Raw genomic sequence first — 113,080 nt, forward strand, 5'->3', positions numbered from 1 at the left:
TCCCCGCTGCCATCCCCTGTCATGAAGCCCCTAGATGTGAAAGGGAGGGGGGAATTCAAAAGCAATTTGCTTTATGTGAAGGCAGTGGTGGCGGGTATGTGGCCGAGGAACGCAGGAGCTGTTTCAAAGCATTTCCATAAGTGAATGCTGGCAGTTCCTGGGCAGAATTTCTCCAAGCACCTGTCCTTTTGCTGGGTTGGTGGTCAAAAACATTCATACATCAATCCAGTAAGTGATCTGTTGCCTGGCCTGAATGGTTGGAAAGGGCCATGCAGGCCATGTAGTCCAACCCCTTGCTCAATGCGGGTTCAGCCTATCTTGCATTCCTTCCATCAAGACTTAAAGGCAGAGCACAATGCTTAAAATTTTTTTTTTAATTTTTTCAATACAAGAAGAGTTAGTTCTTATATGCTGCTTTTCTCTACCTGAAGGAATCGCAAAGCGGCTTCCAATCCACTTCCCTTTCCTCTTCCCACTGTACTGAATCAGCAGCTGTAGCACCAACAAGGAAAGGATGGGAAATAGTCATCTGATGGGTATGACCCAGCCGTCTGACTGTATGTTGTGCCTTGATAGTTACTCAGAAGTTGGTTCTATTGCCCCAGAATGGGGCAAGGTGCCCTGTGAGGTAGATGAGGCTGAGAGAGCCCTGATATTACTGCTCGGTTGGAACAGCTTTCTGAGTGTTGTGGCGAGCCCAAGGTCACCCAGCTGGTTGCATGTGGGGGAGCGCAGAATCAAACCCGGCTCGCCAGATTAGAAGTCCGCACTCCTAACAAAACACCAAGATGGCTCTACACCAGCTGTAGTCAACCTGTGATCCTCCAGATGTTCATGGACTACAATTCCCACGAGCCCCTGCCAGCAAATGCTGGCAGGGGCTCATGGGAATTGTAGTCCATGAACATCTGGAGGACCACAGGTTGACTACCCCTGCTCTACACTACAGTGCTTGCAATGTCCCTCAGATTCCATCTTCACCTGCTGTATTCCTTTATGTCCTGCACAGATTTGAAAGAGGGCATTGCTTTTTTGTTAGACATATACTGGGACAGAGGTGGCCATGTATTTCAAACTTAAGGGCACCACCTGGGTTTCTGTCTGTTTTGATGACTGATCTCACCCTTCCCCCTTCAAAGATGTAGCTTATAAATGCATGGCAGGGAGGGTTGAAACCTGAAGTATGGCATATCTAGCAGCTTACACTATTAACCATTTGAAAAGGCATTCCCCAAAATTATTCTCAAGCAACACAGGGGATGGCAGAGGTTTCTGTTGGAAAAATTGGGTCCAGAGGAATTAAATTGTAGCACAGTTTTAATAATACAGCTGACATGTGTGTTTAGCCTTTCTAAAAGAAATTTACTACAATAATGCAGGGAAGGGTTGCAGGAAGAAAAACAATAACAGCCTCACTCTCGCTGTCTCTAATCCATGCTTGCTCAACCAGGTTTGCATGAAACTCTGGGGTTTCTGGGGTAAGGGTTATCCAAATGGGTGCGAGTTAATTAATTTTTAATTTATTTTAAAAAATTGTTAAATATTTATTGGGTGATACGACCATATATGGTCATGTCGATTCTCCTTACTCCAATGGCCAATGATGGGCCTGGAGAGGGTGGGAAGAGGAGGTGAGGTAGGCGTGTCCACAGCTCTGCTTCCCAACCTTATTCTGTACCATTGCGCCACTTCTGGGGTTTCTCGAAGACTGAAGAATGTTTCAGGGATTTCTCAGTGGTAAAAACATTGAGAAAGGCTGCTCTAAGCTATTGCATCTGGGATGCTTGTGTAGGCAGCAAGTGGTCTATTCATATGAGAAGCCGGAGGAATAAGGGAAGATCGTAGCCACTGCTTCATAACTGTTATTTATTTTGGAAATATACGTGCTGCATCTCCAGAGTTCTGAACTCAAGGTGGCTCAGAAATGAGAAGGGCAAAAAGTGCAAAAATATAATGAAAGCAACAAAAGAACTATCAATATCAAACCAAGAAAGGACATTGAAGGAATCAGAATGTAAGGGCCCAATAATTCTATTCTATATCTAAACATTATACACAAGTAGCCACATTTTGAATCATAATTCAAAACACATACTATTGGCTCTAGATTGCATCTAAAACGTTTTTTGGGGACCAGGAGAGGAGGATATACAACTGAATTGCCATTCAAGACATGTATCTGACCAGGGTAACAGGTTGTTTAAAATTTCAAGTCACAGATATATATATATTGATTATAAAATAATTTCAACTTGGTCTAAGTTTAAGAAATAACTTGCATTTTTGTTGTATTCAGTAATATTTATATCTTGCTATAGAATAGTTATAGAACTACTGGGCGTTCACATGCTGTCTTTTGGTTCTTTATTCAATTATTTTTGGGTTAAGGGGGGCCCCCATGGCTCTTGTTATATAAAAACAGCACAAAACAACATTTAGGGCCTAGTAGTCAAATGAGGAGCTATTCGCTCAGAAACCCCCCAAACATCTATACCATGGCATGTGCAGAGGAATAATTGATTGACCTTTCAGAAAAGTCAAAGCCAACCAAAATGACATATAGACATTTTTCTTCTCCCTGAACTGGAACAGAAACTGAACCCATTCTCGGAAAGTCTGTCTTGAACCCGAAAGGAACTGTCAAGAACAAAAAATTCCGGTTCCCACTTCAAAATGAAGATTCCACTATAGAGAAACGACCGACGTGGCATTACATTCCTGGCTGCAGCCAAAATGAATCATGAGTATGCAAACCTACTGTCTGGGAAGATTGGGGTGGGTCTTGGCTTCTGTCCACAGTTCCCTTAAAAGACTGGAAAGGAAAGGGAAAAAAAAGAAAAAGGCCTGAGGCTTCATGTGTTAAAGCAAACATCATGGTTATTAAACAGTGTTTTCTTTAAAAAAAAGTTACAAATGTTCTAGCAAAAGCCCCAGTTCTTTTGATTTCATAGTGCTTATGGATTGTGACGGATGCTTTATACTGGATCAAGTTTACACCCGTTACCTACGAATCAGCACATATTTCTAAACAGGAACTGAACCGGTTCCACAAATGCTCTCATCAGCTTTGTCAATGACAAGAACTTTTTAAAAAATCTGGCGAGAGCACCACTATGCGCCTTAGGTGGAAGAGTGAGAAATTGCCATGACCTCGTGCCAAGCCACCAAAAGACGTCTCACTGCTTTCTGCCCATCTCTAACGTTAACACCACTTCAAAGAGAACACCAACACCCCCTCTGTCTGGAACGTCTCTCATCACCTTTCAAATACCCTGGAGACAGTGGTTGCTTCCACACGGGGATTTTCCCTGCATGGAGAGCAGTAGCTCTTGCGTTATTTTATTCACAACATTTATATCTCAATTTTCTGCCCTTGCAAGGGCCTCTGAGGAGGCTCAGAAATTAAAATACATGATAAGAATCACATTGAGGCAGGGCTGAATCCCAGATGATAAGAGTGAGTCCATCCCCGTCCTTGTATAATCTGGACCCCTGGTAGGGAGCCTACCATCGTCCCCAGATTTACACTTGACTGAAATAACCAGGAATAGATGAATTGAGGAATTTGGGACTAATGAGGGATTGTATGATCGCCATCTTTGCTGTTTTTGTTGTTCTTATCTGGTTTGGATTGCATTTTGTGGCTTTTTAATGCTTTTACTAGGTTGTGAGCCGCCAGAAGCCAGCTTGTCTGGGAGTGGCGGGGTAAAAATCTAATCATAAATAATAATTTAAAAATTTAAATCATCCTGCCCCCAAAGTTTACATCATTAAAGCAGTTAAAACAGAGCTAAAATATGCACAAAGACATTAAAAGAGAAGTTAAAACCTTGGTCAGGGAGGAGCGATCCCTGAGGAAACACAAAATGAAAAATGAAGTTTGAGCCCAATGGCAACTTGAATTAAATTCTGTTGACCTTGAAGGTGCCACGGGACTCAAACTTTGTCCTGCTGCTTCAGATCAACATGGCTACCCATCTGAATCTAAACAAATGGGGAGGGGGGAGTCTCCACCTGCAGAAAATGGCAACAGAAAAGGACAGACAAACCTCCCTGAGGAGAGAGTGCCAGAGCTTTGGGCCTATGACTGAGAAAGCCCTCTCTCGAGTTGCTACCCGCCTTATCTTTGAAGCAGGGCTTCTGAAGATGACTGCAGTGGTCACACAGGCTCATAATGGAGGAGGCAGCCCTACAATATGTTGGTTTCAAACCGTGTAAGGCTTTAAAGGTCAAAACCAGCACCTTGAATGGTACCAGAAATATATCGGGGCCAGGACTAGAGTGACATGGTCTCTACAACCTCTCCAGTCAACATCCTGGCTGCAGTGTTCTGTTCCAGCAATTTGCACACAATAAATGGCAGCGTTCATGCAACATTTTGAGCCTCGCTTGCAGGCTTCCTGGAAGTTTCCCCTATTAAACGGGATCGGAGGCTAACCTCTCTTTGCTGGGTACAAAGGGAGAAAATGCAGGGTAGCAGATGGTGGGTAGGAAATGTGTGTTGCAGTTTCACCACAGTCTCATTGGGGAGGGTGTGGAGCTGGATTTCACATTTCTTCCCTTTTTTGGGCCCTTTGAAGGGATTCCCTCTTCCCCAGTGGCACTGTGATGTAGTTATATAGTGTGACCCAGTTGGGAAAGGAGGGTTCTGGGCAAAACCAGAGAGTCCCATCCCCCCGCCCCCAATGTGCCTACATCACTTTTGGGCGATGTTGCATTTTTTCATAGAATCATAGAGTTGGATGGGGCCACACAGGCCATCTAGTCCAACCTCCTGCTCAACGCAGGATCAGCCTTTTTCAGGTATTTTTCCATTCCTACTCCTTGGAAGTCCCCCCCCCCACCAGCAGCTGGTCCAACAGATCAGGCACTGTAGAAGGAGCAACCATCATGGGAGCTGGTCAGGTTGCCCAAAATCTGTTCTGAGTTAACTGGTAGGAATTGTTATTAATATAGAATTATTAAACATATAAAAGGAAGGAACATACAGTAAGTTCCGCTAGAATGTGAGCTTTAATAATACGATGGGAGAAACAGGAAGGCTTCAAGAGGATTTTGTGGCTGGCGTGACCTTTTGCGGTGCCATCTCATTCCTTCTTATGGGACAATCTCTGTTACATAGCTGTCCTGAGGAATGCAGCTGCCATGTTCTTAGCAGAATTGGTTGTACTGAGAAAAAAATCAATGGGGAAGGGAAGTCCTGTTTCACCAATCTCTGGCAGTGCTTTGAAACCACACCCGTGTGTCTGTGGATGGCTATTGTGAACCTGCAGGAGTTGTGAATGTTTTTGTTGGATTACAGGAAGTGGCAGTTTAATTGTGCAAATTGTTACACTTAAGCCAATTGCATGTCTGATGCACAACAGTGATTATTCTGTCTAGGAAGAGTGCTGTTGGACGGGAAACAACATGCAATTAAGGCAACAGCATACACAATGCATAGCAATGGTACACCCAGCTTTGCAGAGGGGCTCGTGGCTGCTGATGGAGCGTTTATCAGCTGGATCAAGCTCAAGTTTCATCTAGCCAGCCAGAAGCTTCTCAGGTTTGCAAAGATGGCTCCTGAATACATGGCACTAGCAATCAGGAAAGACATAGATATCCGCAAAAATTGTGCGTGCCAAGTGCCATCAAGTCACTGTTGACTTAAGATGACTTCATGCGATTTTCAAAGCAAGAGAAAGACGGAGGTCAAGGTTTCCTGGTGCCAGCAGCTGTATAGTAACCGTGGCCCTTTCCAGACAGCCTCCGTAGTTTGTTTTGATAGCCGGTTGCTAATGGTGTTTTTTGTGTTGGTTCAGACACAGCCATTTTAGCGATGGGCTGATAATGGATTTTATCTACCTTTTTCATGCACAGCCACTTATGTCTGGTTAGCAAAGCGTGATTGAACTATTCTGTTTTCACCTCTTCTTGGCACTTCTGAATCACTGCCGTGTGCTTCCAATAGCACTGCCCTTTTTCGCTGCACAATATTCCTTTAATTTTTCCTGAACTTTCTAAGTTGAACACTATAGCGCTAGACCTATATTGCACTTTTGTGCTACAGCGACATCATTAAGATGCCTTGGCACCACTGAGATGCATTGAAAAGTGCTATATTGGTCTAGCACTATACCTAAGAATGCCATCCTCCAGGTGGGACCCGGAGATCTCCTGAAATTACACCTCATTGCCAGACTACAGAGATCTATTCCTCTAGAGAAAATGGATGCTCTGGAGGGTAGACTGTCTGGTATTATAACCCACTGAGTTCCCTGTCCTCCCAGGGCTCCAACTTCTCAAAACTCCAGGAGTTACCTAGAATAATAGAATAATAGAGTTGGAAAGGACCTCATGGGTCATCTAGTCCAACCCCCTGCACTATGCAGGACACTCACAACCCTATCGCTCATCCACTGTAACTTGCCACCCCCTTGAGCCTTCACAGAATCAGCCTCTGCATCAGATGGCTATCCAGCCTCTCAAAATTTCCAAAGATGGAGAACCCACCACCTCCTGAGGAAGCCTGTTCCACTGAGAAATCGCTCTGTCAGGAACTTCTTCTGGATGTTGAGACGGAATTTCTTTTGAATTAATTTCAAATTAATTAAAGCTGACCTGGATCTGGCAACCTGAACTATAGCGCTTAACTTAGAATGTATCCCCCCCCCCAAAAAAGTTTGAGGATCACATGGTGAAAAAGGGTGAGGAAAAAAACCCTGGTGCTGTTTGGAAGGGCCAGATCACTTCAAAGATGGCTCACTGATGGAATGAAATTTGCTGTATGAATCCTCCGTCCCTGTATTGCTTTATTCAGAACTGGATAACAATGGATAACTTCCAGTTTATGTGAAACAGCAATGTGAAGGGGGTGTTTGTTAGTGATCTCCCATCTGAGTCTGAAGCATGGCTGGACAGATCCTTACCCTGGGCAGAGTCTGCACTTACTTTGTTTATTCCATTGTCAATCCTGTTGAATTCAGATCGATTTGAACTTGGGTCTTCCTCTCCCCCCCCCCATTGAAACAGAAAAGTGTTCTGCACATGGTTTGGGTAGTTCAGAAGTGTGGGGAGCCAATCACAGCCTCTTTCTTTCTTTTCTTGGAGGGTGGGGGAGAGGATTGGAAAACAGCAGAGGAGGGAGAAAAAAAATCCAAGACTGACAGAAGTTGAGAGAAATTAGGGGCTTCTCCTTTAAGGCAAGCTTGTCACATGGGCACCTTTGGCCAATCAGGGCGTCTCTACCACAAAGGAGAGCCCAGATTCAAAACAGCCTGCTTTCTCAATCCGAATCTTAAAATATTGAGGTTTAAAAGCACTCTAAGATATCGCACAATAAAGGTAGGGTCACTCCAGATCAACCCTGCTTGTTGCCGAAGGAAAATTTAAATTGCCCCAAATCAAAAAGGAAATTATATTCTGTGTAGACAGCAGGGACTGAATCGACCTGGGATTGGAATAAAAGCTCCGTGCAGATTATACCTTGGATGCTTTAGGCTGAAGGTTGGACAAGATGGCCTGTATGGCCCCTTCCAACTCTATGATTCTGTGGCTGACCCTGCTTCATTTCCAAGATTTAATGAGATTGAGCTTGCCAGGGCCATCCAGGTCTGTGCGATTAAATTCTGATTCTCCTTCCTCTGGGAGAATCTCTACAGGAAGGGTTTCTTCTATGAGGATACCACGCTGAGAGGGACAAGTTCATTTATGGAGACTAGTATGGCTGCTACCTGCAGCCCAAAACAGAGGAAGTTTCTTGAGGAGGACAGAAACATAGAATTCCTGAAGGGAGCTGCTGGTGTTTGTGGTTATTCTAAAAAAGCATCCGCTTTGCATAGAAAGCTATGGGCATGTGACAGACCAGCACTAACTAGAAGTCACTCCTGGTTGACTCCCAAGTTTGAATGGCCAAAAGTGCATTGAATTTCCCAGACAAGGGTGAAATGGAGCAGAGATCCACAAGGGCTGCTTTTGTGTTGGGGGATGTTCGGAGAATGAGGGCAAGGTGAAAGTTGACCCGGAGAGTGGGGGCAGTGTCTGGAGGATGCCGAGGACAAGCCACTGCTTGGCGAAAAGCGCTGCTAACGTTCAGTGTGTTGGCTGCTTTCCCCCCTTTGGGATGAGCAGCCCACATAGAATCCAGGGAGGCAGCTATTCTCAGCCACACCACATGGCTGCCAGAGCCATGAAAAGCACCCTTGGGAAAGCAGAAACTCGCTTTTATGCTCTTCAGACCAGCTTTTCAAAGGGGAAAATTTACTGTATAATACCTTGCTAGAGAGCCAGTTTGGTGTAGTAGTTAGGAGTGTGGACTTGAAATCTGGCATGCTGGGTTCGATTCTGCACTCCCCACATGCAGACAGCTGGGTGACCTTGGGTACTGAGAGAGCTGTTCTGACTGAACAGTAATATCAGGGCTCTCTAAGCCCCACCCACCTCACAGGGTGTCTGTTGTGGGGAGAGGAAAGGGAAGGCAAATGTAAGCAGCTTTGAGACTCCTTCTGGTAGAGAAAAGCAGCATATAAGTACCAACCCTCCTCCTCCTCCTCCTCCTCCTCCTCCTTCTAGATGCCCTGTGCTCGCCACGCAGAAGTGGGCAATGGCAAACCATCATCTCTGTTCATCTCTTGCCTTGAAAGCCCCATGGAGGGTTGTCATACATTGATTGCGATTTTATATTCTCCTCATTGTGCCATGGAAGTTTGCTAGAGTGCCTTTGGGAGAGCCAGTTTGGTGTTGTGCTTAAGAGTGGCTGTCTCTAATCTGGTGAGCCAGGTTTGATTCCCTGCTCATCCACATGCAGCCAGCTGGGTGACCTCTGGGTAGTCACAGTCCTGCTGTGACAGAGTTGCTCTCACAGAGCAGTTCTGTCAGAACTCTCTCAACCCCAACTCCTTTACAGGATGTCTGTTGTGTGGAGAAGAAGGGAAGGAAATAGTAAGGCACTATGAGACTCCAGCTTAGTGTTGTGGCCTATAATCTGGAGAGCAAGGTTTGATTCCCCACCCCTCCACAGGCAGACAACTGGTTTACTGACCTTGGGCTGAATGGGCAGCTTTAAATATGCTGATCTTTTTGGACTGGCTGCAGCACACTGTCTAGAAGAAATGGTTTGATTTTCTTGCCCAGCTCATATTGGCATTATTTCTGCACTGTCAGCTCCTCGTGGTGCCATTTTCCTGACATTTTTCTCTTCCTTGCTGCTCCACCGTAGACCTTTTTTGAGAGCTTTGGAAAAGATGGTAATTGCATGGTGCTGGTGGGGACTCATGGGAATTGTAGTACATGGACATCTGGACAGCCGCAGTTTGGCCACCCCTGGATTCCGACTGGCAGTGGATCTCCAAAGCATCAGGAAGAGGTCTTTCAAATCACCTGCTACTTGGGCCTTTCCACCGAGGATGCTGGGGGACTGAACCTGGGACCTCCTGCATGCCAAGCAGAGGCTCTTCCACTGAGCCACGGCCCCTACAAACTCAACTGTTTGTCTCTGTCACCATTGCCGTTCATGGTAAAACAGCACATTTTCTGGGTCCATTAAAACCTCCCAAAAGGGAAGCTTGGACAGCATTTTCTTGTGGATGCCACGCCTGTACTTCCTCTTCACTGTGCCCCTTTCCTCCTCCTTGGCCGTGCTCCAAACTTGCTCAGTTGGAAACAGAAGTTCCTGCTCGGCCGTATAGTGTTTGCAGGTTCCTGGGGTTACTACAGAATATCTTGGACCTGGTGGATATTGGCCTGATCCAGAAAGGCTTTTTAGATCACAACACACAAATGAATTGCACTGCTTTCAGTGCTACTCTGTCTTCACAGACCCTATGAGTGGCTTCCATGCAACTGGAAAGACTTATTCACACCACATGGATCTTGGCCTGAAATAAGAAGCCTTCCACAGCACTGTCATGGACACCAGTGTAACCCACGAGAAAGGCTGCTGTTTCTGGAATGGGAAGTGACTGCAGATTTGATGTTGGAGCCTGTCAGGGGACCTCAGCAGGGATGCAAAGCCACAGGCTGCACCCTCCAAAGCAGCCATTTCCTCCAGGGGAACTGATCTCTGTACCCTGGAGAGGACTTGTAATTCTGGGAAAGCTCTAGGCCTCACTGAGAGCCAGTTTGGTGTAGTGGTTAGGAGTGTGGACTTCTAATCTGGCATGCCGGGTTCAATTCTGCACTCCCCCACGTGCAGCCAGCTGGGTGATCTTGGGCTCCCCACAGCACTGATAAAGCTATTCTGACCGAGCAGTAATATCAGGGGTCTCTCAGCCTCACCCACCTCACAGGGTGTCTGTTGTGGGGAGAGGAAAGGGAAGGCAAATGTAAGCTGCCTTGAGACTCCTTCGGGGAGAGAAAAGTGGCCTATAAGAACCAACTCTTCTTCTTCAGTAATATCAGGGCTCTCTTAGCCTCACCCCCTCACAGGGTGTCTGTTATGGGGAGAGGAAAGGGAAGGCGACTGTAAGCCGCTTTGAGCCTCCTTCAGAGAAAAGCAGCACATAAGCACCAACTCTTCTTCTTCCTACTTGGAGGCTGGAACCCCTGCCTACCACCAGACATATGGCTGGGATGTTTAACCATTAGCCAAGCTGCACAAGAGCCTCCCACGATACAGCATCTCCCGTGTGGCTCAGACAATGTCTAAGAACCCCTGGGGTCTTTCTCATTGTAAATTGAACACACTCCTGTGGACAGCAGGGATTCTCACAGAAAATAATACAGTCTGCTGCATCAAAGGACGGGCGTGACACTTACCTCCAACTCACGGCCCCATGGAGAAGATTCCTCCTCCTAAATCATGCCGCTAGTGCATGTACCTTGCAAAGCAGAGGGATGGGGTGGGAATGCCATTGTAAGCCAGCCCTTTTGCTAGTCCATCTATCAATTTGGAAGCCTGATAAGAGCAATTCCTCTGCTTTTCAAACATGTGCAAGTGCATCCAAAGCTTCCTTTCTAGCAGCAGGTGAGTGGTAAAGAAGAAGAAAAGTTGGCTTTTATACCCCCACTTTGCACTACCTGAAGGAGTTTCCAAGTGGTTTGCAAGTGCCTTCCCTTCCTCTCCCCACAACAGACACCCTGTGAGATAGGTGAGGCTAAGAGAGCTCTGAGAGAACTGTGACCAGACCAAGGTCAACCAGCAGGTTGCATGCGGAGGACAAGTGAGGAATCAAACCCGGTTCTCCAGATTCGAAGCTGCCACGCTTAGCTGTGACATGATGCTGGCTCTAAAAGGCACGTATTGGGCCCAAGAGGGCAAGCTCCTGAGTACCTCAGACAAACTTCAGTTCTTGCAGCCTCTTATATGCTATATGGAGAGAGTAAGACTGGCCAGAGAAGATGCAGAGGAACGTTTGGGCCATGTCAATGCGCAGCGGTTTTATCACAACTGTAATTTCCATGAGTGACTCTATGGGTGATTCCGCAGTTGTCCGCATTCTCCGCATCTCCATGTTGGCCTTTGGAGAGGCAATTTGGTTTTACACCTGACGATCCGCACTAGGGTCACCTCTAAAGGCAATTACCATGGATAAGCTTCGCTTCCTTCCTTTCGCATTAATCTCCAACCCGTGGTCTTTCCAGAGGCACGGGAAAGCCATCCCAGTTATTCCAGTCCATCTGAGGTCTCCTTGAGTGGGGTGAACTCTGAATCCCAGGTTCTAATCTCACAAGAGCCAGCCTCAACAGGACTCCTGCTTCTGCAGATTCCGCATGCTTTCTGTGGCTCACAAGGAACGTTTGCTTTCTGTTTCTTTGCAAGATTCAAGGGGGTAGCTGTGTTGGTCTAAAGCAGCAGAACACACTTAGAAGCCCAAGAGCACCTTTAAGATCAACCAAGCATCTTTCCCCATCCGGCTATTTAGAATGGCACCCTCCCCGCCTCCCGTGACACAGGAGGTCAACAGTAAATCTCGACAGAAGTCTTGCGAGACCTTACAGATGAACAAGGGTTCATTCTCACACAAGCTTTCATGAAACGGAGCCTCCTTCAACAGAACTTGGCGCCTAACCTGTAATCTCCTGAGCCAGGATCAGTAGCAGGGATTACGCTTCTGGGGGGGACGGGCTTGTTTGGAGTCCCAGAGAGTGAGAGAGGAATTAGTCACTTGGGGGGGGGGGATGGTAAGTTTCCCACGCTGTGAGTGTCAGGAGATTACCTGCTGCCTGCATTACACAGGCGCTGAAGAAAAGGTGTGAGGCGCTACGCAACCAAGGAGGAAGTTCTAGGGGGGAAATACAAATTCAGTGTCCCTCTGTCTTGGGATGCTGGTCCTTCTGGCCTCTCTAGTAAAACTGACTTCTTCTTTGCGCATTTTGCCTACTGATTGTGAAGTCCATATCTTATTAAGCCCCCTCACTCACTCCCCACCCCCTGCTAATCTTTTCTCTAAATTGGGCAATGCAAAAAAAAAAAAAAAAAAGGGAAATGAGTCACCCTTCTTGTCTCACATACCTGAAAGCCCTAAAGCTGAGTCAGCTTCCATTTAATCCAGGTGAAAGTTGAAGGAAGGAGATTTTTACCAAGGAAAGCCAGAAGGGCCACTTTGCCTGGAAGAGCCAAATTGTGTCTCACTCAGGGTTTTTTGGAAAGGAGACTCTACAAAGGGTGGACTGAGACATTTTGGCAGGAAACTGGTACTTGGGAAGCACAACCTGGCAAGGAAATTCTCCTGCCCAAGTAGGGGTCCCAACTCCTCCCACTGTTGCAATTGATCTCCAGACAACGGTTCGCTGGGAGAAAATGGCTGCTTTGAAGGGCAAGCTCTGTGGCCCTGCTGAGGTCAGTCCCCTCCCAAATTATCTTCAAGCTCCATCCCCGGAATGTCCAGGCGTTTCCGGATCCCCACTCAGAGCTGGCAGCCCTCTGCAGCTCAAGCCCCACTGACGACATGCAATGCCAAGGAGACTGGAACGGACGAACAGCTCTGCTGGGCCAGGGAGTCTGGCCTCCCATTTCCCACAGGGCCCCTCCTAGTTGAGGCTGGGGAATTCTTGGGTATTTGGTAGGGTGGGGCTTGGAGAGTAGAAGGACCTCATTGGTGGATAATGCCATTTGGAGTTCGGCTGCCAACTTCCAGGTGGGGACTGGAGATCCACCCAAGTTATAACTGTCCAGACTGTAGAGCTCACTCACTTTTAAAAACATTTCTTCCACTTCTGCTTGGCAAAATGGCTGCTCTGAAAAGTGAATTGCAGGCATTGTACCCTACTGAAGTCTCTTCTCTTTCTAAACCCCATTCTCCCAGGCTATACCCTCAAATCTCCAGGTCTTTCCTAAGCTGGATATGGCAACCCCATTTGGAGTCCCCCTTCTGAAGCAGCCATCTCCCCCCCCCCAAAAAAAAAACCCTGATCTCTGTAGTTTGTGGATCTCTTGCCATTCTGGAACATCTTCATGCCCCATCTGTAGGTTGTCAACTCTGGCCCCACCAGATTCATTGATGTATTTATTGTATTTAGACCCCACCCTTCCCCAAAGGCTTAAGACGGCTTAGGAAAGGATTATTAAAATACATAAACGAAACGTTAAATATTAGGTTTTACATTTAAGAAATAATAATAATATAACAAAACCCGTTTCCCTCTGTGCCTTTCCCCCAAGTGAAGAAAAATGGGGAGGAATAATAAATTCATACAGTTAACGTTTATTTGGTTGGATGGGTTGTAGACAGGGAGGCCAGGCAATGAATTGAAATTATTATAGGTTGACGGTTTCTAAAATCTTTTATGCCGACTGTTTGCATGCTGATTGCTTTTATAAGTTGATCTTAAATTTTGTTTTAATGGTATTTGATTCTGTTTTATATGTCTAAATGATCAAGCACACCACCCTGAGCTGGGCTGCTGGAAGGGCGGTATAAAAATGTAATAATAATAATAATGATGATGAGGAGGAGGAGGAGGAGGAGGAAGAGGATGCTTAATGCTAGAGGCCTGTAAGGACTTGCTGGAAGAGGGAATGCCCTCACAACCTTCCCCCTTCAGGATTCTGTAAATCTTCAGGGGTCGGAGAAAGCTATCCCCCCTCCCTTTCGCTGCCTTTGCTTTTTTGAACTCTCAGCTACCTCCCAACATTTTGTGTTCCTGAATCATATTCAGTCCTCCTCTGCCTCTTTCTGTCGATTTACAAAGTCGTGTCTCCTGGTACTACAGTTTCCAACTCTGGACTGGACACATCCTGGGGACTTGGGGGCGGAGCCTGGGGAGGGAAGGGTCTGGGGAGAGGAGGGATGTCAAGGTGTATAATAGCATAGAAGCCGCTGTCCAAAGCAGCCATTTTCCTAAGGGGAACAGATCTCTATAGCTGCAATTCCAGGAAGTCTCCTGGTCCCACCTGGAGGATGCAGCCCGCACCCAGGACTCTGTCGAGGCGCTCGCCCTGCCAGTGGGTGGCCCGATTCTGCTGCCCGGCACGGTGGGGGAGCCCCTCTGCTAGATCCTCATGTATGCTAGCGCTTTCCGTCTTGTTGGAGCGGTTCTCCGAGGCCGAGTCCCGGCTGCCTGGTCCGCCCTCTCTTTCGCTACCGTCGGCGGCATGTCTGTCTGGAGCGGAGGCTTCCCGAGAGATAATATTTCCTCAGGCTTTGCATCCGAGAGGCTTCATGTGCCTCACGCAGCTAATCCCCTTCTCCCCGCTTCCCGTTGCATTTAGACAAAAGAGAATTAACTGGGAGCGACAGAGACTGCTTGGATCAAGGGCTTTTCTGGGTCAGAGGACTGGAACAGCGAGGGGAGGCAAAAAAGAAACATTGGCTCTGGGTGTGTGTCTGTAGGCCTGTGAATGTGGGTCTGACGGGCAGGGAAGAGGATGTGAACAGTCTTGGGGGGGGGGCAGGGGGAGAGGTCCAAGCACCAAGGAGCGGGAAAGGGATCCGAGTCCAAGGCTTAGGGCTTGTTGGTTTAACTGAGATGCCGTTTGTTCAGAGGGGATAAGAAGAAAGCAGAATTCCCCCCTGCTGGGTTGTTCAGGCGGCAAACCAGTCAAGACCAGGGCAGGACTGTGGCCCGCTCTGAAGGGCTGGGCGGCAGGGATATGGCTAGATCAAGAAGGGTTGACGATTCGGGCTTGGGAATTTTGAGGGTGGAGCCTGTGGAGGGCAGGGATCTCAGGAGGGTGTAATTGCCATAGAGCTTGAATTGCCAACCTCCAGGCAGGGCCTGGAGTTACAGTTGCTCCAGTTCCCCTGGAGAAAATGTCAGCTTTAGACTGCAAACTCTAATTTGACCATGTCTTCCCCATCCAGCCTTGGCCTGGAGTCCTCCTGGAATTACTGTAATCTCCGGACAGGGTTGCCCAGTCCTGCCTGGCACCTGGTGTGGGGTGGGGTGGGGGTTAGGGTTACCAGATCCAGGTTGGGAAACTCCTGGATTTGGAGCCTGGAAAGTGCAAGGACCTCAGTGGGGCATAATGCCATAGAATCCTCCCTCCAAAACACCCATCTTCTCAAGAGGAACCGATCTCGAGACAGGCTGTAATTTGGGGCAGTGGTCCCCAACCTGCGGGCCGCGGCCCGGCGCCGGGCCGCAAAGGCCATGGCGCCGGGCCGCGGCTCCCTCTCCCCGCCCCCCCCGCAGTAAAAAACTTCCCAGGCCGCAAGCTTGCGGCCCGGGAAGCTACTTACTGCGGGAGGGCGGGGAGAGGGAATCAGGGCCGGGCCGCGCCCGTGCAGGCCGCGCCCGCTCGGCCCGATCCGCGGGCACGGCCCGCGGGTGCGGCCCGATCCGTGGGTGCGGCCCGCGGGCGCGGCCGGGCGTGGCTCGCGGGCGCGGCCCGAAGCATGGGCGTGGCCCGCGCGGGCGCTGTCCCTGCGGGCGCGACCCGATGCCCTGCCGGTCCCCAGCCTAATAAAGGTTGGGGACCACTAATTTGGGGGATTCCCAGATCCCACCTGCAGGCTGGCCTCCCTATCTCCAGACCTCGGAGATCCGTTTCCCTGGAAGAAATTGATTCCTTCAGAGGGCGGATTCTAAGGTATTATATCCCTCTGAGGTCCCTCTCCTCCACAAACCCCATCCTCTCCAGGTTCCATCCCCAAATTTCCTTATCCGGACTCTGCATCCCTAATCCACCCTCCAAAGCCAGCATTTCCTCGGGGATAACTGATCTCTACAGTCTGGAAGTCAGCTGTGATTCCGGGAGAGCTCCAGCCCCCACTGGGAGACTGGCAACCTGAAGGCAAAGTAAAGAGCACAGTCTAGTTCTGGCTGCAGGGCCAGTTCTGCCCCTCACAGATATCAAAGCCCTAACCTCGCACAGGAAATTAACGGGCCTCTGCTAAGCCCCAACACCCTCCCCAGGGCTTTCTGCATTTTCGAAAACTGCTGCCCTGAAGAGGCAAGAACGGTCAGGGCAACACTCTCATATTGAACAAAGGAAGGTGCTGGGACATAAACCATCTTCTCCTGGATGCACCAGAGAGGGGGCAGGATGTACCCAAGCAGCGTCCTGCAGTGCCATGCTGTCACATCCAGCAGTGTAATCGAAAATGACACCACCAGCATTGCGGAATGCTCTAGGATTCACTCAAAACACGATGGTGGAAACTCCTGGGAGCTTTAGAAAATCATAGGGCAGCGGTGTCAAACATATAGAGGCCAGAACCAGCCCATCCAGGGCTCTTATCCAGCCCATGAGCGAATGGTCATGACCTCTATTGCCAGATGACAGAGGCTGTGCATTACGTCACTGTAGGGCCAGCTTGGTGTAGTGGTTAGGAGTGCGGACTTCTAATCTGGAGAGCCCAGTTTGATTCCCCGCTCCTCTTCCACATGCAGCCAGCTGGGTGACCTTGGGCCAGTCACAGTTCTGTCAGAATTCTCCCAGCCCCAGCTCCCTCCCTGGTTGTCTGTGGTGAGGAGAGGAAGGGAAGGCAATTGTAAGCCGCCTTGAGACTCCTCTGAGCAGTGAAAAGTGGGATATAAAAAACAATTCTTCTTTTGCAGTACTGTCCCAGTACTATTGAGTAACGGGCCAGGGAGGTGGGAAGACAGGCATCAGGGAGAGACCTTAAAGGAAATACTCAGGTGGGTCGCCATGTTGGTCTGAAGCAGCAGGATGCCATTTGAGTCCAGTTGGTCTTGAAGGCTGGACACAAACTTTGTTAAGGAAACGCAAGCGTTAATGTTTTAAGGGTGTTTGTATTTGGAGTAAAAGAATCACACTGGTCATTGGGCTTGCCTGTTAGTGTCCTTTACAAAGTCTATATCTTCCACACCAAGCATTCCATTTTATCACACACATGGCCCAGCCTGAGAAAGTGACATTTATCTCACATCCAGCTCTCATAACAAATGAGGTGGACACGTCTGCTGCAGAGATTCCTGGAGCACCCTGTCACTTGTTATTTATTAAATTTCTAAACCACCCTCCTGAGAACGGCTCAGTGCAGTGTACATACACAAATCATCAGCAACGACAGTTAAAACTTGGTGCCTTCACTCCTGGTCAAGCAGTGAGAAGTGACAATGTGATGTTTAGGGACACCATTTTGCCCCTCCTTTCTCCCCCACTTCCCTATGAGCAGCAGTATCGGATGAAAAACCGTCTGTCCAGCAGTTTGTCCAGCTTAATTCTGAGCGGTGAGCAAAAGTCAGTACATATCTAGAAGCGTTATTTTTCTAATCCTTCTGGCCTGCATCAGGTCTGAGCTCTGACACACAGAGGAGTTATTTGCTCTATCTGCAGACCTTGCCTCGGGGCTAGCTCAGTCACACACGCAAATGCACACACTGAGGCCCATTCCACACAGGGGGTCTGCCCCAGATTCAGTGCTGATGGCAGGCGGGTTCTTTTCTGCCTTCACTGCAGCCTAGTGGTGCATCCCTGCTTTTGCAACTTTCCCTAGACCTTTCTCAAGCCGCCTTTACTCTCAAGTTTTGGGAAAGATCGTAGTGAAACTTACTTTGGACACATCATGCGATCAAACTCGCTAAAGAAAATAATTGATGCTTGGCATGGTCAGCGGCAAAAGAAAATGTGGCCACCAAAGGATCCGTTGGCTCGACACGATCAAAGCTGATACAGGGATGACCATGAACCAAACTAAAAGAAGCAGTCAGAGACCGGAGCGCACGGCGAAGACTTTCCTACAGTATCGCCGAGAGTCAGACACGACTGAACGGATGACAACAACAACAATAGTGAAACCTGGGTGGCTGGTGTGTGTGAAAATCCAGATTTTCCTGCCTCGATAGTAGCCATTTTCCATGTCTATCCTTGGTGGGAGCAATGTCCCTCACCGCTGGGGGACTTGCTTATTTTTAGACAAATTGCACAAGATTTTTGCCCTTTCCATTGTGACGATATAAGGGGAAAGATGGATCTCTGCAGTGGAAGGAGCTACAGGCTTACTTAAAAAAAATGAAAACCGGGAATTGAGCAACTCATATTGCTATAAATTATAGTAGTGCTGACTAAAAGAAGAAAAGAAACTGCAAATGCCCTGGGGGCATGGGACAGGCCAGGTCAACCCAATTTCACCCCTACAGCACAATTTCAGTGCACTATCCAAGGATGTGTACGCTCCATTTCAGAATTGCGCACCAGAAGGAATTTCAGGAGGTAAACCTTTTCTCACCCCCTGCTCTGCTTGGCCTCACAGCTATCTCTGCCTCATAATGAGATGCCTGGAGCTGGGCCCTTGCCCAGACTCCCTCAGGGCAAGGGGAAGGCCCTCTGTGCAGACTCAGAGGCACCCTGTTTGTGATTTCAGTCATGCGCTGTGAAGCCGTGTGATGAAAGATGCCCCTTAGCTGCTACATGAGGCACCCCTACTCCAGCCCTGAGATTTCAAGTGTTTCGACACCCCTCTCTTTGCCTCAAGAGGGATTCTCTTTCTCCCTTTATCTGTCAGCTCCCCCCTCCCCTTTTGAGAGATGAAGGGTGGGAGGTGGTGGCCATGGTAGGGGGTGTCTGACGACAGTTGTTTCCATGACGACAGCGGTAACCTTTTCCTTGGGTTTCCATGGCAACCATTCAGGGCTTAGAAAGCTTCCTTGTCCCAAGTCCCCCTCCTTTCCCCACCAAGCAGTATCAATCCATTGACGCAGAAATGGCGGCTGCCTTTGGGAGGAGGGGGCATTGTCTAGGGCCTGCCCTTGGATCCACTTGGAGGGGAAATCTTGACAGAGGGCGGTGGCTGGTTTATGGCGGCGGAAGGCCGAGCCCTGTTTGGCCTACACAGAGGCACTGGCAGTGCCATTCAAAAAAATGGCCCCCATGATGTCATTGCCGTATTTCACAGGGAAATGTGCAAGTTCCACTGCTCTGCCATCCCATTTTTACAGTGCTGTGCCATAATCACACGCAGCACATTTGAAAATGCTAAATAGGGTAATATTCTCTATTGCTATTGTTAAAACCCGCCATGATTTGGCCAAAGGTTTGGGGCATCATTGTTATCAATGACTTGGATTGAAGTGTGTGTTTAAAAGCTCCCCTGATGTAGGGCTGCCAATACAGAGTGAGGAAATCCCTGGAGTCTTGGGCTCAGTAGCTGGAAAGGATGCTCGGTGAGGGCGTCATGTTACTCTAGGATATCTGTTTCTCCTAGTCTCCATGGTAGTTCCACCCTCCAAATCTGCCATTTCCTCCAAGGAGAATAAATCTTGGTGGGACTGGAGATCAGTCGCCAATCCAGAAGAACTCCAGGCCCCACCTGGAGGTGGCAACCCTCTTCTCAACAGCCGCAGCACCTCTAAGGGGAGAAGTAGTCCTTTTCATAATCAATAGCATCCGCCACCCACCTTCTGTTGGGTATAAATACAACTGCCAACTGCATGGAACGGTTCCTGCATCTGATGAAGCGAGCTTTCGCTCACGACAGCTTGTGCCTCAAAAAATTTGTTAATGATAATGAAAAACTCTTCTGTTCTTTTGGCTGCAGCAGATGAATGCAGTGACCCTCTCTAGCATTCGTCATCATCATTCAGATAGCCTCTTAACAAATATTATATTAAAAGGTCTGCAGAGCTGTCCTCTGTCGTGCGGTGGGGAGGGGGATGCTTGTGTCGTGGTCAAGATGAGCCACGTTTTCTGATGCAAGCAGCAGCGTGCCCAGCTTGGTCTTGGCAGATGGGCTATTCGTTTTCCCTTCCCAAGACGAGAAGCCGCATCCGCATTCCTGGCTGGAGGAGGGTTTTCCTGTGTGCGCGAATGATGGCAGAAGAGGCAGGGCACACTGTTGGGGGACCTGGGACTGGGGGCCTTTGTTGCGTTTTGATCTGAACATCTAGCAGAACTCGCCTAAAGGAGCAAAGGAGACAACTGTCTAATTTGGGGGGGGGGTGGAAACCTGAAAGCCATACAGGTTTCAAGGCAAGAGACATGTGGAGGTGGTTTTCCATTCCCTGACTCTGCACAGCAACTGTTGGTGGCTTTCCCATCCAAACACCAACCAGGGCCCATTCTGCACACATAGGATAATGCACTTTCAATGTGCTTTCGCAGCTGGATTTTCCTGTGCAGAACAGGAAAATCTACCTCTAAAGTGCATTGAAAGTGCATTATCTATTGTATGCAGAATAGGCCAAGGTTTGACCCTGCTTAGCTTCTGAGATTTGATGAAACTGGGCTAGCCTGGGGCAATTTTTCTAATTTTAGAGGAGCAATATTCCTGGGGTCCCTCCTGAAGCTCTATCCATGTCCCAAAACAAGAACCATGGAAGCACACGGAGACAACTGAACCATTCATGGACTGGGATATGTTGCCTGTGTTATGTGGAATATTGTCTCAAGAGCCCTCTCATATTGAGGACACACAGCAATAAAAGGGAGGAAGGGGTTAGGGTTACCCATTCTGGTGCAGGGCAGTCTTGGAGATTTGGGGATGCATTCTGGGAAGGGAGGAATTGGGGGAGGGGCTCTTCAGGGGTGTGATTCCCTCCTCTCCACCTTCTGAAGCTGCCCTTTTCCTTCGGGGGGACCTCCAGACCCAAATGGAAGGATGGCGAGCCTAAAAGATACAGGCACGGCCAATGTGTTTAGTGTTCTCCCCCTCTAGAAACTCCAGGCTGCAAGCATAAGGTTCTTGGGAAGTCTCCTGGGCAGGCAACGACCTGCCCTCCAAGTGTTCCTGGGAACACGAAAATAAGTTTAGAATACGTCAAAGAAGGGATGCAGGGGGAGGGGATCGGGTTGTTTAGAGTGGCCCATCTATGAACGGGATGGCCCAGGCTGTCCTGATCACATCAGACCTTGAAAACGAAGCAGGGTTGTCCTGGTTAACGCTGGAAGCCCAGGGTTGTTACACAGAGGCAGGCAACAACAAACCATCTCGGCTTGTCTCTTGCCTTGAAACTCCTACAAGAACGCTGGAAGTTAACTTGATGGCGCTTGCCACCACTAGAAGGCTATTTGATCTTGGAGATGGGTGGGTGAAGCCTGCGAAGTACAGGGTTTGAGGAGGGACCTTAATACCATGTCGCCCCACCCTCAAAACCTGCCATTTTCCCCAGGGGAATTGAACTCTGCAGTCCAGGGACCCATTGCAATTTGGGGAGATCTCTCGGCTCCACTTGGGGGTTGGCAACCCAAGCGGGTAGCATGCAACCCTGCTCCCCTGACTCTCGTTGGAGTCTTCTCCAAAGGATGTACATTTCAGGATTGCACATCCTAGCCCCCCTGTGGACTGTCTGATACGCAAGCAGCAAATGCTGCCGTGGTCTGAACATTCAAATGCAGCAAACCCCACGGGTCCGCCAGCATCCCCAGATAGCGCCTGCTCCGTGTCTGCCACGCTGGGCCAGTCCTGACCTCTGCTGCTGGCTCTATGGGTCGGGGCTTGGTCTTCTTATCCCTTTGTGGGTGGGGGAGTGAAATTAACACTGCGCCTGAACCCCTCTGTTAATTATTCCGGCGGGCTATATTTAGCTCTCTGGCTGGGTGGAGGTCTCGAGGCCAGACGGGGATGGGAGGAGAGAAAGCGCCCACACTGTGAGGCTTGAAACAAAGCCCTGCATACACTTTAATTAATTTACAGCACTTAACCAGCCTTTCTCTTGGAAAAGACCGGCGGGGAGGGGGAGGAGGGAGGAGGGGAGGGTCACCCCCGTCCCCCTTGCTTTCCTCTCCTTCCTTGCTCTCCCAGAGAAGCTGACTCTGCCTGCAACCCTGTCCAACAAGGAGAACAAGGCTGGCGGGAGGGACGGCTTGCCAGCACTGCGGCTGTGCCCTTCGCAGCACATCGATCTGCAAACATTAGCGAGCGATAAAGCCAGCCGCCGTGCCGTGAGCGCGGTTTCGCCTGCCGATTTAGGCCCGTCAAGCTGTTGCTAGAGGCTGAGACGCCGGCCAGGTCAAGCTGGTGCTGTCGGCTTGCTGACAACTCAGTTTGGCAATTAGGCGTTGGACTTGGTGGGCAGGGGGGTTGTTTCACGAGGCACAACGGGGACTGTGCCGTGCAGGAGAGAGGCCTGCCGAGGGCCATGCAGGCGGGGGCTCCTGCCCGGGGCCCTCTTCTCGAAGGACACATCACGACATGTGGCTTGCCAGACAGGATATGGACACGTCGGCCTATAAAGGGAGGCTGGCAACTGCTTGCCACCTGTCCCCTTGGAGTCCGGCCGTAGCCGTTGGCTGGTCTTGCAGTGACGTCATAGAAAGCTCACAGATACGCTTATCAGCTCTGCAGGAAATAGGCAACAATATTATGTGGGCAAACACTGCAGCTTGTGTAAGGGCTGCGGAGCTGGGGGAGGAGGGGCAGAATCAGAGGGGTGTAACCAGGAGGAGTAGGAAGGCAAGTCGGGAACCAGGAAGTGGAGGCAAAAAACCCCTTTGGAATTGAAATGTTGTTTACATTGTGGAGGCCGGTTGGACAGGAGTGGTCCTAGACATAAGAAAGCCCTCCTCTCACCACAGCCTTACGGTTGCCAACCGCCAGGGTGGTAGCTGGAGATTTCTCGCTATTACAACTGATCTCCAGGCAACTTGGAGAAAATGGCCACTTGGGAAGGTAAGCTCTATAACATCACACCTCATTTAAGTCCCTCCTTTGACCAAACACCGCCCTCCTCAGGCTCCACCCCTCAAATCTCCAGGTATTCTTGCTCCAGGAGCTGGCAACCCTACCACAGATGTTTGGTTGGTGAGGGAGGACTTCCCAAGCAGCAAACACAGATTCCAGATCAAGCCCTCAACACCTTTCTTCTTAGACACAAAGCGCCATCAGTAGAGAGCTGGTGGAAACCAGAGTTATCATGGAAATGAATTCTGCACTGGAAAAAAACCTCATTCCTTTACCGAGGGTTTTTTTGAAAAGTGCTGCTGCACACAGCAGAGTAGATTCTATAAGTGTGAATGAATGAATCAGCATCTAGCACAAACGCTGCTAGTTCCAAGAGAGAATCAATGTAGACCTGTCACAACAGAGGAGTGCAGAAGGCATCAGTGCCAGATGCACGCAAACCTTCCTTTGCAGCATTTAATACCACGAGTTCCGAACCTGATTTCTTCCCTGGAGGAGTGGAGAAGTGTTCCAGTTCGTGGAAACAGTTATGTGGAGGAAAGTGCTGGCCCTTATCGCTTCAAAAGTATATTGGATGTAAGATCACCCCCTAAAGACCCTCGTAATGAGTGGGATAGCCCAGGCTAGTTGAATCTCATTAGATCTCGGAAACTGTCGGAATCAGAATCGCAGTGCTGGGAGAGACCACAAAGGGCCATCCAGTCCATCCCCCCACCTTCTCAGGGACCTAAAAATCACACACTCCTGATGGGAGCTCATTTGATCTCCTCCTAAGAACTTCCAACAAAGGAGACTCCACCATCCTCCAAGTGCGGACTTCTAATCTGGCGAGCCAGGTTTGTTCCTGTGCTCTCCCACATGCAACCAGCTGGGTGACCTTGGGCTTGCCATGGCACTGATAAAGTTGTTCTGACCAAGCAGTGATATCAGGGCTCTCTCAGCCTCACCCACCCCACAGGGTGTCTGTTGTGGGGAGAGGAAAGGCAAGGCAATTGGAAGCTGCTTTGAGCCTCCTTTGGGTACAGAAAGTGGCATATAAGAACCAACTCTTCTTCACGTCACTTCATGAATGTTTAGCACACACATATATACACCCTGGTTGAGAAAGCCTGCCTTATAGGCTCACCATAAGTCAGCAGTGACTTGGTGGGGCTTTTCACCATTACAGAGTGGAATAGTTGAAGGGGTGCTCTGAAGTTCTAAAAAACTTCAAGAAGGTTGGAATCACACTCCCCCCCCCTCCCAAATACATTCAAACTCCCCCCACCAGTGGAGTTTCCCACAGTCTGGCTACAAATCCAAGCACGAGGACCCAATGTCAGAGACGAGATTACAGATGTGACAAAGACTTGAAGAACGAGTCTGCTCACTCATGTTGTGAGGAGACGAGCTGCCCCCCCCCCGCCCCCTTCCTACAATGGCTTGGCCCAGCACCAGAGACTCCAATGAAAACTTTAATTACTAATTCAGGAGTTCTCGTCTGGGGAAAAGAGCCAGGAGCAAGAGGGGAAGTCCTTTGGAGAACCTGGCAGCACCTCGAAGCGCCTGTGGGGTTTACTGCCGCCACGGCTGCCGTGAGGAGGTTGACATGCCGATTCAAGTGCAGGAGGCTGGAGGGCCCAGACGGAAAGAGAAAGCAGCCCTCCAAGAGGACCAAGGGGCAATTGTGCATGTCACCGTGCAAGGGCCTTCTGTGCTGGGACGCCAAAGCCACCCTGCAGGGGGCGGGGAGGGAGGGTAAGTGGAAAAGGGGGTAGGCACTCCCTGGTTGGTTTCTGAAAAGGTGGCTTACCTTTGGACTGCAGAGCCTGGACCCTTCAAGCCATTCGACGGGAAGAAGGCTATGCTCAGTGTGGGGGCGGAAGAAGAGACTCTGTATACACTCAAAGGCACCCACTTGTTCATATACCTGTGCAGGTGAAAGCAAACGGTGGGAGTTCTGCCTCTGTGAGCTGAGCACAAAGAAAGAGCAATTGATCCCTTGGGGGAGTGGAGAAGGGAGGAATGGGCCTCCTAAGAGCGATGGGAATTCCTCCTCTAGCTATATTCATGTGCTGCACATGTGCTCTGCATTTGTTGGGGACAGGGTGGATGGGTTCATTTTGGATTGCATTGGACCCCCCCATTTTATTCAAAGCCAAACACGTACCTTTTCTGAGCCGAACTGGGTTTGACAGAACGATGCCCTGTCCCTGGCTGCGATTCGGAGACCGGTGATGCTCTGGCGCCCACTAGTGCTGGTGCTGGGGAGCAGCTTGTCTCTGGCGGGGAATCTCCGCCAGCTGCGAGCCAAATCTCTCACTTGAACTTTTGCTCCGTCTCACCTGTGCAACAGTTCAAAAGGATGACTGGCTCCGGGATTTGAAGCGCTGCCCCCATAGGCAGGGATTAACATCTTCTGCTGTAGTAAAAGCCATTTGCAAGGCACGTCTGCTTTCCAGGTAGCCTGAGCATTCAGGGTGGGGGAGAGAGCTAGGGGGTCATGCACTTGTAGGACTGAGGCTGCTCCAACCCATCTGGGGCATTTGCTGGCTTTCCAGTCTTCAACACACACACACACACACACCACCCCGCTCCCTGCCCCCTGCTATGCAAGTGTGTGAAAGATTCATTTTACAGAAGAAGAGCTCAGGTTAGCAGACATTTATTGACTGAAATGATGCCCACCTTTCCTCTTGGCTTAAGGAAGCTTGTTCAAAGGTGTGCATGCACAACACTCTGTGGTCAGTGGGATGCAACAGACACGATCCCTTCTAAAGCTCTGCAAGCTGCACAGATGACCCCTTCTAGAGCTTTAAGAGCAGACCTGTTCCTGGGAAGAAGGACTAGCCACAAGCACCACCTAGGATAGCAAACTGGATCCTCCACGGTCAAGAGAGTGCTGCTTCTTAGTACTCTGCTTTCTACCACCCAAGGAAGTGTCACAAGTGGCTTACGGTCGCCTTCCCTTCCTCTCCCCACTTACAGACACCCTGTGAGGTAGGTGGGCCCGAGAGCTCTGACAGAACTGGGACTGGCCCAAGGCCACCCAGTTGGCTGCATGTGGAGAGAAATCAAACCCAGTTCTCCAGATTCAAAGCCGCTGCTCTTAACCAAGACATCAAGCTGGTTCAGAAGTGGCAGAGAAATACCTGGGCTGGCTGCTGCATTTGTGCAGATTATGGGCTTCCAAAAGGGCACCTGTGTGATCCCTGCCAGAAACAGGGTGCTGGAATAGAAGGACTCAGCCAGGCTCTTAGGCGCTTCGTGAGTGCTGGGCGTGATCAAAGCTGAGAGTGCTGTGGAAGTGGCTGCCGTGTTGGACTGCATGTGTGGAGATCAACTTTCAGATCAACACTTGGCCCAGTCATTCCCCTCAGCACACTTTGCCAGCCTAACCTACCTGTCAGGGTTGTTGTGTGAACAAAATGAAAGGGGGAATGTTCTAAGCCACTTTGGGTCCTCACTAGGGAAAAGGGGGTCAAGCAACAAATGCTTGTCTTTTCACACAAGCTTTAACAAACACATCTGGGGATTAGAAGCAATGGCAGCCAGATGAATGTTTCGACCCTGGAACCCTTTGAAGTAAACAACTGAGAGGATTCCCTGTCCTCCAGAGCTCAGCAGAAGTCATTTTGGGGCTAATGGAAAAGCAGCCAAGCCACAAACGAGGCCATTCAGTTCTAAAGGGCTCAGGAGTTGCCAAAAAGAATGAGGCATTTTTTGGAAGCTTAAGGGATGAGGTCCAAACATGCCCCTGGTCCTTTGCAACACCTGTAAGCCGCTTTCGGTTTAGGTAGCTGAAGGCGCCAACTTATGTAGAAAGCCATTAGATGGTCGCAGGATTTGGGTATGGCTTTAAAGCCGCAGGGGGCACGGCCTCAAACAGCCAGGGTCATTTTTAATTATCCTGGAAACAGAGAGGCATTCAGCTATTGGTGAGGAAAGAGTTAACTTCTTGGCTCTGCCAGAACATGGGAAAGTAATGACAGGGTACTTGGAATCCCATCCCCTTCCCAGTGGGGCTGGATCCATACCTCACATCTGGGATTTAAGGGACAGGCTTTCCAGGCTGGCGAAAGCCTCACCCCCACAGGGCACCTCGGACGAGAGCAGAGCGAAGGAACGGGGTGCTAGCAGCACAGAGAAGCATCCCCTGGTGGGCTGCACATTCCAGGCCAGGGGTAGTCAAACTGTGGCCCTCCAGATGTCCATGGACTACAATTCCCAGGAGCCCCTGCCAGCGAATGCTGGCAGGGGCTCCTGGGAATTGTAGTCCATCGACATCTGGAGGGCCGCAGTTTGACTACCCCTGTTCTAGGCCCTTCGGGTGCAAGGCACATGTGCCCGCCCTTCTTCAGAAAGGCTCCGCTCTCCGCAGTGACAGATCAAGCTGGCTCGCCTGGGCTGTGGGGGCCAAGGAATGGCAGCCTCAGGACCATCAGGACCCACGCAAAGAAGCCAGGGGGCTCCCTTCTTGGAAGAACGCTCTTCCCTGCGGAAGGAACGTCTATTAAATATTTAATCCCTGGGTAAGACTTTTCTTCTTTCATTTGCAATAATCTTGCTGGAGACAGATGGTGTCCTGGTGGCCTAGATAGCTAGTGGGAGGCCTCCGTGCTATGGGGAGAGAACAGAGCAATGCCAGGAACAGGCGCCTGGGAAGGGGCTTTGCATACCTAGGAGGATAGGACACTCCCCCTGCCCTACCAGACAAGGTGAGGATTTGGCCAAGGCTGAGATGGGACCAATACGAAGAGGGGGGGGGGGGGAATGTCCTTTCCACATTAGGTTTCCTACAAGGCAAGTTCAGGCAGGGAAGGAAGGCCAGTGGCAGGGAGGGCTGCAGTTGTCTGAAGGGTCCTACCTACCACCTTTGGACAGGTGGTCTACAAAGGCCAACCGTGCAAATTTTGGAAACACAAAAAGAAACTTGAAGGAGAGGATTGTGACCAGTAGCACCTAACTTGGTGTTGTGATTGGAGCACCAACTTCTAATCTGGCGAACCGGGTTTGACTCCCCACTCCTCCTGTCGCATGCATCTGGTGCTCACAACAGTCCTGGCTGCTCCAGTCCTGGCTACATCATCTCACATGAAGCGGCCTCATACTGTATCAGACTGTTGATCTGTCAGCATCTGGACTGTCGACTCAGCCCGAGAGCAGCTCCACGTTCTGAGTCATCCACATCATCTATTGCCTGTCCTTTTAACTGGAGGTGCCAGGTACTCGACAAGGGACCTTTCGCATCGCCAGGAATGTCCTTGACCACCAGGGCCGGATTTACATGAAAAGAGGCCCTAGGCTATTCCACTTATGTGGCCCTTTCACCTCCCATTTTTAAGTTTGTAAATTACGTGAGAGATAATAAAATACACCATTACTGTGATATATATCAATATGTTAAATGAAACATGCTGTGATTGGTACTAACCTCTATAAAAAATGTGGAATATAGGCCCCTCTTGATCTTGAGGCCCTAGGCTGAAGCCTAGTTTTCCTATAGGAAAATCCGGCCCTGTTGACCACACTCTTCAGTTGCTTTTGTTCCATGTTCCCCATCAAACTGGACTGGCAATTGGGGGAGAGGGGCCTCTGACAACACTGCTCTGCAATGATTTGCCTTCTTCTGAGTGTCCCCTGGCTCTGCTGTGCAGTTTCTCAATCCAGCTTTGGTACACTCTTCCTTGGAAAACTGTACTGCAGTTGGCTCAGTTAACAGTGTGAAGGTGCATTTTCCCATGCTTTGAGACATCTGGCACTGCCCCTTCTCACCACCACCACCTCACTTTTTGCTTTCCCCCCCTTTAAACTGGTAATTGGTATATCGCCTTAGCATCAGAATACTATAGCAACATCCCTAGCACAACAACCTGACAAAAAGCTCGCTGCGTGGCAGGTGCTAGGAGAAAGCACAAATACCTTCCTGGGGAGGCACAATGGTGAATCACCCCCATGTGAAAGCGACCTTCGTGATGCTAGGTCCTGTATGCCCTTTAGAATCAGGAGCGGCTTGAAATTAAACACAAACCGAAGAACGCTTCCACCCACGACGGCAACCAGCAGCAGCTACCGTCACGCCGGCAGGTAAGATATAAAACCCGCTGATCTCTCTACTTGCTTTCCTCCTCACTGAATAAGCCAGACTGACAGCAGTCGGGAGTACAAAAATAAGGTATTTTTTTATAATTGTATCAGTTATCAAACCAACAAAAAAACCAAAAGCAGTGGTAAAAAAAGTTACAAAGCTCAGGACCGGCCCGACTGCACGCCATTTTGAGAATGCGCCCCAGCATCCCCCCCCACAAGGTAGCAAGGCTTTCTCAGGCCGAATGGAACAGACCCTGGCACAACAGGTGGCACAAATGTCACAGGCTGCCCCCGATACAGCTCCGGGGCCGCCTTCTCTCTCCCTTTGTGTTTAAACCCCAGGAAGTGCGATGCATTCAGTTTAGCTTCTGATCACTCTCTCTGCTGGCAGAATACGAGTAGGCTTTCCCCAACACTAGCCGGTCCCGCAGGAGCTTGAAGAAGGCATAGTAGTTGCTGAAGAGGATCAGGGCCAGGGAGATGGTCTGGTGCCACTTCTCCGACGCAATCAGTGAGTAGAGCTGGTAGAAGATGACCGCCCCTTCCAGGAGAATGAGGATGTTCAAGATCCTCAGGGGTTTGCTGAAAAAGAACTGGAAAGGGCAAGGGATGGCTGTCAGAGAACTGCAGCGCCCAAGGAGTTGCGTAAACGTCCAAGCCAATGAAAAACTCGTGCTTCTTAATCCAATAAAATAAATCAAAATGGGCTCTACAGAATGCACAGAGCTCTGCATATTGATAGCTAAACCCCCAGAATGACTTCCAACCTTCCGGCCATTGTCCTTAGTGTCTGAGTTGTTCAGAATGGGTCTCAGGCGGTCTTTAACAAGAAGGTCTATAATGGGGAGCAAACTCCCCCGAATGGCAGCTCACTCGCCACTACCCGTTTTTCCTGCAATGTGTCCTGCTCCTGAACTGCCAAGCCCTCACCGACTCCGGTCTGGCAAAGCTCACGCCAAGCTGGAAACAGAGTCACACATTACCAGAGGTTCCACTCCCTGCAGTGCTGTCCAGGAAGCAACCTTAGGCACACGTGTCTAATATACAGGAGTTCAGCTGATGAGCTTTGGATATCTTCTAGACTTATTCCTTGTTTACAACAGGGAAACGGTGAGACCCCAGACAAGATACAGCAGGGATGGGGCAGTGTGTGCAGAGATGACCCTTCCCTCTCTCCAGAATCCTCCCTTATGCAGGGTGTATGTGTGTGCCAGACACCAGCCATTTCTATGCACAGGTTTGATTCCCAAACTGCAATACTGTGCATCGTCACCATTTGTGAATGATACCACTATACGCTCATCTACCTTCTGGGGTTTCTGTCCCAGCCTGAAGAACCCCCTGCTTTGGTACATGAGCCTTTGGCCAGTGTGTGGATGGCAAGGTGAAGATATTTAGATCTCTATGCTGGTGCCATTTCCCTTGAATATCCCCTTATTGCTGCCATTCTGACTTCACCACCACCACCTGGGGAGGCGGGACTTCCTCTTGGCCTTTTAATAAAAATGCTAGATAGTGATTTAAAGAAAGCTGGCATAGGCCTTTCGGGAGCATAGAGTGGAATAAGGGTCCCTGTAGCATGCCTGCATCATCGATGCGAGGAGAATTGCAAAAGCTTACGTGAAACCGGAAGTGGGAGACGTCAGAAGGCACTGCCACGTTGTAATGGCCCACTGCTTTGTAGACGTTTTTGCTGTGTTTCACCAGCACCCCCTGCGGCCACATACACTCCTCTGTCCACCTGCAAAAACAAGTCAGTTGCTGGTTAAGACGGAGCTCTGCCCAACCGTGTTCCCCAGGATGCAAGACTAACACAGGGAAACCTGTTTTGCTCAGGCAAGGGTTTCACCGTCTTTAAAAGGGGACTGTTTTCCAAATATTTGCTCAGAGACATATGGGCAGTGTGAGTGAGCATGACACAGATTTGAAAACAAAACCAGAGAGCCTTGAGCCTGTCTCCATATGAAAGCTGTTCTAAATGAGACAACTGTTGCCGATGCAGATAAGGAACAGCAGGGAGTCAGCTACAATTAACAAAATGGTGTCTCAAGGGCACCTAGAGAGGAAATTTGTCCAGGACTGCTAGCTCTTTATGGCTTCTCCCAGGACTGTAGCACAAAACATGATGGTGGGGGGGCCTTGGGCTCAGGTGGTTTGAAAAAAGGAGCAGGACAGTTCGATCCACAAACACTAGCAATGCTCACTCGGAACACCCTCGGGTTCAGAGGCACTGTGCCTCTTGAAGCCAGCTTGATGGGAGTGAACAACGCAGGGCAGCCTCTGTACTCTGGCTTCCCAGAAGCACTTGGCTAACCAAAGGTTTGTACAAAAATCTGAAATGTCTAGAAAGGTACAGGAAAAAATTGGAGTGGGGGAAATATACGCTACACCTACTTATCATTGTTAAACATAAAATGCATCCTTTGGAACTTAGCCTATGAAACTGCGTTATTTGGTGTATTTCAGACATGTAAAGGCATGAAAAACTTTAGTTTTTCAAAACCAAACTGTGATTTGTATACAATTCTCGACAGAGAGAGCGCTGTCAAGCGCTGTGGGCAAAATTAATCACATTTAAAGAACGTATCTTAGAAAAGATACTGTTATTGTTTTTAAACTGCTAATATATAGTTAAAAGTCTGTTTTATGTGTCCACACCAAGAACAATTTTCTGGTTCTGCAGACTGTCTTACATAAACATCTGCGCATGTCACACATATTACGTACAACCTTCCCCTGAAAAAAGCCTTCAGCTTATTCCAAAAGCTAAATAATGCATATGACTTTTTTTTAACACTACCCAAAACGGGGGAGAAAAATCCAGAGGAAAAAAAAATCTCACAACCCCTCTATTCATTTACCATATGACAAATTGCTTTTTAAATAAGCAGTTCACAGTGGGGCCAATGCAAAGACTGTATTCTCCATCAGCTCTGATTTAACATGACCAGCTTCGCCAGAATGAAAAAGAGAGTGACAGCTTCATATTGCCACCCATCCCAAGTGAATTCCACTTTCAGTTCACACCTTGAAAAAGTACTCAAGTCACAGGGTGAAAGGAGCTAAGGAATGGCTATCCTGAGATAGCACCAACACAGGGAATTTCAAATAGTATGTTCTTTTGAAGGTTTATCAGGGGTTGCCATCACAAAGAGACCAGCAACATTAGGTAGACTTTCCTTGCTTGCTCTCCATCCCCTGTGTGTAGCTGTTGGAGAGGATTGCCTGTATTTTGAGGATATGCATCAGGATGCAGCACTCAATGAGTCTAGCCAGAACCCCACATGAACAGAGGGAGCAATGTAGAATGCAAGGCATGGGGGCTCCAAGACAGACAAGCGGATGTACAAAAAGTCCCGTCTAAGAACAACCTTTGAAAAATTACAAACCCCAACGATACTTGTCTGCCAAGGAATACAAGGAAGGGCACATCTGCCCCACAAGAGAGTCTGACACTTGAAGTAAGGTTTCAAAAGAGATGATGGCCAGTGTGCATGGGTGTGTGGGTGTAATCAGCAGGTGGCTTACTGGTGCTGCAGCACATTGGAGCAAAGTGCCGGGTCGACTTTCTGCCAGCAGCCAAGATGCGCTGCAGCCTTGTGGAGGAGGTCGCAGTAGCGGGCTGGCAGTAGATGCCGCATGAGGATAACAGAGGTACTGATGGACACCAAGAGGAACAGCTCGCAGGACCACCGCTTGTCGTAATACTGTGTGCTCTGCAAACGGAAGAGAAAGAAAGGGCAGGGAATCAGCTGCAGCTACAGAACTGGAACCCAAGACATTCAAGAAGAGGCTTCTGTAATCCCAAGAGAATTTAATTTGAAAACACAACACTGAAGGAAAGCTGTATAAAACAGCCTGGGAAAGAAATCAGTAGAATTCACTAGGCCAGTTTCTGTTAGGAAGTTCCCATCTTCAAATTCACTTTAGCCCAAGTTCCAGACATATAACCACAGATCTGTCAATCAAATCACAACCACCCATGCAAGAACACAAGCCTTTCTTGGCTGAGTGACACCACCACCTTCTTTAGCATTCTGCTTCCATCAGCAACTAGTAAGTTCCCATTGGAAGTTCAGGATCTACAAAGTGGCTGGCTGCGTTCTAGAGCACACGCTGGAATGTGAGACTTAACTACGTGGGCGATCAGCTCCCCACATTAATTGATTCCTTCACTGGCTGCTGGCTAAGATTCAAAGGGAGACTGGCTCTGAACATGGACCTGCACTGAGCTACCATGTCCAACACCCAAGCTGCCTGATATGAATCTTACTCACCGTGCTGCAGTCTGCACTGAGAAGCCTGTTACTCAACAGGCCTTTACACACATGGGGCTCACAGCAGGCTAAAAGCAGAGGTCATTCCGTGCCATGGATGTAACCCTTCGCTCACGTACCTTCACAAACCAAACGGGAACAAATGCCACGTAGTAGGCGCTCAGCATGGAGCTCACCAGCACCTCCTTCATGCGCCAGTTGAAGTCCATCTTCAGGTACTCCACCTCATTGCGGATCAAGTCCGGGGAGAGGCAGCAAGCATGGGTGGGCATAGCCTCTGTGCTGTACATCTGCCGGGTGTGCTGCTTCCAGGTCTCCTTGAGGACAGACAGGTAGTCCTTGCCCTTCGAGCTGGCATCCCCTGTGTCGCGAGGACCAATGTTGGCGACGTGGGAGAAGAGACCCGTCTTGCGGAAGTCACAGTTCAGCTGCAGGAAGGGGACGTACATGCCAAACCTGGGAGAAGAGGAAGCGGTAGCTGAAATTATTTCTTATCTATACCAACCACAGAGTCCGTGGCAGTACAAGGCATGCTAAACAGAAGCAATAACATTCAGGAACTAAATGTAGATGGCCTGAGAAAGGAGGAGAGATGACAGGAAGGGCCATCACGGGGGCAGAATGTGAGCCAAACACCTGCTGGGGTTAATTTCAGCTGGGGACCAGAGCCAAGGGCTCCAAGGAAGGGCACATCCTGAAACTCAGGCAGGCCCATCCACAACTCTGCTGCTTCAAGCAGAACCTCACCAGTCACCCTTTTTAAGACTTCTTATCTAAGCCACTGAGCTTAGTTGGTCTACAAGAGAATGCAGCTCCATGGCAGACCAATGCTCCACGTGCAGGTCTCCTTTTCCAAGCTTGGTACTTCTGATGTAAAGCCACCATGATAGGAAAGACACTTGGAAAGATAAGATACTTTGGACAGCTGCTGCCAATTCAATCCAACAGTACTCAGTTATACAGATCACAGGCCAGAAGACAGCTTCCTGTTTTTCAATACGCCATTATTTCACCTTTAGCTGCCCTGTAAACTTCACTGCATCTGAAGAAGCAAGCACTGACTCATGAAAACTCATGCTGGAATAAAAACTGTCTTCAGGGTGCCAGTGTTTTGCTTAAAAGTAAAGCCACCCAGCGCTCAGGGTGTGCCATGCATGCTGCAATTTGGGAGCCCAAAATATGGCACTGGATATAAACATCCAGAAAAATATTGGCCTTAAACAGCAAACGTCTCTCTCCTGTGGCTGTGAAGATATACCCTTATAGCTGCAGCTTGTATGGAGAAACGTAACACATCATTGTTAAGATTCCATTTTGCTGAATTCGGCTTTTCTGAGAACAGAATTTAGATTGATGTGGAAGAGAATTTTCAGTTTTCTAGCAGAAAATAGACACAGCCTTAGTGATTTCCCACCCCCCATTGCAACCTCACTGAAAATCTGTCATGCCTGTGGAAACCTACGTTTGCCACCCTGCCCCGTACACCCCCAAAGCAGAAAGCAACAGAAATAAGAGAAGAGTAGCCTGGACTTACGGGTAACACAAGAACAAGAGGTTGAGCAGCGAATGTGTCCGGAAGAGATGGATTATGGATCGGCACAAACTCCAACCGGTGCCAGTAAGGACAGCAAAGCGAGTGACCACGAGGAAGATGGAGCGTGGCAGGGAGACTTTGCCAGTATGAGATGCCTGGAGGAAAAAGAGCAAGATGCAAATGAGACTTTTTTGTCCCTTTGCAAAAAGATCAGTCACACTTCTGAGTCCCATACACACCGGTTCTGGCCTTTGGAATTCTTCCCAATTAAGAGCACTGAGGGAGACATTGCTGAGGGTGCCAGTTCCTCCTGACCCCAGCTGATAAAAGCAGTGAGGGGCAGTGGTTAGACAGCTGGACTGGGATCTGGCAGAATCATCCTACCCCGAATCCCCCACTCTGCCATGGAAGCTGGCTGAGTGATCTAGGGATGGCTGCATGCACACAGCCTAACCTACCTCTCACAGTTGTTATGAGGGATGATGAAAGCTGCTTTGGGCAGAAGGGCAGTGCGTTAAAGAAGAGATTGAACAAATACATATAGGGAAAGGCTTCAGTTAAATTGCTCTGCTCTTCAGAATCTCTACCCAAGATATACTCAGTGGGACATTTAAAGGTAAAGATATCCCCTGTGCAAGCACTGGGTCATGTCTGACCCTTGGGGTGACGCCCTCCAGCGTTTTCATGGCAGACTCAATACGGGGTGGTTTGCCAGTGCCTTCCCCAGTCATTACCGTTTACCCCCCCCAGCAAGCAAGCTGGGTACTCATTTTACCGACCTTGGAAGGATAGAAGGCTGAGTCCACCTTGAGCCGGCCGCTGGGATTGAACTCCCAGTCTCATGGGCAGAGCTTTCAGACTGCATTTCTGCTGCAGACATTTACGTATACAGAAAAAAATTGGATGCTGCCTCTCCAGAGACTCGCTTAAAGGTGCTTCCAAAGTACAACACCACAGTCATAAAACCAACGGCTAAACTTGCCAGGGGCATAAAAACAACATGAAATAAACTTGGAGCAGCTTCAAATGACATCCCTAAAACAGTCCTCAGGCTAGGAGCAGACCATAAAACAGGTTTTAAAAAAAGGGCTCCGTAGGTTAAAAGCCTGGGTAAAGAAAAAGTGTTTTGGCCAGGAGCCCAAAGGGAAGTGAGGTAAATATCTGGTCAGCCTCAAGGAGGAGGTTGTTCAAAGGAATTCCAGCACTGAGGAAGCCCTCTGCATGCAGGGGCAGGGTGAGCTGGAATGGGGAAGAGAATCTTCACTAGTGAGTTGCATATGGGAAGCAGACTATGGCCATAACCCTCCACCAGGAAATTCTCCTGCACCACCCCAATTTTTTTTGGGGGGGAGGGGGGACTGAATAAGGCCACAACTGTTATCCATCAAGCACAAAGGCTCCAGGCCTCTACCTCCTTCACCTCCTTCACAATGGCGCCAATCAACCTTCGGGCCAGAATGATAGTAGTCACCGCCAGGACATTGAAGTCAATGAGATGAAAATTCTGCAGAAAGAAAAATGAATCTGGTTGGTCTGTTCACAGCCGTATTGCAAGAATGAAGAAAATCTTTGTGGCAAAGGAGCTTGCTCAGCCAAGACATTACCTGGGTGAACACAGGCCACTGTTTTAATTCATTTGTGGTCGACCTCTCTTGCTAAGGCTCAAGGCAGATTATAGAAAATGATGATGATGCAGTAAAGATCAATATTATAAATACAATCAGGGCAATAAAACTGGATTGCAACACTTGAGGGCAACGAAATTAAAAACACATGATACAGCCAAAAAAAAAAACAATAGGAAGGAGAAAAACTCTACATTTTCCAGGTGTGACTGAACACTTCTTTACTCCCACCCTGTTAACATTGTTCCCCAGCCTGGATGGGCCACACCAACCTGATCTTATCAGTTCTCGGAAACTAAGTAGGGTTGGCCCTGGTTACTGCTTGGATGGGGACACCAGGGAAGTCCGGGGCTGCTACACAGAGGCAGGCAATGGCAAACCACCTCTGTTAGTCTCTTGCCTTGGGAACTCTGCTGTGATTTAAGGACCCTTTCCATCACATTCCCATTGCAAAACTGCTCTCCTGAAAACTTTGTTCCACATATTTGGCAGAACAATACAAGCACCGGTCCTTTCCTAAAGCTACAGTCCTAGCCCTCTTTCTCAGCCCAATCATTTCTAAAACTGTAAGAATACATGGAAGAAGGAAAAACCCCTACCTGAGCTGCTTAGACAAGAGGAAGGATTAGAAAGATAATCAATAGGTAGATGGCAAAGAAGAAGGGTGGTGCACCCAGAGGCATCAGAAAAAAAGTCTATGCCAGAAGGTGGAAGCACTGATTTCACCTCTGCACAACAGAAGCCAAATTCAGTGGGGTTTCAAAAGGAGGATGGAAACTCAAACCAACCAAGGCTTGTCCTGGTTTCCTTCCCTCCTGTGTTCCCCAAATAGTGTGTGTCTGTGTAATAAAAACTACATGGGGGAAAGTTTTCCAGTCACCACTGAGAATTGCCGCTTCAGTCCACAGACCCACTGGTTCCACGGAGACGAGTGCGGGTGACAGCAACTCCCAGTAGCCTGACATGCGGCTGGCTCCCATCCATCCTGTGCTGGGATACCTCAGAGTTGCAGTGGACCAAACTGGAAGGGCAGTCCTTAAACCATGGGCCCACTGGGATTTCCCCCAATGGCCAAATCTGTTTCTGTTATCCTTCATATCTGAGGGACCATTTAACCAAAGTCCCCCGCAGGGCTTTGCGTTTTGCTGGTACAAATAGGCTAGTGATCCCTGGCCTCCGTGAGGTTTGCTGGGCCTTGGCGGCTTCGACCCAAGCCCTTACCTGAAGGAACAAGCTCCTGGAAGAGCTGAGGCCCTGCTGGAGCTTCTTCAGTTCTACAGGGCCTTCAAAGAACTCTTCCACTATGCATTTCGTTGAGGAAGATCTGGCCCTTCCTCCAGTGTCCTGGGCACCTCTGGCACCCTGTCTCCTACATCTTCTGGGCACATAGGGCAGAAATTTGGCGGCTTGGTAAAGGGGGAAGGTTTTTTTTGGATGAGGGGTATTTTTATTGCTGTTGATTTTACAGTCTTAAATTATGTTGTAAGCCGTTGCAGGCTATCTGTCTAGGAGTGGTGGCATAAAAGCTTAATAAATAAATAAATATGCAAGAGGCAGAACACACAACCAAGATGTTTCTCATGTAGCCTCTGGCCTCTGTTGCAGGAGCAGGCCCGTGGTTCGATTTGTGGCACCTATCACATGCTGACAAATGCCCAACCTCGCCAGCTGTAAGCCATGAGATACTCACCAAAGAGGTATGGGATGGAGGGTGAGATGGTGGGTACCACCACACTGTTTTGTAGATGTTGATGTAATGGACAAAGAGAGCAATCAGGTGGCAGAAAAACAGCTGGAGTTCAAACAAGATGCTGCTTTCCATCGGCAGCTCAGGGATCTTGCAGTGCCGGAGGGGAATCACCGTTTGTGTTGCCAGTGGAGGACTGGAAAGGCCTGTTCCCGAACCGCTCCTAGTGAGGGAGAAAAATCAGCTGGAGACAACTAAAAAGGAGGAAGAACTACAAACACTTGAATGTTATTAACCCCAGAACATGAACTTGAGTTACCAAGCAGGACATGCCAGCCCCATTTCCAACAGCATCGATCAATCTCCCTTTCTTCTTACTCCACCCATCCTATTCTACTCCCCGTCCACCACATTTAGGGAATCTCTTTGCCCAAGACAAGAGAGCTCAGAATCTAACCCCTTCCCTGCATTACCCAGAGCTGATTGCCCTTAAAAGATTAATACATTGCCTTTTGAAAGCTCAAACACATTCAATTAGAACCAGTACAAACCTCCTTAGAACCACCATGGCAGGCATATCTTTATTTTAGCCAAACACTCTCTGAAACAGGCGGGCTTTGTGATCTTTATGCAATACAGTGAAGGAACCACTGTCTCAGGGAAGGTATGGCAGAGCACAGATCAGGTCAGAACACAGATCTTTAAAATAAATAAAGAGTGGGCCTAGGTCTCTCCAAGATCTTTTCGCAGCCTTGGGGCAAACATCACAAAAGCTTACTGCCACTATTTATATCCTATCAATAAAGGAGGGATGCTTTCATGGTGTTGATGGTGTTCTCTAAATCCTGTCACAATCTGGAGTCCTTCTATCGGACTGGTCACCTCTCCCTACGTGAAACCATGTGCAAGGCGCACCCTTTTTGTTGCAGTCTCCACTCACTAACTTCTTGCCAAGTGGTGCTTGCGCCTGTAGCTCACTCCTGAGCACTCTCCATTGTTGCCCCATCCCATGGAATGGTTTGCCTGAAGTAGTACACACAGATCTCCTCCCCCACCTTCTCAAGGAAGCCTGTAAGGGACTGCTCTTCCGTAGGGCCTTTTGCTGTCTTTTTACACACTACCTTGCTTGTATCTGATTATGTGCCCTATCTGGTTTTGGTTTGCAGGAAAATTTTAGGGTGAGGTCTTCCTGATAGTATGCTGACTCCCTCGTTAATGTTTGGGCAATTTTACTGCATTTTAGCTAGCCTGCTTAAAGTTGTTATTCGTCTTAAGCTTCATGAAAAGGCAGGATACCAAAATTTTGAGCTTTATATGGGAAAGCAGAATATTTTACGCATTATGTAGAATTAAAAGGAGTCAGTGAAGGACTCAACTTGTTGAATAAAGGGATTGGTATGAGAAAGGCCATCCCTGACACAGAATTTCCTGTGCTTTTTTGAGTGGCCAAAGCACATGGCAGAGACTGCTTTTGTAAGCTGAATAGCAACTCGTAGATTCAGTGTTATCCTCTCCATATTGAATATAGCAGCTGAGGCTACCACTGATGATGTGGGGGGCAGGGAGCATGAACTGGAAAGCTCAGCTCATACCTGTACTACAAGGGCCAAATGACAAAACAGATGTTTGGTAATAAAGCAGGCAAGCTGATAAAGTTTACAGGGCCAATTTAGACAAAACTCAGAGCAGGAAAAGTTTCCAGAGTGGATGGAATCCTTCCTGAAGCAGGATCACTGAACAGTCTCTGAGGCATACACCCACCTGGTACGGGAACGCACGCTGGTGACTGAGGAGCTGGTGGAATGGCCAGCGCTCCCTGCAGCTCCAGTTTCACAGAGAGGATTGCGGCAGTAGGATGTCCGGTTAGGCCCCCTCCTTCCCCCGGCCATAACCCCCAACGATCCAGAAGCTGGGCAAAGAAGGACAACGTCTCTCCTCAAATGATCCCCGTGGCTCTTCGGACTGCAAAAGAAAGCTTGGTTAGGCATTGAGGGACTGAACAGCCCTATAAAACAGAATAATCCATTACATACCACAATCACAGTAATGCAAGGGATCACACGGGATTTCATCACATTCTGAGGCTTCAAGATGTGACGTGGGGTTACAAGTCCCCTGTTGCAGACTGGAAGGGGAGAGTTGAGAAACAGTAGCTCAGGGCAATTCTAGTCTGCACAGGCCTGCAACCGTTAGTGAGCTTGAGAATCTTTCCAATCTGAATTGGAATGTTTCCGATGCAAAATTTAATCTCTTAACTAGAGAACAAGCTAGCATCCTTCACAACAAGCTACAGTGGTTAGTATCAAACTAAGTTTCTGGGAGATCCAGGTTTAAATCCCCACTCTGCCACTGAAGTTTGCTTGATGACTATGGACCGGGCCAGGCCAGTCACGCTGCTCAAGCCAAACCTACCTCACAGAGTTGTTGTGAAGATAAAATGGAGAAAAGGAGAACCATGGAAGCCACATTAGGAAGAACAGTGGGGTGGAAATGAAGTAAAATGAATAAAATTCAAGTCTAGTAGCACTTCAGAGACCGGCAAGTTTCCAGGAGATAACCTTTTGTGAGTTAAAGATCATTCTGACAGGTACAAGAAAGAATGAATATCCATCACATCTTACATCCACGTTGGAGGGGGGTGGTACCAAGAAGGGTCAAGGGGAGCTAGGATGAATAAAGATGTGAAGGGCAGACCTATAAAAGTTGCTGGTCTTGCAGTTGCTACTGAGTTGAAATTTTGCCCTGCTACTGCAGACCAACACCTGAAACTAAAATCAAATAACTATTCAATTCAAAGGTAAGTTTTTACATTTAAAAAGCCTTCATAATTCTTCACCTATGACACATTTTAACATTCCCCCCCCCCCCCCAGATAGGTGAAAACCACAAGAAGCCCTGATCCGCCTGCTAGGAATTCTCCACTAGTGTGCTGGACTTACAAATCAAACAAGACCTGTGGGCCAAAAGGACTACCTTTCTGCAGTCCACCACACAACGTAACTAGACAGGTTACACAGATACTTAACATCTGCTGCCTGCATGAGTCCCTCATGAAAAATTCAATTCTGGTCCCCAGGGGTCTAATTCCGGCTGCCTTGGGTATATGGATCTGGAAATGTAGTGATGTGCGAATAAGGTCACCAGCTGGCCTGGAGGGGGAACCCCCCTGCTTCTTTAATACAAACGGAATGTATGGAAACAGGCTGCTGAAGCTTTTCAGGGCAGGGAGGTAAATTACATCACCCGGGAAATAGCATCCCTTCAGCTGCTGTGAGTGGAGCAGAGCCTTTTCTTCCCCAGGCAAGTGGCAGCAGCCCCAAGGGCCGAGGTGAGTTAAAGGGAATGCCGCGCAACAGATAGGATACCGCACAAAGCGAGAGCCTCGGGTCCAAATTCCTACTCAATGGCTTTGGAGGGCGAGCCTACCTAACAGGGTTGCTGTGAGGCTGAAGCGGAGGCGGGGGGCGGGACTCTGCCTGGGAAAGCAGCGGAGGCCGGAAGGGGCCCTGAGCGGCCAGCCACGGCCCTTCTCCCGTCCCCCTGGTAGTCGCGTGGAGCCCTATCCCGATGCAGCCCCGGGGCTGGCTCCGCCGTCCCGCTCGGGGGCTCCTCCACGCGCGCTCAGCCCGCACAGCCGCGACTAGCGGGAGCGCGGCTGAGCGGCGGGAGAGGGGGCGCGCCCGCCGCCGCTATCGCCCCCGCCTCCCCTCACCCATCTCCGGCGGGCTGAAGCTCGGCTCCGGCGACCGCTCCGGGAGCCGCGGGGGGCAAGATGGCGGGCGTGGCCAGACTCCCTGCCCGGACTCGCCTTAGCGCCGAGCGGCTCCCGAGGACGGCGGCCGGCAGGGGACAAAGCGGATCCGAACGCGCCCGCGGGAAGGCAGCAACAAAGAGGCGGCTGCGAGAGGGGGGAGGAGCTTCGGCTCTTGGGCGGAGGCCACGTGCTCTCCTGGGCCCGAGCGGAAGGGCCTGCTTCGGTTCGCGCAGGGCAGGAACGCCGGGGGCCCCCCCAGTTACCCTGCCCCCAGAGGCAGACTCCCTCTGACTAGGGAAGATTCACTGGGTGAGCATGACTAACTGGAGTTGCGAGTCGTCTTTTGTAGATGGTGAACATATGGTCCCTTCCACTATCATGGCCTCATTGACAGTCCCCTTTAATCTTCTTCTCCACCACTTTTAGCACATCCTCCCCCCTCCTGTAAGACTTGCTGGCCAACCACGTCTAAAACAGGCGACCAGCTACAAAGAAATATGGCATAGAACTCTCAACTGCAAGGGAGAAGGTCAGGGAGTGGCCCCAGCAGACCGCCTGTGGACTAAGGGTGTACTGAAACAGGCAAGCTAGACATTTATAAACCCAAATTCATTGGTCTATAAACCAAAGCACATGCAGAGCACCACCTGTTTGGTCTTCAAATATGGGTGTGTCCACCAAGCCTTTATTTTTCAGCTTGCCATCTCATTGTGCAAAGAATATAAACTGGCTCAGCAATATGTTCTCTTAATTTGATTTTTATACCACCCTCCCACCTAGCATGCACAATTTCCATTGAACATAAGACCCAGAGATGTTGTGGAGCCAGCTGGATTGGAAGTCTTTGTACTCTGGATTTTTTTTCAGGAATTTCTATTTTCCTTTGGTCAAATTTCTCAAGTGTGAACAAAAATTGATTCAATGTTTAGGACATGGAAAAACAGGTTAAGCATAACTTGTGTTCCACATACACAAGCTTTTCTGCCTGGTATTTCAGCTCTATAGCTTTAAGGAAGAGAGATTCAAGTCCCATGTTGAAGTAGCAGAATGAAATGGAGTCCAATAGCTCCTTTATGACCAACTGAGTTGTAAGTTTTTCAAGGTGTAAGTTTTTTTGTGCACACCATAAATAAAATTTAATTGTTCTTAAAGACGCCTTTGGACTTTGTTTTGAAAAAAAGGAAATTGGTGTTGATTAGTGACATATGCAAAACAATAAATGAACTGGGTTCACAATTTCTGTGCTCCATGTGGGATATGTGATTCTAAAATTTTAGCTTCTTCTGTTACTGTACAGCAGCATGATTCTAGCCATTCAGGGTGGGAAGGAAATCCAAGATTTCCTTTTGTGCCTAGTTTAAGGCCTAGAATGCTGAGCAGCCAAGTCTTTAGCAAGGGACTCTGGCTCAGCTCTTCTTTTTCAGAATTTCTCAAATACTCAAAACATGTACTTCAGATGATAACCGGATATTCTCTAAAACGTTACTTGAATATCATTGCAAACCCACAGCTTTTAGTTTCCAGTGGTCTGAAGTGTTGGTCTGAAGCAGAACAAATTTAGAATCCAGTAGCACCTTCAAGACAATTTTTTTTAATTTGTTGTATAAATTGTATCTGAAGAAGTGTCCATGCACATGGAAGCTCCTACCTTGAGTAAAAATGTGTTGGTCTAAAAGGTGCCACTAGACTCTAAATTTGTTCCTGGGCTTTAGTGTAAAAGCTTAAGAACCTTATCTCAACTTGATTTTCAAATTATGAATTCCATTCACAGAGCCACCCCGGCGGTGAAGGATCTGAGTGTGCCGGTGAGAAAGTGATGCAGTCTTATCAAGTGATTAACCTACAACATTTTAAAAAAGGAATATCTTTATTAAAACCCTCAATAGCATTCAAGTACAAAGAAAACGTCTAAAAACTCAGTCCAGTCATGCTATTACTCCGTAAGAGAAGCACGCATAGCAAATGAATTACTGAGGAAACATCTCAGTCACTTGCAATACAGTGTTATGCCAGCATAAAAGGAAACTGTGTTCCAGTCAGTTAGCAGCTGGCACATCCATCTTGAAGAGACCAAACCGAATATGGAACTGACACTAGACTGAAATTCAGGTCTGATGAAAATCTTCAAAGCCTCCACTCAGCTATGATTTACAGGCACTTGTGAGACTCCAAAAGATCACATCTTGGTTAAAATATACCCTGTAACAGGCAGCTTCCAACTCATTTTTCTGGGAACTGAAGAGTCACCTAGTGGGAAAAAGGAAGAAAGTAACTGTAACACAGCAAGCACCTGTCTAGTATACTGCAAAAGTTGTGCGCCAGTGTTTTTTTAAAAGTGTGACCACAGATGGAACATGCAACCATGATGAAATTAAGAGGGTGATGCTGAGAAGTCAGGGGGATCTTCAGAGTTTTTCACCACATGCCGAAGAGGTAACCCAGGTTTACACTTAGTTTGTAAAACAGGAAGGCGGGTTGCCTCTGCAGGTGTGCAAAGATCCTCCTGGCTGGTCATGCACTTCCCATAACAGTGGTCCTCCAACATCACAAAATTTAAGAACCACTCACTGCCTTATTTAACATCTGCATGTCTCACAATAAGAGACAACCAACTCACTAAACCCTCCCAATCTCCTTAGCCTCCCCCCCCACGATTTCCTGTCATAAAATCCAGAAATCCCATCAGTCTACTGAAAGCAGAACAAAGTAAACAAAAATGCAAATACACAAAGCCTTGGTATACTTAAGCAGGTTTAAAATACATGGGATTTATTTGAAAAGTAAACTTCAGGGATTTTGGCATAGAATTAGCCTTTTCTTTCTGTGAACCAAATTTCATATAACTGGAATGTTTTCATACAACAGTTATACAAGCTTGGTCAGAAGACTTCAGGGTAGGCCCACTGTGCTCCTGCTTATTTAACCTAGTGTCTACCCTAACTTATTTGATCCAGAAGAATGCAAACAAGATCTAAACCATCATTCTGTTCGCCAGCAGAGGGAGCTCCTTCATTATTCAATGGTTAAAATGCTAAGGAAGACACCAGGTGTACCACCCAGACAATAACCGTTTGTGATTTATGTAACATTTTTAGTATCTGAAGTGGTTTACTATCTTCAGCTTTCAGATCATTACTGGTTTCATTTCAGAGAAGGAACATAACAACTGAGACAGACACAGATAAACTGATTAATCCTCATTAATTCCGCCAAAACCTTTAAGACAACCAACCAGTTGGGCTGAGACAGAATGGAAAGGGTGGACTGGACAGCCCAAAATGTTTCACAAGCAATTCAGGGATAGCAGAACACTTCCCTCTAAAGCAGAATCTATATTCATCAGAGGTCTCTCCTTGGCGGAAAACAAGAGAAAAGTAGCATGGAATATGGAATTCATTCAAACATTTAAAAAAATTCTAGTTCTTATGACTGCAAAAGAGCTTGACAAGTACATGAAGTAGCTTGTCTATGATTTCCAGGGGGCTGGGCTTCAGTGATGCTCATAGTTTTAACCCCTGTCCCCAGCCTAGCAAAACCATAATTGTGCAAATGTCCAAATAATTATGTAGAGGGCATAGAACTCAAATTTTCCAACACACAGAAACCAAGTGAACAGAATGTGTAGTTCAGCCAAGTTTCTTTTCTTGCTTCCCCCTCACAAATGCTTCTTGGCACGAATACCAAAATTATGCATCAGGGCTTTGTGGCCTAGCCATGCTAATTTAGCTCAAGAATATTACAGGAGTCTCTGGTTCCATAAACCACAAACTGTTGAATCGCATACCCAACTCATCCTCAGCAAAAGCCGCTTTCATCACAACCAACAGCAGACCACCTCCTGCAAATGGGAGAAGGAAAGCGTAAGCCTCCTCAGCATAGTACACAGGGTGAAACAAAATATTAAGAGTGCTCTTGCATGCAATTTACACACTCCAGGAAAGAAAACATGCAACTTAAACAACTAAGTAGTGGATGCTTTAATATCGTGAACAGCAATATTGGGTAAATTAGGGCCAGTGTTTTAGGTTTTACAACTGTACAGATTTGGTGGGCAAAAACAAAGGACTTGCTACATCCAGTTTTGATATTTAAGGCTTGATTCTTTTTGGCTTTTTTTTTTGCCCACAGTTACGGACTATTGCATTGATAAAGGGCACAATTATTAAACATTATCGCTAATTTATGCGAAGCAAGTGGATGTATTTTAAATATCTACTTTTAAGCCATCTTTTTGTTGCAAAATTTTACATTAAAATTAACATGTGAAGAATTTCTTCAGTAATAATGAAGTTTATGCAAGTTGCCGTCACAGTTTATGTAAAAGAAATGCGCTATTAAAATCAGACATTTAGGTTACCTTTTGAGTTTTTCGGTGCATGTTAGCTTTAAGACATCCTGAATTCTCCTGCGATAATTTTCCTTTAAAAGGGGGGTTTTGGGCGATCTTTTCATCAAGCAAGACATTATGCCCTGAAAGCTGACTCCAAACCGTTGCGGAAAATTCAGTTATTTACATTTTTTAAAATAACAATCTACAAATACAACTCTTTTTTTGGCTTTTAAAAGTAGTTTCCCTCAATCATGCACTGCTATGAGCAGCTTGACAATAACAGAGGATTCTTTTTCACCCCCAAGCAGTTCTTTCCCAGTGAACATGATTTTAAATTTTTGCCAAGCAAGGAAAACTACAACTGTTCTTTCTATACAGCAGTTAATTCTGCCATTATGCCAGGTGTGTCACTTAATACTCTTGCTTGGTCACCTGTGGTGAATAAGAATTTCCAGGCAAACAGGCAGAGAAATTTTAGAAAGGATGATTAATTCCCCCCCCTTTTGAGCAACAATCACTAACATAGATATGATGTGTGTGGGCAGGTGGGCTACTGGTAAAATGGGATTATGCAACTTTCCCTATAAGCTGTCAACAACGTACCTGCAGAACCACCATGTATATTTTGTAATTAATTTGCCACCCCCCAATGGAAAGCCACTCTGAAAACAGGCAGCCATCTGAGGAGAGGGATGTGGGGTACATGGCAAAACTTTTTTTTCTCCCCGCATTAAAGGCTTTGTGAGTTCCCCAAATATCACACTACATATTGCATTTCTGACTCTGGTCTTTTGGTCCCTGTAAAGAGAGCAGTCTCCTGGGAATGAGGGCAAAAACATTGCCGTCTCTTTGTTAATTCCTATTCATTTGGAAGAGGCTGGAGAAGAAGCAGCTTTTCACAGGCTCTGTGTGTAAGCCCAAGCAGGCAGAAGAACAGGTACCAGTACACTACCAGTGTTCAATTCAAGGAAACAGGGACACATCTCTTTGAGGCTCTGTTTCAGGACCTACAGCTTAACTTCCAGGGGGTGAAAAACAAGATTTTTTTTTGAGAAAAAAGAATAAAGCTTAATCAATTTTGGCAAAGATTTTAAAAGTTTCGGAACACATTTTAAAAACATCTTTGGATTTTAAATGTTTTGTTTTAAAACAGACCATGAAATTTAGCATTAATTTAAATTTATTGAAAAGAATTTTTTTTTACTGCTTGACCATACTTAAAAGAAAATGACAATTCATCACATTTACTTTGATTAAAAAAAGAACTAAACTTTATTGACAAACTGCTGCAGACATCTCAACAATTTTTAGCTACCTATTTAGGCAGGCTTACACACGTAGTAGGCATTTAATCTTCCAAGAACAAAATGGGAGGACAGTGTACAAATCCAGGTAGGACTTAGATCTATGTACAAAATGAAGCTCTCTCTCCATGGTGTGTTTTTTTTTCCAGCTGCAGTGTCCCTTTTTAAACATAATGCTTGTGCTGAGACACACTTGAACATGCCAGTGGAATGGCTACGTTGACAGTTTTGCCAATTTTAAGCATAAGCTTTATTATAGACAACAAACATGGTCAAGTGTTTAGCTCTTCATTTTAAAAAAGAAAAGAAAAAAGACACAATGCACAGCTACTGTTCATTTAATACTTCCTAATATCAAAACACTGGGCAGTTATAGAGCAATATAAAATTACAGAGCAGCTTGATGTCCACGTCTCTTAAAAGTTCCTCACACAGAACTAATCTAAGAACAAGGCTTTTTTTGTGGAAACCTTCTTCCCACTACCATCTCAGCTAGATTTCAAAACCCACAAGGGAAATGTCACCATTACGAACCTAATTTTTAAAGTTCTACTGAATGAAAGCAACAACAAAAAATTACTGTTTAATTTGTTAAGGATTTTTTTTCCTATTAACATTTAAACTTAAGATTAATCAAGCAATCTGCATTTAAGGGCAAAGTTTTGATGTGAGGTTGCTTTTAAACTGCGGCAGTCATTACTATTACATTATGATTTTAATTCATAAAAAACCCCTGAATTTTGAAATGTAGCCTACTTTGGGGGTTCTGTAACTATAGCTTTCTTGGGTTGCCTAGAAACCCAACAAAATACTTAAAGATTAACAGACTTTAGTTTCATAACTGTTAAGCAAGCATGTCACTTTGGAAACTAACATTTTAACTCAAACTTTTAAAAAGGTACAGTTGTGTTTATATATCTAAACAGAGAAAGAAAAGCAATCTACACACTTAAAAATTGAATTTGGTCTTCTATATCTACCTAACTCATTTTAAAATACTACATACAGAAGCTAGAATGCAGGGTCGGTGGTGGCAGGGATGGAGGTGGGAGAAAAAGGGAGTCAGAGAAAAATCAGGGAGACAATTACTTGTCTGTTGTGGGTAAAGCAACAGGAATCCTGGGAGATACAAGAATCAGAAACAACTGTTTGCTCATATGTGATTTTTATCCTTTCATGAACACTTTAATAGCGGCCGTATGGGTGCTCTCTGTATGCTCCCTTCACTGGCCTAGCCGGGGGGGCCTTGAGCGAGGGCCTGGTTCCATTCCAATCATCTTGACCTGCAGAAAGGAAAACAGTACTTTAATACACTGGATGTAGACAAAAAGGCTGTCATCGCAACTTTCACAATCTCAGTGTTAATAGATCTCCCTGAAAAACCTTGAGGTAGGAATTTCAGAATAGCACCAAACTCTGTATATTTGGGGGACTCAGATGCACCCTGACCAGGCTTATCAACAGATCTCGGGAACTAAGCAAGGTTTGCTCTGGTTTGCACTTTGATACCGTTACATGCACATTCACAGTACTTAATACTGTGTCCTTTTAAAGTGCTGCCTTTTCCTCTGAAAAGCCAGAAATTTCAACAGACATTGGAGGAAGAGAGTCATTAGGCACACAGGTCAGTCCATGTTAATTTTGCTGTCTCTTTCCATGCTCCCTAGCCTTTAATTGCCCCAAGAAACTGCAAATATTAATAAAGATGACTGAATCCTTGGAGGGGGAAGCATTCTTCCCAAGCGTAATACTTGACAAAACGAATGGGTTCAGAGTTTGGGGGAAACCGAGCATACAGGAAGCTCCTTTCAAGACAAAAGGAAATTGTTTCTGTTGATTTCTATCCTCTTTAGACTAGATCAAGCCTCAAAGAAACAGGCTTTCGATTCAGCTTGGCTGGTTCCCGATTGGTAACCAATTTCAGCAAAATAAATGTGCTAAATCCCCACAAGCACACTAGTTGTGCTATGAACCATGCGATGCTGTTCCCTGCAGTTGCCCATGCAATTTATTTTTCTCATTTCACATCTGCAGGAAAGCAGACACCAAAGAAAATAGCTGTGACTGAACTAATTAACAGCAGCAATGTCATGCCTAGCGTACCAGGGCTTTTGTTCTGTGCAACATAGTCAGACCAGAGGAGTCACAGTAATTCTGAAAAAAGCTGCACCCATTAATGCCCAAGAGGTGGGGAGGCAAGGGTCATTTGTGATGAATGACCAAGATGTTTAGCACAGCCTGCCATTTCTGCATCCTTTGGAGATGAAGAGGGGCCCCTGAAGTGGGGTGTACAGCTCCATCTATTCACATTTAGCAGAGAATCCTCATTCTATTCAGTACTCCATAACTGCAGTGAAACAATGTAGAATCCAGCAGCCTGAAGAACAGCTTTCAAATGCAAACATTTCTAACCCTTTAGATTTGGGTACAGGCTGCAGACTTCCTCAGAAGAGAAGAGCTTCCCCTGAGTCTTAGTTTCTCAAAATAGCCTTCTTTCCCTCACCATGATTAGTAGAATACAAATCTGCATAAATTATATGGCTATAAGAAGCTGCTTTTCTTGTCAGTCTAATGAGAATTTAGGACAAATGCCACTGGCACTTGGGATTTTCAGGACAGTATCCTAAAGCATGTGTCCAATGGCACTCTTCTACAATCAGAACATTCCTAATATCACCCCCTGAAAACATCGGATGAGAGCAACAGAAAGTGAAGCACCATCTGAGCAGGCTAATTCTCTGTCAGGGGAAATAGATCCTGCCCCTTTCCCCCAGTCATTAAAAAACCCCAAAAACCTCAGATCAGGGCAGGCTGTCTTTTGCACCTGTGCTAAGTGTAGAAAACAAGCAGAAGCCAGTACAGACATGGAGGTACACAGTTTACAAGTTAACAGTTATCTATCTTTTCCAGAGTCATAAACTATGAGGACATACCATATGCTTCATAAGACTCTTGTGCTTCACCATGCCCATAGTCATAATATTCAGTTTCCCTGCAAAAGAGAGACAGACAGAGCACCATTATGGCTTCAGGCATAGAGGTTTCTTTTGCAAACATCTCTACTGTTGCTATTCAGTGTGCCCCACCACCCAAGGAGCTATCACATACTCTAACCACTCAGCTAGCAACTCCCTAGCTATGGGAACCGTGCTTTCTTGTGATACTGTGTTATGTACTAGGTATATATCAGCTTAACTCAGGGCCAGCTTCCAGTGTCCACAATTAGGAAGAAGCTACAACAGAAGTCCACTGGGCGCCTTAGACTAACACCATTCATTTTAATGTGAGTTTTTTTGTGAGTCACAGCCCACTTCCTCAGACAGGTACATGAAAGGAAAAATTGCACTCTGACATTTTATGGAATAGGCTCTGGATGATTGGGGAAACTGAGGCTTGGGATGGATTACTCTGAAAGCCATGGGGAAAGGGAGATGTTGTAGAAAGGTTAGATGTGAGTCTCATCAGGAAGAGACACACAGGCTCAATGGATCAGATTGAGCCCAGTGGCTACCTAGTGAGAGTGAGAAGTCCCTCTGCTGAGGATTCCAAGTAGTTCTCCAAGCACAAGTAGATATTGCCTTCCCTGCCTAGGGAAAACCAGCCTTTCCCATCACGGCATAGACACGAGTCTGCAGTAGAGACCAAAATGCTCTGGGCATCTCAAATATTTCTTAGCATGAAGACATCAGGCCCTCCACTGCATCACTTACTGTTGACCCTGGCTGTAGTAGCCTTCGTACCCTTCGTAGCTCTGCTCCGCATAAGCGTCGTCATAGCCCTGAAATGGACAAAAGAGGTAAAGAGGAAACCACTACTCCTAAAGACATAACAGCCAAGAAGAATACAATCTAGGATAGGGTGCCTTTTCTACATAAGGTAAGCCAAGAAATTTGGGGAAAGAGGTAGACCCCCTTGCACTGTTCTGTTTTGCGTGTAGACAGCTGTCCCAGTAACAGGTTTAAATATCAAGTGTACATATTAAAAACCCATGTATGAATGTAATAAACTACAGATACACCTCCCAGAATCATGGGGGGGGAGGAGGAGGAGAGGGAATGACAGCATTGGTGCCAGAAAATTTAAACTCTCTCCACCCTCTAAAACCTTTCCCCTTCAGCAGATTGCTGCCCCTCAATGTTCTGGACATTTTGTCGTATCTGGAACAGATTCATCATTCTGGTCCTCCATATTTCTTATCTTTTTGGTTAATTTACAAATCAATTTTGCTACAAATCTGGAGAGTTCTGGGAGACACCCATAGCTTTCAGATGGCACCACTGTGTAGTTTTTTGTCATCTACAAACATCTTAATCTCATACACAGTGTGAGACACACTTCAGGTTAGGACCTACTCTGCCCAACTCCTGTCAATTCTTCTGCTGGACCCAGCCTGGTGATTCTTGTGCCAAATCCTTTTCTTGATTTTCCTAGAGCTCTAGAAAAGCTACACCATCTTGGTGTTGTGGTTAAGAGTGGCAGCTTCTAATCTGGCACGCTGGGTTTGATTCCCCGCTCCTATACATGCAGCCAGCTGGGTGACCTTGGGCTCATCACAGCACTGATAAAAGCTGTTCTGACCAAGCAGTAATATCAGGGCTCTCTCAGCCTCACCTCCCTTACAGGGTGTCTGCTACGGGGAAAGGAAAGATGACTGTAAGCCACTTTGAGACTCCCTCGGGTACAGAAAAGCAGCATATAAGAACCAACTCTTCTTCACTCATTTAATCTTACTGCAGCTATTTTTTAGGCATCCAGGTGGCAAGAAAATGTCAAACAAAGTCTGCTCTTCTCTCCATTCAGTTTAATACTGCTAAGCATTGCAGCAAGTAAGCCCAATCCATTCTCAAGGACAGTTATTTTTACAGCAGGCAGATTCAAAGATATCAACTACAAGAAGTAGTTGTAGGCAAGGATAAATACCACCATATGAGGTTTTAATGGAAGTTTTCAATCAAATACAGCCCTTATGATTTGTCTGATTTTTGTGTGCCTCTCAAAGTAGCCAAGTGAACTTTTCAGGCACCTGGGGTCCTACCGTGTTCTGAAACATGCATTACATAATTGCTTACATAATCTTCGTAAGCCTCTGGTGCAGGAGGGGGAGGAAGAGGTATTCTTTGAATGCCTGCTGCACGAGCTCTTGAGGTGGGGGCACCTCTCACCGCTGGAAGAGGAGGAACACCACGGGCAACAGCTGCTCCTCTTGCAATGGCACCCCTCACTGGGGCCCCTCGTACCAAGGCTCCGCGTGGAGGTGGTGGCGGAGGTCCCACACCACGTCCCCTACAAATTTGAGGTGGCGGGAGAGAGTCATCAGGCACACAGGTCAGTCCATGTTCATGCTCTGACACTGGCTAAATCTGGTCAGAAGGCTTTTACATAACAGAGAAGTTTAACCAACAAAGTTACCTGGCAAAATTCACTCTGAGCAACCTTGCTCTTGGAGAGACTAAAGCAGAACAAGAAATGGCCAAGCAGGTAATTCAGAATAAGCAGCAAAGATTATTCACCCACCAGCGTCACTCCATACAGAAATGGGACAGAAATGGGAATATCAGCTGACAGAGTCCCCAGAACAGATGTGGATAAAATAATGAACTTCACTGCTTTTAAATTTATCCCAAGTATTTATGGGAATACAGAGGCAATTTCTGCTGGTGTAGCATCGCTCTGCGCCAAACACAAGGCCCAAATTCCATAATCAGGGCAGTAACACTTTACCTAATGGAGTTTGCTTTCAAGACAGATGCTTAAAAAAACCCTAATCACTAAAAGAAGTAGAACAAGGCTAAAGGCATGAACACAGTCCCTGGGCATTAGAGACGTAGACGAGAGATTTTTTATGGTCCTAGTAGGGATTAGTGCATAGGTTTCCAATGGCTGAATAGAAGTTTGCTGCCTCTTCCTTCACAGCTACTGAATGTTGTTCCTACGGGATAGTGAATCTAGAGGAATTGCATGAGCAGGAGGGGGGCCTGCAGTTGGAAACGGGAATTGTTTCAAACTGCCAACTTGAATCCAACCCTATCTGATATCCTCTGGTTTCTGGGAAGCTTGAAAACATGAAGCTGATATTCCAGTCTCTCTATGGAAACAATGACAATTTTCTTAAGGCAAAATTCTGAACGTCAGATTTTGCACTTTCATGCTACAGAATACCCACACCGTATGATTACAGGCCAAGAACAACTGAAGCTGGCCTGCAATTAATGAGAAGCCATACATGTGTCTATAAAAATCTAGTCCTCCTTTCTTACATGGATTCAAGTTGGATTATATCTAGTGAGTCAGTACAATCAACAAAATGGGACATTCTAGCCAATGCATTTTTCTATTATCATTTCAGAAAGCCTGCCCGCTCTTCATGCTTTTTTAAAAAGCCCCTTTAGTCTGTACTGCTATCCCACTTCTTTGAAAATATGTGAATTGTTTCAAGACTGGCTGCCACACTCTTATTTCCAGCAAGATTTGCACCTGTTTACCTTGGAACAGGAGGAGGGGGAGGCACAGCCCCTCTTCCTCGCACAGGAAGCCCCCGGCCACGTGTTGGTTCTGGCACTCCGTTAAGATAGGACAACTCCAAAAACTGTTCCTGGCAGATGTCATCCATCATATCCTAAGGAACAAATAAGAACTTCACTTCTAAGCAATGGAAACCTCTCTGTCATTTGAAGCACTGTTCTGTTCTGCTACCTACTTTTTTTATCTTAAGCAGTGTATTGCACAAGGTCTACTTAGTCTACTAGATGTCCAGTTTGCTACCTGCCTCCTTTCTCCAAATCCCAGAATGCTGTTTCAAGCATCCTCGTAATTACTGACTACCGGTAACGTATTGTATCTGATACAACTCATTGGCTGGAAATTTTGGGGGCATTCTTGGCAATGCTACCTGCCAGCCACATGAAAATTATGCCTGAGCTCATCCGTCCTCTTCTTTCCTGTCTACCCAACCTCATAGCATTCACTAAACATTTTCCTTCTCTGAAAAATAAAAATTGGGGAAGAAACACATTACCACAGCTAGTTCATTCACTCAAGGGAGAAAAATGTGGAATGTTTTTGGAAGCAGGGTGCCTGTTATCAACTGTATCAACTTTAAATGCTTGCCCCATCATTGCAGGAAGCTTTACTTGCAGAGGTGGTGATGGGGAGGGATTTAAAGCGAGTGGACGGCCACTTAATAGCTCCCTTTAAATGCTCCTCCCCACCTTCGCAGGTGGGAGGTGGTGGGAGGAGGACATGCATGTGCAAACCCCCTGAAACCTTTTGGATTTGGCTAAATCTGAACAAGCGAAGGGGTATTTGTGTGTTTCGAATCTGGCCACATGGTTTCAGGCCAAATCCAAAATGGTACAATATATTTTGTATGTACATGCCTAGCTCAGACATTCCACTGCCACACTGGAAAGCAGATGAAAGAGGATAGGATCATATCAACTTATGGTTTTGTGTAGAAGGTAATTTCCACTGAAAATTTGCCACTGGTTGCTTTACCTTTGCATACATATGATAGAACTTGTCTGGGCCAAGCTTATTTTTTTCAGAATGATCAGAAAGAGGGTTAAACATACCGGAACAAGAAATTTCTTGACCTCTTCCATGGCATGGGCCATCAAAGCATAGGCCTCGCAAGGTGGTCCAAAGACTTCAATGAAGACATGCAGGTCCATATTTAAGTGAGCATACTTTGGATCACCTCCTTTGCGCAGTTCCTCTTCCTGAAACAAAGACATTAACATATAATGGCAAAAAATTAAAAAGACATGACCTTATTCCATATACGATTCTTAGAGATGGCCAAATGTACATTTCAGGTTTAAAGCTGCAATTATCAGTCTTTCAGAATTTCCAAACATCAGGAAGGCACAGAAATTCAAGATTTCATATTAGCTGAAAGAACTAAACATTAAAAATATAGCCTGGATTATTTCATGAATGTTGAAACTATTTTTATTTAGTTTTCCTTCTTTCTGCCTTGAATGATCTAGGAAAAACTTTGATGGCACAGAAATATGGGGGGGGGGGAGGAGAGGGGGGGAGGAGAGGGAGAGAGGTTTCAGAAAACAAAGGAAGCTTTTGAAAAAGCTGAAGTAATAAGAGAGCATTTTTCAACCAAGCCTATTATTTTACTAATTTACCAATATAAAATGCCATTATGTTAATAAGCAATAAATCAAGTTGCATTGTTTGGCATTTTAATGGAATTTTAATGTATAAATGTCTTCTATTTCTATAATTTAAAAAATTCCAAATATATTTTAATTTTTACCGTCTGAGTGATGAAAATTGAAAGCAACACAAATTATACAGGCAACAAAATAAGGCATATTATTTGACAGATTCACTCACAATCTGAGCTACACATCGAGTAAAATCATGCCTTAAAAATATTGCATTCTTTCCGTATAGGCAAGAGGGAATAATCACTCTGTTAACCTTGGCTATACCCCTCTGCAGGAGCATCTGGCTTGCCAGTATAACAGCCATGTGCCATAGCTATACGTACAGGAAGCTCCCTCAACAGAAGATTAACTTAAATCTAGGGCAGGATATTTTATGCTCTTCAAACAAGCTGCTAAAAGCACAGCTCTCACCTCTAAAGCAGATTTCAGAGGCGGCGGCAGCAGCAGTCCAGCATCCTTCATGTCATAAATGTTTTTACTAGGTTTTTACAACGGTTTGGACAAGGTAAGCTTTACTGCTATTTGTGGCACAACATGAAGTTGTGGCAGAACTTGCTCTGTAAGCCCCTTCTGGGTTGGTCATTCAATAGTGGAAAGGCAGGCTAAAAAGGACTTAAAAGAGCTGACACCCAGACACTGTAACTTGCATGAACACATGCACAGTTGGATTCTTCATATCCAATAGCTGCTATTCATATAGTTGCAGTGAAGGATGGCATTTATTTACTATACTGAAACATACTAGCCCAGATAGCTTAACAGAAGCTTCTGAACCTCAAGCACATCTTATGTTAATTACCACACAAGCATGTAATTTGAAAAACAGAAAATCTATAATTAGTTAGCCATTAGTTTGATTAAAATGGGTTATTAACCTGTTCCTTCTTCTACCAGTAAAAAGGGAAGTATTTTGGCAACTATGACAAAGCTATCTGAAGACGTCACCGGCCTCTTCTCAAGTACTGGATAGGCAAGCAAAAGAAAAGTAGTCCAGATTCCAGCATGAAGCTATAAACTTGCTTGTCAGACTAAAAATCTCCCAGTGACTTTCATAAACATTAAAATAAGCCTGTGTGCACATACATTTACTATGTTCTAACCTGCCTTGCTGGTGTTATACCAAACACAGGACATAGCAATTCTCCTTTAAAAACGAGAAGCAGTAAGAACTCAACAGAGAAAGAGCTCTCTGCAGTCTTCAGTTGACAGGTGTTTGAATACAATGTATGCACCTGAGTCCTTGATGTTATGGACTCAGCAATTCCATTCTAACAGCAGAGCCTTCCTGCAGTGCAATGTGGAACAGAGTAATGAGATACTTTGTTATAAGAAACAGAAGTTCTGCAACTTAAGCATATGAAGTACTCACTAGCTTTTCTGAGAGGCAAACAAACAAATTTTCAGTATGGTGTGGTATAATGTACTGCCATCCAGTGCAGCCTCATACTGAGAAAAAAATCCACACGCATTACCATTCATGCTGAGCTGCCTTACCTTTGCCTTGTCTCTCATTGACCCCTTCCCAAGAACAGAGATCTTTGCTCCAGTTTCTTCCTGCAGCCGCTTGATGGTGTTGCCCTGGGGTCCCAGTATCTTCCCAACAAAGTTGAACTAAAGGAGAACATACACAGATATTTGTCTTCTTCTAAGACCCGCAAATAAAGCTGCCACAATAACTATCATGTAATGTCAAGTGACAACAATTATAACCTTAAACCAAGCTCATATGAGCCTCCTGAAAATGGCTGTTTAGGACTTGGAAATGCCAGTGGCTTGAAAAACAAACGTCTGAGAACATGATGTCTTTGCATCCTTATATTACAGGAAAATCTTTTTCAATCCTGACAATGAAGAAAGAAATGAAGTCTTTGCCAGAAATGAAAGTTCTCATGAATGCAATGTGTACTTTGTAGCTATGATGAATAGCTAATAACAGCTACAAAACAGTAATTATTCAGTGTGAAATGGAAAAAGGTGAATATCAACCAGAAATACTGTATCTTAGACAAAATTCCAAGTTTTTTTAATGTAACAAAGGAGGGGTTGGGGAGAAATAATATGATTAAATCAGGTAACCCTTATATATCTTTTCTCAAAATTAAAAATGTATATCAAAAAAAGGTGAGGGGAAAGAAGAAAGAATGCAGTGTGTTTTACAAAACTGTTCCCTGATGTGCTCAAAATGGAGATAGAAATGCTCTGGAAAAAATTCACAACAGCAATTAAGGGATTAGGGGAAAATAAAGGAAGGCACTAAAAGATCTAGAGATAAACATCCATTTTAGAATCTCTTGCAGGCTTCACCTTTGGATACTGTTTGACAGGTATCAGAACACGTTCCTTTAGCTTCATGTTCTTGTGAGAAAACAAGTCCAAATAGGTCTCTTCCTCATCTTTCTTTGGATCATCTTTCTGAATTTTGTCAATTTCTAGAGAAAACAAAGCATATATTAGTTGAGATACCATTTTTAATTATTCTTTCAGAGTAACTTATACACAACATATTCACATATGCAAGAAGGCCTTGGATGGTGCTGCCTCCCTCCAAGACGCTAGTTTTTACAGCAATCATACAAAACAGGCCAACGAAAGCTAAAAGTAAAACAAACAACAACAAAACTCCCACTAGCAGTCATTGTGGCATAAAAGGAGAAAAGAAATGATCTTTTGTAAAAAAAAAAAAAAAAAAAAAAAAAAAAATCCGACCTTGTGGCAATTCTCATTCACCATAGCTAAGCAAATACATCACAGAAGAAATTTAGATCCTGAAGATTTGTAATGACCACTATTCATACCCTGCTTTAAAACAACCAATCTAAGCAAATGACAGCCATTTTGGAATCAGTTAAAACTTTAGGATAATTGTAATCTACCCAAGAATCATTTTGATTTCTAGAACTATTGTGACTTTGCAAATTAAGATAATCATGTAACTTATGTTATGACAAGAATCCCAAGAATTTCTGAAGCCAAGGCTACCAGGATCTCCATCTCTGCACCCCCTTCATGTGTTCATGGATTTCTAGAACCAAACATTTCCCTTGATTTTTTTTTCTTTAGAATGGAAATTGTGTTACAGGATGATCTCTTCTACCTCTGGCATTAAACAACCTTATCAAACTACTGACCATGGAGGAGCTCCTGAAATGTTTCAGTTTTTGAGGAGCCTCAGAAGTGCTGTTCTCCAGCCACACTTCCCTGCAATGCTCCCTTTGGCCTCCTTTTGCTCCCCCCCCCCCCAACACACACACCTTTACCACTACGGTGGCCCTGCCTTATATTGGCCAGAAAGGGCAGGAGCTGAGAAGACAGCCCAGGCTCTACAATAACATGCCAACTCACCTCTCTTTGCTTTTTACACCCATGGACTATCCATTGAATCCTCACAGAGAGAAGGTGGTTTAGGGTAGGATTAGGTGTGCAGGTTCTGCCTTCTCCTAAGTGCAGAAACCACTTATAACTCAATCACAGGAGGGGGGAAAAATGGAAGTGGCCAGTTCTCTAGCTTGTGGCTGAATCCATTAAGACAGGAGGGAAATCCTTGCATTAAACACTGTACCTGTATTCAAAGCCAACCTAATGAAGGAATCTGCAAGTGCAGTTTGTAAGTTTATTTTATGATTCTCTAAGGCAGGGGTAGTCAAACTGCGGCCCTCCAGATGTCCATGGACTACAATTCCCATGAGTCCCTGCCAGCAAATGCTGGCAGGAACTAATGGGAATTGTAGCCCATGGACATCTGGAGGGCCGCAGTTTGACTACCCCTGCTCTAAGGGATTTTAAGGCAGAAGCGCCAGCTTCCTCCTATCTCTTTTAAGAAAAGCATATAGTACAAATTAAAGAATGATTCTTTTGCTGCACTGAGTACAAGCTGTTAACAACTGCCAAGTGATTTAATCATGCACAGAAACCTATTTCTGGATTGCTATATATTTCAAAGGGATGGTGAGAGACCCACTGTCTTCTACAGGAGAAACAGGGTTTTATGAACTGACATACACAGAAATAAATTCTATTTTAGGGGACAGTTTCTTCACTACACTGACTTCTGAACAGATAGAATGACTTATGAATGGATTGAGGTGCCTAACAGAGGGGTTATATTTGATGTCGTTAACAGCCTGTATACAGGGTTCAGTAGAGCGAGGGGCATACATCTTGCTTAGAAATATCACACTTGCATACATTCCCCTTCATATAGGTACAATGCTGCCCCAAAATATGAGATTACACAGGTACTGGCTCCCAATTTCATTTATAAAGTGAACATGCAGCTCTTCATATGCACTTACTTGCAGGATGTATTTGCATTCAACATAACAGGGCTACTATCATTATTGTATTACACTTCTGGCCGTGAAATCTGACACATGCTAAGCATGTTCAGCTGCTCAGGGAAATGAAGCAGACTCCAGCCCCTATTTTAGTGGTGGCAGGAAAAGTTGGAGGAATAGAGGGAAAATGACACACTGAAGGAGAAGCTGAAAGAAAGGAAGCAAGGCAAGAAGGCACTAAACAGGGCGAATGAGTGTAGCTCTGGAGAAATGCCGCATAGGACGCCATTTAGCATGTTGTAGACCAGGGGTAGTCAAACTACAGCAGGGACTCATGGGAATTGTAGTCCATGGACATCTGGAGGGCTGCAGTTTGATTACTCCTGCTGTAGGCTATGGAGAAAGGAGTGCTCGGAGGGATGTTAAGGGAAAAGCTGGCAAAAAGTGTGGCTAAGACAACAGCTGTAAAGGAGGAACCAGAAGAAACAATGAATGCAGAGAAAAGAACAAGGAGACTACTAGAAGAAAGGTGGCCTGGATAAGAACTACAGCTGGAAGTAAGAACACACTATTGGTAGGAAGGAAGTAGTCCAGAGTTCTTTGATCTAGACCAGCCTTTCTCAACTTTTCTGCTGTTGAGAAACTCCCGAAGTAGCATGATTGTGTGCAATATGGTGAGGAAGCATAGCTGTGCACATGCCTATTCAGCGCCCCTCCCTTCTCACCTCCTCCAGGCCCATCACTGGCCATCTTGGGAAGGGGGGGGTGGGCAGGTCAACATTACCATAGCAGGTCAATATTATCTGCTAAATGTTTAACACATTTTTATATATTCCCAACCTTTGGGAAACCCTTTCAGGGCTGTCAAGAAACCTCAGTGTTTCACAACACGCTGGTTGAGAAAGCCTAATCTAGACTGAGACTTTCACAGGGGAGTTGTCAGCTGCAGTTTTCCAATTCCAAAAAGCAGCAAGTAACCACTGATACAACTGAAAGTCACATACTGATTTGAAATAAATTATTAAATTTAGAACTCATCTAGAACTTCACACTTTTTTGTGTATTGTAATATCGGCAGATCAAACAAATCCTGTAAGAAATGTAATTATCATTATCCAATAAACAGCACTGTATCAAGAAACAGTTCTTTTCCTACACCTATCAGTTATTATGTAGCCCTATTTCCTTTATAAAAATGTACTTCTGAACAACTGGCTTACATAATTCGCAACCTCCCTGACCACTTCAAGCAGGCTTTTCCAGAAAGGCAGATACTACAGCCAAGGCACGTGCATAGGCAGTTGTGGATCTTGCCCAATAGAATAGAAAGCCCTGCTGACATAAGGAAAGTTGTAGCGATGGGACATAGGTGGAGAGGCAGTCTTTGCAGATATGAAGGCCCAAGACCAAGTCTAAGTGATGGCCAATGTGTTGAATTAAGCCATGGAATGACTACAAAATAGGTGTAATATGCATGCACCACCTAGCTCCCAGTATAGCCCCAAGATATAGTTTAAGTCTTCAGGCATCCCAACCAATGTCATTTCCATCTTGTCTGGGTTGAGTTTCAAACTGTTCACTTTTAATCATTTAATCACAGCAGGTACTAGCATTCAGTGTATCTTCAGGGCTCTGGATGAATTATTGTAGACCCTGCAACTCTTCTCTAAGTCTGAGATTAATCTCTGCTGATAAAACAAAACAGAAGTTCAATGGCAACTTAAAGGTTAAGTTATTTCTGCACTTGTTGAAATTATAACCATTGCTGTAAAACTGAGGTAAAAGGGCTTATTTCTCCTATTGTATCTGGAGAAGTGAACTACCTCACAAAAGTTCATCCTCAAGCGTGGCTTGTCTTTAAGGTGCCACTATACTTCTGCTTTGTTTTGCTACAAACTCTGCAAAACCAAAAAAGGAAACTGAAACCCAACCTGAACAAGAAAGTCAGGGACCCAAAGGTTGAGCTGCAACAATATTAATTTTTTATAACAAGTATTTATTAAACAAAGTGCACTGATTCAATATAAAACAGTAAAAACAACACATATATAACTGCACATGACAGAATAGACCAAACGCGTTTTGACCCCAAGGAGTCTTCCTCAGTGGTCAAATTATGTGTGGAATGCTCTTTTGTACAAGATGAAAATCTAAAGGCTTGCTGGGTGGCAAATAACAATCTATTAGGTGCTGCTCCAACTAGTCTTTCAAAGTATTGGATCAAGAGTGCATTCCCATGTGCGCCAGAACATGACAAAACTTTTTCTGGCACACATGGGAATGCACACTTGATGTAGAGCTAGGCAAAAGTGACCTCAGAAGGTGGACTCCAAATCAAATACTTTGACCACTGAGGAAGATCCCTCGGGGTCAAAACGTGTTTGGTCTATTCCAGTGGTTCTCAACAAGGGGGTTGGGACCCCTTTGGTGGTCGAACAACCCTTTCATAGGGGTCACGGCAGGGCAAGCAGCTTGGCGGGGGGGGGGATCCACACAACAGCCTTGCGGGGTAGATCGAGATAGAGCGTTCATCTGTCTGGAGCAGTGGAAAAGAGCGAGATCGGCATGGTGGGACAAGTGGCTGAACTGAACTGAGAAACCCCGGGGGGGGGCACACATATACAATCACGAACACTGGATCTTCACGCCATTAGTCTGTTTCGGTTTATTTTCCGTGAAAGAACACTTGCATAATTTTATGGTTGGGGTTACCACAACATGTGTAACTGTATTAAAGGGTTGCGGCATTAGGAAGGTTGAGAACCACTGGTCTATTCTGTCATGTGCAGTTAGATATTTGTTGTTTTTACTATGTTTTAAATATACTGAATCAGTGCACTTTGTTTAATAAATATTTGTAAAGATTTTTTAATATTGTTGCAGCTCAACCTTTGGGTTTGTGACTTGCTAGAAACTCAGCCAGTGAAATTGTCTCTGGTGATAGACTTTTTTGGTGGACTTTTGAGGAGCACATTAAAACTTCCTGCAGACAGGGTTTGCATAATTTGTAAAATATAAAGTTATTCAATTATAGAAAACAACAACTTCCGCATGCCTCTTTACTTTCCCCCTTTGTTCTGAAATCTAGTTATTTCCAGGCATTTGGGATCACTTGATATGACAAGAGCTTGAAAACATACAAGCTGCACTGTGGCGATACCGCTAGGAGGCGATTAGACACTGTTAAGATGAGGAAAGAGGGGGCTAGAGAAACAAAGGCTGCCATTTCCACTCTGTTTTGTTCCAGTGGAACAAGGACTATTGCAGACAGATGCTCAGAGTTATAAGGAAAAGGATAACAAAGCCCTTCTCTGTCTTTGCGAGAGGAGAGTAGATATGGGGAAAGCTGTGGTTTGAAAATCAGGCCGCTAGAATTCCTTTCTCAGAATAAAAAAAATGAAACAGGAATTACCTTGAATTACCCTGTGCAGTTTCTTTAAATCCTTCTTTGACCATGGAAAAAGATGAATTGCTAATCAGCTAGAAAAGCATAATCCAGCTACAGTAAGACCACTGTGATTACAGGCCTGGCTAACGAGATGTGATAGCCCATCCCAAAAAACTGGGTGGGGGAAGAGAATCTCCCAACATTTTTTCAGTGGAAAAACCTGTACTTTTTTTTTGGGGGGGGGGGGGAGAAAGAGCTTTAAAAACTCCAAACAAGTTTTTTCTTAAGTGAGAAATGCTTTTAGGATAATATTTTGGTCAAAACATAATGTGATGTACATTATAAGGTAGCGATCCCCAACCTGTGGGCTGTGGACCACATGTGGTCCAACGACTAATTGGAGGTGGGCCACGAAGGACGCCTTCTCCCCCCTCCCCCGGCCCTTTACAACACACTTCGGGTGTCATTGTCTCCCATCACTCCCAGATGGAACTAGCTCGTTGCAGAGAAACAAGCTCAGGGTTCCCATTGATTTGTCATTGTCATGAGTTAAAATTTCCATGAAAATAAAATGTTCCTTACGTTTATTGTTGCGACATGTCTTTATCTTATTTTGAAGGGATGTTTAAACATTACCATAGCGATCAGAGAGCGTTAGGGCAGTGGTTGAGAGTAGAGGAGTAAACTACCCCCCCCCCGCCACCGGGCCTCAGTAAAATTGTCAAGCGTTGAGTGGTCCCTGGTGATAAAAAGGTTGGGGACCACTGTTATAAGGCATCTACAAAATCAGTAATATGAATACTGCAGACATATTTTTATGTCATCATAACTGACTTTAATATGGTATATATACAATTATAACTATATTATAATTATAATCATAAACATAATTATAACATACTATTCAATAATGATTTCAAAATTAAAATGTAAATGAAATCTAAACATGTGGCTAAATTGATGAGGCACATCACACTTTTCAACTTTCCCTTTTTCTCAGTACTCAGGGGACAGAAACTAAGATACATTCACTAAAGCAGAAGGACACAGTCGTTTCTCTGTAGTATTGCTTTAGTTTAGCTTTTTTCTTTTAGAAAATGCCAGCATTTATGTTTTCAAATTTTGTAAATATGTCAAATATTAATATTGGCATTTGGGATTAATGGATATTATTATTCAGATAAGTTTACATTTGTTTTTTAAACATACTAATCGATCTTTTTAATGACTTCAAATTTTCCAGAAAGCAACTATAAATGCTTCAACTCCCTCAGTTAATCTCACATAAGAAAATATTCTGCTCTGGAACCAACAGGGAAAAAAAAACGGGGAAAGACACCTGAACTTGCGAATAAATTAAGATTGTAACTTCCCATGAGAGCAGTCTAACATCAAGCTACTTAGAAGCATCCAATCGCTCTCAGACACCACTTTCAGATTCAAAGTAAGATTTAGAAGAATACCATTCCCACTATCTAATCTATACTATTAAAGGGGAAAAAATAACTGAAATATATACGATCCTTTATCAAAACTGAATTTATTTTACTGCTTTAACAGTACACTGCACTGAACTCTTCAACAGTATATTGTTTTGTCATTACAGATGATTGCATCCCACATTAGAACAATTAACAATATATCTTTGAAAATATGTTGTATATGACTACAAAGCGCACACAAGAATTCCTATTAGCCAGTGCTGTAGATTGCATTACATAAATTTTCATACTACATTTCAGTCATACACATTATTAACAACCGAAAGACATGAGAAGACATTTGAGGTCAACAAAGGTCAAATCTGGATACCAGCAGGAAATGTGAGACTAGATATATGTAGATGTACACTCCTTCAGTTACAGTAGAACAGATTTCCTTTAATGTTATATATAGGTAAGATATGCACATTGGTATAGAGATGAAAAAGAAATAACCAACAGATGTGATGTGAGAACTAAGTTTGAGTCCAGTGCCCCCCCCCCCAACTCAACAAGTTCAGCTCACATATGTAGCCTCCCAGTTCCTGCTGGTATCCAGAGTTGACCTCATGTCACAATAAAATCAGAGTCCAGTAGCACCTTTAAGACCAACCAAGATTTATGCAGGGCGTGAGCTTTCCAGTGCAAGCACTCTTCCTCAGACTAAGAACACCTTACATGACCCGTTGCACTCGAAAGCTCACGCCCTGAATAAATCTTTGTTGGTCTTAAAGGTGCCACTGGACTCTGATTTTATTGTGCTACTTCAGACCAACACGGCTACCCATTTGAATCTGTCTTAATCCAGTCTTGCTATTATCAACTGCTCTTACATATCTTCAGCCAGCCCTTTCAAGCAATTTCCTCTCTCTTTTCTACCTGTATTTAACTGTTGAAAATATTATGTTCACTATATCTGACAAAGTGTGTGAATGAATGCACCTTGAATAAAACATTGTTGGTCTTAAAGGTGCCACTAGACTCAAACCTTGTTTTACTGCTTTAGATGAAAAATGACTACACATCTGAGTATGTCTAATATAGTTTATTTTTGTATTTTAAAAGACGGCTGCAAATTGCAGTTTTCCAATCACTTTGGATATGGAGAACTGTTGAAAAATCTAACAACATTCAGATCCAGGAATCTCCCTTATTAAGTAGGTGCAAAGGGAGACTTTTATGTGAGTGCAAACAGAACATTTTGAGATAAGAAAATTTAATTTAGTCAATTTTGCACCTATTGATTACAAAAAAGAAAACCATTGTTAAACATGAACTACATACCTACTGTGAAAAGGAAGGAAAATCTGTGATATATGCAATTCTGTCTTCCTTAGTCTAAAGTCCCCCTATCTAAGATCCATATAATTAAAGAGTGCAGAAAACTTACAATTTTAGAACTCTGCTTCCCAGTAATACCTGGTTCTCTTTCATTGAACTCTGCTAAAGTGTTCCCAGAGCAATGCCAAATCTAATCCCCAGTTTCCTATATTTTCTTCTGTCAGCAACTCCACATCAAAGTATAAACTGTAATCTTGTTACCCTGGTAGACCTGTAACTTTGTTAACGTTCAGAGGCAGTTAAGTCAAGTGCAATTTAAACATTTACACTAAAATACTTTAATTTTTCAGAGATATGTGGGTGAAATTCTATCCTGAATATAAACAAATAGGGATTGTGAGAATAAATTCACAACCATGTGCAACCAGAAGTGTAAGTTTACAGAGAAATATGTTTTTAGAGGTGCAAAAATCAAGGCTTACAAACTAGTTTTGATTTTAGAGACCAATAACTGCCACGGGTTATCAGGCATTACAGAATTTACAAACTGGATGATAATAATTTCCTCCACTCCTCAATAATCCTGTCCACACAGGTGGATTAACTGTATCTAGTTTTATTACAAATATAAACTATATCTGGCTTGTATTTTATCACCATGCCTGAGAGTTCTAACTTGTATTCCAGTTATGTTCAGCCAAAACTGGCTAGTAACTGGCTTACAGGGGAAAATACCTTAAAATCAATGCAAGAATTTCTCAAGGAGATGGTTGGCTGCTTTCTACCTCCCCCCCCCCCAGTAAATCCGCTTTACTTGCCTGTTAAGCCCTCATTTTATCATTGGGGTCTATTCATTAAAGAGACACTAGCTAATCATACCAGGATGAAAAAAGATCCACGAGGGACTCCATTCCTACTTTTTCAAAATATATACCAATTTAATCTCGGAAACAAACTTGGACCCACAAGCGGCCAAGGCCAGGACTTCAGCAGAACAGCCGCAGCAGCCATGTGCAAGCAAGATCCGAAGGGCCGCAAAAAATACTTCCAACCTCCTCAGCCACCCAACGTATCCCAAACACCCCCACTCTCATCGGAGGTATGCGCTTGACGGAAAGCGAGAAAAGGCAGCAAGACGATTCACCCGCGATTAGGGGCATGCGTTGCGTCCCATTGACCTTTGGTGCAAAACTATAATAACTGTTTATTTTATTACATTTATATATACCGCCCTCCCTTACGGCTCGGGGCGGCTTACAAAAGAGCTCTCACAGTATCACACAATACAACATCTTGGCTTGAATGCACCTAATTTTAAAAACAGTTAAGCAACCTAGAAGAATGGGTCGTGTCCCCCACAGACACACGACCGGGTGGTGCAAACAGGCAGGTTAGCACGGAAAGGCCGCGCGTGGCCTCGCCCCCACGAAATGGCGACCCCAGCCTCGAACACATGTGGCCGTAAAGGCCGGGGGAGGAGGCGCCCGTGAGCGCGTGCGAGGGAAGCCGTGGCGCCCCCTCAGGGGCCATCTCGGCAACGCGGGCGGAGGCCTTGGCCGGGTCTGGGCGGCCTACTCCCTCCTCCCCACCGTGGGCCCAGAGGCGGCGGCGGCGCAATTACCGGCTTGCAGGAGCTGCATGGCGTGCGTGAAGGAGGGATCCAGGCTGTCCTTCTCGGCCATCAGCTCGGGCAGGTACTTGTTCTCGGGCTCGCTCTTGACCGTGGCGCCAGGCAGCAGCGGGGTGGGCGCGGCGCTGGGGGCCGGCGGGGCCGAGCCGGTGGCGGAGGGCGGCAGGAGAGGCGGCGGCTGGGCCCCCCGCGCCCCACCGCCCCGGCCCGGCCTGCGCGACGAGCCCGCCGCCTGGCCCGCCTGGAGGCGGCCCGAGGCGGCGGCGCCCGGGGACCTGCCCAGGCGGGCGGCGGCGAGGTCCTCGCGGCGCTGCATCCGCGGCCGAAGGAGCGGCAAAGGCGCGCGAGGGAACAGGGTTGCCACGCCGACCGAGCGCCGGGGCCGCTAATAGAAGAAGTGGGTTGAGCGTGGAGGCCCGGAGCGCAACGCCTCGCGCTTCTCCGACGGCTTTTCTCTCAGGCGCGAACCCCACGGCCGCCACCAACCGTCGATCAGCTCCGCTCTGGCTACTGCGCTTGCGTGAGCCTCCGGGAGCCGCCTACGGCGCACGCGCAAGACCCACCTCACGGCGAACAACAAAAAAGGGTGGGGAAGCGCCGACGCATTAGCTAGAACTGCGCAGGCGCAACATCGCCTGACTTGCGGGCACCGCCTTCCTTTCTTCTCGGCTTGCCGCGCGTCTCTTTTGCGCACGCGTAATGGGATAGCGTTTTCAAAAGACGCATGCGCTGTGAAGCTATCGGTGGTGAACAAAGCTGCTTGACGAAGTCTATCGCTGCGCATGCGGAAGGCTGCCCGCGAGGTAAGAACAAAGCGGAGCCACGGGCGCGCGCTGGCTACCAGAATCGCGCATGCGTACGAGAGAGGCTTTTGGGCAGGGCGGGGTGGCCGTACAGTTAGTTGCTAAAGTACGCATGCGCTTTGTTGCGCAGTTTAAGTCCATGGTGCAGTGGCTGAAAGTAGCTGGATTTAAAGCTCTGCAGGATTACGGTTCGTAGCTGTAGCATTACAACACGCTCCTATGGATGCTTACTCAGAAGTAGTTTACACTCTGCTTAAAGGGATTTATTCCCAGGTGGCAAGTATGAGGCTGTAGCCCCGAGCTACAGTAGTGTGCTACAATCTCGGCTTTTTGAAGCTTGAGAAGGCCTGGTATGGAAATGTAGGGCCGTGTGCTGTATTTGCTTTGTTGATAAAGGTCAAGGTGGGGCAAAGAGGCTACCACACATCAAATCCACTCAAAGAGCGATGCTGCTCCATTAACCCCCAGTAGAGAGTTCTGCTTCTCTGCTCCCTACTCAAATCTGCTCTTTCTTCACAGGCAAACCACATCTTTGTCCCTTCTTCAGCCAGGAGAGATCATATTTCTCAAGCTTTCAAGTGCACCACAAAGAGCCACTGGGCCCCCACATCCATAGTCATGAAGGGATATTCTCCCACTGGCTCCGCTTCTGTGAATGTTGATTGGATGGAACAATATCACTACAGGCTTGGCTTTTACTTTTGTTGTCAAGTTGCATTGACTTACAGGGACCCCACAGGGTTTCCAATTGCCTGCTTCTGGGTAGAAACCTGGAATTTCCTTGGTAGTTTTCCATACAAATAATAACCAGGCTGACCCTACTTAGCTTCCAGGATCTGCTAGAATTGGGCAAGCCCATCCAGGTCAAAGCTGGATTATCTTTACAACAGATCAGTCAGTTCACCAGAACTAAACAGAATGTTAACTTGTCTTAACAACTGTTTTGTTAGTTGTGAAGTTGTGTCCGACCCATCGTGACCCCATGGACAATGATCCTCCAGGGCTTCCTGTCCTCCACTATTTCCCAAAGTCCATTTAAGCTCACACCGACTGCTTCAGTGACTCCATCCAGCCACCTCATTCTCTGTCATCCCCTTCTTTTGTCCTCAATCGCTCCCAGCATTAGGCTCTTCTCCAGGGAGTCCTTCCTTCTCATGAGGTGGCCAAAGTATTTGAGTTTCATCTTCAGGATCTGGCCTTCTAAGGAGCAGGCAGGGCTGATCTCCTCTAGGACTGACCGGTTTGTTCGCCTTGCAGTCCAAGGGAGTCGCAAGAGTCTTCTCCAGCACCAGAGTTCAAAAGCCTCAATTCTTTGATGCTCAGCCTTCCTTATGGCCCAACTTTCACAGCCATACATTGCACCTGTGAATACCATAGCCTTGACTAGACGCACTTTTGTTGGCAGGGTGATGTCTCTGCTTTTTAGGTAGAGGGTTCTTCTTTTTATCCTTTAGCTAGCAATTGGTGGAGCAGGTTGTCCTCTCAGCTAATACGCTGCTGTAGGTGCAGCTGGATTTTTTTGCCTTGTTCATAATACGTTTCCACTCTTTGCAATTGGTGGCAGTAGTTTTAGCCACATGGATAGTCAATTGCTGGTTTCTAAGGACTTCCTCGATCTGTTTAAGTCATGATTTCTTTGGATCTTCCATTCAGTTGGTCGTTCTCAACAAAGGCGTTTATGAGGCAGTCTTCTGGTGTTCATTCTGCTGACATGGCCAAAGCACTGCAGTCTACGCTTTTGGATTTGTACTTTAATTTGCGGCTGATTGTCACATTTTGTCTGAATTGTCTCATTTTGATTATGATCACATTAAGAGACACCCAGAATCTGCTGCAGGCATCGCATTTGGGAAGGTCTTGAGTTTGTTTATATCAGGTTTTAGTAAAGTCCATGTTTCTGACCCATATAGGAGGATTGGCAGGATTAGTATCCGGAAGAGACAAACTTTGGTCTTGAGAGAGATGTTTGTCTTCTTCCAGAGGCACCATTTGACGTGGCAAATGCTGATGTTGCTTGGCCAATCCGTGGTAGATGACACTTTCTTTTCTAGCACCAATGAGCCTAAGTATTTAAATTCTTTGGGCTTCATTGAGTTATACATTTGTCAATGATCCATCTGTGCTTATGACTTTGGTTTTGTCCACATTTATTTTTAAGCCATAAGATTGGGCAATGCAGGCAACGTCATAGAGGATGTTAGTAGCCGCTGTATCGGCATATATGGCACTATCATCTGCAAACATTAGATCTGTTAGGAAGTTGTTTTGGCCATATTGAACTCCACGTCTATTCTTGAATACTTTTCTCATAATGGCATCAACCACAATGTTAAAAATTAGGGGAGAGGCCACATCTACTTGACACACTCCAGTTTGGATGGTGAACTCATTTCAAATTTGCACTTGGCTTGTTGAACCATCATATGCTGTTTTGAGAAGTGTGATTATTTGGGGGGGGGGACATTTTCAGTTTCTAGTACCTTCCACAGAGAAGGCCAGTGGACACAGTCAAAAGCAGATTTGAAGTCAATAAAGACGATGACAATTCTCTTTCTGCACCTAATCCTTTCCTCTGCTAGTTGACAGATGGTGAACATTTGATCAATACTAAATCCTGCTTGCTCTTCTCTACTATTCTGTTCACGATGTTCCCGTAGCCTTGATTGTATGATCATCATGAACACTTTGCTAATAACTGACAGGAGGCTGATGCCATGGTAATTCTTACATTCTTGGTTGTCATCTTTCTTCAGGATTGGCATTATGGTGGATTTCTTCCGTGTTGATGGAAGAGAGGGTTGCAGTGGGGGAGAAACAATCGTGGTGTTACCAACTCCCTTGTGGAGTCCCACAGGGTATGATACTCTCCACATTGTTTAAAATCTTCATGTGCCCTCTGGCCCACCTGGTCCAGAGTTATGGGCTGGGTTGCCATCAGTATGCAGATGATACCCAGCTTTATCTCCTGATGGACAGCTTACCTGAATCCCTCCCAGAAACATTTGCCAGATGCTTGGAAGTGGTGATGGTTTGGCTCAAGCAGAGTCACCTGAAACTCAAAACCTCCAAGGTGGAGGTCCTGTGGCTGGATAGGATGAGAATAGAGTCAGAAGCGCATTTGCCCTGCCTGGATGGTGTGCGGCTTCAGATTGTACAACCCATCAGGAATCTGGATGTGATCTTCGATACCTCCCTTTTAATTGAAATGCAGGTCACTAGAGTAGCCCAAACGGCTTTAACTCTTGATGGACCGCCACCCTGACTCCTCCCCTCCCTTCCCAGAAAGACTCCCCAGGTGTTTGGAAGCAATGACGGTTTAGCTCAAGCAAAGTCAGCTGAAGCTCAACTCCTCAAAGATGGAGGTCCCGAAATTTGGTAGGAAAGGGACAGATCAGGGAGCGCGTTTTCCATTCCTGGACACTGTACAAATGAAGACCTTGCACACAGCCAGGAATGTGGAAGTGATCCTAAATGATTCCTTACCCACGGAGGCTCAGGTCACTAGGGTAGCCCAGCTGGCATTTGTCCACATTTGCCAGACACTGCTAATAGCACCCTGTCACAAGAACACCTGGCCACAGTGATCCATGCGATGGTCACCTCCAGACTGGATTTCTGTAATTTACTCTATGCAGGCCTTCCTTTGTCCTTGACCTGGAGATTAAAGCTAGTGCAAAATGCAGCTGCTGAAATTATCACTGGTACACCTTGGAAAGCCCACACTCAGCTGGTGCTGAGGCAGCTGCATTGATTATCAGTTGAATACTGGATCAAGGTTTTGGTGCTGACCTTTAAGGCCATTCGGGCTGGGCCCACTGAATCTGCAGGACCGTTTAACCCCCTATGCCCCTTGCAGGGTCTTGCGCTCTGTGGGTACAAATATGTTGGTGACCTCTTGCTCTTGTGAGGTGCGTCTGGCCTCAGCCCTTTTTGGCTCTGGCCTCTGCCTGGTGGAATGATCTCCCAGAAGAGCTGAGGGCCCTGATGGAACTAGTCCAGTACTGCAGGGCCTGTAAAATGCAGCTCATCCACCAGGCATTGGGTTGAGGCCAGGCTGAGCTGGCGGGAGTTCTTGCCCCCCTTTTGGTACTCTGGTACATTGTCCCTGGATTAACTGCAGAAAGTGATGGCTTGATGGGGTTAAGATTTGGGAGATGGGAGTTGGGGGGTGGGTTACGAAGCATGTGAGGGATGTTGATGTCTTATTGTATTTTTAATGATGATTGTTGTTAGCTGCTGTGAGCTAGCTGGCTAGGAGTGGCAGTTTAGAAATCAAATAAATAAATTAAGAAGGCAATGTTTGGCATAGAAAAATCTTTAAACAGAAATTTCCAAGCTGGCGATGGCAAAAAGCTTTATTCAGAACCAGTTCCTAGGTATAAAACCTCGTATTTCGTATTTTACTTCCTCAGTAAACTTATTTCTTAATTGTTTTTTTCAGGGATACAAACAAAGTCTTCAACCCATTACCTAATTCTTATATTTTATATACCTTATACTTTATATTTTAAGCCATATAATTTGGGTCTATTAGTATCAAAGGTCCATAAAGGTAACTATCTTATAAATGACCCACTTATTTATAATATGGTTTATAAGATAGTAAAATAGAAAAAAAAATTGGCAGGAGATCCTTACAATCTGTGTTAAGCAGACTATTTTTTAAATTTCTTTATTATTTCTATACCGTTCCATATGGCTCAGGACGGTTTACATACAACATCATGGGGGAATACATGGAACGAATTAATATAACGTAAACAAATACAACAACAACAATAATCTAACAGTGGTTCTAAGTAACACAATATCAGTGATCTTAAACGACAATATAACAGGAACTTAGATAAGGCCCTTAGAGAGACCAACAGAGATTTATTCAAGGCGTGAGCCTTTGAGTGCAAGCACTCAAAAGCTCATGCCTTGAACAAATCTTTGTTGGTCTTAAAGGTGCCACTGGACTCTGATTTTCTTTTGTTGTGCTGCTTCAGACCAACACGGCTACCCACTTGAATCTGCCCTTGGAGAGGTCAAACTATAGATGAAAGGAGAAAAACATGAAAAAATTTCATCTACAACTTAATTAACCTTTAGAAAGGCCGTGTGCCCTACTCATGTAGCCAGCTTGGTTAACTATGGAGGCCTTTAATCTGGATAGCTGGGTATGATTCTCGACATGCAGCCAGCAGGGTAACATTGGGCTAGTCACAGTTCTGTTAGAGTTGTTCTCACAGAACAGTCCTGTCAGGGCTCTTTCAGCCCCACCTACCTCACAGGGTGTCTGATATGGGGAGAGGAAGGGAAGATGATTTGTAAGCTGCTTTGAGACTCTTTTGGGGTGTGAGAACTGGGTTATAAAAACTAACTCTTCTTCCTCTTCCTCTGTTCAGTCCATGAGTTGTATTTTCCTTCAGTGCCCAATGGTGTTTCTCTGCTGCTCTCTAGTGGTGAAACAGAAACATAGAGCAGATGAAGTGGAAAAGCGAGGATTTAACTTTTCCTCAGGTCTGAAAATGAAATGTAAGCAGTTCTTGCAAGATTGTTGTGAGATGGCTATATGTATGCCACCCTAAGCACCTTGCAGGAAGGCTGAGAATACAGATACAGTCAGTCTTTCTTCCTTCTGTTTTCACACCAAAGTCTCAGCCACTGGAGCCTCTCTTCTCCACAGCCGGTCAAGTCTGGGTCTCTTCTTACAGCACATATTCTAAATGGTTCAACTTGGCACTAAAGACATTCCACATACATTTGCATTTTCCCAAAGGAGTGAATAAAAGTTCAACAATTCTGGTAGCAGCGGGAGGAAGAAAGCTAAATTGCACGCATTGATTATTCCTGTAATATTTTCATTCTATTTATAATTGGAGATTTATATCCTGCCTCTCTAGAAACTTCCTGAAATGTTAAAAATAGGATAAAGTAATAAAACAGCACAAGAATTATCAGTATTAACGCATACCATAAAAATAAGCCAAGGCAGAAAAAACAACATTCAGCACCCTAAAATGATTTCCAAAAATGATCCTCTGGTTAGAAGAGGATTTGTACAGATGGGCAGGAGGAGACAGCAGGAGGAGTTGGTCCTTTCAGTATCCCAGAAGAAACCTTTAGGACCTTAGCAGATGCCAACACCAATTTACTGATAATCCCCAGCTCTAAAGACCTTTGTCTGGCCTTGACAAAGCGCCAAGGCCCTTTCAGCCCTGGTTCTAACCTGGTGGAATGAGTTGCCAAGGTTCCATGGAGACTGTAAAACAGCACTCTTCTGCCAGACCTATATGGGCCTCCCTCCTTCTCTTTAGCTTCCCCCTCCTCCCTATCTTATACCTTCTCCAGTCCAATTAGCCTGGTAGGTGTTATTGAAGAAGCTGAAGAGAGGGATATTTTGTTTTTAACTTTGAAAACCTCCCTGAGCCCACTTGTGGGGAGAGGTGCTATAGAAATGGAAGGAAGGAAGATGGTTTCCAGCCCATGACAATATTCTGGCTGCTGCTACTACTTCTTAAACCGATTGAGTATCCTGCATAGTACAGGGGGTTGGACTAGGTGATCCAGGAGGTCCCTTCCAACTCTATGATTCTGGATTGTATGTTACAGTAATCTAAGCTGGACATTATCAGAACTTGGACCACCATGGCCAGTTCATGCTTTTTAATTGATGGCTGTAGCTCGGTGGTCCCCAACCACCGGGCCGCGGCCCGGTGCCGGGCTGCAAAGGCCCTGGCACTGGGCCGCGGCTCCCTCTCCTCGCCCCACCTCCCCGCAGTAAGAAACTTACCAGGCTGCAAACTTGCAGCCTGGCAAGCTTCTTACTGTGGGGGGGGGAGGGGGAAGCAGGGCCGCGCACGTGCGGCATGCATGGCCGGGCAATCGCCCTCCTTGCTGACGCCGGTCCCCAGCTTGAAAAAGGTTGGGGACCACTGCTGTAGCTAACTTATTATCCCCAACTGATAAGTGGTGTTACGTGCCATAGAGAGGCATTTGGCCTACAACTATAGCACTAGTTTTTCAGATATGAGATAATATTTTCCATGTACTAATTTCAGATGAGCTTAAGTCAGCTGTAGAGCCCGGTGATAAATGTACTGTGAGAGTGCTGATGAAAACTGGCAATATGTTTTGTTTCCCGTCCTTTGCCGTCTATTCCCTACCAGTTGTATGCTGGGGGGTGGTGTTGGTGTTCTCTTTTTCTAACTGGGAAAATAACCCTGCATTTCTCTTATTTACATAGGCAGGCTAACAGTCACTTTCTACTGATCTCAGCTTTGAAGTTACCTGCCTCCAGATCATGAAGTCAGGATTTCTGGCCATAGGAAAGGGAGATAAGGACTCCATATACAATCTTTGTTTTAGGATGATCTTAAACTATTCACTCAAGTCGCATAGAAAAATGGGGATAATCCTTGGGCTGGCTTTCTGCCTGTAATTGTCCCATTTCCTTGGCACTCCAACACGGGTAAGCCAGCTTTCGGTATCCGGTCAAGAGCTATGGTGAAGCAGCTTTCATACAAAGGCATCCTAGAGCTAGCCTGAAAATAATGATTTGAAAAACCAAAGTAGGTCAAAGTTCTTAAACACAAATGTGCTAAGGTCCAGTATTCTGGTTTTCTTCTTCCTTGTGGCAAACCACATTATCTTTCTCCCCTTGGAAGGCTTTCAAGTTAAAATTCAGCAACTGAATTTCTCCTCTGTGGTTACAATCTGTCAAAACTATGCACACTGTACATGGGTAGGGAGGGCAACTATGTGCCCATCTGAGGACTTCTTTTCTACTTTCCCCGCAGCCGATTGCACTGTAAATGCAGCCAAGTTGCCTTTCTTAAGGTTTCCTTTCAACTGAATAGTGAGTTGCTCCTTTGGCATGTGGTAGAAACTTCAAAGAAACATCTGGCTGTTAAGTATTTTCCTTTCTTAATGCTACTGTGGTCTCTAAGGGACCACTTGAAACGCACCAAGGACCACTGATGGCCATCATTTAAAAATCACCTTGCCCAGTCTTAATTTGCGCAACTGTGTATACCTATGAAAACCAGATGCTAGTGGAGAAAAACAGGAGAGGGCTGCTGCTATTGTGTACCAGCAGTGTTGGAAACAAGGTTTGGATGGGTCCTTGGTTTGATCCAGGAAAGCAATTTTTTTTTAATGTAAGTTAAGATATGCAAAATAATGCTAGGAAAAGTTGAAGGCAGCAGGGAAGATCCAACATGAGCTGGATTGAGTTGGTAAAGGCCTTCAGTTTGCAAGAACCAGACAATGCTGTTAATGGCAAAGTTCTGGGGGAAAATCAATTCATAGTGTTGCAATACATCAGAAATTACTTAATAGCACTTCAACACACAGAAACAAAATAATCAAAGAAAGCTAAAACATACAAACCAACAATAAAATACAATTCATAGTGATATTGACTGAACAATAGCCCGACACCACTTGTGGTAGATGCCTATTTATTCTGACTCAGAGGGGCCATGGCTCTGTGATAGAGCCTCAACTCCTATGTGGGAGCACAAATCTAGGGCGGGCAAGGTGCACCTGGCCAAATACTCCTCTGGGTGGGAGCAGGAAGAGGCAGGGCAACCCACCCCAGCTCAAACTCCAGCCTGCAGCCCAGTGCAGAGCCTCCAGTGTTGAGATGGTCACTGTTATTGCCATTTAAAAGGCTCAGGTGAAAGGACTCTGCCTCAGAAAAAACTGACTTAGCTGGACTAAGGGTCTGAATCAATATATGGATTCTGATTAAGTATACTGTAGCATCATGTCTCATATGATCTCACCAGATCTTGGAAAGCTACTAAGATGTTCAAGAGGTTGGAGCACCTTTACTTTGAGGAAAAGCTGGAAGGCTTGGAATGGTTTAGTTTAGAAAAAAAGTGTTACGTGCAATGAGCAGAGATGTTTCAGTGCAAACTCCAGATATTGCATTACAGTCCAAGCAAACGAATCGACAACCCAATCCTTGACAAACTAGCGACAAAAGAGGAACCTAAATACAAAGCCATAGAGAGGAAAATTTGTAATTGAACTAATAATCTAGAACCCAGGTAATTCAAAAATTTATTTTGCTGAAGGAGCTTTTTGATAAGCATTTGAATGACTTGAGTTGAGCTCACAGTATGGGAATTAGTCTGTTATGATTATGTCATAATTAGACTGTCATGATGATAGTAGTTCTTAGTCTGAGGAAGGGTGCTTGCACTTGAAAGCCTTGAATAAATCGTTGTTGGTCTTAAAGGTGCCACTGGACTCTGATTTTGTTTTGTGCTGCTTCAGATCAACAGTGCTAGCCACTTGAATCTATCACTATGGAAATTGTATATCTAGTGTAGTCTAGCAGGGGTAGTCAACCTGTGGTCCTCCAGATGTTCATGGATTACAATTCCCATGAGCCCCCTGCCAGCAAATGCTGGCAGGGGGCTCATGGGAATTGTAGTCCATGAACATCTGGAGGACCACAGGTTTGACTACCCCTGGATGATAAAAGTCCAGCAGCATTAGAAAGACAAAGTCTACTCCCCCATAAGCTTTTATCTCCATTGCCTCTGAAGAAAGTCACAAAAGCTCTGGCCAGTTTAAGTTTAGATAGCCTTTAAGGTGCCACTGGATTTGTTTCGCTGACGCAGCCTAAGGGCGACCTGGAATTATTTAAATTATAGCAATTATTATGGTTGAACGTGCGTCTCTAAAAGCGCGTGTGCCCTGGGTGGAGACTCTTCCTAGGTCCTGTGCTCCTCAGATGGCCACCCTCTTGCCTATTGAAGTAATGGGAGATGGCGTCTCTGGACTCTCCCTCCAAAACGTTCATGTCCCGATGCGCATTCGTTAGGCCATTCAAGCAACGCAAGATTTGACAGTGTTCAAGATATTTTCTCCTCTAAAGCTAATTTCCAGCTGCCCTACCGAGCACGAGGCTTTCCGAGGTCGGCGGAATTGCTTTGCAAGTGCTGAGCAACGCAGTTTCAAGCCCCTCCGCGCAGCAAAATCCAGGCGCGAAGTAGACGAAAAGCACACTACTTAGCGCGCGCGGCAGCGCCCAAAGCCTTCAGCCTCATGCCAGAACACCCGGAGCGTACCACTGTTCCCTTAGGGGGGACTGCGTCCATTGCGGATCTAGGGTGGAAAGTACCATCGCCTTCGCTCCGCGCGGGGGGATCCTTGCCCCTACCATTATAGGGGTTGGGCAGCGGCGAAGCGGTTAGCGCCTGTCGCCGACTAGGGGAGGGGTCGTACCACCGCCACTTGCGGCGCGGGGGAAGGTGGGGGAGGCAGAGCGAGCCGTACCATTGGGCGGCGCGCGGAAGGTGGGGCGGGCCGCCTGCGCCTGCGCGAGGGAGGGCGCGGGCGGGGCCGTTTCCCGGCGGGCCTTGTGGTTGGTGGGTGGTGGCCTGGCGGTCCCCCTCCCCTCTTCTCGCCCTTTCGCGCGTGCGTCGCGTCGTCGGCCGGTCAGGTCCGGTTTGGGGGCTGCTACGCGACGTTGCCGTGTTGGGCAGTGCGCGGTCCTCTTCCTGCTCCTCTTCCTCCTCCCCTGTTCTTCCGCGGCTCTGGCCCACTTCCGCGCCTTGCAGCAGGCAGAGGAGTCCTCCCCGCCTTGGCCGTGTGGGAGGCGCCCGGCCCGCTCCGCGCCTGGACATTCAATGCTCTCGGTGGGTGAGAGGCCGCCCAGGCCCCGGCTGGGGATGGTGGGAGAGGGGTGCCTCTGCGGGGTCTTCGAAATGCCCTTTTTGAGGGGGGGGTTTAAAGGGAGAGGTGGGTGGGGGTGGGAAGGTTTGTGCTCTAGCATTGGGTGGCAAGAGAGGTTAAACTGATATTAATTATATATATATATTTGGGGTATCTGGATGGGAAGTCTTTAAGCTTCCGCTATTGTTTTTCGGGGAGGGGCGGGGGACTGGGGTTTCTAAGGGGGGAGTTGCCCAGGGGAGAGCCTGGGGGTGCGGTGATCTGGGGCCAGGACGGAATTGCATTTGGGGGAAGAAGTAGAAGGGTCGGTTTTTATACCCCGCATTTTGCTGCCAGGTGGAGTCTCAAAACGGCTGACAATTGCCTTCCCTTTCTTTCCCCACGACAGGTATCCTGTGAGGTAGGTGAGGCTGAGAGCTCTGTGAGAACTGCTCTGCAAGAATAACTCTTAACAGAACTGTGACTCAAGGTCACCCAGGTGCCTGCATGGGGAGGAGTAGGGAATCAAACCCAGATCTTCAGATTAGAGGCCACTGCTCTTAACTGCTACACCATGTAAGCTGTCTATGCTGAAGAGAGGGCTTGGCTTTTTTGGAGTGTGTGTGGGAATTTTGTGGCCCCCACCCCTCCATGTGCAGCCAAGAGCATTTTAGAAATTGATTAAAAGTGCTCGTCTTTACTGAGTCACAGCATTAGAGGGAGCGAGAGGGCTCTGACTCATGAAAGGTTAGGCAGGAATGTGTTTTGTTAGACTTTAAGGTACCCCAGGGCCTCTGACACTGCTGCAGAAAAATATGGCTTCCCATCTAGATTTATTTCCATGTTCTTTAAGAGTGGAGTGTGTGGTTATATTGTGAAGGAATCAAATGGGATGATAACTCTTTCTGGGGAGGGTGAGGGTTTAGATATGAGAAGGAGGGTCCTTTCTGTTGGTCTTTGGTAGTCGCTTATTAATTTTCTTTTAAAGCATTTTTGAAGTAGAGCTTTTGAACTTCAGTTAGGACATTTAGGGGGCATCTTGAGGGCAACACAGCTTGCAATGGGGAGTGTGATGGTAGTGGAAGAGGGTAAAATGGGTGAAAGAGCTTGGCTTAGTTAAGAGGTGAGATTATTTTCAGTTTGTTTTGGTTATAGCATTTGAGGGGGCATGCAAATGTGTGTGTGCACGTGCAAGCTTTTAATGTGGTTGGAAGCTTTGGGAGAGGGTATTAAGATCAACCCAGCAAAATCTACTTAATGTCCCCAGTCCCAAGGAGATCTAACTGGCCTCAACCAGAGCCAAGGCTTTTTCTGCCCTGGCTCCAGCATGGTGGAACATTCACCCAAATGAGATCAGAGCCCAGCAGGACCCTGAACAGTTCTGCAAGGCTTGTAAAATGGAGCTGTTCACCAGACCTATGTTTGAGGCCTAAAACACTGAATAGAACTGGCCTCCCTGTCAGAGTCCCATTTATATACCATTTGGGGGCAGGTAAATCTTCTCTGCCCCTTCTCTCCTTCCTTGCCATTGTAATTCTAGAAACAGGCAATGAAGACTAGAACTGTTTTAGATGTTTTGGATCTTAATTATTTATTGTAGATTATATTTATGCATCTTATCTTGCTGTATGTTTTACTAGATGACTCTTGAGGTCCCATCCAACTCTGTGATTCTAGGTGCCCCTCTTTGAGCCTGAAGAAAAAGGGAGGGTAACAAATATATATACAAATAATAATGGCCCATCAGCTATGCCTTGGAAAGAAAGGCCATGGTGATGGGCAGAATTCTGAAGGGTGTGGTGGGGAGGGTGTCCAGACCCCAGGAGCCAGGATGTAGGGTGGGAGGTGGCGTAAATGGTTCTGGGAATGTACAAGGCAAAAAGCAAATTGCTCTAAGAATAAGGTATACATTATGGAAATACTGTAGTGGATAGATTTCCACTATTGATTAGTTATTCTTAGAACAGTTCACCTATTTTTATGGGATGAGCTTTTTTTTTGTGTGTGTGTGTGTGGATTGTCCAGCAAAATTCACAGGCCTGGTAAGGAAGGCTGGTGTTGCATGTGAAGGTGGGGTAGGATGAAAGGTTGGGGTACAATGTATAAAAAGGATTTTGAAAAGATTTGATGTGCTTCAAGGATGTGCTGCAAGGAAGTGAGGTCATGAAAGCTGCAGGTCCAGGAATCGCACAGGCTGAGTGAGTATAGTTTTAAGAGACTATGGGGGTGAGCAGTGGTCATCTCTGGGGAAACCAGGAAGTGGTAGTTTTGAGCTGATGTGCATGGTCCAAAGAAACCTGCAGGCTACTTCAAAATTGGGGAGATCCAAATGAGAATCTGCAGCAAGTGTTGCATAGTGCCTAGAGTGTTGGAGTAGGATCTGGAAGGGCCAGGTTTAAATCTCCAGTCTGCCGTGTCAGCTTGCTGGGTGATCTTGGGCCAGTCACACACTGTCATCCGAACCTACCTCACAAGGTAGTTGTGAGGAGTGAACAATGTGAGCTGCTTTGAGTTCCTGTTGGGGAGAATGGCAGGGTATAAATGAAGTAAAAACAAATACAAATCTGCTTGGAGCGGAAATCTTGTGGTTAGAGATATCTACAGCTTTAAATAGTTTTGTGATGGAAAGCGAAGTAAGACTTTGACCAAAGGTTGTGGTTGTGTATGGACTTTAATGTCAGAGTGTGAAGCATGAGAAGTGATGTAGTGATGTAAGACAGGATCAGTCAGTCCATGAGCATAAGGGGTTAGAGGTGCACGGTGCACATCGGGGTAGGTAGTTAAGAAGCTTAGGAAGTGATAATCAGGCAGATAACCTCTGCCAGGCAGGGGAATATATTTTAGAGGTGAAATTCCATTGCAGGCTCAAGCCTAGAAGAGGAGGAGGTGGTAGGGTCAGGCTATAAGGAAGCATTTGTGTGGTTCTGGGTAAAGGTGTGTGCCCATTTTACAAGGCAGCATGATTCAGACATTGGAACCCTGCCAGATAACCCCCCATGTTCCTGTCACGTGCTTAGTCACAAGTTGCTTCCCCCCCCCCCCCCGCACTCATGTGGGGCACTTATCAGAGTGTCACTTTCAGTACCAGCTGGCACTTTCAGGAGTTCTTGTGTGCACTGAAAAGGATGAGCACCACCCTATCACCCACTCCTCTTGTTGAATGAGCGGGGCAGGTTGTGACTCAGAACTGCAGTAGTAAGGGAAAAGAGGCTCCTCCCTATCTGACTCAAAAGTACAGAAATGTTACCTTTGGTTAGCCCCTGATGGGAAGAGCTGGTGAGGGGGAGCTGGAAGGCATTGGAGTAAGAGACTCATGAATGGTTCTCATTGTTGTGAAAAGAAACAGGCAACTGTGGGCACCTTAAGACGACTAATAACAGTTTAGTCCATCATAATCATTTGCGGGATAGAGCCCGCTTCTTCAAGCACGTTCTTTTAGCATGCTGGAGTTTAAGGAGCAACGGCTGTACGTTTGGCTAAATACGCTTATGACACTTTGAGGGGTATTAATTTAGTGTCTCTATTCTGATCCAAAACTTAGTTCTTGTTAAGCCGGATTTTTAATATTATCTGTTGTCCCTGCTTTTTGTACTTTGCCCTGCTATGGAATGTTGCACTGGTTAAATCTTGAGGGGCCTTAGAGGGAAAAGGAAAAGACAGGGTCATATTGCTGCTTCGAATACAGAAAATGAAAGGTTTTAAAAAACAATTTAGGTAAGTTTCCCTTTTTCTTTCTACAGAACACTACTATGCGGGCAAGGTCTGGACTTCAACCTCCACATAGCCTTTCGTGTAAAATAAATAGATTAAAAAAAAAAAACCCGTCATGTCACTGTGAACCAGCAGGGTAATTGTGTTTGAACTAGGTGCACAGTCCATCTCGGTTTCTTAAAGTATATTGAACAATCATTTTGAGCACTGAAATATCTTCTTCAATCTATACCCTGGGAGTATATGGCCTACTACGTCAGATGTAATTTTCTAGTCAACATAACCATAGGATCAGGTTGTACAAATCTTGTCAGGAAGATCATCCATACAGGCTTTCCACCATGTTTTTTTCATAGTCAAGTGGTTGGGCTGTTGGCTTCTAAATGCTGTTAGAAATTCTGGCATTAAGATGGTGGGCATGCCTGGAATATCATAGGCAGTTTTAGGTATCATTATTGACAAAGAAGGTTGGGCTGATTGCTAGAGAAAATGCCGTTAGAACAGCTGATAGATTGGCCATGATAGCCAGCTCTGCCCAAGAGAGGAACCTGTTACAAACAGATGAACCTAATAGAGATGATATTGGCTGTGCTGTAATATCTAGCATTCCTGTTTTGATCAGAATGCTCAGCTAAATGAACCATAGCCTGGACCACTATGGAAATATAATGAATGCTTCAATCTATGTAAATAATGGGGTTGTAATTACATAGTGGGTCTGACGTAGCTAGAATTCCTTGTAGTAAACTAGCTGTCTGGAGAGATTGTGCTAACTTAATTGTCCATATAACATGGAGGGACATCAAATAATTAGTCATTGGGTAAACAGAATGGTTGTTGACATTAGTCATAGAAGCTTGTGGGTGGGTTATTAGGGTTGGTAGATGCTGACATCTGGCTCAGGACAGTGAACAGAGTGGTAGTATTTAGAAAAAACAGCTCTATATTCTCTCTGCCCTAGTTGGTAACAGTGAATAGCAATACAGGATCAAATAACTGTTAAATGGGAGTCTGGCAGTACTTCCTTGCATTGGTTTAAACTCATTTACCATTGAGAGTTCATTGCTTGCCGTTTATTTGAATTCTGCAGGGTATATCTACACAGTTGACTTACTTCCTCTCTGCCATTTGCCTTGTGTTTCTCATTCATATTGTTCAAAAGGTTTGTGCTTAGAACTTTCCATTGCTTCCTATTACTACCATATTTGCCGGTGTATAAGACGACCCCCCCCCCAACATTTCCACTCAAAATATAGAGTTTGTTACATTACATTACAGTGCTATGGGCAGCTATGTCTATCCCAACTGAAGTACGCCCGGCGTATAGGACGACCCCCCCCCCACTTGGAGGCATGTTTTTCAGGGGGGGAAAGTAGTCTTATACGCCAGCAAATACTGTAAGTGTACCCCATGAAAATTCTGAGTTTGTCCCATTTTTCTACCCTTATCTGTAAATTTCCTTATAAATGTGCCTAAATAAAAATATAGCTAATTTTTTTCTCTTGTATCTGGAACTACTCCCCAAATGTTTGAATGTTCTTATCTGTACCCTGTGTATGAGTAAATTCAGAGAGCTTGAATTCTAAGGAACTAGAGAATGCTTGCAAAGTTTTATTCGAAGTTGAATAGATGAAGCTTGCCTTCTCCTGAATTGACCCGTTAGCCCTTTGAGGTCAGTATTGCCTGCTCAGGCCAATGACAGCTCTCCAGGATAATCTTAACCAATTCACTTATTACTTGATCTTTGCAACTGGAGATGCTGAGGATTAAATCTCAAACCTTCTGCACAGAAAGGATGTGCAGAACCATGGCTGGTCCCCTTCACATTCCTAGCCATTCAGTATCGTGTCTACCACATTTCTCACTGTATTGTTTCCATTGTGGAGGCTGAAAGTGATCTGATTATTGTCTCAAACATAAAGTGTGTGGAGTGTGCACAGTATAGCATGAACCAGGGGTAGTAAAACTGCGGCCGTCAAGAATGTCCATGGACTACAAATGCTGGAAGGGGCTCATGGGAATTGTAGTCCATGGACATCTGGAGGGCTGCAGTTTGACTACCCTAGTTGTGCCTTTCAAAATTAGTTATGCAGGTTTTGTTTTTTGAATAACAATTTAAAAAAAGCTTGTGAGTAAATTAAAAAATTATCTGAAGAATGATGAAGAATTCTCATTACAACTTTATAAGGAGAGTCATCCTAAGCCTGTTGAGTGTTGGATTCAGTAAGGAGTAAAATGAGTTCTGCAAGGTGTTGTCACACACACTAAGGCGTGATCTTCTCTGACTAGCTGACAAATTAGCAGCTTTTGCTTTGTGCCCTGCTGCTTGGCTGTGTTATGTGGGAAGGTGATCCCGATAACCTTTTCCAAATTATGCTGTCTTGCAATCTCGGGAAGCCACAGCTGCTGCAATCTTTCTTACAGCCTTGGAGCAGCTACAGCAACATTCTTAAATTCAAGTTCCTCGGGGAGCTTTTAAAGGCAAAGGAATATCACTCTGTTTCTTGGTATCTACCATCGCTAAACTAACTGTTGCTTCAGCAACAACAACAAAAATCTCTGTATCTGCTGGGCTGCCACCATAATGATCCAAGTCAACTCTTACTCAGCCTTACAGCCTACAGAGAATGAAATACCTCTGGCCCAGCAGCCAGTGTTTTGAATGCAAAGGTTCAGCCAGCTAGCTCTCCATGTGAGTTCCTCTGCCCGCCTTTCTCATTAATGTATGTGCTGCAAACCTCCACTTCCAAGGCTGTATGGAATATATTTCTTAGTCCCACTTTCTCACTGGGCACTGACTTATCACTCCTTTGTTGAAGCCATACTTTCCCCCATCAGAAGTGAAGAAGGGCTTGCAGGCACACACTTGTTTTGTGTTACATCACTGCTGCAGAGAAAATGAGGCCCTGCCCAGGAAACTCAAGTAGAGTTCAACAGGGGTAAGCCCTGAGGTCTATTTTCATTGTGGGGCTAGTATTGGAATATATGTGGAGGTCCTTCCAAGCCTGTGGAAAGTCCATTATTCTGATTTCTGAAGTACAGCTCAACTACTTTGGGGAGGGTATGTGGCATGACTGTCACACATGTGTCTACGTTTCAACACTGCTCTATAAATCAAGGTCTATCCACCCCTCCTTTGTTAGCATAACATGTTACTGAAGAAGTTGCACCGTATGCCACAACTCTTGGTCTACTCATTCATCTTCTGGTAGCTCCTCTTAAGAGTTTTTCTGCTCCACCTCTGGGAAAAGCTGTCCCCTTCTTTGTCCCCTTTCACCTCAAGCCTCAAGGGCTCAGTCCAACATTCAGCAGTAGGGGAATCCTTACACAAATAATAAAATAAAGGTTTGTATTTGCAGGAGTTTCCCCCAATAGACTAATAGAGGAAAAGCAGGATCTGCTTGGTAGGAACCTTCGTAGTCTGAGGGAGTGAGGCCAGTTGGGTAGACTTAGAGGGAGGGCACTGTATCTGTGCTCCAGAACGGAAAGTGGCTCCCCTTAGATGGGAATGATTTAAAAATGGTGCATCCTGTTCTGTCTCCTCTTCCATTCAGCTGCCCAGTTAGAGGGCTGCATATCTTTCCTTCTGTTGTATCATGTTCATGGTACAATGTTCATGGTACAATTTCACCACTGCAAGCACGGTATTTGGAGTGTGTTGCTCAGAATGTATGGCCACTCAAGCATTGTGTTCATGCTGTGGGTTGCGTATCTTCCGTTCTGCTTACACCTGTGTCCTCGGTGGGTTTCACAGATACAAGGGGTTAGAGGGAAGCGCTTTTGCAAGTGAGAACATGTCTCGACAGAATGCAACCCACTTGTGAGCGTTAGTGGAGTACAGTGTGTAGGAACCCAACTGTAAGGGCTGGTGTATCCTATTCCAAATCGTATATATTAGTCCTTAGTCCATTAGTCCTTCTTAAAGCCATTGCGTTCTTGTAAGAGAAATTGGTCAGCATCCTGTTTTCAGATGGTGGGTTTAAACGGATTGAAGGGTTGAAAGGATCAGGGATTCTTGGTCCTGTCTCACCTGTAGTAGCTCTTCTGGGCTTTCCTGAAAGACTTTAGAGGCAGTCTGCTTATGTGGGAACACTTAAAAAAAATTCTACTCTGCAGGGTTTCTGTTCCCCTTCCTGGAATGAGAGGTAATTTGAGAAAGTCTAGCTTGAGAAGTTTCTTTTGTGTCTCTTAACTGCTTTTTGAGTCTGCTTGCTCTTGGAAGGAGCCTGATAAGCTGAGAATGTGATTAGCAGTTCACCAGATGGTGTGTTTTTTGTGTGTGTGTGGAACTTTTGTTCTGGAGTGCTAAGGTTTCACATGCTGATCTTCCATCTTGCCTAGCTTCCTTAACCACTGTGCCTTGGAGGGAATTCCCCATTTATTTCCAAGAGCTTTGTTTGGGCTGTCAGGGTGAGGCATCAGGCTAGGTAGCTTTCCTTTTCATGCTTTTCCTTGTATCTGGCTTTCCATTCTAAACATTCTACCGAATGTGTAATGCTGTCTTGGTACACGCTTCCTGCAGATAGTGGACAGAGTATGGGCGTGTTTACTTTGTAGCCTACTGGCAAGTGATGGCTTGTTGTGAAGTTCCCACAGCTTCTCTGCTAGAAGTGTCTGATGTGGGAGATTCTTCTGATCACAGGCTGCAGGTGTGTGTCGAATAGCTGAACCCAGCGTTGCCGAAACCACGTAAACAACTTGTGAAACAGCTGAAATGTAGATGTTCTGCAAGCACTTATATTTGCTAAGAAGTCAGGCTAGAGGGGGTTTCGTTCACACTCTGATTTCTGTGGGGAAGAATTCAGAGTTGAATATGGTTAATTTCCCCCAGTTCATTTGCACATTTAGCTTCAGTCACCGAGGTGAAGAGCTTTGCTGCTGTAATCTTAAGTAAATGAACATATCCTAGTTCCCCCCCTCCCCCTGCAGCTTAATTAAAATGTTGACTTGCCCTGGGGGACCGGAGTCACAGGAGCAAGAGCTGCAGATGGTTTGACTTGGTGTTGAGCAAAGATAATTGCCATTGTTTAGGTTTTAAGTATATGATCTGTTACAAGCTATGACAAACTTTCTTGAGTTGTAGGAACCAGCTTAAAAAAAAAAAATTAGACACCAGACTCGGGACTGTGATTTCTAATTCTTGCTACTACAAAACCAACTATTTATCACTTCAGAGTCCTGTGATTTTATTCAAGCTGTAATATGACAAAAGTATTCTAATAAATATGGGGTTGTCATAAAAACCTCATAATAAAATTGCTGCTTAAAATGCAGGTGCTGCAATGAAACCTTTAGGCAACCTGGCGCCTGGGCTTTGTTGAGGCTTGCTCCGCTTAAACTCTCGGGAAAGTGGGCAAAGGCTCATACTGATGCTCAGGAGATTCTTGTGTGTGGTTTGTGTTGTGAAATACAGATTCCATAAGGGTGAATTTTGTTGTGCCATATGTTGAAGGCACAGTCAGAGGATCTTCTGATTGTCTGTACTATGCATTTTCCCCATTGATCTACAGAGAAGAGCCCCAGCAGACCTGTCTATAGTCCTCAGTACTTTTGTGCAGACAGCTGCTTTAAAGAACTTCTTTAGGATTGGTGGGGAGAATGTATGCTTGGAATGGGAGCATGGTGTTACACTGCTTTTAGGTCACTGCAGATGTTTCTGCCTTCCCATCAACCCTTTTTGGCTCAATGCCAAAAACTGGGAGCCAGTTTGGTGTAGTGGTTAGGAGTGTGAACTTCTAATCTGGGGAGCCGGGTTTAATTCTGCACTTCCCCACATGCAACCAGCTGGGTGACCCTGGGCTCACCACAGCACTGAGAAAGCTGTTCTGATCGAGCAATAATATCAGGGCTCTCTCAGCCTCACCCACCTCACAGGGTGTCTGTTGTGGGGAGAGGAAAGGGAAGCGACTGTAAGCCGCTTTGAGCTTCCTTCAGGTAGAGAAAAGTGGCATATAAGAACCAACTCTTCTTCAAAGCAGCTTTGAAGCAAGCCCAAGGTCACCCATCTGGCTGCATGTGGGGGAGCGCAAATTCAAACCCGGCTCGCCAGATTAGAAGTCTGCACTCCTAACCACTGCACCAAACTGGCTCTCCTTCCAGGAGATTCCTTCGGGTAGAGAAAAAACGGCATATAAGAACCAACTCTTCTTCTTCTTCTTCTTCTTGTGCCATCTTGTAAATCACAAAAGCCGGGATGGAGGCTGGGATGCCCTTTCCAGGTTGCTGTTTAGCCTTTTTGCCTGCGGGTAACACATCTACATAAGCCATTCAGAAATGACGTGGAGCAGGACACCACTCAAATGTTTAACTTGTACATGTAGCTAGGCTACCAAAGTGCAATCCCTTTCTTAGTGCATTGTCTTGGCAGATGCACGTCATAGCCTTGGTAAAGATCAACACTGAAGTGAGCGAGGCAGGTTAGAATTTCCTGGTATTTGTTTAATGCTGTGCGTCATGGAACACTTTGCCTTATGAAAATGTGAGTTGGGCTGCTCTGCTTCTGGCTTCATTCTGGCAAGACATGAGTCTGAATGGTCAAGGCAAACGTAGCACTGAATGAAATCCAACTTACAGAACTTTCCCCCAAGCATCCTATGAATGGTAACTGTTTTCCATGGGTGGCATTTGCTAATGAAGGATAAAATTTGAGTCCAATGAGACCTTTAAAGCCAACGAAGTTTAAGTGTGAGCGTTCGTGTGCCCCCACACTTCCTCAGACAATGAACTAGGAATCGTCAGGGTACAGATATAGGGGAGAGCGTCAATTAGCAGTAAACTAGTAAACAGCATAATGGATATCCAACAAATGGGCAACATAATGAAGATGTTTATCACAGTCAAATAATGTCTTGCGAGAGTAACGGAGTTCATCAGTCCTTCTGGGTTCAGTTGCCATTCATGAGGGGAGTAAACATATAAGGGGAATAAAATGTTAAGGTTCGTGATTAATGGCAGATGCTTTCCCAGCTTTGAAACTCTGTTTAGCAAAAGTTTATAGCGAGGCATTATTTGATGGTGATGAACATCTTCATTATGCTGCGTATTTGTTGGATATCTTCATGGTGCTGCTTACTAATTCACTGCTAATTTACTCTCTCCTTATACCTGTGCCCTGATGATTCCTATTTAATTGTCTGAAGAAGTGTGCATGCACATGAAAGCTCACATTTTAAATACAATTTTGTTGGTCTTAAAAGTCCCATTGGACTCGAATTTTGATGGGCCATTTCAGACCAGCACAGCTACCCACCTGAATCTATTTGGTAACGTAGTTAAAGCTACTCCTAAATCTGCATGCTGGGGAAACAATGCAGCGTCGGAACTAGAAACTCGAAGATCTCAACCACCCAATAAAATCCACAGTCAAACAAATGGTAATATGTGAACCATCCTTGGTGAGTCATAATGAGTTTTTATCGCATGTATGCTGTTCTACTACATTAGCAGATGCAGTTTCAAAAGCAGGTTTGCTCTTTGAAACTAACACTGTATCCTGATGCTTGTCAACACGAGTTACTTCTCAGTCTTTGCATTTGTGCCCTCTAAAACACGGGTTCTTTTTTTCCTTCTTTTCAGGTTTTCCTTTGGAATCCTTGCCACACATTTATGGCGATTCTGAGCATCAGGGCAGATTTCTGCCGGGCCCAGCACAGCATCCTGGCTGACAAGTGAACTGGGGGCCGGGTCCTACGTGCCATAAATCAACTTTGCCTTGAAGATTCCAGACACTGAGACATATAAGCCTCAAATATATGGGGGTATCTTCTGCACATTGGAAATTTCTTCTTAGTGTCACTAGAGAAGTGAAACCTGGACGAGCCCACGTGGAGAAAAGACCTGCCCTAACGTTTTCTTTGTGCCTCACTAGTGCCTAAATGTAGTAAAGGCGGCCTGGTTCTTTATTTTTTATTTTTTTTGCATGTAGTCAGGGACTGCAGAGTCTGAAGGAACACCACCTGCGGTGTTTGAGAGTGAAGCTGTGAGCTTCAGCTGATGCTCAAGCAAGCCTACTTTTCTTGAAGTGAAGAATTCTCTTGCAGAACAAAGTAAACAAGGAAAGCTCTGATCAATTCTGGACACTTTAGTGATTTTTTTAATTAATGTTTTCTGCTGTGAAACGTTGCAAGGTTTGAACCCTTTTTTTTTTTCCTTTTTTTTTGGCCCCAACACACTTTCTTTCTTGCCACTATGAACCGTCCCGCTCCAGTGGAGATTACTTACGAGAGTATGCGCTTCCTGATTACCCACAATCCAACCAACGCAACCCTCAACAAATTCACAGAGGTAAGATCTCTATAAGCAGCATTTTCTTTGGGTCTTGGAACACCCTAAAGCTTTAATTTTTTATTATATTTATATACCGCCCTCCCCGGAGGCTCAAGTATGGGCATAAGGACCCATACTTCATGGAGGCTTGCAATTTACCGATTTTCTGGTCACTCCAGCATTTCAAAGTGGAAATTGTCTGCTGAGCATGTTGGAGAACAGTTGTCAGAAGAGCTAGAAGAGGCATGTCGAAGAGCCGTGTGTGGCTCAGAGGTTGCCCAGCCTCATATTCCACCTCTTGCAGCTTCGAGGACAAGTATATTTAGAATACTGCTCTAAAAAACAATTACTCCGGAATCATATATATTTCAGACCTTTAAAAATGTGTTTGCAGATCTATTTATTTTTATTTATTTCTTGATTTATTTCCCACGACTCTCGCCATTCGGCTCGTGGCAGGTTACAAAATTGATGCCCAGTTACAATAACCCCCCCCCCAATAAAATCCCATTAAAACAACATACATACAACAATATATAAATCTGGTATATCATTCAAGACAAGGATTTTTAACTTCTCTAAGGCCCATTATGCACGGCCGCCGAAACGGCGATTTCGGGTCACATGAAAAACGCGGAGGGGGAAGACGCGACGCATACCGGTTATACACGGGGCGGGGCGCGACGGCGGCAAAACCCAGAGTAACCGATTATGCACGCGCCGATCCGGGCGCCGCTTCTGGTTGCGCCCCGCTCACCCGGAAGCTGCGCTTTCTTCCGCGTTTCACTGACGCGGCTTTTTCGGCGGCATGCACCGAAGCTGCAGCCGGTTGCAGTGCGTTATCCGTGATTTTAGTCGCCGCCATTCCACCCCGAATGTGCGCTAAAACCCCCGTGCATAATGGGTCATAGTGACACTGTTGGTATTCTGGAACGCTAGGTTAGTTACTTAACTGTTCAGTTATTAAACAACTCATTGCTTTTCCACACTAAAATTAATGGAGCTAGATATTCAGTCTCCCTGTGGGATCACTGCCAAAAGTGTATTGTTCAACTGAAAGCCCTACTTATGGTTCCTCCTCTCCTTTCATAGATCTTATGGCTTGCCCCTGCTCCAGGTACTGCTGCTAGTTATCAGTGAAACATCTGATCATTGAGGGATGGTTTGTTTATCTGCCAGTTCTGGAAATGGAGCATTAATTTGGATTGGACTGGGCACATCCTAAATGTGGGGAGCAGCCCTGCTTGGGCAGACTGTCTCTTTAAAGTAAATCAAGAGAGCTTGGAATTAAGTTTATAATCCTACTGTAGGAGAATGCAGAAAACTTTCCAACTTCTGCAACCAATCTGGGGATAATATTGCTTACTCCGGTAGTAAACTACTTATAGTACATTACTAGGAAGCTTGAGAACAAGGCTGTCCTTTAGTCCAGAAATGTCTCAGGGCTGTTTCTGCCAGGCAGTCATGTGCTTCCTTTTTAAAAGAGGCCTCAGAGGGAGGAGGTGCTAACTTTTGCTGTTCCACATTGCCTATATCTGAACCTTGTTCCATCTTTGGGATGCTGAATATTTGTCCTTAACTTGGGGGTGGGGGAAGGCACATAAATTAATTCTTAATGTTACTTCCTTTATCCTGCTGAAGGATCTCAGCAGCCCATTTCATTCTCCAGAAACAGAGCTTTGGCAGCATTCTTTCTTTCATGCTTTCTTTTGCTTGTTCTCCCTCCTCCTTTCTTTCTGTCTCCCTCCCTCCCTCCCTCCCATCTGGTGCTCTGGTTGTTTCGCTTTTATCTCCCCCTCCCCCCCAATGAAGTTCAACCCTAATACGTTGCTTTCTCAAGAGCAACCTTAGGCATTGTGGCACCCTAGGTTTTCTTTCCATTGCAGTGAAGTGGGCCCACCTGATGTTTGTAGGCATGCCATTCTGTGCCTGTCATTCATCTTTTTGGCAGTCATCTCTTTTACTATCAAGCCCTTTGGAATCCTCTACTCATGGCTGTTCCTGGATAGCAGAAACATGTGCATCAGTGTGATTTTTAGAAAGGGGCCGTCTCTTAAGTTGCTGCTGTAGCAAAGTGCCATTCCTCAGGCTGTGGGCACCACTGACAGGGGTAAAGCCAAATTTTACCTCTTGCTTGCTCTCATAGGCACAACTGCCCTTTCTTTAATATCATGTTCTGAGGTCTTCACTAAATACCCCTTCTAAGGATTTGAGGACAGAACCCTAGTGACATTCTCACTTGCATAATAACCCACCAAGAGGCATATGCTTGGTACATTCTCCTAGATGTGTTATTCTTTTAGGAAGTTGCTTGGTATGATTTTAGTGTTCATTGCTGCTTTAACCAGTACTCTTGTCCATATTTTGTTATAGGGTGTATATTCTTCTGTTTAATACTAATATTCCTTATCTTTTCTTGTCACCTATGCTGTAGGAAGGCAGGCTATATGTATTATTAATTTTTATTTTTATTTGTTCTCAAAGGAATTGAAGAAATATGGAGTGACAACCTTGGTGCGGGTCTGTGATGCGACCTATGATAAAGCACCTGTTGAAAAAGAAGGAATCCAAGTTCTAGTGAGTACTTTTTAAGGCTCTGAGTAAAAAATAATGCCGTGAAAGACAGAATGTATTTGTGTTCTGCTCTGGTGGTGTGCGTGCCTCACAATGACATGGCACGGGGGAGCTGATCTTGCAAGATTGGCTCTGATTCCAGGTGCTGCTCACCTTGGCAAGTAGCTCTTTAAAGGCAGTTCAGGTATTCTATTCTCATGAAAGCGTTTGTTCATGCACAGCTGCTGAGGAATGCCAGCTGCTTTTCCTGGCTGGAAAGAAAAGGCAGGGCCACCACAGATGCCCATTCCTGCTACCACAGAGGAATGAGAGGGAGGTGTTTTTGCTGGGGGCCAGGTCTGTGGTAGGCGGGATGTGCACGTGCAGGTTGCCACTGGGATGATTTCCCAAGGTCAGCTGCTGTTCACCCAGGTGAGTGCAATTTAGCCGAGTTGTTTCATGGCTAGAACAGAAACTATGTTAGTCCCAGAACTACAGTGGGGTTGCTCTTTTGCATATGTGCTTACAGGGACAGTTAGCTTTTTTGCAGCAGCCCTGATGTTTAGTAGTGTGTGATGGCGCCCCTGATTTGACCTCTAGAGGAAGAAGCTCCTCAAATAGTCCTGGAACAGGCTGCGTGATGAGGTCATGGCCACTTAACGCTCTCATTTTGAAAGGTGGAGTTGATACTTCTCACTATCTCCTCTCTCAGTGGAACCTATTACTGGAATTAAAATACACTTCTTATGTGAATATGTCCTTGGACAGCCATTGGTCCAGAATTACTTTGACTACAATTAGCAGAGGGATCAATGGCTGAATTTAAATTTTCTGGGACATGGCTCCAGTGAAAACTGCAGAGGCCACTATAGAACACTCATCATCCAAGCTTCCTACTTATTTACTCCTGAAAAGGAACAGAACAGTGGGCATGCTCCAAACCTTACTTTTGAGGGAAATCCTGTACGCTGTGGGAAATAAAAGATCTTCACCATAGCTTTAAAGCTTTTTCATGCATACAAGTTAACTTTACTGGTAGAGGATGTGTGTCTGTGTGTGTGTGGGGGGGTGGACAGCTGACTTTCTTCTTCTGCCCTGACAGATGGTGAAACAGGCTAGCAGAATTGGATATAGCCTGTTTAAACTGGTAGTGTTGGTAAACAAGCATGTGCAATAAAGAGATTAAAACGCAGGAGAAAGCAAGGGGTGGGACTGGGTAATACAGGCCTCAGAGTTCATGCGAGCTGTTGCATCTTCACAGGTTCATGTGGCTGCTCTTAAAAATAACTCTTCCTGAATAGCCTGCATTGCTTGAGATAACAGGCAGGAAGGACAAGACTGAATTCTCTTCTTATGCCCGCAACATCAGCAGGAGTTGTGTGTGTTGACTGCTTCAGGATCCAGGGTTAGTCCAGACGACACGTAAATTGTTGATGGGTGCCGAGCCATAACAAAGCTCACAAGCACAGTTAGCAGTAGCAGCTTCTAGCCTTCTGGGCTGCTGTCAGGATGATTCGTCTACTGAGCCAGCCTTACAGGCAGCTGTATTTCCTTGGCCCCAGATGGCTTGTGAAAAGAAGCAAGGAGCACTCAGTGCTTTCCTGGAGGGCCAGACGTGATCTAACTGCACTGAATTAACGCCAGGGGCCATATTTTAAATAACTGTGGCTGAAAGTGGGATTTTTCTTTTTGGTACTTCCTTTCATCTGAGGTTTGGAGGTCCACAGGGTGCTGGCATTTATTCTGGCAAGCTGTTAGCAGCAAACCTGCATGTAGCTATCAGCTGCGAAAAAACACAGAGCTTTGCAGTGTGAGTACGGGTAGTCTTAATTGTGGTGCTCAGGGTCTATTCTCGGAACTGTGATCAACGGATGACAGCCTCGTGCTGATAACGTGGCCTGTGCAAAAGCTGTCTTGGCAGAAGACCTGTGTTGCTGCTGCCCCCTTTCAGTCCATGGTGGCTTGTGCTGGGTGTCCCAAGGGAAGATGCGTGCAACTTTCCATTTGTTTACTGTCATGCCCTTTTCTGTGCCCTTGACTGCTTCTTTTGCTTTCACCTTCAGCCACTCCAGAGTGCCCTCCTCTTTAAACTAGTTCAGTCAAGGTCCTGGTCTTCTACCTGGAATATCTGCTCCAAGTTTGTCTGCTGAGCCTTCCTTTTCATGCTTTCCTTGGCTCAACTGATCTGCCAAAATGCATCTTAAGCACACAGTGTTTATTTGTCTCCTGTTACGCTCACCCTTTCCCTTCCTCCATGTCTCATTATTGAACTTTCAGGCAGCAAGTTCCTTGGGGGCAAGGACTTGCTTTTTTCTATTAGGTTAGCTAATGGATGGGTTGTTATCCCACCTTTCTTCAGAGGGACTTAGAACCCATGGTTCTCTGTTTTATCTTCCCAGCAACTTTGTTGTTGTTATGTGCGAAGTCGTGTCCGACCCATCGCGACCCCATGGACAATGATCCTCCAGGCCTTCCTGTCCTCTACCATTCCCCGGAGTCCATTTAAGTTTGCATCCCAGCAACAATGTGATGTAATTTCAGAGGGAAGCTGTGTTGGTCTGCAGTAGAACAGTTAGAGTATTTACTATTATGTTTTATTGTGAACCGCCCCGAGTCAGCTGGTTCGGGAGGGGCGGTATACAAGTCTAATAAATAATAAATAGCTCAGTAGAGTTCAGTAGAGACTACCAACAAGAGTTTCAGTTTGAGCTTTTGAAAGTGGAGGCTCCCTTCATCAGAAGTACATTAGGCTGAAAGGGAGTGGCTGTCCCAAGACATCCAGTACACTTCATTGCAGAATGGGGAATGTGAACTTGGGTTTCCCAGATCCTAGTCCAACACTGTAACCCCACTATACCACTGTGACTCTTTGATGTGCATTAACATTGCAAAGGGGGAGGGATGGTTAACTTGGATAGTACAACATAGTTAACTGTCATTATCCAAATCAACAAATGGAATATCTTGTGGAAGATCAGCAGTGGCTGTTGCATTCAGTCTAACCACAGATCCTCTCAGCCCCAACCATTGCTTTCATAACCTTGGAGGTGGTGCAATTTAATTTTATTGACTTCATTCATACCTTGCTGAGCCAAAGCGGCTTACATCCTTCTCCTGTCTCCATGTAATCCTTATTAACAACCCTGTGAGGTTGGTTAGGCTTGAGAGCACATGACTGGCCAAGGTCACCCAGCAAACGTCTTTGGTAGAGTGGAGCTGCAAACCTGTGTCTCCCAAATCACTGTGTAATCACTATCACACTGAATTTCCTTTAGAGTGACATGTTCTGTCACTTCCATAATTACCCTGTTCCTTGCCAGAGTCAGGATAGCAAGAACTCAGATAACTTAACTAGTGTTCGAGAAAGCAGGTCACGTTCACTGAGTGGCCTTCTTTCATAGTCATGTTTAGGAAGTAGAACTGACAACAGCTTCTGTGCTATCAAAGGAAGGATTCACTGAGCCTCAGAATAACTTTTTCCGGTTCTAGAGTTTTGCCTAAAGTATATTCCACTGACCTGACACAGTCTCATAAATCAAAGTACAGTGGTATATTAGTAACATCATCAAAATATAAAAACACTTCTGTGAGAGACTCAACCAGGAAAAAAACTAAACCGCCACCTGAAATAAGGCCTGTTGGAATATAATCAAGACCTTGATGCACTGATTAGTTGAAGCCAATTGCTATTAGTTATTCCTGATGGGAATAACAGGTGGGATCATTTCTAGGCATGCACACAAAATCATATATAATTGACATTTGTAATTATAGATACTGACGACCATGAAACTAGAGTTTGGAAAATGGCGTGTTTCAGGGAGGAATTCTGACATGTTTTTATGAGGCTCTGGGAGCTGCAGCATTGATATAACTCGCTCTGCTCCTCCAGGGCAGAGTAGAAATATAATTATTAATATAATAATAATAGGATTCCTAATCTGGCTAATTAAAGAGAGCTCTAAGTGGTTTAAAAGGATAAAAATAAAACACATTGTTATTGCCAGAGATGGCTTTTTCTGGAAACATTAAAATATTATTTTAAAAAGCTGATTTCTCTTTGGTGTAGCAGTGAAGACGGGCAGCCTCTAATCTGAAAAGCCAGGTTTGATTTCCCACTCCTTCATATCCAGCCAGCTGGGTGAGCTTGGGCCAATCACGGTTCTTTCAGAGCTCTCTTCGCCTCACCTACCTCACAGGGTATCTGTTATGGGGAGAGGAAAGGTACACCATTGTAAGCTGCTTCAGGGTATTAAAAAACGGGATACAAAAAAAACAGCTCTTTTTAAAATTAAATAATATGGGATAGCCCATGCTCAAGTCACTGGCTGCTGGACTGAACAGCACTGTTTTAAATTGCTTTCTAAAATCTGTAAACTTAACATTGGTCTTCATAAGCAGAAAGGCTGTTCTAGGCAAACAAACTGCTACTGCATCTCTTTGGTTTAAATGCCAGGAATCTGGCTTTCTTCCATATTCTGAGGCTCAAATGGGGTAGCTCACTAGATCGTAAGATAGATACAAATAGTCATATCAGTTCAGAAAAAAAGTGAAGCTTGGCATTTAAACCACCAATAAAGTTTAAACTGGGCTGAGGGTATGAAAGAAACCTTGCATGTGTGTCAAATGAGCAACAGTGTTCTCAATTTTTTTTTTTTTACTGTTGAGAAACTCATGAAACATTGTTCAGGCTTTAAGAAATCCCAGAAGCGGTGTAATCATGCAGAATATGTTTGGGAAGTACAGCTCCAGCCTCTCCAGGCCCATCCTTGGCCATATTGTGAGGGGGGCAATATCACCATATATATCTCTCAATAAATATTTAACACATTATATATATATATATAATTAACTCCTGTCCATTCAGGAAACCCTTCCAGGGCTGTCAAGAAACCCCAGGATTTCACGAAACCCTTTTTGAGAAAGCCTGGTCTAGGAAGTGAGAGACCCAGGTCTTAAATCCTTTCTTTGTCTTGAAGCTCTCAGGCAAACAGCCAAGACATTCTCTCTTAGACTGATTTTCAGGTCATTCGGAAGAGAGAAATTAATAATTGTGAATTTCCAGTTACTGAGGAGTACATGGTAGCACTTGGGTTTTGCTGCTGCCTGAATCATTTTACTGATAATTACATTTCTAATCTACCTTGAGTTGAGTTTTTGATTCTCCATTATCCTTCCTGAGGAGTTTTATGTAGTTCAGATACTGGTACAATATCTGGCAGGATACCTATATGAACAAACTATTAAAAGCTAGTAATGGTATTTTAAAAAGTATGTTCAGTTTTTCTCTCAGGTTTCTGTGATTGTGAGGTATGACTTCTACTAAATTAGGCCAGCAATATCGCTTCCACTAATTCGCCTGCTTACATTCCACTATGTTTATTTGAAAATTTAACAGCCAGTTGAATGATAAATATCACTTAAGGCAATTTTAAAATAATAGAATGTTTATAAAATCAGCGCTAAAACAGTGTATCATAGCTGCATAATTAAATGCAGGCCACAAAAGTCATATATGTCAAAGCATCAGGCATTTCAAAGTCTTGTTCCTTCCCCCTTGGGATGGGCATGTATGTGGTAATGTTATAACTGATTTGCATATAGAATTATTTAGTGGAAATAATACTTTCTCTGCCCTCAATAGGACTGGCCATTTGATGATGGAGCACCACCCCCCAGCGAGATTGTGGAGGACTGGCTCAACTTGTTGAAAACCAAATTTCGTGAGGAACCTGGCTGCTGTGTTGCTGTACACTGTGTTGCAGGGCTGGGAAGGTAAGTTTCTTGGTTTAGTGGGTAATCACAGGTTTCTTGCCCGGTTTGTTTCTATTGGATTGTCAACTCTGTACAGCGGCCTCTGATCACTTCTAAAACAGAAAAACTGTAAAAAGCCTTGTGACTTTAATTGATTCATACTGGGTTAGGTATCTGCCCCTTTGCCAAGGGATTTGTGATCAGGAGGGTTCAGGCATGGTATAAACCTTGGATGAATGTTGAACATAGGACAGCATCCATTTAAAACAAGGGTCCCTAGCTTTTTTTGAAACCTGCCCAGGAACCTTTAGATTTCTGACATGCAGTGGTGGGTGCAACCACAAAATGGCAGCCATGGGAGGTGGAGCCAAATGCAGAATGTCAGTGAGTGAAGTTATGTATCACTCTAATAGTAATTCTTCAACATTTCAGGCAGAAGCTTTTAACAGGTTGTCATTTAAATGGAACACACCTTTTGAAATAATATACATTTTTGCATATACACAACTTACCTTCAGTCCCACAGTGAAGATCCTTGTACTGTGGCAGGGGTGGAGTGGGCAAACTGTGGCTCTCCTGATGTCCATGAACTACAATTCACAAGATCCTCTGCCAATTGTATTCCATGGACATCTGGAGAGCCACAGTTTGGCTATCCCAGTCAATGCTAACAATTGTTGCCAAAACTAATTTTAAAAAATCTGCATAGCCCGCTAACACCTTTCTTGGTGCCTGCCAAGTGGTTTTAGAAAGTGAGTGGGGCTTCTGATTGACAGGCTTCTGATTGACCATTTGAGATGTGAATGGCTCTGCAGATTGCTGACAATGTTTTGCTAGGCAGCAGCTGCCACCAACAAGCCAATGATCTTTAATATGTAACTGAAAGTCAACAGTGGCAGCCATCTTGGATTTGGCTCTGCCTCCTGTGGCAGCCATTTTGTGGCTACAATGACTTGCACTGTCTCAGAATTCCTGTGGGACATGTAAGCTTCAAAAGAAACACCGGTGGTTAACAATGATATAAAACATCTGACATTTCAGTTATTAAAAACAGTTAATAAAGTGCATGTTGGTCCCATTGTACACCAGTACATGAACTGTGCTTTCAGATCCTGCTCCTTGTTCCAGGGGTGGGCTCTTGTAGGAGGGGGCCACCTAGATGATAGACTACTGCTCATTGGTCTCAACTTAGTGCAAGAGCTCTCTTTTACAGATACTGTGGGAACTGTGGGAGCTCCTGAAGGGCCTGCAGCTTTTCTGAGAGATAATTCCACTAGGCTGGGGCCAGAACCAAAAAGGCCCTGCTCCTGATGGAGGCCAAACTTACATCTTGGGGGGCCACGGATTACCAGCTGGTTTGAATTGTTGGAGCACAAGGCTGTACAGGGGGCATAGTCAGCCAGGTAGTCCTTCAAATACATGGGGCCCAAGCTGCTGCTGGCCTTAAAGGTTAAAACCAAAACCTTGAATCTGATCCAGAATTCAACTGGGAGCCAATACAATTGCCTGAGAACAGGCTTCATATGGCAAACTTTATTGACATGTTTTAGTGCCTCCTATCAGCTATTAGAACAAACTGTTACTACAATACATAATGCAAAAACTATTAATAGCAGTTAAAACATACATGGTAAGAAGGTTAGTCAGCGGGGGATAGATGGAACAGATGAGTCTGGAATTCCTTGGAGAGGATTTTTCATGCCGTGACTGAGAAGGCCCTTGCTCAGCATGCTACTTATCTGGCCCCCTGAAGAACTGTGGTCAGGTACTCATATGGGAGTTTCTGGTCTTTAAGGTTCCTGGGTTTAAAGCAGGGGTAGTCAAACTGCGGTCCTCCAGATGTCCATGGACTACAATTCCCATGAGCCCCTGCCAACATTCGCTGGCAGGGGCTTCTGGGAATAGTAGTCCATGGACATCTGGAGGGCCACAGTTTGACTACCCCTGTTTTAAAGCCATCAAAATATGGGGTAATAATAAATCCCAAGCTTTATAGGTCTTTAGGTGCCTTGTAACGTGTCCAGAAACTGAGACAGTTTAAATGGAACAAGGTAGAATTGATGTGGCTCCTATAACACACTTCAGTCACGATTTTGGCTGCAGCATTCTGTACCAGCTGCAGGTCCCAAACCCTACTCAGGGCCAACTCTGCATGCACTGCAATAGTCTAACGTCCTGTTCCACAGTGGCAAGATCTTTGCATAGGAAAGGCCAAAGCTGGCTCACTAGTCCAAACTGGTAAAAGGAATCACCATTGCCAACTGCGTAACCAACATGAGGGCTGGAGAAGTAATAGAAATGACTAGAATTATAATTGCTTTGATGAAAGATGTGTTGTTTTAAGATTTGAGAGAGCTGTTTCTCTTTTAACCAAGGCTTCAGATAGCTCCAGTTGTAAAGTAACTGTTTATGCCGTGCACTGGGATATTAGCCTACAGAAATATGAACGATATATCTGAGTTACTGCACGCCAGGGATTCCAGCATCAGCTTCTCAACATTCAATTAATGCTTTTTATAGGTGACGAATACCACTGAGGGTGAGAAAAGTGATGGTCCCGCTTTTGCCATTTTTAAACAGGACGTTGTCTTAGCTTTTACTAGTGAGGAGTGGTTGTACTACAGTGAACAAGAGAGTTGCCATAGCGATGGGGTATTGCTCATATGGGTCAGATCCTTCTGGAAATTAGGGCGGGGGGGGGGCAGACCTGAGGCATCTCTTAAAGCTAGCCGAGAGAGTGCGAGGATGATTTCGGATGTCTGTAGTTGATGTCTGTCAGCAGATTGGGGTCTTCCTTTTGCCCACCACTGCTGCAGACCTAGCCTAGCTAACTGGAAGGGTCTAGACTTGAAACAGGAAATTAAAGTACTAGATATTAAGCCTGCTATGGCCAAAATACAGCGGGCCCTAGCATGGTGGGTGGGTGGAGGGATGGGGCGAAGGAAGGAGGAAAAGGAGAAAGAGACAGAGAGAAAGACAGAAAGAAAGGGAGGAAGATAGAGACAGAAGAAGAGGGAGAGAAACAGGTAGCCAGAAAGAGGCAGATGGGAGAGAGGGAGGAAGGAAGGTAAAAACAAAGGGAATGGTGGGAGGAAGGGAAGGATAAAGGGAATGGTGGGTGGAAGGGAGGAACAGAGTAAGGTAGGTAGCCTGAAATGGGACTTTGCAGCCTTCTGCCGGGCCCAGGGGCAGGCTCGGCTGCCCCAGGGCCTGGCAGAAGGCTCTGGATGGGGGCGGCAGGCTCTGCAGCCTACTGCCGGGCCAAGGGGCAGGCTCGACTGCTCCAGGGCCCGGCAGAAGGCTCGGGAAGGCGGTAGCAGGCTTTACGGCCTACTGCCGGGCCCAGGGGCAGTCAAGGCTGCCCCAGGGCCCGGCAGAAGGCTCGGGATGGCAGGGGTGGGCTTTGTGGCCTTCCGCCGGGCCCAGGAAGCCGGCTGGAGGACTTACCGCAGGGGAAGGCTTCTTCCTCTGAGTGGTGACTCTCCAGCCGGCCCAGGCGACACTGTGCCAACCAGCCAATGGGGAGCTGCGCTTTGCGCGGCTCCCCATTGGCTGCTTGGCCCTCGAGTGACACTTCGCGGCTCCTAATTGGGCCCTCCGAGTTTTTATCCCGGACAGAGCCCGCCCTGTATCCTCCCCTTTCGCCCTTACTTCTTTATTTAATCTGCTCCGCAGGAGCGGTTAAAGATGTTTGAGTGTTCAGAATTGGGAAAAGAGGTTGCCGCAAGAAGGAAAGGAGAACTGATCATTTGCTTCGTGCTTGAAATGGACTACATTATAGAAAAAGCTGTATTAGAAATATGGGAAAACTAACATGATACTATTCCCCCCCCCTTGCCTCCAGTAAAAGTTAATTTTTCTGAGAAACAAATAATAGAAATGGACTATGTTACTGAGTCAAAACTGTTCCTGATGCTGTTTGTGGATGGGCATGAACCAGGAAAATGTGGTCCAGTATGTGTGGCTCGTTCACAAACTGAACTTGTGTGCTTTGTGGCCCTGCAAAAACCCACTTGAGAAGCCCTCTCAACAGGGCTTGTAGAAAGCCTGAAAAACGACTGAGCAGCGTGGAGGTGCTCAGCAGTTCTGGGTTGTCTTTTGTGGACCCTTTAAACTTTCGAGCAGACGTGGCCAAACTGTGGCTCTCCAGATTTCATTGAACTACAGTTACTAGTAGGGGCTCAGGATAATTTTAGTCCATGGATATCTGGAGAGCCACAGTTTGGCCACCCCTGCTTTAGAGGGAGAGCAGAAGACAGCATGAAAAAACAGCTGTTTAAGGATTGGGTTCCACTGGCTGCTGCTTGCCAGGTCCGGGACTGTTTCTTCCTTACCCTGCTTGTGGGACCCCCTGAGCATTTCAGATAGTTAAAAAATCTCAGAACTTACAAAAACGACAGGTGGCATTTTAGAAAAAGCCTCCCTTTCTCATGCAAGAGGGGAACACTTTTGCCTAGGATGTCAGTTAGCATTGGGTATTGCCTATGTGTGCATTTGTCTTCAGAAGTGGCTCAAGTGTAAAACACTTACTCAGCTAAAATGCATGATTAAATCGGAGAAGTCTTAATTGGGTGATGGCTCCATTTGCAATAGATGCGTGGGGGAGAAGAGCCCTGAGGCTTGACAAGCTGGTTGGAGAGGTTGAGCAGGACAGATGTGGCTGGCTGGAGAGGAGCAGGATTGTGAGCCTCCTGCAGTAGTACAAAACCCCACGGGCTAAGATATGCAACCTCCTGTTTTGTGCCAACACAGGAGGGCGAACCTGGTTCTGGCTCCTTGTCCAGGCATGCTTCCAGGTGGAGCTCCTGGGAGAGCTGGTACCTCACTGAAATGGCTGACATGCTGATTGGCTGCTGATGGGCTTACTGCTTTTATACTTCTTAGGGAGATGTCCATATGCAAAATGTAGCATTGATGCTTTGTGTTGGGCACCCAAAAAGGCTATTGATTGGACACCACACAACAGGGCTAGCAGCATTAGACAAAGCAACCCAATTTTGTTCTGAAGTGAAAGAGTCTTGGGGCTGACATTTGCAATGAAGGGAACTGTGCATTTTGAGGGTTCATGGGGCTCCATTTAAATCAGTGCTGATTTTTCTTTTCCTTCCAGAGCCCCAGTTCTGGTTGCCCTCGCTCTCATTGAATGTGGAATGAAGTACGAGGATGCTGTGCAGTTTATAAGGCAGTAAGTCAAGGAGACTGGTCTCTCTCCACCCAGAATGCTGCCCTTTCTCTTTCTATACACTTCTTTTATTCTTATGTTTAATCTGCCACATTGTGGCTGTGAGGATGATTGGGGGGCGGGGCTATGCTCTGAGAAAGTTCCTTGGAGGAAAGCAGGACATACCTGTAGAGGGGAACCTGAACTAGGTGTAAAATGAATTAGGTCTACTCCTTACACAGTTGACCAGACTTTCAATGCATTTTTTTTCAACAAGTAAGAAAGTAGCCAAATTTTATGAAAGATTTGGTACAATCTGTTAACTGACAGACTCTTAATCTTAACTAAGGCTGTCAACTGATCACCTATCCTTTAATTGACTTTTTGATCAGTAACACACACTGCCTGAGCCACAATAAAGGTTCAGTTTGATATATGTAGTATGAGAGCACTTTCCTTATAACAACAAAGTTCCAGGATGAAGTGTGTTCATAATCTTTTGTGCAGTCTTGTGCATGGGACTGCGCATGAGCAGGCCTGCCATCATAGAGGTTCTTACAGCTCCTTCAGGTAGTGAAAAGCAGGGTATAAAAAACCGTGTTCCCACCCAACCTGCCCAACCCCAACTGTTTATACGGATGAAGGTAAGGTGCCTGCAGCTCTCTGCCCATCAGTAGAATAAGGACATCTGATGGTGCCACATAACCTTGCAGGAACTTGAAAAAGGAAGCATTTCAAACAAACAGGTGGGAGAGGGACAGCCAGAAGGAAGCACGTCCAGGAGTTCTCCAGCTCTCACCTGGAGGTTGGCAACCTTGGATGGGTCATGGCATGTCACTTCTGGGGTGTGTGGCAGGGAGACATGACCAGTTGACACCAATTCTGAGGTATCTTGAAGCCTGAAAAATATTTTAGAGTACCTCCACAGTCAAAGGGTTGAAAAAAGGCTGTCGTAGATTTTGGAGGGCTCTTCAAGGGCTTTATTATTTTACCTTAAAAGAACCCTGGAATTACACAGGAGTAACTTTTTGCTGGTCCCATAGAGGAAAGAGGGCTTCATCTCAGACTTCTTTGGTGGAGTACTATTGACAGAGATCTGCTGAGCCACTACTTGGTTGGCAGCAGACATGTTTGTACGCCAGTAGGCTTTGGATAGTCAGATAAGAATATCAACTTGGTAAGGCAGTACTTTTATTTTTTAAAAATGGGGGGGGGGAGTATGACCTGTCACCTGGCGAGTAGCTTATTAGAATCCCCATGTGGGACTGCACAGAAAATCGATTATGAAAACAATGTTGCACTTAACCTGTAACTATTGTTCATTGAGGATTTTCTGTGCAGGTAGATATGCCCTCCCTCTTGCCCAGCTGTTTACTCTGGCAGTGCCAGAGATACTGAGGGTGGGGGCACTGTTCTGTGGGTCTGTGTGATCCCTGGGCAGGAACAAGCTTTTGGCCCTAGTGCAGAGCGTTCCCTTGAAGTTTTTAGCTGTAAGAATCTCTCTGATGGCAGGTCTGCTCATGTATAGCCCCCTGTATGCCTGCACAGAAGATACTTAATGAACAATAGTTACAGGTAGGTGCAACATTGTTTTTTTTAAAGCTTTATTACAATGATGCGACAGAACAAAAAACAGCCTTCCCAAATTAATAAGATGCTTTTAGCTGACTTGAATTCTCTTACTCTGTGATGCTGGTCCTGCTGCAGAGTTCCCACTTTCTACACTGTCATGGTGGCATGAACACTGTGCAGTGCAGTTCCTCCCACACCAAAGTGGAACTAGTTTTTCCAGGATGATGTGGTCTGGGCCATCTCCTCTTACACCAGAAGCACAGAAAAGAGCATGGATGCTGGGGCTGCCATATGGCCAGTGATAATGTACTACTGATGATACAGTTTTGCAGGCCTCAGTCATACCATAGACATACAGAGGGGTGGGTGGAGGGCAAGTTCTGGAACAGCCAGTTGCTGCCCAGTAAGGGATGCAAAGTGGCTAATGTTGTCATTCATTTCATCCTTATAACCATCCTGGGGGAGAGAGATTATTCTGTACAGCAGTGGTCCCCAATGTTTTTATCACCGGGGACCAGTCAACGCTGGACAATTTTACTGGGGGGGGGTAGTCTTTTGCCGAGGGACACCGCCGCCGGCGCCCCTGACATCCTGTCGCCCACTAGGGGGTCCTGCCGGCAGCAGCTGCGCTGTGCCATACTGAGGGGGAGCCCCAGCCATGGTGGCTGCCGGAGAGCACCAAAGGTGAGCCAGCGGCAGAGTGGCAGAGCAGCCCCCAAGGCAGCAGCCAGGAAGTAGGACGAGGAGGAGCCGCAGCCCGGTACCAACTGATCCACGGACCAGTCCCAGTCTCCGGACCTGGGGTTGGGGACCACTGCTGTACAGCACTTAGGGCAGATAAAATTTGTAAACACCTGACAGTGTATGACTGGCCCCGGGTTACCCAGCAAGCTTCCATGACAATGGGGATTTGAATCTGGATCTTTCGACTCCTTATCAGACACTTTAACTACTGGACCATTCTAGCCTGCATTTGCTGAGCCACATTGACTCAGCAGAGGAACCCCCAAATGTAGATAAACAAGCTCTACCTAGCTTGCCTTCAAGTTAATTCCTACATGACTATCCCTGGTGCCTTCTGAGGACTGAAGTTTCCAAAACATTGACACGAGCAACAGCGGGAAGGGGCTTAAACCATGAAGTCCTAACTGCACCATTAGATCTAAAACCTTGACTGCGCTTCTGTTTCAGGAAGAGAAGGGGAGCTTTCAATTCCAAACAGCTGCTTTACCTTGAGAAATACCGACCGAAGATGCGATTACGCTTTAGAGATGCCAACGGCCACTGCATCGTGCAGTAAAGGGGGAAGGCCCTCTGTGAAGTCGTCTTGATGCTATCATGGCTGTCTTTCTGGACTCGTGGAACATGAAAATGTAATTCTGGAATTGAATGACATCCTCACCATGGCGGGGGAGTTGGTACTCCTCAGCCATTGTCCTAATGATGATGATTGCGATAAAAAAAATACAATTAAAACAAAACATTTCAGTGAAGGATTGTCTTCTCCTGTTGCAGTCTGATCATCTGCCAAGAGAAATAGAGTTCCTTGAACCTTCTGTATTTTTAACTTTTTGGAGAAAAAAAAACTTAATAAAATCAATTTTATGTCTCAAGAAAAACGAGAGTATCAAGGTTGTGCATATATCATAATCTTGGCGTGAAACAGCATCCCTCAGTTAGGTCCCAGTATGGGGATTAGTCTTGATATTTTAATGGTCGTTTTCTTTCCTCGTGCTGGCAGGCAGAATTGAAGTGATGTCTTTGTAGCTGTATGTGAGCAGTCAGCGGCCTTAAGCTCCATTGGGTGAGTTTAGAAATAGTGGCGTTCGTATGTCCAATTTGCAGCTGGCAGGATGTGTGTGGTAGTTAGGCTTACCAACATGCTGGGTGAATGTCCCTTATCTTGCCTGGATGATACTTTTAAGCATCGTTCAGCATACAGATAAGCACCTCGCCATCAGAGATGAGGGTAGGATAGCTCTTGATGTACTCTCCAAAATTCTGAAGATGGTTACGCTTGTTTAAACTCAAGTGGTAGCCCCTATGATTGTCTAGGTGTTCAGATCATGTGATTGCAGATGTTGTCCTCAGTGCTAAAATGCTGCCTGCAAATGCACTGCTCCAAAGACCTTGGTCTGGGAGTTAACTTGCAAATTGTGCAGACATGTAGAGGGAGCACCAGGCAGCCATATTTCACAGTGTCCAGGAAAACACCTTTGTTCTACAGGTCCTGTGCTTGCTGCCTGGATGATCTTTGCCTCTCTGAGTGGAATAAACTTGAATGAAGGCTATTTTGAATAGAACTCTGTGCCCACTTGACATCTTTGTCAATGCCTGTATGGGCATTTCGTCCCCCAGTCTGGCCTCATGTTCATTTCCAATTCACCACTGGTTGGCCAGACTGGGGGACGAAATGCCTATACAGGCATTGACAAAGATGTCAAGTGGGCACAGAGTTCTATTCAAAATAGCCTTCATTCAAGTTTTTTCTGGCCTTCTCACCGAGTCCTTAAAGGGAGACTTGCTTGTTACACACTGCTGTTTTTAGGGTGTGTCATCTAGGAGAATAGTTGCAAGCAAACATTGCATATAGATCAGCAAGTCCAGCATATAATTTCTGAGTGGGTCTATAATATTTCCAGTTCCTACAGAAGCCCATGTCCCTTTTCTTCCAACTCTCAGCATTTTGAAGTTACAGATCAAGATTTTTTTGCCCTTCAGCCTAACACAGATTCAAACATCAGCTCTTTTAGCAGGCACAGACATGGCTGGTAACCTTTCCATCACTGAGAAAACAGGGTATACAATCAGCTTTGGACTAATACAGCCCCAATATTTCAAGTCTGGAAAACAGATCATGGACTTCATTTTTATATGTGCTTAAATTACAGCTACTTCTGATGGGTACTGTGCCAATCTGTCCAGTTCTGGATGATTAACATTTGTCTGAAGCCACAATTCTTTTTGTCTAAAATATATGTATTGGGGGAGGATTGTTGCACTGTTACTGTACACACAATGAGGGACCGTGACTGCAGTTCTGCGAAAAAAGTGCTTATCTCGAGATGTGGCCCTGCATAGCAAAATGCTGAAGATAAAAGATAGGTACTTGCCCAATGTACAAGTAAAGGTACAAATAAAGGTACATATTGTTCTTGCAAGTAGATTCTTATTTTTACAAAATTTAGAATGTGTCATTTTTCTGTTGTGTGACAAGACCCAACTATGGCTAAAACTGCTGCAGCTGAATGAAAAAATCCCTAAACAAATTAGACCTTTAAAAAAAATAACTTTTATGTACATTTCCCCCCTCCAATTTTACTTTGTATTATAGCATATTAGCTTGTATTGCAACCTCAACAGAATTGAGAAAGCAGGGCTGTTGCTTAATGCACAGGGGTGCACATTCTGTCATAGAGTAGAAATGTCAGAGCTTCATTTGTTGGAGGGCTCAACAGGCACAATTTCTGGTTCAGCACTTGGAACATGGTGCAATAAAGTTCTTACCTGCTTCTCCTCTCTGCTTCTCAGTGAGTTTGTTACAACCACAAGTGATGGTGGTTTATAGGACAGAAATATGAGAATGACTTTACTGAATAGAACAGAAGCCTGTTTTCTCTTGTTCATCCTGAAGAAACCACACACACCTACATGTTCATAGGTGGATTCAGGTGGGTAGTTGTGTTGGATCTGAAGCAGCAGGCCCAACATGGAAATCAAATTACATACATAGAGATAAGTTTGAATCCAGTGGCACCTTTAAAACCAATGGATTTTTATTCAAGGTGTGCGTGCGCACACAAGCTTGCACCTTGAATAAAACTTCTTGGTCTTAAAGGTGCCCCTGGACTCAGACTTGGCTCTAGCCATGTATGTGATTTGATTTCCAGATCTGGCCTGGTGAATGAAGTATACTCAACTGGATGCCATGTCTAAAATATTTTCCAGCAAAAGGCATAGTTTCTTTTCTGAAGCATGTAGGAAGCATGTGTAGTATTTGCTCAGTTGTGTACTGAGTGCTTTTGTAATGATCTTTAAACAAGCCAAGCTTTCTCCATGTGGAAATCTGCTGAAGAAACTGGGATTTAAATACAGGATCCCCACAGGTGGCAGTTGCCTATAGGGACAATCAAGGATGAGTTTCATAGTGGTCAGCACTCTTATATTCTCAGTTCCCAGCCCCTTCTACTCCAATGCAGAGTCTATGGAAACAAGGGGAGAAAAAATAGCAACCGGCTTATTGCCATAATGAGCCCCTGTATGCTGTGAGACTGCAGCTGAGGACACCACTGAGAGGGTGCGGTGGGGCTTAAAAAGAAACTACTTTGCACATGGCCTTTAATATGTAAGACAGCAAATGTCCTGTATGGAGGACTGTGGAGGTTATGCTTGCCAAGAGAGCTGAAAAATTAGGATGTGGTATCTTTGCATTATATACATTTTATATCCACCCCTTCCTATGGAGATCAGGATGGGTAACAATATAAAAAAATCTAAAGCAGTCCTCTCCATGTCCCCAAACAAATTTACAGTCAGGAAGAAGGGGGGGGGGGTCAGAGTTTCTGGAGTGATCTTCCTCAGTTCCCAGCAGCAGGGACAGCACTTTTTGTTGGTCTTTCCAGGCCTTGGCCATATGCTCGGTGTTGCAGGTTCCTAGGATCTTATTTAAGTCCCGCAGGGTCCTGATGTCTTTCAGCAGAGGGTTCCACCTGGCTGGGGCCAAGGCCGAAAAGGCCCCTACCAATTTCAGATCCATTGTGCTGGGAATACTAAGCAAATCTTGATCTGCTGATGTTAACACACTTTGTGGGGTTTAAGGGAACAGATACATCGGTCCCAGACTATAAGGCTTTAAAAATGTTAGCACCAAGACCTTGAACCTGATCCAGTCCAGAGCCAATGCAACTGGACAAGCACTGGTGTTATGTGTGCCCTTCACTGGGTCTCTATGACGCCTCATGCTACTGCATTTTGGACCAACTGGAGTTTCTGAAATTGGGAAATCCTGCATAGAGTGAGTTGCAGAAACCTAATCTAGAGGTGACCGAGGTATGGATCATCCTGGTTAGGCCTGAGGCTGAGAGCGGGGACTAGCTGTCTTGCTTAGCAGAGATGGAAAACTGCCAAGTGGGTAACATTTGTGATCTGAGCCTCCATTGAAAGAGGTATTCTGCATCACACCCAAGCTCTTGAGAGAAGGCACCCGCATTAGCTGGACTCCATCTTGGGATAGGAGATGTATCACCTGTCTGGATGCTGACCCAACAAGAGGACCACTTTCTTGACTGGATTCTACTTCAGAGCCTCTCCATCAGCCTCCAGGTCAGGCTTTCTCAGGCATGGTTTTGTGAAATGCTGGGGCTTCTTGACAGCCCTGGAAGGGTGGGAGTTAATTGATTTTAAAATATATTTTTAAATGACCAAAAAATAAATTTTTAATGACCATATAAGGTTATGTTGATCCCCTCCCCCTCCCAATGGCCAATGATGGACCTGGAGGGGGTGGGAAGGGGAGAGTCTCCAGGTGGGCATGTACACAGCTATACTTCCCAGCCATATTCTGCATGATAGTTCAACTTTTGGGGTTTCTCGAAGCCTAAAGAATGTTTCACGGGTTTCTCAACAGTAATGGTGAGAAAGGCTATTCCAGGCATTTGGCCAGATGGTCAGGAAATGGTGACAGCTGGCTGTCCATTATCAGAAATAGCTGGGTATCATGAGAATACTGAGGACAACACAGCCCAAAATTCTGGATCAATGGTGCAATGGGGCGCATGTAAGTATTGAATGACATTGGGGAGAGTATCACTCCATACAAGACCCAAAAATTGAGGGCCCATTGCTCTCTCCTATTGACATCCTCCTCCCCTGGTCTTGGATAAATGACTGCAGCCACCTTAGGGCCATGCCTTTGAACCCCTGTATCGACTAGACTAGCGATCCCCAACCTGTGGGCCGCGGACCACATGTGGTCCTTCGACTAATTGGAGGTGGGCCCCGAAGGACACCTTCTCCCCCCCCCCCGGCCCTTTACTTCATCCCCCCCAGCCCTTTACAACACACTTCGGGTGTTATTGAGTTAAAATTTCCATGAAAATAAAATGTTCCTTATGTTCATTGTTGTGGTGTGTCTGTATCTTATTTTGAAGGGATGTTTAAACATTACCATAGCGATCAGAGAGCGTGGGGGCAGTGGTTGAGAGTAGAGGAGTAAACTACCCCCCCCCACAAGGCATCAGTAAAAGGCATTGAGTGGTCCCGGGTGAGTGGTCCCCGGCACTGAGTGGTCCCCGGTGATAAAAAGGTTGGGGTCCACGCTAGATGGTAATCCACAATTTAATGATCAACTGCATCAAGTGCTGTCATCAGATCTAATAGAAACAACAGTGCCAACCCACCTAGATCTAGTTTTCTCTGGAGATCATGTATTGGGGTGACCAGAACCATCTCCACCCTATGGCTAGGCTGGAAATCAGACTGGAATGAGTCAAGTGATGTTTCTGCCAAGAACCCCTGTAGTTGTCTTGAGACCACCAGTTAAATCACCTTACTCAGGAACGCTGAGTGCAAAACCATGTGGTAACTGGCCAGATCCAGCCCTTGTTTTTTCAGTAATGGCCTAACCACTGCCTCTTAGATTCTCCAGGAAGCTCCCTAAGTCCAGGAATAAAGGTAAAGGTATCCCCATGAGCCTCTTGTGGCGCAGAGTGGTAAGGCAGCTGTCTGAAAGCTTTGCCCATGAGGTTGGGAGTTCGATCCCAGCAGCCGGCTCAAGGTCGACTCAGCCTTCCATCCTTCCGAGGTCGGTAAAATGAGTACCCAGCTTGCTGGGGGGTAAACGGTAA

The 113,080-nt window shown here is 45.8% G+C and overlaps 3 protein-coding genes and 2 long non-coding RNA genes across 13 annotated transcripts; 2 read left to right on the top strand and 3 right to left on the bottom strand.

Annotated features, from left to right (window-relative positions):
- Nucleotides 1-1,887: 1,887 nt before the first annotated feature.
- LOC143839031 (uncharacterized) lies at nucleotides 1,888-25,193 on the bottom strand. The gene is made up of 3 exons (XR_013231535.1): nucleotides 25,093-25,193; nucleotides 24,736-24,852; nucleotides 1,888-2,812 (listed from the first exon to the last, which is right to left on the bottom strand). It is a non-coding gene; the product is annotated as an uncharacterized LOC143839031 (long non-coding RNA).
- A 3,887-nt stretch (nucleotides 25,194-29,080) lies between these two features.
- TMEM39B (transmembrane protein 39B) lies at nucleotides 29,081-42,046 on the bottom strand. 4 transcript variants are annotated; one of them, XM_077337442.1, is made up of 9 exons: nucleotides 41,944-42,046; nucleotides 39,897-40,097; nucleotides 38,139-38,358; nucleotides 36,235-36,327; nucleotides 34,824-34,978; nucleotides 33,409-33,745; nucleotides 32,541-32,728; nucleotides 30,633-30,753; nucleotides 29,081-29,605 (listed from the first exon to the last, which is right to left on the bottom strand). In XM_077337442.1, the coding sequence occupies exons 2-9, from the start codon at nucleotides 40,022-40,024 to the stop codon at nucleotides 29,369-29,371; spliced, it is 1,479 nt and encodes a 492-aa protein (XP_077193557.1). In that variant the 5' UTR covers nucleotides 40,025-40,097; nucleotides 41,944-42,046; the 3' UTR covers nucleotides 29,081-29,368. The 4 variants fall into 4 exon arrangements, with proteins under 4 accessions (XP_077193557.1, XP_077193556.1, XP_077193558.1 ...); XM_077337441.1 differs by having other exon boundaries at nucleotides 41,848-42,000; XM_077337443.1 differs by lacking the exon at nucleotides 41,944-42,046 and adding an exon at nucleotides 41,562-41,924 and having other exon boundaries at nucleotides 36,244-36,327.
- Nucleotides 42,047-42,067: 21 nt separating this feature from the next.
- LOC143837516 (uncharacterized) lies at nucleotides 42,068-45,971 on the top strand. Its single transcript, XR_013230999.1, has 2 exons — nucleotides 42,068-42,198; nucleotides 43,661-45,971. It is a non-coding gene; the product is annotated as an uncharacterized LOC143837516 (long non-coding RNA).
- Nucleotides 43,738-68,295, bottom strand: KHDRBS1 (KH RNA binding domain containing, signal transduction associated 1). 4 transcript variants are annotated; one of them, XR_013230998.1, is made up of 11 exons: nucleotides 67,752-68,292; nucleotides 58,011-58,135; nucleotides 57,201-57,317; nucleotides 55,095-55,241; nucleotides 54,006-54,139; nucleotides 52,593-52,806; nucleotides 51,234-51,301; nucleotides 50,457-50,515; nucleotides 48,613-48,806; nucleotides 45,679-45,727; nucleotides 43,738-44,136 (listed from the first exon to the last, which is right to left on the bottom strand). XR_013230998.1 is itself a non-coding variant. In XM_077337445.1 (9 exons), exons 1-9 carry the CDS (start codon nucleotides 68,074-68,076, stop codon nucleotides 48,709-48,711), a joined length of 1,194 nt encoding a protein of 397 aa, XP_077193560.1. In that variant the 5' UTR covers nucleotides 68,077-68,295; the 3' UTR covers nucleotides 47,463-48,708. The 4 variants fall into 4 exon arrangements, 2 of the variants coding, with proteins under 2 accessions (XP_077193560.1, XP_077193559.1); XR_013230997.1 differs by having other exon boundaries at nucleotides 45,674-45,727; XM_077337445.1 differs by lacking the exons at nucleotides 43,738-44,136; nucleotides 45,679-45,727 and having other exon boundaries at nucleotides 47,463-48,806; nucleotides 52,686-52,806; nucleotides 67,752-68,295.
- On the top strand, nucleotides 67,803-109,396 carry PTP4A2 (protein tyrosine phosphatase 4A2). Of its 3 annotated transcripts, none has more exons than XM_077337447.1 (6): nucleotides 67,803-67,824; nucleotides 90,506-91,213; nucleotides 93,680-93,772; nucleotides 99,393-99,523; nucleotides 104,613-104,687; nucleotides 107,427-109,396. In XM_077337447.1, the coding sequence occupies exons 2-6, from the start codon at nucleotides 91,118-91,120 to the stop codon at nucleotides 107,533-107,535; spliced, it is 504 nt and encodes a 167-aa protein (XP_077193562.1). In that variant the 5' UTR covers nucleotides 67,803-67,824; nucleotides 90,506-91,117; the 3' UTR covers nucleotides 107,536-109,396. The 3 variants fall into 3 exon arrangements, with proteins under 3 accessions (XP_077193562.1, XP_077193563.1, XP_077193561.1); XM_077337448.1 differs by lacking the exon at nucleotides 67,803-67,824 and adding an exon at nucleotides 68,544-68,563; XM_077337446.1 differs by lacking the exon at nucleotides 67,803-67,824 and adding an exon at nucleotides 78,941-79,203.
- The last annotated feature ends 3,684 nt before the right edge of the window (nucleotides 109,397-113,080 follow it).

This window comes from Paroedura picta, chromosome 5, assembly GCF_049243985.1.
Source record: "Paroedura picta isolate Pp20150507F chromosome 5, Ppicta_v3.0, whole genome shotgun sequence".
In the NCBI taxonomy this organism is placed as follows: Eukaryota; Metazoa; Chordata; class Lepidosauria; order Squamata; family Gekkonidae; genus Paroedura; species Paroedura picta.

What these genes read in the sequence shown, in the direction of transcription:
- TMEM39B (XM_077337442.1), bottom strand. Translation starts at nt 40,024, where the DNA reads ATGGCCGGGGGAAGGAGGGGGCCTAACCGGACATCCTACTGCCGCAAT. An exon ending in AGCGTGCGTTCCCGTACCAG is followed by an intron (nt 38,359 to 39,896) that starts GTGGGTGTATGC and finishes CTCCCTCACTAG; the next exon opens with GAGCGGTTCGGGAACAGGCC. An exon ending in TCCAATGTGCTGCAGCACCA is followed by an intron (nt 30,754 to 32,540) that starts GTAAGCCACCTG and finishes TTGTTTTTGCAG; the next exon opens with GTGGACAGAGGAGTGTATGT.
- KHDRBS1 (XM_077337444.1), bottom strand. Translation starts at nt 68,076, where the DNA reads ATGCAGCGCCGCGAGGACCTCGCCGCCGCCCGCCTGGGCAGGTCCCCG. An exon ending in TCAAGAAATTTCTTGTTCCG is followed by an intron (nt 54,140 to 55,094) that starts GTATGTTTAACC and finishes TTTGTTCCTTAG; the next exon opens with GATATGATGGATGACATCTG. An exon ending in TACTACAGCCAGGGTCAACA is followed by an intron (nt 50,516 to 51,233) that starts GTAAGTGATGCA and finishes TCTCTTTTGCAG; the next exon opens with GGAAACTGAATATTATGACT.
- PTP4A2 (XM_077337447.1), top strand. Translation starts at nt 91,118, where the DNA reads ATGAACCGTCCCGCTCCAGTGGAGATTACTTACGAGAGTATGCGCTTC. An exon ending in TGTGTTGCAGGGCTGGGAAG is followed by an intron (nt 99,524 to 104,612) that starts GTAAGTTTCTTG and finishes TTTTCCTTCCAG; the next exon opens with AGCCCCAGTTCTGGTTGCCC. An exon ending in GCTGTGCAGTTTATAAGGCA is followed by an intron (nt 104,688 to 107,426) that starts GTAAGTCAAGGA and finishes CTTCTGTTTCAG; the next exon opens with GAAGAGAAGGGGAGCTTTCA.